The sequence below is a fragment of the Brachyhypopomus gauderio genome, chromosome 5, assembly GCF_052324685.1.
Source record: "Brachyhypopomus gauderio isolate BG-103 chromosome 5, BGAUD_0.2, whole genome shotgun sequence".
In the NCBI taxonomy this organism is placed as follows: domain Eukaryota; kingdom Metazoa; phylum Chordata; class Actinopteri; order Gymnotiformes; family Hypopomidae; genus Brachyhypopomus; species Brachyhypopomus gauderio.
This window is the reverse complement of record NC_135215.1, coordinates 29,001,344-29,145,522: the sequence shown is the minus strand read 5'-3', so window position 1 is coordinate 29,145,522 and position 144,179 is coordinate 29,001,344. Positions and strand designations below refer to the sequence as shown.

General features: G+C 44.7%; 5 protein-coding genes and 1 long non-coding RNA gene across 10 annotated transcripts in view; 2 read left to right on the top strand and 4 right to left on the bottom strand.

Annotated features, from left to right (window-relative positions):
- Positions 1–12,912, bottom strand: part of sin3aa (SIN3 transcription regulator family member Aa) — a 15,020-nt gene extending 2,108 nt beyond the window's left edge. The window contains exons 1-20 of one of the 5 annotated variants that reach the window (XM_077006919.1): positions 12,860–12,912; positions 8,684–8,892; positions 8,407–8,589; positions 8,098–8,204; positions 7,651–7,936; positions 7,173–7,421; positions 6,570–6,722; positions 6,222–6,377; positions 5,921–6,010; positions 5,710–5,828; positions 4,351–4,561; positions 4,053–4,169; positions 3,627–3,865; positions 2,949–3,132; positions 2,193–2,778; positions 1,766–1,935; positions 1,150–1,323; positions 940–1,032; positions 692–786; positions 216–411 (exon numbers count right to left, since the gene is read on the bottom strand). In XM_077006919.1, coding sequence (XP_076863034.1) covers positions 216–411; positions 692–786; positions 940–1,032; positions 1,150–1,323; positions 1,766–1,935; positions 2,193–2,778; positions 2,949–3,132; positions 3,627–3,865; positions 4,053–4,169; positions 4,351–4,561; positions 5,710–5,828; positions 5,921–6,010; positions 6,222–6,377; positions 6,570–6,722; positions 7,173–7,421; positions 7,651–7,936; positions 8,098–8,204; positions 8,407–8,589; positions 8,684–8,863 — 3,588 coding nt within the window. In that variant the 5' untranslated portion in view covers positions 8,864–8,892; positions 12,860–12,912. Of the gene's footprint in view, positions 1–215; positions 412–691; positions 787–939; positions 1,033–1,149; positions 1,324–1,765; positions 1,936–2,192; positions 2,779–2,948; positions 3,133–3,626; positions 3,866–4,052; positions 4,170–4,350; positions 4,562–5,709; positions 5,829–5,920; positions 6,011–6,221; positions 6,378–6,569; positions 6,723–7,172; positions 7,422–7,650; positions 7,937–8,097; positions 8,205–8,406; positions 8,590–8,683; positions 8,893–9,304; positions 10,222–10,302; positions 10,457–10,747; positions 11,001–11,334; positions 11,579–12,859 lie in introns of those variants that run through there. The other 4 variants (XM_077006922.1, XM_077006917.1, XM_077006920.1 and 1 more) reach the window with 4 other exon arrangements.
- A 235-nt stretch (positions 12,913–13,147) lies between these two features.
- ptpn9a (protein tyrosine phosphatase non-receptor type 9a) lies at positions 13,148–33,644 on the bottom strand. The gene is made up of 13 exons (XM_077006923.1): positions 32,907–33,644; positions 28,285–28,428; positions 26,090–26,179; positions 20,997–21,121; positions 20,758–20,863; positions 20,061–20,171; positions 19,605–19,921; positions 18,892–18,979; positions 18,706–18,775; positions 18,516–18,594; positions 18,187–18,337; positions 17,367–17,601; positions 13,148–16,364 (listed from the first exon to the last, which is right to left on the bottom strand). The coding sequence occupies exons 1-13, from the start codon at positions 32,937–32,939 to the stop codon at positions 16,174–16,176; spliced, it is 1,740 nt and encodes a 579-aa protein (XP_076863038.1). The 5' UTR covers positions 32,940–33,644; the 3' UTR covers positions 13,148–16,173.
- A 2,904-nt stretch (positions 33,645–36,548) lies between these two features.
- On the bottom strand, positions 36,549–41,225 carry snupn (snurportin 1). Its single transcript, XM_077006925.1, has 9 exons — positions 41,084–41,225; positions 40,586–40,750; positions 40,216–40,387; positions 39,513–39,617; positions 38,867–38,963; positions 38,678–38,775; positions 37,957–38,034; positions 37,789–37,869; positions 36,549–37,461 (listed from the first exon to the last, which is right to left on the bottom strand). Exons 2-9 carry the CDS (start codon positions 40,741–40,743, stop codon positions 37,165–37,167), a joined length of 1,086 nt encoding a protein of 361 aa, XP_076863040.1. The 5' UTR covers positions 40,744–40,750; positions 41,084–41,225; the 3' UTR covers positions 36,549–37,164.
- A 1,685-nt stretch (positions 41,226–42,910) lies between these two features.
- Positions 42,911–55,486, top strand: snx33 (sorting nexin 33). Its single transcript, XM_077006924.1, has 2 exons — positions 42,911–44,346; positions 52,544–55,486. Exons 1-2 carry the CDS (start codon positions 42,942–42,944, stop codon positions 52,795–52,797), a joined length of 1,659 nt encoding a protein of 552 aa, XP_076863039.1. The 5' UTR covers positions 42,911–42,941; the 3' UTR covers positions 52,798–55,486.
- Positions 55,487–69,905: 14,419 nt separating this feature from the next.
- Positions 69,906–113,286, bottom strand: cspg4 (chondroitin sulfate proteoglycan 4). Its single transcript, XM_077006916.1, has 10 exons — positions 113,030–113,286; positions 85,953–86,116; positions 81,569–85,120; positions 79,780–80,250; positions 77,272–77,448; positions 74,375–74,573; positions 73,814–73,945; positions 73,268–73,428; positions 72,156–72,339; positions 69,906–71,969 (listed from the first exon to the last, which is right to left on the bottom strand). Exons 1-10 carry the CDS (start codon positions 113,199–113,201, stop codon positions 70,123–70,125), a joined length of 7,059 nt encoding a protein of 2,352 aa, XP_076863031.1. The 5' UTR covers positions 113,202–113,286; the 3' UTR covers positions 69,906–70,122.
- A 328-nt stretch (positions 113,287–113,614) lies between these two features.
- Positions 113,615–120,251, top strand: LOC143515027 (uncharacterized). Its single transcript, XR_013131008.1, has 3 exons — positions 113,615–114,200; positions 119,428–119,583; positions 119,752–120,251. It is a non-coding gene; the product is annotated as an uncharacterized LOC143515027 (long non-coding RNA).
- The last annotated feature ends 23,928 nt before the right edge of the window (positions 120,252–144,179 follow it).

Here is a 144,179-nt window from a genome sequence, read left to right as displayed (position 1 = left end):
CCGCAAGACGAGCACTCACTTTCAACACGTAGCCCACGGTTTTAGAACAAGCGCAGTCCGTGCTTAGCTGCCGCGGTTACTACGATTACCATCCGACAGACGCATACGCTTCGTCAGCCGCGGAGTGAAAAGCCGTCGACGCACCAGGTTCTCCCGTCTAGTTTCCCGGGCCCCCCTAAAAGGCGCCCCCTGCTGGAGCGGAGAGGCGCGGTTACCTGGTGGGCGCGCTGCAGCGCGGTGCGTCTGTACATGTAGTCCTCGGACTTGAACACGTACACCATCTTGTAGGAGTTGAGCTTGAACATGCACTCCATCTTCATGCTGTCGGAGACGTCCTTCTTGGCGCCCTCCTTGGCCTCCTTCCCCCGCTGCTCCCGCCCACGCTGGCACTTCCTGATCCGCCGCAGGTTCCTGCAGGCGACGAGTGAGGGCAAAGGTCAGATCGGAGCAGGGGGCGGGGCTCTGGGCGAGGCGGTCTTATTTTCACGAGCGCCCAGCCAATAGCCTCACCTCTACGAGCCTCACCGGACGGAGCTAATCAAGCCATCAAATCAAAACATTTAAGACACATCGTGCTCGGGGTTGAAACGGGTCACTGGATGGTGTTTATGAGCAGTGAAAAAACATGAGTGCGAATTTAGAATTCGTTTGCGAGACTTATGTGGAGCAGCGGCGTTGATGTCGTTTTTACCTCGGCAGAAAAACAGGCTTCTGGGCCAAATGTTCCCTTAGCTCCGGAGAGGTCACATCAGCACTGAGGTATCGGCCCACGTAATCCGACCAGCGCTGGACACACACAGACAGTACCGTGAACATGCGTGTAGCTCACGACGAAACAATCACAAAACACGGGTCGAACAAAGCAGCCACGAGAGCGTTTGTAATTAGAGTAAACACGCAGGCGGCCGGCGGGAGCGGCGCTAACGGCCCCTAACGCACCTCGGCCTCCGCCGGCTCGTCAGAGTTCTCCTCCTCCGTGTCCAGAAGCTCGATGGTGAGCTGCACAGTCCCGCGACTCTTAATGAACATCAACTGTACAAGGGAAATGGACACAAATCAACGCAGATAACAGGCTGATAAAGGAGAACGCGACGGAAAACGAGTAACGTCCTGCCGGCGGGTCGGGTCAGCGGATGAGCGTGGCCGTACCTTGAAGCAGTTCTCGTCGGAGAGGAGCTGCTCCGCTTTGCGCTGGTAGGTGCTCTCTGGCGCCGCCCTGGAGGCCTGCGTGGAGAGCGTGCCCCCCGTAGCAGCGCTGCTGCTCTCAGACAGGTACAGGTCCGTCACCTGCACGCAGATCTCGTCGCTCACTATGTGCTGCAGCTGTAGGGACGAGAGGAGTCGGGCTTTACACCAGCCCCAGCGCTCAAGACGCCGAGAGGTTCTGTTTGGCCAGAGCCTTTCTGCCTTTCTAAACAATGGCCGACGAGGAAAAAGGCTCAAAAGAACCATGACTGGCCCTGGATGCTTTTAGTAAATCCATTTCTACCACAGTCAAAAGGGAAGAAAGGGCTTTTCTTCCAGAGCGTTATCAGTGCTACCTCCCACAGCAGGTGATAAAGCCCTGCCAAATTGTTAGTGGAAAGAAGCCAACAGTGTGTTACACTCTGTCAGGGAGTTTAAAAAAGACCAAGGTTGTTCTCAGACAGGGCAAACAGCTGGAGGTCAGAGCGACCCGTATAATCACGACACACCGGCAGCCTTTTAAACTCTGAACGGGCACGAAACGCGCAGTCTGTCTGGATCGTCCCGCCACGGCACCGACCTGCCTGACGATGCTCTGGACCAGCTTGTCCATGGTGAAGGCCGTGTAGGCGTGGATGGTGAACATCTCCCTCAGCTGGTCCTCGTACTGGGTCGCCTCCATGTTCCCGTCCAGCAGGTTGCGCACCATCTCCAGGAAGGCCGAGTAGTAGTCTTCAACGTCGATGTCCACTGGGAGAGGGAGAGGGAGAGGGAGAGAGAGAGAGAGAGGTGAGTAGAGTAGTTTGACTCCTTAAAAGGCAAATACATGAAGCTAAACTTCAGTCAGAGGAGGATTAATGCCCGTTCTGCTTATCTGATCCCAACTCAGGGTTTACATTTATATGGATTAAGGTCAGAACCTATCCACTGATCCACAATCAGCTTCCTCTGAATCTCCCCAGTCCCGAGGCCAAGGAGCGCCCGAAGCCCCGCCCCCTTCTACTCACTGGGCTCCTTCAGACGCAGCTGCACGGCGGGGTTGTCATTCTTGTCCCGCTTGAGGCCGAGCACCTCCCGCTCCCAGTCGCGCTCCCTCAGGTCCTCCTCGATCTGCCGCTCGGCCTGCGTGTACAGGCGCAGTAGACGCGAGCACAGCGTGTGGTGCAGCCGCAGGAAGATGTACCAGTTGTTGTTGACGTAGAACAGGTTGTAGGCCTCGTCGCACGCCCGCAGCTTCTGGGCCGCCGAGCCGCCGAACAGAAGCTTGGACCTGGCCGGGCTGGTCCCGACCCCGGCCGCCACGCCGTTGGGCTTCTTGGAGCCGCCTTCGTCCAGCTCGACGTCCTCGTCCTCCTCCTCCTCCTCCTCGGCGTCCGACAGCGCCCCCCGCTGGGCGAACAGCATGTCGGGGATGAAGTGGTAGACGATCTGCTTGATCTTGTACTTGTCCTCTTTGTGGATGCTGGTCTGGCGTTTGACGTGGTGGATGATGAGGGCGGCCGCGTCCTCCAGGATCTGCCGGTCCTCGTAGGTGACGGTGAGGTGGGGGCCGCTGGGGGGGGCGCCGCTCTCCTCCGACGCCTGCTCCTGCCGCTGCACAAACGTTACAGGAAACGTTACACGGCCAGTATTTCCACGTTCACCTCGCATCATTACGTAATTGAACCAGAACACAAGACATTAGTCTGCTGGCCACACTCGGGTGGGGGGGGGTTCACGTGCCAGACAGACCGCCAGCACACGGACGTGGCGGAGAGTCGTACCTCATCGTAGATGCTCTCGATCTCGTTCAGGAGGGTCTTGGAGCGCAGCACCTTGGTGTCATTCTGCTTGAAGTTGATGCCCTGGTGGTCCAAGGACTTCAGGTAATACTTCTCATTCTGCTCCCGCCAGATCTTATTGAAACCACGCTGGGCTTCCCGCCACTCCTCCTCCTTTAGCTTTAACCTAACACACACACACACACACACACACACACACACACTTTATAATTCCCCACTGTAACTATATACAAGTTTCATCATAATTGCACAAGCACAATATATTGACTTTGCAAAGACAAGTCCATGTATATCTTACACGGGGAGACACAAAACAAAACATGACGACCTGCTGACTTCTTGTAGCTCACAGGTAGAGCGAGGTGCTAATAACAGCACCGCGGTCATGGGGTCAGTTCCCAGGGAGCACGTGTGCCTTCTACTGATAAACGCACTAAAGTCTCTCTGAATAAGATCATCTGCCAAGTGCTGGAAACACACAGATAATGTGAATGTTCTGCTTAACAGGAGCTAGCTGGGAGTTTTGACAGAACCGCAGTGTCGTTCTGATTCTGCTTGGCTGACAACGGTGCCAGTGCACTGGACCTGCAGACCACACCACGGTGCGTGTACGCTTGCCACGTCACACAAGAACCAGCTGGACACATTCTCCACACGCACCTCTTCAGGACGATGGGGACGGAGACGGCGGGATTCTTCTTCAGCCCGTCGATGATGTCGGGGGCCTTGTCTCCGTATATCCTCTGGACGGCCTTGCAGTGGACGACCTCGGAGCTGCCGCCCAGCGTGTTGTCCAGTCGGAACTTGGCCTGCTCCTCGGCGGACATGCGCGAGAGCTTCTTCTGGACGGTCTCCAGCGCGCGGATGGTGGCCAGGTTGGTCTCCAGAACCACGTCCAGCTGTGCGCATCAGAAAGGGGGACATGCTTACAGAGGCTGCACGTGCGGGACTTGGCCCTTAAACGTTCGACGGCTTTGCTAGAGCCATTTATGGTTGAGTGCGTGTTAAGAGCAGAGTTGGTGCCCGTTGGTGTTCTGGGACGGTCACACGTTGTGGTGGGCGTGAAGAAGGTCTTGGGCAGCTCACCTCGAAGCGCTCGTCCTCACACCTGTAGATGTGCTCCTCATACTGCGTTTTCTTAGAGCTGACAAAAGTGGAGTCCTCTGACCAGGAAGGGAACGACACCCACGTGTCATTCAGCACCTGGCCAACAGGTGGGGCCAGAATTATTAGTGCAAAGATCACAGATTATGGCTTTTTCATTACATTTTAAGAGACTCAAAACCTTTTTAGGCTAAGATGTGTGTGTAATACACAAAGATGGGACACCGCTCATCTGAGACCACTTCAGTGTTCATTAGGATGAATAAACACATCTCCTCACCTCTTTGCAGAGCGGGGTTCTCCCAGTGCATTTGGGCTGCTGGTAGCTCTTGGGCAGGGCTCTGTAACTGAAGCCCAACCTCTTGCACGAGGAGTAGTCTATCTCCATAGCAATGCCCTCTGTTGCCCTCTCTTTGGGGTAGCTCTCTAGGTGGGACATCTCCTTGTAGCCCAGAAAATTCTTAAACCAGTTGAATAACTCTGGGAACTTCCTGAAGAGGCAATGACGTGTGGAAGTCAAAACAAGGCTAAAAAGATCTTTAAATGAACAATAATAATAATAAAAAAGAACTTTTTTACTGCTCAAATTTATATTTGCTAGTGCCACCTTCTTCTGAGCGACACCTTATCCACAAGAGGCCAATTGTTTTGGAGTAAGCATGCACAAGCTAGGTACGCTTTGGAAGGGAACTTGTCTTGGCAAAGCGTCTATCAGGCTCTTCAGGACAGGCAGGTGATGTGTGATGTAGTGCCACAGATTCTCCGGGACTGAACACAAGACCCACACCACTCCCATTCGCCTCTCTGAGCCACTACATACGCAGCCTGGACCGCGTCCGATGTTCACTTCTGTTTCGGACCCCTTCTGGGTGCTAACTAGGCCTCATGTGACCCCGCCCCCACAACATTTCTCTTTCAGTCACTAAGCTGCACCCTCTTCGGAGTAACTGTAAGCCTGCAACTTCTCCCCAGACTCCACTTGCTCCCACACAGGGCTCAGATGAACAGCTCTTTCCAGTGTCTGTGTGGTGTAAGGCAGCCCCCACTTCTTGATTACAAAGTGTACACTACGAAACCGTCAGGGAAAAGATATCTTTAGAAGATGTAATTTTGTACCCAGTTACTGATTTTGGTATTTTTATGACTTCTGTGGTTTATTTTCTAGCTTTTATGCACACAACAATGATGTTGAGTTTTCATCTAAACATGTGGGACATACCATCTACATTAGAAACCAATAATGTTCAAGTAAACGTGTCCTTATCGAGGAAAAGCTCGTCATTTGTGTCAGTGTGACTCTTCCAGATTATTGGGGTTCATATACTTAGAGAAGTAGCAGGTTTCAGTTTCAATGACTTTTTTCTAAATGTCTGGCAAACATTTATGGCACTGTAGCATCTATATCACTATGATTAGGGTATAGAGCCGGGGTACTCAAATGGAAATGATGAGGGGACACTTTTTTTTTTGTTCAATGACTGAAGTTATATCAATGTTATATGGCCCGTGGGCCACTATTTGAGTACGGGGTGTATAGAGGATGACAAGGTCAATATTAAATATATATATTTTTAAAGACTATGAAAGAACTGGTTAAAAACAACAACAACAACAACAACAACAACGTGTGAACACACACCCCAAGAACGGCAGCACCAGTTGCACCAGCTCAGCACGTGATATCACTTCCTGGTTAAAGATGACCAGACAGCGGAGGAAGTTGTCGTAGGCCTCAGGACTTCGCAAAGCTTTCCGCACCTACGGATCAGAACACAAGGCACGAAACTTACAGAAACCCCCAACGTGATGCACACAGTGTAGTGCGGTGACGATTTAATCCTCACGCTCACCTTCTCAAAGAACAGGGACTCTGTGCCGACTCCATGTTTGCTGGCCTCTGCCACAGAGGAGTCCTTTAGATTCAGTAATTTGGGCTTTTTCTGGAAGGCAAGCAGCGGTCAGATGAGAAAAACCAAACATTCCAGTACAGCCGTCCGTGTCTAACAATACGAGCCTCTTTTCAACTCCTCCTAAGAAGACTACACTACGTTTCAAATAAGGAATGGAGTCGGAACAAGTACGATCCAGGGCTTCTGTAAAAATGAAGGAATGTTGTAGTTTAAACTCATGCTTGACAGACTGCGCTATTACTTTCACAGGTGGGGTGGTAGCAGTAGCCGAGTGTCTGCGGATCTGGCAGCCATTTTGATTGGGCCTCTGTTTGTTGTTCAGTTGTGGCTTTTTGACCGTGCTTCCATGGTCGTTCTGGACGGACTCCGCCTTCTCTGCCGTCGTCTTGCCCAGCAGCTAGTAGGTGAGCACAGGGGAGAAGTAGTGAGCAAACAGGGACTTCTACAAACTGCCATGCACTTTACGGACTCTTAGAACTACACAGATGCGATGGCCGTCTCAGGTTCAGTATCAGAACGAGATATTTGAAAATGGATTCTGGAACTGTGTGAGCTGGATGGATTTGTGAGGTATAGGCACACATCTCACCACAGAGCTGTTAGCATCTGGCAGGAACTGGCCGAACTCCGACAGCAGGTCCTCCTGATTCTTGAAGAGCCGTGCAACCTGGGCATATACCTCCTGCTCGGTCAGGGCCGGGGTGTAGTTCCCCCCCGCCTCCTTAGCGTTACGCTGCTCCTTCTATGAAAGGAAAGAATACAACGAAGGAGGAGGAGAAACAAAAGCATTGACTCTTCTTTGTCCTTTTAGAGAGCACTCTTAGCAGCTCCACTCCTTCACATCGCTGCTCCAGTTAAGGACTTCTGGGTACAGGCCAGACTAAACCAGTGTCACCCGGAATGACCTCTCCCGTCTTGCCAGTTCAAAGATGTGTCAAGTGTGAAACCAACAAAAGAAAGCTTCTCCCAAATATTGGAGAATGGCCAAATTGAAACAAAATCTTCACGGGAGACCTGCTTCAGTTGGAAAACACCTTGCTTGAGAGCGAGCTACATCTGGAAGTCACCTTAAGAGCTCCAACGCCAGCAGAGACTCCGTTCGGATGCTGTGGCGTAAAAGCCGAGTTGATCCAGAGCAGCAGCCGGCTACGCGTTCTTATGAGGTCACGGACACTTCCCTTTGAGCACCCACCTGATACGTGTGCAGGATCTCCAGGAAGGCTTTGTAGATATCTGGCTGGCCTTGGAAGCGGTTCTTGATCTTGTTGACATAGTTGATGGCGTGATTGAACTCCACAGGCTGGTTGTTCTGCAGGGGGGGGGCGTTGGGGGTGGTGCTGACGGGGGTGTGGGGCTGTGGCGGGGGGGAACGGGGCGAGGCGGAGGCCGGGATGGACGGATTGGGCTGACTGCTAGGGGTCAGCGCTGGAGACTGCAGTGGCTAAGCAGGAAGAAGACAGAACAGTTCACAAACTCTAGTGCGATACGGTGGGGTAACCAGATCGTAAAGCAGTTAATACCAATTTAAATTGTTAACAAGCATGGGGCCAATATTAAGTGTTCTCTTGCTCAAGGCTAAATACTTCTCCAAAAACAAGCAGCCCCGAACGGAGGGAAAAATGTCGAACACACACCTGTGCACAACAAGGGGCAGCAGCAGGCGGACTCACCTTGCTCTTCTGTGAGGGCTGCGTCAGGGGGGGACCCGCTGTGCTGGACGCCGAAGCAGCCAGTTGGCTCTGGTGCTGCGGTGGGGTTGCTGGAGGGATGTTCTGCACCGATATGCCGTGAGGCGTGATATGGTGGATCTGACCCGGCGTGGTAACGTTCACCAGGTCGTTGGTCTGCACCTCGATTTTATAGCCCGGCGGCAGGAAGGTGTTGAAGCCCATGATGAGGTCCGGGTGACCCTTGAAGAGCTGAGACACGCGGCTGATCACTCCCGGCGTGTCAATACTACAGAACAAGACAAAACGATTCATTAATACAGAAACACTGGCCACCCCAAAAAGACACATTATTAAGACAATTTGATTTGCACAAAAGTAGATTTCTAAGCGTAGCTAATAATTTATTAAGGTAACAGCAATAATAAGATGATGGAAAACTCGCCTCACCTCTGAGACTTAAACTCTTTCATAATGTCCAAAAAGTCATTGTAAACTTGTGGTTGACTTCCAAACTGCAGTTTCACTTGGTCCAGATAGGACAGAGCATCCTCCACCTAAAAGTGAAAAAACAGCAAAGGATTTTCTATGATTTTTCAGAAAAACACACCTGTCGCTTCAAAATAAACACTTACAAACACTGTACATCTGGGAGAGAAGCCTAAATAAAAAATACAAATTTAAAACAAAAAAAAAAAAAAAAAACCAAATACTAATAAAAGTGAATATGAAGATGTGTTTTTATTCTTGACCTCTCACCTTGAGCCGCTGGAACTGCTGCTGTCCCTGTGCAGAGGCGGTGGGGTTTGGTGGGTGGGCGTGGCCTTGGATGAGGGCAGGGCCGTGAGGCTGCACACCAGGGCCGTGGTGATGGGAGGTGCCATGAACAGTGGTGCTTTGAGCGTGCCCATGTCCCCCAGTGCTCTGTGGCACAGTGGGAACCTACAGGAAGAAAAATCACAACACAAAATAAACCACCCGAACCGAGTTAATTTAATTTAGAGTGAGTGTGTGAGTGGTGGAGAGGTTCCTCCACCTGGTAGCCCTGGGACACGGGGTACTGGATGCCTGTGGCCGGCTGCGTGCTGTCGGCCACGGCCTCGTACACAGTGGGCGCTGGGGCCAGGACTCTGTGCTGGAAGCCCTCGGTGCTTCCTGGGAGTCGACGCTGCTGCGTCGCAAAGACTGCTTCCTGATCCTCCAGACGGCGCTTCATTCTGAACTCATAGTCAGGGGCTCTATGACCTGTGACATGGGTGGGCAGACAACAATCACACTTACTCCTCAACCGGCTGACTTGATCAGGGGCTTATTTCGATGTTTTATACTTTTAGAAATTAGACATGTTCTTCATTTAAAGACTAGAACTGTGACAATATGTGCTTCTTCAGGACTTGATAAAAACCGAGCTGAAAAACTGACAGCTGTCAGAATGTCATTTACAGTGGTGCACCATTTGCAATTAATCAATACTTGTAATAAGATATGAACACAACAACGTCCAATACATGTAACAGACATAAAAGATTAAACTCAAGCATATATTAAAATGTCACACCCGTTAAACAAAACAACTAAACACAAATGAAAAAAACAGGCCACAACAAAAACATGGTCAGCCGTTCCCCAGCATGAGACAAAAGGCACGCAATCTCACAATTGCAAACAGCTCAACCATAATCTGACACGTTCTTCGGCTGTCTCCAGCGAGGAAGCCCGGGCGTTCAGGGGAGATGTTGGTGAGGGACGCGCCAGGCATGCTGCAAAACTACGTGTGACGTCATCGCAGCGATGCTGCACAACAACGTATGACGTCATCGTAGCGATGCTGGCTTGTACACACGCCACGAGACGCCAGCAGTGAATAAAAACATGCATGTACGCCGAAGACTGTCCTTATCGCTACGAGAGACAAGTTTTTTGGGGGGGATCCGTGTTCGCATCTGTTTCAATAACTAAATCAATCATATAGCGATGTAATCATATGTGAACACAGTTGCGGCGGGTTAATCGTGCGGGGTGAAGGACGCAGTCAGCATCAGTAGCAGCAGAACTATCCGACACAGCCTGCAAGCCAACAAAGTGGCGGACCAAGCTGCATGGCCGGTTGGCTGCATAAATGGATATCGGAGAAGCATGTTTGTTCCACGTTTAAGAACCTGACCTCGTTCAGCAGCGACGTAGTAATCGATTAAAGCCCAAACCCTCAGCCACACACACAGATCACCACGGAGTGTCTCAGCCACGCACACAGATCACCACGGAGTGTCTCAGCCACGCACACAGATCACCACGGAGTGTCTCAGCCACGCACACAGATCACCACGGAGTGTCTCAGCCACGCACACAGATCACCACGGAGTGTCTCAGCCACACGGGCCACGGGATTGTGTTTGGTTTTGCATGTACGATTTACTGTTTGAAAATGTTTGACTGCGAGGGTAAAACGAAGCCGCCGCGCTAATACAATAAATCCCAACAATTCGTCTCGGCATGCGGCACACATCGAGACTGAAAACAAAACGTAGTCGTTGTTTTATTATTATTATGATTTTGAGCGGAGAGTTCCCGCGAGCCCGTCCCCTCCCCCTCCGAGCGGAGGCCGCGGCTGAAGCACCGAGCTCGCCTGCCGCCCGCCCCGACAAAACCGCTCACCGAAGTAGCAGCGCGGCAGCTACAGCTACCAAAACATTAGCCACGCAGAGAGCTCCGGCGCGAAAACGCGGAGTCACGGGGGAGGTTTAACGGTCCGGTCGGCGGCAATCACACACGAACGCGGGGGGGTTTGGCCTCAAAAGGCGGCGGGTACGCGGCGGAGTGCGCGGCGCTGGCGGGCAGGTGTCTTCTCACTCCCCCCGGCTAGCCGCGCTAAGCTAACACCAGCAGCAGCAGCGCGAGCTCTACGGCGCACGGGCGGAGGAAAAAGTAAGAAAGCGGAAAAACAAGCGAAATCAAAGCCGTGTTTACGGGGGGGGGGAGGTGAAATAAGAGCGGAGTCGGTGTTCGCTGGACTCCACCGAGCCGGGCTGCACCGTCGCCGACCCGGCTGTCAGCGGCGGGGGAGAAAGTGGCGGCGACCGTTGAGATTTGTCCAACTTACCGGAGCAGCTACACTCGCCTCCCGGCCCAGCTGGTCGAGCTGGTGGTGCTGACCGCGAATTCGTGGGGAAAAATCGTTATCAACCTAAAAAAATTTCAATGCTAAAATCCCGAACGTCAGGCGGGCACGTCACGGATAAAACGGTTAAAGTATTTTCAGTTAAATATATATTTTTTAAAATGCAAGAGAGGAAAAAAACGCTGTGCTGAAAACAACCCAGTTGGTTTCTTTGTCGAGAGGCGTGTCTCAGAGGTGTTTCCCTAAGGCCCGCCTCCCGCGGACGCTATTGGTTCCTGCTAGAGGGACGCCAAGGGGGCAGCCGTTCTGATTGGGCGTTTCGAAAATCACTCTTACGACCAAACGTCTCGGGGGTCGATCCCTCGCCCGCCACTCACTCCCTTCACACACGTACACAGTTCGAAAGGAAGGGAAGATTAGATTAGACACCACAACCGTGTACAGTAAATCGTACGTTTTTGATTTTTTAAACCGTCGCGTACACTGCCCTTTACAAGCTGCTCGCACATTTCGCTTGATTACATTTAATCCGCGATCGTAGCTAGCTCAAACACTGAAATCACACATACACAGTGCTGGATCCAAAGCTTGCTCGGTTGCTAGGTTTCCAGGGAGCACATTTTACCATCAAATCCAAAGAAACGGTTCGCAGAAGCACTCAGATCCGAGTGACCCCTAACGTTGCGCTATGTGCTCGTTTTTTTGCATGCATTGCGTATTTAAACAAACGAAAACAAACCCGAGCGCTTTAAAGAGAGTATCCGATATAATTAGTTTCAATGCAACTTCCTGAGGTTACTACACCACGTGACCCGTCCAGGCGATGTTTAGCTGCCACAGACGTCATATATATCGTTTAGCGTTACGCGCCGGCCTTTTTTTGTCTTGTCCAATCAGATTACGTTATGTTTTAATCAACGCCCCAAAAGGCGGAACGGCTAAAAACGAAGCCCCGCCCACGAGAGGCGGAGTTAAACACTTGCCCGGGATTCCTCGCCTCGAAACGACCAACAATTCACAGTCAGTTTCGAGCGAGCCCGACGACCATGTTTGCGAGCGCAGCTCCGTCTGAAACTGGCGTGTGGATTTAAATCTCAGACTCAGATCTAAACTACGGTTCAGCTTAAACTGCTTCGAGTAAAAATGATCATTTACAACCGCGCTAGACAAAACAAAAAAACAACAACAAAAAACCCCAGACTTGAGCAACGAATACTGAACACGCAGTCCCAACACTGGGACGGTTATCGTCACAAAAGTTGTCGTCCAAATGTATTTTTTTCCGGAATCTAGTTCAGTTTGGAGTGAGAATAACTCCAGGCAGAAGGGAGGGAGGATCGCTGGTGTGTGGGGTGTTTTTGTGGGGATCCAGTCTGTAATACGCCACGCATTTCTCTCGCTACACCGTCCCGCACTTCCCATTGAACAATAGATCCTGAAACGCAGGAGATCCACATCGTGTGTGTTCGGCACGGACGTCTCGATCAACACATGCACTCAACACCCAGCCACACCAAACTAGACATGGAGCTGGACGAATTAGTACCTTTTTAAACGACATGTCCTTACATCGGTCCCAAAGTCAAAATGGGCACTAAAATCTGTGATCGTAAACATGGACACAGCTTTGCGACGACATGTGGCGTCGGAGACCCAAAGACCTGAATCTGCACCAAATGTCCAACAAATCAAGTGATCGATTCTTTGTTTACTTCGATTTTCGAGGGGAAAATGTCTAAGCCGTTGGCCACAACAACTCCCTCCCCCTACTGTTAACTATCAGCCCGCACACGGAGTACAGTAGGTGTGCAGGATTTATGTGCAGCACTTGGAGGAAAAGCGAGTTAAAACAACACACGATCGGCACGTTTGGCAATAAGCAGCATTTTCCCAATATGACAGCACGTTAGTGTTGACTAAGCTTGCCCTCTCAGCCCCTTCATTTGTCATTATCGAGCAAACACCCACAAATCGTACGCCGAGACGAACACAAAAGAGGGACTCCGTCTCAAAGCTATCAACTACTATCAACTACAAACACTCTTTCAAACTGTAATGATATATTTTTGTTTTCTTTTACCAGCTGTTACATACCTAGGAAAAAGAAGAGCCTCTTACTCCGGATTCGTGTTTGTAACAAAATAGTTGGTCACGCCCCTCTCCTCTCTCATTGGCCTACGCGAGTTTTTACGTCACTACAATTTGAATATGACCCGCCAAATACCAACTATACAGCAGTATTCATCCTGGGACTAATGGGGAATACATTCGATCATGGGATTTATAGATTAAAAAACTTCAGAACGACGAATGTACTGCTGGAGAGTATAATAGGAGACGATCATGCATCAACAACACGAGTAGTCAATAAAGTGGTCCAAGTGAAGAAATGATGGCTCCGTTTAATGTTTATCATAGTTCTTTCACATTTCATACTTTACAAGGTTCTAATAGCTCAAATGAGTGGCCCTGAGTCAGGGAACAGAATTCCACTTTTCCAAAAGAACATGCAACATTTCAGCACAAGAGATGACATGTTATCTCATACATCACCAGTTTCATGTTACAGATCTCTTCAAAATAAAAGTATTTGGTCAAAAAGTAAACTGCTGAACATTTTATATGTGGACAGAATAGCATTCCTCTTTATATAGCTTGATTACTGTATCAAATCATACAAATGAATGCTACAGAATGGGAAAATATAAGTAGCTATTTGCAAATGGAATAATATGCAAGGACACAGTTTATTTAATATAATATAAAATCAGTCACATTTCGTGTCCATCGTTTAAAGAGTTAACAATTCTAGAATTATGATGCATACACACATTAGATTTTAAAGACACTTCACTACAAGCAAATTCAATATGAATTCAGTAGCAAAGGTTCACATACTCAAGGACAAAATAAAAGTGATACTATAAAACAAAACAATACAGGTCTTGGAGCTACAACTGTAAAAACATGATTAACAAGCAAAACCATCCGATAGACGACCAAGTTGCAGATTTGTCAATTTACAACTATTGCATTTCACACCACACTATATATAAATGTATATTAGTTATGGTACATGTGGTGTTAAATCCTCTGTTAATAACAATGTCAGTGAATGCACATAGTGAATGCCTGGTTGAAAGTGCTTTCTTATGGTAACTAGCCTAGCCGACGTGAAATCTAAGCACGGGTAGAGAGTCTTTCCCCTTGTTCACAGAAGACATAAGCGTTCATACAAGCACAAAACCCAAGCAGTATATACAGGTGTTTTATTTGAGCAAACATCAGCCTCCAGGCCAAAAATAAAAATGGAAAACAGAATTTGAAGTTGGATTGTACTGCAGTGACCGGTCCAATGTAATATACATTCTGAACCTGTAGAGAGGTGTTTAAAATGAACGTTCAAAAAGAAACCTGCCCACCTGCATGGTTAAAGAAAAACAGACAAGGAGTCTAAAAAGTTGCCTACAGGCTGTAGGAACACCTTTTTGAAAATCTTTATATTTCTCCTCAGAACCTCTGATCTCCACAGAATGTGTCTGTCCCACTATGTGTCTGTTACACTAGCATGTTGATCACTAGTGCACTCTCCATAGCATCTGGAATGAGAAACCCAGAGAAGCCAGTGAGCTCATCACGGACACATTTCTGCCTTTCACCACTTTGAAATGACGAGAGATGCTGCCATGCAGATGGTCATTTGCTTTCATAAAAATAAAACCTGTAATCCACAAAGTTTTGAATCTGGAGAGTCCAGAGAAGAAAAGCAAACGGCTAGAGAAAAATCAACCGTAACTATGGAAACCAAACAGACCGGAGCGGCCAAACTAGACATCATCAGTGGATAAGGGAAACATTCACTTCACCTGTGGTAGAACTACCCAAATGGATGATGCCACCTTCCATAGCTCAGGCAGAACATCACACTATTCAGAACTGCAGAAGATGCATCACAAGGTGAACATAATCATTCTCAATCATAACAGTGACTGCAATATGCTAAAAAGTATTTATGAGACCGTTTCCCTCTGGACATTGTGGCAAATGCATCCAGTATACTAAAGAAGCACAAAGAAGATGCTTATATGTTGAAATTACAGCTGGCAGACTGACAATTAAACTATAGTCGCTGTAGTATTAGTTTGACCTCAGATCCAGTTGTGGAGACAATCTGAAGTGTCACTGTCCAGTACTGCTCGGGAGCTCTTTGACACATGGCAAATGATTTTCAATAGGAAATAGCTTTGTTTTGATAAATCCTAATAACATACTTTATCACATGAATTAAGCATTACTTAATTTAAGAACCGCTACATCAATTTGACCTTAGATGACACCATTTTAAAATTGTCAAGTGGAGTTAAAAAAAATTGAGTGACCTCTGCAGGGCCACATGGCAAGTCTACAAAAGTTAGTCACAGTACAGTCAACAACACCAAGCCAACAACACCCCCTCCATTCATAAAGCCTGTTCTAAATGATTTAAAAGAGAGACTACACACCAGTCAGGATATTAACGTTTCACAACACTGCCCAACATGACACAAAACTGACTGCCATCACAGGAAACATGTATTCAGTGTTAGTAATGTTCAGAAGCAATATAGTGTTACATATTCATATTGTCACATACAGTATATGAACCGTGTGTAGACTGAACAGCACTAATGGAACAGAGTGCCCAGTCGGGTCCACCGAGGACTCTGTGTGTGTGTGTGTGTGTGTGTGTGCGCGTGTGTGTGGGGTGGGGTGTATACCAAACACTTGTGTATGAGGCCCAGTGACAGTGATCCCATTTTATGGACAGCGGGTGTCCAGTTTAACTATGTGGCATCAGCCAAAATGTCGGTCCCACTGAAGAACTCCTGATGACAGAACCACACAGTACTAGACAGAATGAGCAGAGGACGCAGCTGTTTTTGGGAAGTTAACTCGTGATTTTACAGGAATTTTGTATTATAAGCACAGGACAAAGAGAAAAAGACATTTTTGGCAGCAAAAGTAAGTTGAACTTTTAGACATTCACAAAACAGCTATTGGCCACTAATGACTTACAAACATTCAACCACAGTATGAATACCTTCATTTTGTACAGTATTACTGATTGGATACGAGATAGATTAATGTCTTCAACAGAGATTTAGATCTGTTGGTAAAACAGTGTTAGCATGATTGTGGCACTTTACACACATCACCAACCTCTGAGTTACAAGTGCTCGGCTTGGAATGTCAGTCAGATGAATGGGTCCTTGGCCATTGTTAAAAAGATTCTCCAGGGCCTCCAGGATTTATGCTCAGTCTATTAGCAAACAGCCTATTGATTGGCTAAAGAGCATGGTCTCAGTGTCACTGATTGGTCGAGGGCACACTCCGTCTCGCACTGATTGACAGAAAGTGGATTCTGTCCCTCACTGATTGGTCGAGAGCAGTCCCTGTCGCTGGGCATGCTCGAGAATGGCAGTGTGGCAGAAATAATACTGTTCTGGTGTTTGGATGCTGAAGGCACGTTGCGTTCTCATGCGCCTAACTGTCTGATACACGTTCAGAGTGCCGACGTCCTGCAGCTGTGACAGGCAGATGTCTAAGGCGCAGAACGTACCTGAGAACAGAGGGACAACCGTCAAAACAGCCCTCAGCACACACTCCCCCATGAGGGAGCAAAACAAATTATGATTGTTAATGGGGGCAATTTACTGATGATGTGGAAAGAAAAAAATAAAAAACTTTTCCTAGTTTTCATTTCAAGTACTCCCATTTATTCCTAATTTTGTCATGCTCTCAGCTTCTGTGTGGCATCTGGCGGAGTCCAGGACTGTAAACGTGTATTTCCACCGGCTTCTTACGATTTATCTCAAGAAAAGACGGATGCAGTTTGAGCCACAGTGGAATAGTTTAAGTAAATCTATGGTTGCCAGGATGCCTGGTTTGTTTACGCTACTGCGACTATGCTGCTGTCAATCACCAGGCAGTCTGAACCCCCCACACCCTCCTGATCAGGCAGAGCAGCAGGGCTTTCTGCATTTCACCTCCGGCTAAACATATAGTGCAAAATAAATATTTTAATATTAGCAATCAAGTTAGCGGTCTCTTTAGTCTGTCTGCTTCAAAACAATGTTTACTGGTCATAAACACTCTGGTGATTCACTCTTTTGAATGAGCATCGTTAACCTTATCACAGCATATGTCAGTGCGGGCTGTTTCAAATGGTCAGTGTTATTCTGAGGATGCGGAGGAGAACAATTTGGGGATACACAACTACCAGAATTCACTATTCATCAGTGATGTTGGGGATACACAACTACCAGAATTCACTATTCATCAGTGATGTTGGGGATACACAACTACCAGAATTCACTATTCATCAGTGATGTTGGGGATACACAACTACCAGAATTCACTATTCATCAGTGATGTTGGGGATACACAACTACCAGAATTCACTATTCATCAGTGATGTTGGGGATACACAACTACCAGAATTCACTATTCATCAGTGATGTTCATCAGTCTTCTATGAAAACAACAGAAACAACAACAAAAAAGTCAACAAAAACATTTCGGTCTTTTCCAGGCCGGGGATGCCACGCGAGTGCTTATTTACCCGTCCTGCCGATCCCTGCGCTGCAGTGGACGACCATGGGGGGGCCCAGGGGGTGGCCTCTCCACTGGGGGCCCAGGGGGTGGCCTCTCCACTGGGGGCCCAGGGCCTTCACCGCTCTTCTCTGCTGCTGTTTCACGGCACCCAGGAAGTCGAGCAGAGACAGTGCGGAGGAGGGCACGCCGTAGTCCGGCCAGCTCAGGAACTGAAAGTGCGTCACCTGCCTCTGCTCACAGGTCTGGTCAGAAGAGAAGCAGTGTGAAGGAGCGCCAAGGCGCTCCAGTACGGCCGCACGCAGCTCTAGGGTCTCCGTGTCGGACCGGAGCGGATGACCACTGGCACGTTCACATGTGGAGTCTGAGAAAACCTATACTGAACTCTGTGTATACAAGACGGGTCTATATGGAGGCCAGATAAATATGGAGGCACATTTCAGATAAATTCATTTTTGCGGTTGTTTTGGGGGTGTCAATCATCACGTGCCTCATGTCTTGAAGTCATGAAGATACTTTGGATCAGTCTCAGTTCCACCCAGATTTGCAAAGTGGTTCCCTATCCTAATCTAAGGGCTTTAAGGCCTGTGTCTTCTGGACTATGTATTAGACCGTACTGGACACATACAACAGCATTGGTCAAGTTGGGTTTAAACTCCAGAAACATCTGAAAATGCTTCACAGAAAAAGCTGACTAGGTTTGTCTGTAGACTGACTCCCTGAAACCAGCCACATTCTACAAAACCTACCACTATCCATCCCATAAATAACCAACACCAATCCATTTGTCCATGCAGGTGTGTGTGTGTGTATGTGTAAGCATGGGTTACCTCTGTGTTATGCAGCTCTAGTGCAGTCTGATTGTAATGGGCATGGTTGTCCACTCTCTGGTTGACCACAGCGATGTGTCCGTATACCTCCTGCCCTCCCTCCTGCAGGGGCCAGTACTGACCACACTTCCTTCTGCCCCCCTCGTCTGTCCTACACACACACACACACACACACACACACACACACACGTTCATTACTCAGTACACAGAATCAGCAACAGAGCAGGGGGGGGTGGAGCCATTGTAACACACTAATGTAGAACTGCATTACCCAGCCTCCCTCATCGCGAGTCCATCCTGTTGGTTTGTGTGCGTGACTCATGCCTCACCTTGTTGTCATGACGATGACGAGCACGTTCTGCTCCCACACCATCCTCCAGAAGTCTCCGTAGGTCTTCTCCAGCGGGCCTGCGCAGAGCGGCTAACGTTACGCTGCCGTTACGCTAACGTTACGCTGCCGTTACGCTAACGTTACGCGCCCGGCCCAGGTCTCCAGCAGCGGCGACCGCTCGCTCTTACCTTGAGTCCCGATGTAGGCGCTCGTCTGCTTGTAGCCGTCCATCAGGCTGGCGTTGATGTAATCTGATCTCTGAGAAGAGAGCGGGGTTGCTATGAACATGCCCGTCGCTAGGGTGACATTTTGCGCGCTCCGTGCAAGGGAGCGGAAATATAAAGACGGCTAAAATCTAGACGCTCTGGACAAACCTCATTCCTCCTGCTTTTCAGCCGGACACGCGTTTGGTCGAGACACAGAACGTCGCCGTAGCGATTCCTCTCCTGGTTGCAGGGAGCCCTGTGGATGTGACGGGGTCAGTGATTCTTGTTGCAATACTTTCCTCTTTGACAGACCTACTACCTCAACTACAGCCACCTGCAGGGGGCAGTCAGTCACAGCGAGGCACCAATGAGCGAGTGGACAGAGAAGCAGAGTTTGTGGACTGACACACGTCCACAGTTTCTGCAGGGTAGAAGTGATTAACTACCTAATGATTGTACAGACACCTTTCACCTGCCCATGTAAATGTACTTTACAGCAGAAGTCAGGAACTGACAGAATTTACTTTGTGTACGGCACATGAAAATGTCTCTGCAACTTTCTACATTTTCTCTCATTTTCTCAGCAACTTCAACATTATATGGCGTTATTAAATTATAAATGGACTGATGGGCAAACCATAAAATGCAACAGGGTAATTAGAGGCTTCTGCAATTCTTCTTTTGTACCAGCCATCTACTGCGCCAAAACTGCCACTACGTCAGACTAAAGGGATCAGGTCCTGTGGTATAGGTCACTGGTAATGCAGACATGGACATTCAAGGCCCTGACGCTGGTCCTGAACCCGCCTGCCAGAGCAACCGTGCCGGGCGCCACGACACGGCGCAGTAGAGTAGGGGGCGTCTTTAAAGCACGTGCTCACAGTGCGCAGTGGAAGCTTCCGGAAGGCTGCTCTTGCCGCAGCTCCTCGTACTCCTGGTAGATGCCGGCGCGCTGGGCTCGGGCCAGGTGGGCAGCCAGCTCAGACAGGCGCATGGCGTCGGGCCCGGGCACGTGCAGCGAGGCGTCCTCCGTCGGTATGCAGACCAGCTCGTCCACCGGGTCCACGCGCCCGTTCTGCTCGGCCAGCAGCCGGCGGTTCCAGCCGTGCACGTCCAGGGCCAGGCAGCCGCCCAGGTGCTCGGGCAGGCAATCCCGGGGCAGGTGCAGACGCAGGTCTGCCATCTTCACTATCTGGACCTGTGGACGCACCCGGAGCACAGAGACGTCACCGTTATCATGGTGAACTAGGAGAAGCCGGTGCCGAGCAGGTGCCGATTCGGCAAGGCCGGTGTGCCGGTCGGTGCGCGGCTGGCGGGTTGGGTGGGTGGGTACCGACCCGTTCTCGGAGTTTCTCTTTTAGCAGCAGGCTGAGCAGGTTGTAGGGCACTCGGAACCAGACTGGAGCTCCAACTATGAAGACCTTCTTCAGCCGGGCGGGGAAGGCGCCCTGCACAGAGATGGTTGGAGGAGTATTGCCTCAGACTACACCACACCCACATCACCCCCATCCTCATCACCTTGTGAGATCTGAATGTCACAAGTTGATAAAGGTAAAAAACATACAAACAAAAAACCAACTATTGTAGCTTAATGTAACATTCAATATCGCCACAACTAGAGGTCAACCGATATGTTTCTTTCTATAACCACTGCAGACGTTTAGAGGTCAGAGTCAAAACATAAAAATAAATAATGGTACAAACAACATTTCACATTTTTATTTAAAACAGTCAGTAATCAACTGTGAATAAAAACTAACTTGTAAATCTCTTTTGCTGTAAATAACACTGAGGCTAATTGTTATAAGATATTAACCCCAATGTTAATCTAGCAAGCTGCTGACAGTTTTTGACTACAATTCTTAAGTTAGCGCACCTTCATCCAGCTGTAGTATTATGTTAATGAACCTTCATCCAGCTGTACAATTACGCTTCATTAACATAATACAGCTCCATGAAGGTTCGTTGAGCCCGTTCCCAATGGTTCTATGCTATTCACTGGGAGCCACGTGTGTATAGATGTTTAAAAAGAACCTTGAGCAGGTTAAGAATCTTCTTGCTCAGGTCCAGTTCAAAGTTGGTGTAGTTGGATCCCGCCATGTCGTAGATGAAGACGAGTCCATTCCTCTGGGTCTCAAAGCTGCAAGAGGGGAAGAGGGCACAGTTCATCCACCAGCAACTCACACAAGTGGATACTTGAACACGCACACTCTCACGCCCGTGATCCAAAGGAGAAGCACATGTTCTCTCCACAGGGATGGAGACACGCCTACCTCTCCACTGCTCTGTCCAGCAGGTAGAAGAGGGCCTGCAGCACCACGTGGTTGCCGGTTTTATTAGGGTGGTGCAGCTTGGCTGTGTACAGAGCTATGGAGGCACCCGTGGGGTCTCGCACTCCCTGAAGAGGGGACGATGAAAAGCTTGTCAACACACACACACACACACACACACACACACACACACACAAATCTGCAGTTCTGCAGCAGTTTTTTTGTAGTAGAATCCATCATTTTTTCTGGAGAATCTAGAACTGTAGAAATTTTGCAAACGTGAATTAAACGGTCACAGATTTAATCTGAACTGGTGAGATCTTGAAAGCGTTTCGAAAGTCACTCTGCTGAACATTTAAGGGCATTTTCTGCAACTCGGTGAACAGCGTTGGGCAAAATTAGAATAGATGACATCATAGAAAATTACATCATAAATATCCATGGAACACAAGTGATGTTCTTGATATGTCCACTGGGAGGCAGAGTAGCAGAGACAGCCAGAGAAACAGCAGAGGACACAAAGTCCAACTGGTGATTTTCCAGATAAGGAAGTCTTAACCCTACACTACCCAAAGTATAACCAAGGAGGGAAAACACTATAGTCAAATACTTTACTTTAATGGATAAACGGAATACACCAAAATATTTGAATATAGTAGTCTTAACAAGAGCCTACACTGTTATATAATAGAGACGTTATGAGAAAATGTTCTCTTTTTTGGTAGTCAAGTACGATAGAAAACACTTCAATTTTCTAATTTTTCAGAATATTTCCATGTCAAACCCCTTTTACAAAAGCAGCACTGTTCTGGAGACCTGTCTCCACTCACGAAGATGCAACATTTACTCTCAGTTCAAAAAAACACTAATCTACAAAACAGCCACTAAACATAAAGGGACCTTCGGCTTATCCATTCAACGCAAGACTCGTTTATGGAGAGTATTTATTTTTATCATCTTTTTGTTACCTGCAAAATAATCCACTGTCCCATACAGTGGCATAAATGACACGCAAATCAGTCTGCTGTACATCTCCTGTCTCTGTTTCTGGAGCCCAGTCTAGGAAACACTGACACAGAGGGCTAAAGTAAGAAGTCTATTACCGGGGACGCGGGGCTATAAATACCACGGGCAGGATGTGGTCCAGGAACAGAGGAAAAGGACAGATCGATCAGGGTTGGGCCACCGAGGACAGACAAATTACAGTGGCCTGGGAGGTCCACAACACCTCTGTGTGAGTGAGCGCACGGCGGTCCGCACGGTGATGTCGCCCCCTGGGTCTGACATGCAGGTCTCGCTCAGACTACAGGACAGGTGAAAGTGTACCATTATTCATGCAACGATTAACCAGCATGAGGGACAGGAACATAAAATCGGTGCTTTAAAAAAACAAGTAGATAAAGCAATCTGTGCCAAAAAAAAAAAAAAAGATTACAAATAAATCATGGCTTAAAATTAGGGACAATAAGAGAACCGGTGCTTAAGCAAGACCTGAACAAGCTGGGTTTCATTAGGCATTTACAACACATCTTTCATGCAAGTGTCAACAACACAACATCTGAACTGGCTGGAAATCTCCAAAGGACACAGTGGTTTTCTTTGTCCTCGTTCCCCAGAGCCGTCTGCTGCTCTGACAGTTCATCTGCTGCACAGTGTGACAAACTGGGCCACTTTCTACTTTGTCATTGTAAATTAAAGCCACAGTCGTAAAGATCAGATATGAAGTTCTGCATTTCAGCACCGGGGAGGTTACCTTCGGAAAATAAGAGGGCTAAATATACTGTCGTTTTTTTTCCCTTTCCACACAGCACTTTTACTTACTGTCTGAGTAAATGTTGTGTTAAAATTTGAGCAATCTGTAAAGGTTTATTTAGTTACCTAGCTAATAAATATGCTCAACTAGCCAATTGTGGCTTGTGTTTACCAATATCAGTAAGCCCAGAATGCTAATTCATGTATCTATTAGCTCAGAATATTAGCACCTATGCAAGTTACTGACATAACAGTCAGGGCAAATACAGTATTTACATAATGTTAAGTTATATAGCTACTGTTATTAAAGAAATCTTACTAATACTATGATCTTATTTTGGCAGTGAAGCTTACAGAGGCTCTGCTGCTGGCTTTGACGCCAGTGTCTGGCCTACAGCGTGTACTAGGAAAGAGGCAGTAGATACAACACAAAATCAATAAAATATATTGTTCCAGATAACTACATTAAACAAAAGATATGTGAGGATATCAGAAATGAAAGAAAATGAAGATGTCATCTCTACTGGAAAACAAACTCTACTGGGATACAAAATGTCTAAACACAAACTTACTATGGACAGCAAGCTTATAAACGCCATGTGGCTTTACTGCAGTTTCTACGATGAATTTACTGCAACAGGGGATCAATATACATTGCTGTGTGAAAGTTTGCGAACTCCTCAGATGAAACACATACAAGTGCTCAAGTAATCAATTAAGCAGACGAATCAAACGAGACACCCTGGGAAAAGATTTGAGCCAGACTGATTAAAAGAGAGGAATCCAACAAAACCACCATCATGCCAAGGTGTAAAGCACAAAAATCAATGATGCAGAGAGGAAAGGAGACACCTGAGGACATCAGGAAGAAGGTGGTGATAGTCCATCAGTCTGGGGAAAGCTACAAGACCATCTCCAAAAGATTCAAACTCCATCCATCCACTGTAAGCCAAATCATTTACAAACGGAGAGCACTTAGCATCACCGCAACTTTGTCTAGAAGTAGATGGCCAATTTCAGGTAAAGAAAGCAAAGAGAAAGTTGCCTGTATAAACTTTGCCAGAGAGCACCTGCACAAACCAGAGGCTTTCTGGAAGTCCTGGACAGACCAACCCAAAGTGGAATTATTTTGCCACAATCGCACCCTATTTGGAGAAAAGTCAGTAATGCATATAAATATGACTCCATATTATCCAGGGAACCATCAATTCCAGGGCCCATCAACAAATTCTTGACCAGAATCTCCTGCCATCAGTCAGGGAGTTGAAGCTGGGACGGAAATGGATTATGCAACAAGACGACGACCCAAAGCATTCCAGCAAAACTACCAAGGAATGGCTTAAGAGAAAAGATTTGCACTCCCAGATTTGGCCCAGTCAACCCCATAGAAATGCTGTGGCAAGCGGGCAGTACATAACAGATGTCTCTTCAACCGCTCTCAACTGGTGGAGTTCTGCAAAGAATAGTGGGCAAAAATCCCAAAACGTAGATAAGAGACTTGTGTGTGGTTACAGAAACACATTTGGTTGATGTAAGGGCTGCAGAAGGAGGTGACGAGCTTCTAACAGAGCTCACACACTTGCACTTGGCAGATTTTCAGTTTTTGGAAAGAAATTACAAATTGAGAATTAGAAAACGATGTTCAGGTGGTTCACAAACTTTCAAGCAGCACTGTATTCCAGTTTCTAAACAACCCGTTTTGCGTGCTTTATATACAAACTAACAAATACAAAGTAACATCTAAAATGAAATCTGCTTTAAAAAAAAGAAAAAAAAAACCTTAAATAAAAAATTTAAATAAATTAAAAAAGCCTGGAGTACAGGTGCTTACACATCTGTGTGCTCATCTATAATTTAGCCTAACTATGAACTGTAAAAGACTAACGAGTTACTGGGAAGTTTACAGCAATGAACATACAAACTGATGCATTATAAGATGTAAATTTTGGTGTAGAAGTTCTCGTGGCTTTTATACAGAAAAGAATGTATCTGTCTGCAGTAATTCTGTCTGTAAATGCAGTGTTGCCTGAACATTGATTTAAAATAAACCGGTGGAGATACTTAGCATTGTGTCGGTTGACCTCACCACAACATGAATATCATGGTCAGAACCTTTAATTGTTCTTTAATTAAATAGATATCAGATTTTCAATGGTTTGTCGTTGCAGAGATTAGAATGATCAGGGTTTGAAGTGTTTTCCACACATACTCTCTACTTGTGGAGCCCAAAGAGGTAAAATCACTCAAAAGAATGTATTCATATATTATTAGGTATTGCACTATATTACATTATAGTGCCATACTTCAGTCTTTTCAACCTACCTCATTGCTATCCAAACATAATCCCAATGAAAGAGATTGTTACCGCAGGGAGGACAGACGTAAATGTGTAGAACCTTCTGTTGCAGTCAAACTGATAGCGTGTGGTTGTAAGTAGGGCTGCAGCAGTAGATTTTAGTAATCTAGCATTCTACAGATTACTCCACAGATTAATCGATTACTTGAGAAATCCTCATGCTGGAAACTATACGTCGTGTAGTTGGCCCACTAGGCAGTCCGGCATAAATTAGGAACAGTCAGATCAATGAGTGCATAAAAATGAGGGGAATTAACGTTGTTGTGTTTAGTTAATTAGAGAGAATAAGATAAATCTGATCATATTACAGTAATTTGAGCACGTTTCAGAGTGGACACTTGGGCCACACACACACCCACGCTGAAGTTCCTGCTGTGCTGAGGATGAAGTGTACCAATGATTCACAGGCAGATCTAAATCAATGTAAGACAGATGACTACCTTTTAACTAGTTAGGGACATCCCGGTTTACAGTGCTGGACACCTCTGGCAAGAACAAAACCAGTTCAGCTCTAACCACACCCCTACAGCCTGCAACACTGGGGCGGAAAAACCTTTCCGCAGGCTGTTAAAACCTTGCAATGGCTCTAAAACCACTTTGGCCTAGTAGTCAGAGTGTTACACATTACAGTAGTACACCAATAGTTTGCTGTGCTACTGATCTGCACAAAATATCAACAGTTTGGTTAAAATCACTAAACTCTTTTAGAAACTAGTTATGTAAAGCACCCATACGTCTCGTACACCCAATTCCAACCTTTGCCTACAGTCTTAGGCGATACGACATCCACTACAGCCAATAAAAAAGAATATTTGAACTCTACTGGATATTCTGAATGCGATGAGCAGGACAGCATGGGTTTAACCCAACACCCCCCTGGATCTTTCTCTGCTCCACTCACACAGGAACGAACAAGGCAAACGTCCGGGATGCTTCCAACCAACCTCCATGGTGAGGAAGGAGGTGACGGGCGTCACCATCTACTCACCAAGATGGTGAACTTTCCGCTGAGGAGCTCGGAGCGCAGGGGCTCCTCCTGCGGCTGCAGTTTGACGATGCCCTCCCTCAGGCGCGTCTCCTGTGGGAGAGAGAGCAGGGTCATCAACGCCTCACAACACCCCACCGCCCGGAATACCAGTCACCCGCACGCAACACCCTGGGCCATGCTAATAACAACATTTGCTTATAAGTAGATCACGAGCTGAAAACTTGTGGGCACCCCTGATTTAAATCATCAAACGAGCCCACTCATACGTCACAGCTGGAATGTAGCAAATCATGAATGCGATGATTATAAAAGAAAACGGTAACCTGGTCTTATGCTCAATACCTAGAGGAGTTAAAACAGAATACAAACAGAGTACAGAGTACTGAGCAGACTCTCAACATCTGCATTTTCGTTGAATAAAGCTTCAGCTCACACCAGCTGCTGTGACTGGCTCAGGACGTCTTCAGAGCTGCAGTTTCTACCCCGTGCTGGACAAAAATGCGTCACCGAGCACGGAAGAACTCTGCTCCAAACACACAGCAAACTCATCTTACTCTTACTGACACAGTATATCCACATTGCGTCCAAATCGTTTATTACTTTTGTAGCCCAGAACCTGCCAGCAAACCAGGGGGGAATCTGCCTTCAGCACACGGAACATCCCGACTCAGCTGTCTCGTGAAGGTCACTGGGCGGTCATGCACGTTGTAGACCTCTGGGCCTTCACCACCGATGGGGTGGAGATGCACTTCAAGCCCTGAGCCTGATCCGTGCGGGGGGGTTCAGGCTGACGCAACACCCCACCCCACCTCCGCCCGTCCTGGGATCGCCCCACCCTGCTGGACCCCCGCACCACCCAGTCACCGAGGGCCATTAACGCAGTTAAAGGGTAACGAAGCTCCGGGAACTTTCCACCCCTCCCCCGTCCTTTGTAATACTCTAGTTAAAGCGAAGTCGATAAAGGTTCCATATCGCTACCTTGTTCTTCCGCTGCACCGAAACCCTCCATCACCTCAGCAGAACGGTGCGGAACAAAGCGAACATTAGTCATAAGGACCTGGTCCAACTGACTACACAGCCTAATGAGGTTTTCACGTTTCCAGTGAAGCCTCAAATCTGTTCTAGGTTTGCTGTTAGAATCCTGCTCAGATCATTCAGACTCTGCTGCGTAATGTTGAACGCTTCCCAGCATGCACTGTGCATTCCCTGTGGTGGCTATGTTTAGAAAACAAATTTTTGGGAATCTACATCACGGACAACAAAAATCAATATGTGCAAGCTACGCTTTTTTCACGTGCAATTTCACTACCGCATTTCTCACATTTCCATGAATGCGAGTTTGTGAGAACTGAGGCCGTGTGAGGAGCCCATGTAGAAACTACGACGGGAGCCACTCGTGTGACTCATATAGGTTAACACTCTTAATATTTTCAAAGATTCATGAAGATCTTATCGAGCTGAAACCGAAACACAGCGCGGCCTCGCGCTCGGGTGACTGCCGGCCTCGGCGATTAGTGAGGCTGATCGTGGAGCCGGAAGCATGAACTCTGCCTCTTCCGTGTGAGGATGAGCGGGATATGCTGGAATCCTGCCTGTCACCTCAAAGCCCAGCAGACGGAGCAACACTGAAGGCCTCTCTGGAAGTGTGTTAAGCCGTATTCAGGCCAGCCCAAACCACAGCACCCACCTGGCTCACAAGGGGTGTCCGTCATACTGGTGCACTGTCCTTTACTTTCAGGGATTTCTCTGTGTGTGTGTGTGTGTGTGTGTGTGTCTTACTTTTAAGTGGTAGTCATACAGCCCTGTAATGTTATGTGATGTGATGAAAATGCTTGAACCAGCAAACTTCACAACCATATGAAATGGCTATTTGATTAAGGTTATTTGACATTTTAATCCCAGTCAAACATCATTCTTTGATTTGGCATCATGCTAACTTTGCATGTGGAAGAGTCTGTACAGTAACTGCAAACTGGCACAATTTTAACTGCACTAAAACGCAGCCCTGACCAAGTCAAATTTATGTAGGTGAAGCATTTTAGTTTTCAATATACACAGGAATTTTCCAGCCATGACAACTTTTAGTTTTAGTGTATTTATAGGCCACCCCAAACAGCAAAGCTTTCTGAACACAAATGCGACATGTTTACAAACGTGTGACAGGATTTACACACACACAGACCTATGACACATACCCTGTAGCTGTGAAAGAGCTCAATGGCCCGAAGGACATCAAACTTGCGCGCCATAAGGAACTTCACAGCCACGTCCCAAGACAGAGGGGAGACGCCATGCTGACTGGTCCACTTATTGACTTCCTCCAGGAACTGCTTAGTGGCCTGGAGACACACACACACACACACACACACACACACACAGTCAATCACATCTCACATCCTGCATTAAGCACAGAAAATCATTTAAGGTTAGTCGACGTCTTTCAGCAGGAACATTAGTGTTGATCTCTGTTGGTGTGGGATGCCTGTTACAACAGCGCCTGATGCTCGGCTATGAGAAATGTTCCAGTGCTGGACTAGTGCCTCACGTCTCCAGCACCAGGCACAGCTGATTCAAATGTAGCGCTAAACGGCACTACAGAGAGCACATCAGGATCACTTTACTGCCTCGCGTGTGCAGCACAGCGTTCGTGTGCAGGATATCTTCTCCGCTCGCTCGTTGAGGGATTTTCGCATTCTGAACATGTTGGAACAGAACATGATTAGACCTGTACATTCAAAGATATACAAGAAATTAAAGAAAGAAAAAGTGTTGCTCAGAGACCCGTGGGCGGAAAAAAAAAAAAAAAGTTTTCCCTCGAACACGTTTACAGCATCACAATGATTGGGAAGGAGCTGAAGTGTGTTCCTGTGTGTCGCTGCTCCCTGGGTGAGCTGCGTGCCTCGCTGGCTGGGAGTATCATCAGAAGGATAAACAGTCGATGGTGAATGAAGCCTTTTGACGGAGGACGTGATGAGCCAGTGCTCTGTGCTGTGATTATAAAGCAGGAGATGCAGCCCCAGCAGCAGTCAGGCCTCTCACTAGCCTAGAAGGCCTCTCACTAGCCTAGAAGGCCTCACACTAGCCTAGAAGGCCTCACACTCTCACACAGCCTCACTGAACAGCAACGTCTTATACTTCTACCAGGACTGCAAATAAATACTTGCTTTCACAAATTAAGCCAAACTAATCAAATTTACAGCAGCCAATTCTTGTGTGTTGACACTCTTTCAGTTAGGAGAGAGACACTTTTCTGGATCTCAATACTGCTCTTAAAGCAGCCAATTAACAGCAAAAACTGTGCAAACCCACAACAGCACGGAGATGGTGAGTGGTTATAATAATACAGTGCGATATGAAGCCTCAGGGATAATCAGACCATTTCAGCTTTCTCTCAGTTACAGTGGCCAACTGGTGGGAGGAAAAGCTTAAAACTCCAGTCGCCTTGTGCAGCACACGCACAAACACAGGACCAGTGTGTGGAAGGTAATACTAAAAATCATTATTTCATTTCGCCGCATTTGTTCCTTAGGCCATAGTCACATACTGTCTGCTAACAGCCGACATGTCTCTTGTATGGGGCGACGACTGCGTTATCCTACGTTTTGGTCTGTTGTCTCACAGGTGGAGAGCTGGGCTCTGTCTGGAGACACCGACAACTTGCATTCTTTGCTCATCACATTACTACAGGCCTAAAACGGATGCATGTGCGTTTATGTATTGTGGCAAATAAGAAGAACGGGCTGAGATTAGTTTTCCATAAGGGCTCGGAAATTGATGTTTAGTATGCCTGCCACACACACACACACACACACACACACACGAACACACACGAACACACACGAACACACACGAACACACACGAACACACACGAACACTACAGCAACAGCAGAAAATCACAACATGTAGAGCGATAAAAACCAGAAGACTCAGCAGGTTTGTTCCACTCTGAGGGAGTAAGCGGAGTAAGATGGTCAGTGTGACGCAGAAAATGAGAACGTGTGAAAGACTCCACAGAACACACTGCTCTCAAGGACAGGCACTTACTATATGCTTCAAAAATAATAATGACAAAAACATCTAAAAAATGTAAGTCTTAGTACACACTAATACTTGGGGGAAATTCTGGAGGAGGACAGACTCGTGTGTGGAAAAGGCACTCGCTTCTGAATTGAATAACTTTCCAAACACCAATTAAATTAATTTCTTCAGAAACCTTTGCTATATGCCTAAAAAAACACATACCAAGACTCTTCAGTTGGATAATGAGCTTGAGCCTACTAACCTAGTTTGTGTGAAACTATATTCACATTTACACTTCATTTTTTTTGGCCTAATAAAAGGCTCTACCATCTTTCTTCTCACTTGAAACATACCAGTTGTACTGACCACTCAATAAGAGTCTCTCCCAAAGGACAAGGACTTGGGTTCTAGAGCTTACACACGCCTTCCAGCCTTAAAAGGACATGTCCAGCACCAGCTCACATGCAGATGGTAAGAATCTTCTGAAATCTGAATTTACCTGGGGTAGGGCTTGTAGGCGTGTGGCATTACACAGTCCTACAGATGGTCTAGTGATTCTGAACTGTTTAGATGGCAACCCTGTGCTCATCAACATGACCGAATGTGGATGTATGCGCGCACACACAAACAGAGCAGAGGGTGGATGTGTGTGTGAAGTGTATGCACACACACGCGCGCGCGCGCACACACACACACACACACACACACACACACACACACACACACACACACACACACACACACCCCCATTTGAGTCGTCAGCCCTGTCTATTTTGGCATCAGTTGATACTGAACAGGAAGAGACATGCGTCACCAGCACCATCCAAGCCTTCTGTCTTTCACTTCCCTGTTGTCTTCTCTCTCTCTCCCACACTGAGCCCCCCACCCTGGTGCTTCCTGGGAGATGCCCCCATTCAAGCTCTCATTCAAGAGAAATGCTTTTAGCAGCTGCCGGATAGAGCGGCCCTGGGTCCCTCAGAGCCTCTGAGCTCTGGGCATGTCCAGCCTGAGATGTAATTACTCTAACCCTTCCCTACCCCCAGCACACACACACACACACTTTTTCACCACAGCTGTGTCATCAGAAAACCAAGAGCTCAGATAGGTGCGTCTGACCTTGCACCTCTCTTGAGATGCCAACTTGCATGCAGGTCCCTAGAGTGTCAAGACTTCCATTCACAAATTTGCACAGTACTAACTGCTGTGAAGAAACATAACTGTACTTTTTAAAATCCTTTTCAAGAGAGGTACACTGGTGTGATTGCTTGATAAGTCCTTATTCAAATCACATGTAGAAGTAGGAAAAAAATGACAGAAGGGCTTTGTTCAGAGACAGAAGCAGTGATCCTTCCTCAAGCCTTCAGAACAGGTTACTCAACAGGTTTGTTCATTAGCCGAGAGCACCATCAAAGACTTGCAGCTTCCACCTTCACTCTGATTCGTATCTTAACCTAGTACCTTCATAAGTACATTCAGCCTTCGGTAGCTCTCTTTGGCTTACTTTAGTACATAACAACAAAAACATTTTGAGTGGCTACAGAATTAAGATTACCCATTTGCTAACATTCTTGAACAAGTACACCGTAAATAACAGGCAACTCTTATATAAGGGCTGTTTCCTGTTGCAGGCCCTGTTTTTTAACATTACCCCTGTGCAGACGGGAATAACAGGACTGCGGCATGGCCCATCAACGCGTGTTTTCAGTTCAGGAGGGCACCACGCACCTTCTGCGTGAGGAAACCTGAATGTCAAATTGCCATATCTTTGATCAACAAACCCAAGTGTCCAACAACTTCAAAAATTAATCGTTCAGCTTCCAACTATTCACAACATTCCGTCCGTCCGTCGATTTCATTTCAGTACTGAGGAGGACAGACAGAAACATTTCACAAGATCCAATCTGGAGGGATCTAAAACTAAACGTGAACTAAACGTGAACTCTTCTAGCCGCCTAAATGTTTAAATGCAACGAAATAAAAGCGAAACTTGTGTCCAGATGTCCTTTTTCCTTTTGCAGAAATCTTGCGAAACTGCAGACTCTATTCCTCGTGTAGATAGTTTACACGGGGATCTGAGTGTTGGAGCCGCACTGTTAATCTGGATCAGATACACGTCCAGTGTTATTAATCTCAGTACGGGATTGTCTACATTCACAAATTAACTAAACCGTGTTCAGTGTGATGCCACGGTCATTAATGAAACATGCCAACATGAATACTTGGTATTAATACCAAATCCTCAATGTGAGGGGGTTAAATGTCACACAAAAGCACTGGACGGTTCCTCATTTTATAGTTGTATCGACCGATAACCAACTGGCTAACGATACCTGTGTGAAACCGCGATATTTACCTTACCTGTGTGTTTATATGACAGTAGTAATATTTCACCTTACCTGTGTGTTTACATGACACTATTGATATTTCACCTTACCTGTGTGTTTATATGACAGTATCGATATTTCACCATACCTGTGTGTTTATATATGACAGTATCGATATTTCACCATACCTGTGTGTTTATATATGACAGTAGTGATATTTCACCTTACCTGTGTGTTTATGACAGTAGTGATATTTCACTTTACCTGTGTGTTTATATGACAGTAGTGATATTTCACCTTACCTGTGTGTGTGTATATATATATGACAGTAGTGATATTTCACCTTACCTGTGTGTGTATATATGACAGTAGTGATATTTCACCATACCTGTGTGTGTGTGTATATGACAGTAGTGATATTTCACCATACCTGTGTGTGTGTGTATATGACAGTAGTGATATTTCAACTTACCTGCTCTTCCTCTGCTGATAAAGTGGCAGCCATACTCCGCGTCTGTCCAAGCAATTAAGACTTCTTTATCCTCTTTATCCTTCCTCCTTTTTGTCCTCTCTCCTCTATTCCTCCTCTCTCCTCTCTTGAGGAATGGCGTTAGCTGGCTGGCTAACTGACGGTAAACGTCTCCACTTCCACCGTCGACGGCGCCCGTTTAACCGCCTCACACACGCCACATTAGCTCGCCCGCTGCTTCTCCGGCCACCGGGATCACCGGTTGAACGTTACCGCGGTGCTGAGAGGAAATAACACCCAACACACACCAGCTACTACGCTAACTAGCACGATTACGTGTGGAGTAACCGAGACCAAACTTGGCATTTTTGGCCAGGCTAAATTACGCTGGAATTTGGATGCGCGACGCTACTCTGGCGCTCCGGTGCCATATCGGCGAAAACAGAATAAAAAACAAGACGTTTTTTCATCAAACCGTCAACGGCGAACGGAGCGACTAGACCGAGCGGACGGTGTTTGGCGACACCTTAAACGTTAGCCTGTAGCTACTTAACGCTGGAGCAGAAACAGCAGGCGCAGCCTCACTCTCCCCCCTCCCTCGGCGTTCAAATATAAAGAGTGAGTCCGTTGACGTTTAATACGCGGAAACCAAAAGCGTCCTGTTCTTAGATTTAAAAAAGAAAAAAAAGTTACTGCCACATCTGGAACCTCCTCGTCGGTTTCAGGCTTTTATCTTTATTTAACAAATGGAGCTCGAAAAGAAAAAAAAGAAACTGCAGCTGTAGCCCCCTGCTGGCTACAAGCGAGCACTGCAGTTTTATTTTTCCAGTTCACCCGTCCAAACGACCAGCACCTCCTACTCGCCCCACGCTTCATTCATAAAAATGTCATTGCACAAGGAGTTTACAGTAAAAACAGCGGGAGCCCCTACACCAGGCCTCTTACAGACCTTTTACATTCATGACTGGTTAAAATTATCTATGTCATATAGAATGTTTGAAGTAACATTACATACAGTTCTCATTATTATTATTAAATCAATTACCATATCAAGCGAAACAGGACAAAAATGGCTGTTTAAATCAAACGACAAGTCAGAAATTCTGCAAACGCATAGTAACAGTGTACTTCCTGTCAGCAGGCCATATATCATCCGTACCACATCTGCATTCTTTATCACTAATTGAATATCTGCACTATGTCAAATTCTTTAATGTCTCAGCATGGATTATGGCTGGATGCACAATATCTGTGTTAAACCTAATGTACTACAAATATCATCCAATAGACACTGAAAGAGAAACATATTACTTTGGGTCTTTAAAGCACTAAACTAGTATAGTAGCACTCTAAAATGATCCTTGTTATCTTCATAATCCTTAGCTGGGATCCCATTACCTCTTCACACCCTCTGCCATCCCAGAAAACAGGTGCTGTGTGTTCCTGGAAAGATAAATATGACTGTAACATTTCTCTTATACCTACTGCCGAGTTTGCTTGTGTAAGCTTTTTGGCCACAGCTATATGACACACTTATATCTGTGTCGACTTATTCTGGTGCTATCACTGCATTCCTATTTATCGTTCAAATAACACGAATATTACAAATACATAATTTGGGTTGGGTTATGAGGTTATTTTTTACCTGAATCCCTCCATTCTGGTATGGGAGTCCACATTAATATTGTAGGTTGTGGGTTTGTTTGCCAGGTTAAAGCAAAGGCTTTGACCAGAGTTGCTTAAAAATAACAGCTTTCTGTGGTCAAGTACAATGGGCTCTTTCTCCAAACTGCGAGCATCAGGTTTGAAGAGGGGTGGAAAACGCTGCGACAGCAGGCAAAATGAGTCAAAACAAGGTTAGCTACCTTTGTCATAGTAGACAAGATGGTGAGATGCGAGGCGTGTGGTTTCAGAGCCGTTCTGGTATTAGTCACACTTCACTTTCCAGGAACACAGCACATGTCGGCTTAATTAGTACCGCGTGTAATCTGCTCTGCTGTATGTGACTACGAAGACACTCTCATAATGATCAGATTTTGAAACTGGGTAAGCAAGCGTTGTGGGTAATAAGATGGTTTACATATAATTGTAGTCAAATATTAGATGTCATTAATGAATGTGAGATGCAAAATTAGATAAGATGGCATCCATATAACTATTATTGCAGTATAAATGGACCAGTATCAAATTATTTTTATATACAGTTGAAACATCACGCCCAGTTCTAGAATTAGCAGCTATCCTGTTCCACTGAACTTAATTTCCAGGCTTTATTGGTGAAGTATCTTTACACATAAGGAGTTTATTCTTAGCTACACAGTACCTCACCGTACACAGCAGAATTTCTAATCAAATTAAATCTTCCTTCCTAAATCATCCATGCACGGTCTTGCTAGCACCCTGACAGCCTTTTATAGAGATTCCACAAACGCATTAAAATAAAAAGGCTTAAAATATTAAGCAGTGTAAACTATGGATATGCAAAAAAATATTGTATAGGATAGAATATATAACTGACAGTTAAGTAACGGATAAAGGCCTGAAACTAGCAGTGCAAGGTCGTAGAAAATTGAACAGTGAACGGGACTTGAGGTTTATAGACTGGTAGTTCAGTCCCTCCTCAGCTTGAAGGTGTTGTGATAGGCCACGTCCAGGAGCAACGCCTGATTGGCTGTAGCTGTGCTGTAGGTCACGTCCAGGACTAACGCCTGATTGGCTGTAGCTGTGCTGTAGGTCACGTCCAGGACTAACGCCTGATTGGCTGTAGCTGTAGGTCACGTCCAGGAGGAACGCCTGATTGGCTTTAGTTGTGCTGTAGGTCACGTCTAGGAGGAACACCTGTTTGGCTGTAGCTGTGCTGTAGGTCACGTCCAGGAGGAACGCCCGATTGGCTGTAGGTCACGTCCAGGAGGAACACCTGATTGGCTGTAGCTGTGCTGTAGGTCACATCCAGGAGGAACACCTGATTGGATGTAGCTGTGCTGTAGGTCACGTCCAGGAGGAACGCCTGATTGGGTGTAGCTGTGCTGTAGGTCACGTCCAGGAGGAACGCCTGGTTGGATGTAGCTGTGCTGTAGGTCACGTCCAGGAGGAACGCCTGATTGGGTGTAGCTGTGCTGTAGGTCACGTCCAGGAGGAACACCTGATTGGATGTAGCTGTGCTGTAGGTCACGTCCAGGAGGAACACCTGATTGGATGTAGCTGTGCTGTAGGTCACGTCCAGGAGGAACGCCTGATTGGGTGTAGCTGTGATGTAGGTCACGTCCAGGAGGAATGCCTGATTGGGTGTGTTGTAGGTCAGGCTGGTGGCAGAGCTACACCAGACTGGAAGTAATAATGTCTGACTCGGCCTGGCAGTGTAACACCGGCCTAGCAGCTCTTCTTCTGGTCTTCATCATAGTCACTTGTTGAGCAGGTTCAACTCCATGTTTTCTTTTTCACTTGATCACCCTCATATGCAGACTCATCATAGCCTCTGGAAAACTGGAGGACGTTGACCACAGGGTCCATGGAAGTGCAGTTGTTAGTATATAGGGTTAGTTTACAGAGGGTAAGTGAAGACACAACCTTGGGGCACACCAATACCACATTTTAAATGAAATAAATAACATGTTAAGTAAATGGCAATAAAAACATTATCCAACTATTTGAACAATAAAAAAATATTTATTAACAACATGGTTTAAAAGTAGCAAACTCACAGTCTTCCTCATCATGCAATGAAGACTGATGTGGGGAGTTTACATTTAAAAATGGATTCTAAAATATAACAATGGTGTACAGAGGCATTCATTAGCTTCATCTCCAAGTACTGGAGATGAAGCGAAGCTAGATCGTCTTTGCTTGTCAAGACTCTTGATGTTCAGACAGAGTAATGAAAACACAAAAATCGTCATGCAATTTCTTCAAATCATATTGTGTAGTAAAGCAATAAAACAATGATTTGAAGATCATTGCATGAGCAACTAAGTGAAGAACTATGACCAAGATATAGTTTCCTCACACAGCTCCATATCACCTTGCGTGGAGGTATGGGGGGAAACGTGATCAAATGGTCTATTTAAAAAGAGGATAAACAACGCAGGGTTAATCCTGGATTATGACAACCCATCAGCCCAGCTCAACAAAACAAGGCATATCTTTTTGTTAGCACACACTCAAATGCTAGCCTTCACCTGGTCAGTTATGGATTCTGAGGGACACCATACATAGTGAGGGACCTCCAGGTGGGGTGTGATGTGCCTACGGAGCTCTCCAGCCCTCAACTCTCCATGTCTTCTCTGGGCTTCCTAGCTTCTGTCTGGGTGTCTGGCGTGGAGAGATGCTCCAGCTCGTACTTCCCATTCTGATCCGCCGGCCGAACCTCGGTGGACGTCTTCTTGTGCTCCAGAATCTGCTGCATCTGGTGGCCGGCGTAGTCGGGCTTGGTGGTGAGGGAGCACTGTGGCACCTCCATCCCCAGAATGTCTGCCACCATGTAAGGCCTCAGCCAGCCCACCAGTGGTGTGCTGCCTGGGGTGTAGTGAGTCTGCCGGTGGTAAAAAAGGAGCCCGTCCACCTGGGGGAGCCCAAGAGAAGTGAACCCTGAGTGTATTTTAATGAGTTAAAGAGAGCGTGGTTGATTTCATATCAAGATTATAGTCATTTCAGATTTAGATTTTCAGTTAACTGCTATAGTTGTATTTACTCATCCTTATTAAATGTTGCACCAATATTAGTTATAGTAGCTGTATTCATGTATCCTCACACATTTTAGCACAGAAAAGAATTTATCCATCACGTTGTGGTGATGCTCAGGTCACTTTATACAGTATGACTGATGGTGTGTATATGAACTGCTCTATGTTGTTAGACATGTCAATCAAGCATATTCCACAGGACTTACACTGAAGCTGTAGTCATGTGCCAAAGCTTTCTGGACACACTCTGTTGAACAGCTAATACTGTTCAGACTCACAAAACGGAACTGCAAAAAAAAATAGAAAAACATCACTAGAAACATTAAAATAACCAGATTATTAAATAAACATTTTAAAATGCAGTGAATACTTACAGGATTACGCTTGCCGATCTCTGACAGTCCTTCCACCTCTTCAACCTTCGACTGTAACCAGTAGAACCGGAACTCCGTCTGTTTTATCAGAAAGGTCAATTATCACTAAGTCACTTTTATATCTCTGAAGATTTATTTAGTCATTCAAGTCATTACACTGTCTTGCACTAGTAAGTAAGGTATGGTCTTTAAGGCATTGCCACTAATTCAAATTTTCAACTAAGTGATAGGAAATTCCCCAGCATTTAAATATATGTGGGTGAATCAAACCACTAATCTTACTCAATCCCTTAATATCATGCTGGTATCTCATGACTCACTGGGGTTGTGGTGTGAAAACAGCAGCCCATCCACCCAGCTCAGGGACGGAGCTTTCAACATGACTGAGATGTTCACCTTCATGCCTGTCTCAAACCAAATGTCTTCTCTGTCCAGCTGTGTACAACGTATTACCCAAAAGGGTACAAAGCTTGTTCGAGATGTCCGCACTTGGAGTGCTGGTGGTGTGGAGTACTTTTTTTTTAGGAAAAGTCTTTAAGATCACACTCCACTTGATTTGGAGTTAGATACTTGAGACTTGGATAACTTGATTTACTACTATGATACTTCTGCTCAGTTAGTAGTGCTCTCTGACTTATCAAATGTTCTGTACACCAGCTGCTTTTATTAAAGGCAGAGACTACCAAAAGAGGAAAATCACATTCTTAAGAATAAGACTCACAGGACAGTCATAGACAGGGTGTCCCCTCCAGCACATCACATCCAGGATGTAGTAGGTTCTATCCACTTCACTGTAAATGCAGTCTAGGATGGTGTAATCTGTGGGGATTAAGAGATCCAACCCTGGTTACCACAAGATCATTCTGACGGTGTGTTTAAACTGAGTTGTCCAGGGAGGGCTGGTACACACCTTTCCCGATGGCAGAGTTGTGCCTGTTCCCTCCCGGTAGCAAAGAGGGGAAACGATTCACACAATACCCACTTTTCGTGTACGACGCAGTGGAACCCTATTGGACATGAACAATTTACACGCAATAATGTCAAGAATGTATGGTTTTACACTGCTGCTATTATCTAATCATAATAATCAATTAGAACTAAATATATAACCCCTGCTAAAGCATGAAAAATTTGATATTAACTTTCAAAGCAAAAGATCCACAATTATCAAGCCAAACGATTACAGCCACCAGGATCTCCATCTTGGCCCTCGGTTTTATGAGAACCTTATTATACATTTTTAAGTCTGTCTGGCTGCCTCCTGTTTAGTTACTCCATTTCACTTCTTCTAGTAAATCTCACATGACTAGTTTGTAAAGCACAATTTTGACTGCAACAAGTGAAAATAAAACAGGGAATAGGTAAACAGAACCATTGGCACTATTAATATGAGTGAGCCTGCAGTATTCTTCATACCCTTGGTGGACACACTTTCTGCCATCTGTTATCTTTAAGGGGACTTTAAGGATGAAATAGAAGAGAGCCTCCTCAAACTGCTATGGCTTGATGCCTTTAAGAAGAGTATTTCGAACAACATTATGTAGAATGGTCCAAACCTTGGATGCAACAATCAGAGCCCGCTTCCCTACAGGACAGACCACAAGCAGCCAATCAGAGCTAAGATCCACAGGGACATCCACCAGCCACTCAGACAACATCAGCTGTGGACAGAGTTTAGTGTTGAATTAGTGAATAATACTGACGCATGACCAAGCGCAAATACACAGTTGGTCATATTGGTTCCTATGGAAATACTTTACATCTCTCAATTTTGTTCATTTCAAATATTTTTATGACCAATATCCAATACTCGTTAACTGACATTAACATTAAAGATGTAAATGAAATACTGGTAGAATGAACGAGTGTCTGAAAATAATATCGATACAACACAAGGTTTTTCCTCATAAGAACAGTGACCAACGTAACGAGTTCCACAAAGATAACATACTGCAGTATAGAATACAATTTTACTACTACTACTATGTGGTTTAAATATCACATATTAGTAAATCAAAGTCTAATCAAGCTTTCTCATGAAATATCGTTTGTTCCTGTTTGAGGCTCCAGCGTCCTGCTAAATGTTAGAATGTGTGTGCGTGTGTGTATGCTTTTTTATTATTAAAACATTAAAACATTATCGATCAAAACATATTGTCAGTTGACGGTTAATATGAGGATCCCCACTGAACTGTAACATGGACCTTATGGATAAAAAAATGTAAAGTCACTGGTAAACACTGGTTTGCACTTTCCGACCTGGTTGGCATAGTGCCTTGGCATCTTCCTCCGTCGCTCAATCTCCATTGCTTCATCCTCATCTTCTTCCTCGCCCTGTGACTGGCTCTTTTCCTCATCCTCATCACCGTCTAGACCCGTCCAGTCTCCATCGGCCAAACGGCGGGCGCGATTCACGTAGCTCAGTCTTTTTCTACAATCACATAACCATCTCTTAGAAACATCGGACATGAGTCACACCCACACCACACACGTGTCGAAACAGGACAGTGTTAGTCAGTGCAGGTAAAGACAACCCACTCGTATTTTGTCCCTGTGACTACAGTGGTTATACACAGGTACCATCATTAACACTGGGCTTCAAACACAACTGTGCTACTGTGCGCTTTACTCTTTCTGCTGCTCCAGGAACGTCCTGCGCCGTTCGTTCTGTCCTAGGGCGCTAGATCTACTCTTGTACTGGGCCAGGCGGGGATGGGGAGCGGACGTGCTGTTCGGGTCTCCAGACACCGAGAAGCTGGAGGAGAGTGCTTGCGTCAAGGCCTCCATTACGGATCTAGGGACAACACAACGATTATACCGGGAGAGGGGGCGTCCTTGTAGTCACACGCCCGTCCACAACAGCCAGGCACGTAACGACATCTAGTTAGAAAATCTAACTAAGTTAAACTAGGTTAGCTTTACTAGTCTTCACTAAATCCGATCGCTGTGTAGTTGTACTAAACTGGCAGTCCCCCCGCGCGATCTGACTACAGATTCAGGCCTCTCAGACGATAGACAGCAATAACGCGAACAACAACGCCATAAACACTGCGCCAAACAGCAGGAATCAACGCGAACAACAACGCCATAAACACTGCGCCAAACAGCAGGAATCACACGTGCACACCTCGCGCGCGGCAACACTTCAGACAGAACCTCGCGCCGACGTTTCCCCGGGCCTCTCGTGCTTCCCTCCACCTCACTACGTCACATTTACCTCATCCTTTTCTGGACAGGTGTTACAGTCAATTCAGTTCCCCCTGGTCCCAAAACCGCGCATGCGCGAACAGGCAACTTAATAATAGTTTAAAATAATAATAATAAAGAAATATTAGACCCGACGCATTTATTTATTCATTAGTAAACAACTAAATATCCAACTAATTTTTGTACATTTAATCCTCTGCTAAAACACCTGAGCTTTACAGCACAGTTTGTCACAAGCAATTGAGCTAGAGAAGCAAAACCAAAACCCAGATTATAACGTGTATACATCGAGTAAAGGCGATAACCCAGTAGCAGCGTGATTCGTGATGATTTCGGGCATGCGCGGTTTTGGGGGAACAGTGGGGACTGAATTGACCGTAACACCGGTTGACCAAAACACTTCTGAGTTTTATCCAACAACCACGACTGTTGTCGGTTTATGTGTCGGTTTATTTGGAACACGGATATACCTGATGTTTTAGAGGAAAAGTGTTATTTTCATGCATGGAAATACAAATAATAAACGAGCATAACAATAAGAACGTTTAAGAAGGTTTATTAGAACAGAAAAACAGGCTTTGTGGTCACGTTGTGCCATGAGCAGGTGAATCCACTAGATGGGGTGGAAGCTTTAGGCCGAATCCCTCCTGCCTAATAATGCACAGCTAAATAACCCACAAAACTTTCCTCCATTTATTGTCCGTGGTCTCGCGTCATGGAAAGACTTGGGTTACTTTGTTGTTAAATGTAAAAAAGGTTTTACATTCTGCAGAAAAGTGATTTTGAATTTACACATTTCACAATCAGAACGCTTGGGTTTGTAGATATGAAATGAAAACAGGACGGATTCGTTTTGTTCCGAAAACGGAGCAAGTTCCTGACGGGATGAGGATGAAGCTCGGAGTGCTTCACTAAAGCGTCCATCATTAGTCCCCTGGCCGAGGCGCCGTGTCTTCGTGCTGCTGCCACTGCTCACATGTTCTGATCTTACGCGCCTGTATTTCGGACGCACAAGATTTCGGGTTTTTTCCCCGTTATTCGCTCAAGATGACCAGAACTCTGGAGCCACTGGACTCTAATACAGTAGATCGTCGTGAACTGTGTTACGTGAGTTAGCCCAACAGAGGTTTTGTTTGCCTCCTGGACCAAAACAACGAAGTGGATGTGTTCAGCGTTTGGATTTTAAAGTTTTTTGGAAAATAAATTGGATTGGCACGATAAATGAAACCCCACCGACTACAGAATGTGATGATCATCTCATCGTCGCTATTTTACAGTGTTGCAACTTTTGGAATGTTAAAAACAATGTAGCACTGAACGGAGAGCGGGCGGCGTTTGAATCACTGTCAATACGCGGTATATATATTTTATTTCAACGAAATATAGTCTACAAAACCTCAGACGTTTTTGATAAACACTGTCTTAACTTTTAACACTGTAAAATGTTAATCTCCTTCCGTGCGTTTGTGATTTTCAGTTTACATATTAAATCCTTTTTGGTATAGATCATCTGATAGCCAGACGTAAACAGACTCTTGGATCCACTGCATTTAGAAATTTAGATACAGTGTTTTGTGCTCGAGTCATAAATTGTTACAGTATGGGATGGAGCGCATTTGACGTCAGAAATCAAACAAAGCTCTGGAGTTTGTTAGTTTTTATTTACAAATGTCGTGTACCTGTATCTAAGATGAGTTAAAAACGACACATAGGCTAAAGGGTTTTGATCTTCTGTCACATAATCTTCATCTTGCTTTCTGGTATCGCAAGAAGACAAAATGTCACTGAAAGCTAAAGCACTTTACACTTTCCAAAGTGAGAACACAGAGGAGATCAATATACAGGAGAACGAGGAGCTGGTGATCTTTGATGAGAAGTCTGTCGACGGCTGGTTACGAGGAGAGAACAGCCGTGGAGAGAGAGGCCTCTTCCCAGCCTCTTACGTTGAGATTATACGGCCTCGTTCCAACTCCAACCTGACTGACTGTTCCCTCAGCCCAGCTGGCTCCCCTGCGAAGGAACACCTGTATTACTCCTCTACCGCTAACACCAGCTTCTACGACGACGACGACGATGACTGGGACGATTGGGACGACAGTTCTACGGTGGTCGAGGACGAAGACCCTCGCAGGGCGGTGGGTGCAAATGGCCACGCCAACCAAAGTCCCAATGCCAACGTGCACTACCGCACCAAGCCTCACATGGAGCGCCAGGACAGTATCTCCAGCTCCAGGAAAGGCAGCATGGTGGGCAGGAATCTCAACCGTTTCTCAAGTTTTGTGCGCTCAGGGGTGGAGGCGTTTGTGCTTGGTGATGTGCCCATGATGGCAAAGATAGCTGAGGCATACACCATAGAGATGGGCCCCCGGGGGCCTCAGTGGAAGGAGAGTCCACAGCCCTTCTCTTGCTCCATTGAGGATCCCACCAAACAGACCAAGTTCAAAGGCATTAAGACTTACATTTCCTACCGCGTCACTCCCAGTCACACCGGCAGACCCGTGTACCGCCGCTACAAGCATTTCGACTGGCTGTACAATCGCCTGCTGCACAAGTTCACCGTCATCTCCGCCCCACACCTGCCCGAGAAGCAGGCCACCGGGCGCTTCGAGGAGGACTTCATCGAGAAGAGGAAGAGGCGGCTCATCTTGTGGATGGATCACATGACCAGCCACCCGGTGCTGTCCCAGTACGAGGGCTTCGAGCACTTCCTCATGTGTGGCGACGACAAGCAGTGGAAACTGGGGAAGCGGCGGGCGGAGAAGGACGAGCTGGTGGGTGCCCACTTCATGCTCACGCTGCACATCCCCAACGAGCACCAGGACCTGCAGGACGTGGAGGAGCGCGTCGACACCTTCAAGGCCTTCGCCAAGAAAATGGACGACAGCGTGATGCAGCTGACGCACGTGACCTCCGAGCTGGTCCGAAAGCACCTCGGGGGCTTCCGCAAGGAGTTCCAGCGACTGGGCCACGCTTTCCAGTCCATCAGCCAGGCGTTCACGCTCGACCCGCCGCACACCTCGGATGCCCTCAATGCCGCCATCTCACACACAGGCCGCACGTACGAGAACATCGGGGAGATGTTCGCAGAGCAGCCTAAATATGATCTGTTCCATATGCTGGACAAGCTTTCGCTCTACCAAGGTCTGCTGTCCAACTTCCCAGACATCATTCATTTACAGAAAGGTAATGTGAAACATGCATATATATGTATTAACCTATAGGTAATGACCGTAGATAATGTCTTCTATTGTAATGGTCCGTTTATATTAGAATTGGAGACCGTAAGCCAGCTGTGTCTAACTCTAGTCTTCACTGACTGAACACTGTAGGCAGAATGTAATTTCAGATGTTCAAATCTGCAGCAACACAACCCTGATCTGTAATCATCTATAGACATCTATGTGCCACAACAGTCCCGGATGGCAAGACTGTGACAGCTTTGTGATTTATTTGCTGTAACACTGTACCTTGTAAGCAGCTGACAAGTTGAATGGGATGAGTAGAACAGGGAAATAGCTAAACTGAGCTGGCCTTTAGCTCCCAGGACTGATGGTAGGCACCCCTGGTCTGTCACAGTCGGTAATGGTGATTGGTCTGACAAATCTGTCAGCAAATGTGGATTTATGAAATGAGTTTCCCAAAAGCAGCTTTGCCATAAGATGTTGTTAACAGTAAATAAAAATAAGAAGGTTGAAATGACACTCATTAATATTCCTAATGATCGTAGCAACATTTTTTTTTTAGAAATGTGGCAGTGTTTATAGTAAGGTGTCAGAACAGTCCCTGTCCTCTGTCTGACGGAATACCTGGACCAATACCTATTTGTCATTTCTCTCGAGTGAATTGGTACTTATTTTTCATTTATCAGTCTTACTTTAGCATGTCACTGGGTTACACGCACGTCAAAGCCAATACTTGTATTTTCATTGGTCTAACTGATCACCTTAAAAAAATATATTTACTGTACCTTGTACTTCACCGAACAGTCTACCAGCCTTCTTCTACCACAAAGTTTGTGCTCAAAATACTGGTCAGTTTGGATGTTTGCAACAGTGTGAAAATACCAAAAAGAAAAATTACATTCGGTTCTCAGTAGTCAGCACAGTCTTTCCTTTCGAGGAGTAGGAATGTTCAGTGTCTTCTGTGCCAGACTTAAATACTGCAAATAGTTTGGTGAGAAACATTTTAGATTACAAATTTCTGGATCAAATGGGTCAGCTCTCATAGCCAGCTGGACAAGTGAGTGTTTTAATTGTGTGTTGTAATATAACTGTCTCCTGTACATCCTCCTTGTGGGGTGTGATGTCCTCATTAAAGTGGCCACCGTAGTTCATAGATTCTCAACATTATGACCCAAGGCACCTTCAGACTCTCAACAGTATGACCCGGTGTACCTTCAGTCTCAACAATATGACCCGGTGTACATTCAGACTCTCAACAGTATGACCCTGTGTACCTTCAGACTCTCAACAGTATGACTCTGTGTGCCTTCAGACTCTCAACAGTATGACCCGGTGTACCTTCAGACTCTCAACAGTATGACCCTGTGTACTTTTAGACTGTCAACAGTATTACCCTGTGTACCTTCAGACTGTCAACAGTATTACCCTGTGTACCTTCAGACTCTCAACAGTATGGACCCGGTGTGCCTTCAGACTCTCAACAGTATTGACCCGGTGTGCCTTCAGACTCTCAACAGTATGACCCTGTGTACCTTCAGACTCTTAACCTGGTTGTGCATTCAGTGCTCTAAAGCAGTCAGACAAGTCAAGTAAATGTTCCGTTGTTGTGGTGAGGTTGAGTTACGGCTCAGCCCGGCTGTGCTGGTCTTGTATCCGGGGACTGCTCCTCCCTCTGGTCTCTGGGCTCTGCACAAGTCCTATGCTGCACATGCCAAAAGCTCTGCGAGTTTGTGCTTGCATAACAAATATTTTTTTCACTAGCAACTATCGAGTCATACAAGCAATCAGAGAAGGTGGAGGAGCTCACCTGAATGATGATGCATTTTTGCCTTACACCTTAGTTTTAAAAAAGTGTTTTTAGTTTTCAGTTTTAACTTTTTTTTATTTATATAAATATAATGCAACCCCTCTGATGGATAAATTTTATAAAGAAAGATGTATTTGCCCTAGGGAAGTGTGGAGACTTGCATGAGAAGTCTGATGAGATTTTCTTTGGCAAAGGCCTGTCTGCCCCATTTGAGTGAACACTCCTGTTTGTTTTGCTTAGACAGGCAGGACTATCCTGTCATAAGGAGTGCTGTGTAGTAGACTTGTGATTTTGTGGTTGTTGTTAAGATAGTTTATCAAAAATTCCATCTGAAGAGTGTTGTTGCTTGCCTGTGTGTGTGCGTGTGCGTGTGCTTGTACATGCATTCATGCATGCACGTGTGTGTGTGTGTGTGTGTGTGTGTGTGTGTGTGTTTGTGAGCATGTTTCAGAGGAAGTCCATGATGATGTCTCTTCACCATTTCCCCAAAAACCTGTATTCCTTCTAAGCTGAAGAGTAAAATGCTGATTAAACTGCATAGCAAAATGCAGCTGATGAGAGAACGTTCCAAAGCCAGAGAACGTTAGGATACATGGACTACGTTAAAACCATCACACCATTGCTCTATTCATGTCCGTTAGCTGTGTACAATTCTCCGCTCAGCTTGATCACCATATTCTGAGTCGTGTTTGCTGCACCTGACCCTTAGAGGTTCTTGTCTTTTCTGTTCCTGTGTAGTTCCACACAGTAGGCCTCGCTTGGTCTGCTGAACCCATAACAAAGCCCTGAGGGTGTGGTTTGACCCATATGGTACTGATAAAGAGCGGGGAAGGACGGGCAGGCCTGCAAAAAAACAAACCCGAACCATCCATGCCTCTGTACAGACTGCTTTCAAATGGCTCATATATCATAGGCTATGGGTCTGGCTGTCAGGCCTGGTTGGATGGATTGCTTTATGGTGTATTCTTGCTTTGGTGGATGTCGATTGGAGGGTTTTTGATACTTTGCATGAATGAAAGAGCATCCTCTTCACAGAGGACGTTTAATGATGTCTTGTGATGATTCGCAGGGTGCTATCGGTTACAGCCGAGCGTTCCTAACACCGTTGCCATAGAGAAAGCTTTTGGTCTGTCAGATGGGTGTGTGGTGGCGGGCTGGGAGGTGAGGGGGAGGGTCGGAAGGTCGGAAGGTCACCTGCTGCTGATCCACTTCCTCTCCAGCTGGAGTGGGCGATGACCGATTGGCCGCGCGCGCCGTCTCCGGTGTCAAGCGTCCGTGGCAGCGCGAACAGATCGAGCCAATAGGAAATCTTGAACAGCTAGTTCCCTTACCCACACACATCCATGTGGGGGGAGATCAAAGAGAGCTAATAGACAGGAGAACAATAACAAGTATGTGAAGAGAAAGGCCAAGACTGCGTGCTCCACCACTCTGTTCCACCAGCCTGCCCACGGCTGTGCTGTCTCTGAAGCTCATGACATCCTTGTCCTGAAGGTTTGGGTCATGCTGTGGTTGAAACGTTTTTCATGTCAACTGCTTTGAATGTGACTGATTTATTTGGCTAACGATCTTCTGGCATATGCTGAATTCTTAGAACAGTTTAATGACTGTTGCCTAATTATTTTCATCCCCAAAGTGTGCACACCTCAACGTTTATGCATGTTTGGAACCGTGGAGGATGGATTGCGATCAGAGTCCATAACGGAGTCGCAGGTGGATCAGAGTGAGGTCTGCGTTGGCCTCGTGCAGCGTACCTGCTGCTCAGGTCCAGTTCAGACGCAGAAGCTTCTCCCACACAGTGCGCTGATATGATTCACTATGATTTCCTGGCTTTGAGGAAGACAGAGTCCAGGCATTGATGTGGACCAGACGTGTATATACACACACATACACACACACACACAGTCTAGCCTGGAAACCCTTCCACAGATTAGGCTGGGCTCCTGCCGCTCTGGTTTGAGGGAAAGAGAGGGTTGAGGGCGGTGTGGCACGGGAGAGTCTGGGGCTGTGGGACTGCCAAACGACCTTTCCATCTGTGAATATCCAGTTGGAATGCAGGCGAGACAGTAGTGAGGAGCGAAGCAGTTCTGGGTTTGGTTTTTACACACACACACACACACACACTAAATAGCTGTGTTCTGACCACATGCTGAGAGCCCTGAGGTGTGCGTGCGTGTTCGGTCACACATGTGCGAGACATGCATGTATGGGGGAGCTGAGTGAGACCCGATTGGTCCGTAGACGTCCTGTCCTTGCGCCCTGTTCAGGTATGCCGTGCAACACTGGAGGCATGCGGGAAGCGTTCGTTGGCTTTGAACTTTGACCCTGTTATCCCCCAACTCCACTGCTGTGGAGCAGCTGGTTGGCAGTGCCGAAAGTCGAGGGGTCCTTTCATACAGAAAACCAAGTCGAGGCTTTCTAGAAGCTTCAACCTGGTCCCCTGTCCTGTGAGCATAGCCGTAATCATCAGCTTAAGCTAAACTCCTGTGTGAGCTTAGCTGACGTTTTCTAACCAGGTGCTTAAATGCAAGCACAATTTGTCCAGCTGTTAATAAGGGATGTAATCAAATCACCTGAAGTCTCACTTAAACCCCGAAGAATCCTTGTTTAGATAAAGCACTGAGAGTGGAGGCAAATGTATTCCTATAGCGCTTTGTGCAACACACGTCCCAACCAAACGTGTGTGACCATAGGATTGTAACACTGCTGTGTATGACCAAGAGACCAGGGTGATCACATCGCTGCAAGCATTTCAGTTTGCAAGATTTCCTGTTGTTCTGTTGGTGAGCTGGCACTAGTGCTCCCTGTCGCACGTCCCCACTAGTTCTAGTGATGTTCTCGCACACGAATCTGGGTGAAGGCTTCCACTGTGTTTTCAGCCCACACCAAAGAGCCTGACGTTCCTTGCAATGTTTCTACAGCTCACTGCAGGCCTGCTAAACCCATCAGAACGCTGCCGGCCATATAACAGTCTTCTCCACCAATGCACAGTATGTTGGAAGAACATCTGTGTTCTGCTGCATGTGATTTTAATTTGGTATCTGATTTTCTCTTTTGAATGATTTAGCTTAAAGGTCTGGGGCTGTATTTCAGATTGGTTTGCGTTGTCTCCCGTGGTACGGGGCCAGGCAAAAAGGAATGTACCTTTCTCTTTCTTTTCTTTCTGTCTCACTGTCTCTGTCTCACTCTCTGTCTGTCTCTCTCATCTGCCTCTTCTGTCTCTTGCTATCCAATAAAGGTTCAGTGAGCGAGTTTATTTTGAAGAGCTGGAACTGTTCGTTCTACACTCACTGACCCTCGTGTTATTTTGAAAGGACAGGTCACATAACTAGAGGCCATGTTAATCAATCAGGACTAACCACTGTAGACTTGACACATCAGTCTGCATTTAATCAGGTCTGTCTGCAATTCCTCACTGTTGATCAGCCCTACAGGGCAAGTCTCCTGTTACTCGACTAAACAAGCATGCAGAACCACACATGAAATGCAATTTATGTAATCTAATGTAATTTATTAAAACATGAATAATTCCTCATAGAAAAAGGGTTTTGTTAGTTAGCTTTAATAATGCATATGGTTTTATGGTTCTGTTTAGCGCAGTCATGGAGACTCTAAGATTTTAACAAGGCACTCCGTAATATTGGATTCAAACAGAGGTTGGACCCACTCACACCCAGATGGTTGGCCGTCCTCTGAAAGAAATGGGTAGATTCAACCGAACGCTCCATGTTAGAGGTGCAATGGCTTCTTGCACAGGACAAACGGGAAACGGATTTTTTTTTTTATCGCAAGCACAATCAAAGCATCTTGTCAAGTTACAGCTATTTCATTTCCATCATCTCTTCTAGTGAAATGATTTATAAGCCACATGGAGTTGTATTTGTTTGTTTATTTTTTGTGGGCAGTGAGGAGGTTCTTTTGTTACAGTACGGTTCCCATGTAGGCAGCCAGCGGCATTCGGCGGCGGTGAACGCGTGGACGTGTTTTTGTGTTTACACGTGTCAATGTTTTGTTTGTCCATCCATCCCTCAGGTGTTGTGTGTTGTCTATCAGTAGCCACTCCATCTCAGGATTATTAAGGCATTATGTTGTGTCTCATTTAAGCCTGTTTAGTTTCCATGACGTTTGTATGTCATTAACGTTTCTTTTGTTGTAGTTAGTGCACTTTAATGTCCATTTCGGTACATTTATTAAAGGCCAGGCTGTATCTTTTTCAGGTGTATGTCTCCATTAACCCATTTTAAAGAATCAGGTACTTATTTGTTCCTCAAAATAACGAGAACATAAGCCTACAGACATTAGGCCTTCAAGCTGGATAAGCCGGTATATATGAGTAAAGGTTCTGTTATAGCCTAGTATACACTGTAGTATACTCTAGAACCTTTACATTTGCTCATTTAGATGTTGAACAATGTATTTTTGGATGAAGATTCCATAATGTTTGGAAATCTGAGATGGTGAGAGAAGACTTTAGTTGCCAGACACACTGTTATAAAATAACAGAAGGGGCTCCTTGTGTCAGTCTCCCAGTCGAATAGCCACCCTAGCTTAGCTGGTTCCAGTGAAGCCAGCTTGGCAGGATCTTCGGTGTAGGAACAATGTACCATTGAGGAGATATGTGTAGTGACTGGAACCCATGAGACTGGCTCTCCTGTACTGATGGATGTTTGCTTGCTGTGCTACATTATTGAAACTAATGACTTGTATCAAGGCTGGACCTTGCCTAGCTAACCATACAAACGTCTGTTGTGGACTTAAGAGGTTTGGTTTGTGGGTTTGGCTGAGCGTAGCTTACACTGTGTCTTTTGCCAATTAGATTACTGAACAATAGTGTCCAACTGGGGGAGTAGCACTGTGACCTCTGCTGTAAGTGAGGGAGTGCGAGATTGTGTGTGTGTGTGTGTGTGTGTGTGTGTGTGTGAGAGAGAGAGAGAGAGAGAGAGAGAAACAAGGAGAACAGCCCTGTTGAGAGTGAGAGCGCATGAGATTGTATTATTGTGTGACTGTGAGAGAGAGAGAGAGAGAGAGAGAGAGAGAGAGAGAGAGAAGGACTGCTATAGTGCCTGGCACTAACAGGTCAGTTGTCTTTCTCTTTAGCCCTGCTGTAGCCTCAGATGAGGTCTCAAATGACAGAGGGTCATTGAGCTCACAGACGCTCTGAGCTGCTCTAGCTTTGTGTGGGTTTTTTTGGTCATTGCTGGTCTGAAATGAGCAGGAAAGGAACCTTATTTGCAGCACCTGCTGGACAACATACACAACATTTCAGCTTCCTGCTGTAGATCACTGTCACTCTCACACAAACATGCTCAATTACATGTTGGAAATTTGAAACACTCAAATTCTTAGGCATGATTGGATAAAGATTCCATACATTATGGAGATGTGAACGTTAGCTAAACTTGGCCAGAATAATTTAGTCACAGTCATAGACCTTAGTCCCCATTCACATGGTAATAAAATAATGTAAGGTGCTCCTTGAGGTAAGATGTTAGAGAGATAGTCTCCCTGTGAAATACTCATGCTAAGTTAGCTGGATCTGATGTCAGCTTGGGCAGAATTCTGAGAGATGGTCCAACAGTTGTGTAGGTCCTGTTTGTTCCGTACAGGATCTAATCTGTCCGTACAGTCCCAGGCCAGTGTATTTTTCCCACAAGGGAAAAAAGAGGGAGTCATTCTTTATTCAAATCATGCTCTATATCTCCCATTATCTGCCAGGAGCTATGTATTGTCTAGGGCTTAAAGAACTCTTGCGTGTCTGGTTAGACGAGCCTTTGGCATGTCTCACACATGGTCGTGCTATTCCGTAATGGCTAATCTCGTATTACTCCTGTGTGGACTTCTCATCTGCTTTGGTGATGCATGGTAACGTGTCAGCTGGAAAACAGAATGCATACATTTGTCAAAGACATACAAAGAACACACTGCTGTTTCCCTTCAACACCTCTGCTTATGTAGGTAGTGCAGATGTCGATAGTCCAGTTTGCTTTTGCATTCATGACATTTATATATAAAAGTGTCATTCTCGTCTTAAGCAGCATGTGAAAGTTGGTGGATAGGACTGAATTGGTGAAAGTCAGGTGATGATTCCAATTTGAATAAAACAACAACAAAAATGCACAGCAGACTGGTGGGTGTTGACGGGGTTCAGAGAGGAACCATCTGTATTTCTGCTTTATAGGTGGAGGAGTTGGTGCTGCTGCTTCTCTCTATTGTTCAGGAGTTTCTCTGTGCTCACTCTTCTGCCCCCTGCAGGTGAGGAAGGGTCCGTGCTTTGTCCCGAACCACAACTCCAGAAAACCACCTGCGTGGTCTCCTCGGTGGCCTAGCAACGTCCTGTTTTCTCGTCTTCCAGGGTGGGTTTAACGAGCGTACCTGTCTCTGTCCGCTGCAGGTGCGTTCGCCAAGGTGAAGGAGTCGCAGCGTATGAGCGACGAGGGCAAGATGGACCAAGACGAGGCCGACGGCATTCGCAAGCGCTGCAGGACGGTGGGCTTCGCCCTGCAGGCCGAGATGAACCATTTCCACTGCCGTCGCGAGGTGGACTTCAAAGAGATGATGCAGGCCTACCTCCGCCAGCAGATCGCCTTCTACCAGCGTGTGGGCCAGCAGCTAGAGAGGACCCTGCACATGTACGACAGCCTGTAGTGCACAAGCCTGACACCTCGCCAGTGTTGGGCCCCCCGGAGCCGTGGCCCTGCTCCTGCACAAGAGCCTCTCACATTGTCTCGCGAGTCGCGAAATGCCCTGCAGCTCGGAGTCGATGCATGGATTCAAAGTCATTTCTGAGTCCACGGAATCTGCAGAAATGGCTGGACTTGGTAGAGGTGGTTGTGTAGATGATCAGAATTAAACGGTAAAAGGACAATGCACAGGAGGACTAAGCACTTGCTTATGCACTTAAATACGTCACTTTCATGGCTGCTTTTCTTAGCCAAATCACAGAATTCCAGGGACTCGCATAATTTTGTGATGCCTTGATGAGAAATAACTTGTGTAATTATATTTAGCATCTTATTTTGTTTTCACGTATTCTGTTTTATTTAATCTTATTTCCTAAGTAAGTCCTTAGATCAAAATTTGTAGTCTTGACCAGTTGTGACCTCCCAGACTCAGGTTGAATAGCTTTTCTTAAGGAAAGGTCTGGATTCAGGCCCTCTTTGTGCCTGTTAGGGGTGTCTTCATGGCTCTGCAGGTGCCAGAGCCAAGCTGCCAGAATCAACCAATTTAGAATCAACTGAGCTGGAGCTCTGGAATTCTGGGGATTCTAGAATTCTATTGAGAATTCTATTGCTGAGGTGGTGTGTTTGTGAGTATAGGCGACAGTAATGACTCTTATTTGCGATTACTACAAACCTAGAAAAGATTGTTATACATTTGCTTTTATGTTGTTTCAACAGACAACACACATGTAATTTGTTGCCTCTATGACTGGCAACAATATTTCTCTATTTAAAATGGCAAAGTGCTTCTCCACATTCCTGTAAGCCCAGCCATGCAACTAGGGAATTCTGAGAATGCGCTGGGAGCGCGTTTCACATTTAATATGTTCTACCAGGAATTGACTTACAAATGTTGGTACACACTCTTGGAATTATTCTTTGGATGCACCCTGAGTTTTGGAATCAATCTGGATGTAGAGCACGGTGAATCCAAATTGTCCAAGGGGATGGTCTACCTTTGGAGTGGTCTACCTTTGGAGTGGTCTACCTTTGGAGTGGTCTACCTTTTTAATAGGTTCTGCTTATTTTTAGGAGAGTCATCTTTGCGTAGACTTTAATGGACAGTAGACAGAGGTAGCGTACTTCTGAGACATAGTTTGTGGACAAGTTCTTTAAAAATCTATAAAGGAAGGTTAGACCATGATTGAACTTTTTTGTACAGATGTTAAAATGCATCACAGATTCACTCAAATGTTACACATTACTAGGGTTAGGGATAAGGGTGAAGCTTTTGTAATATTTTATATGTTTAGTTTGTACCATTCAACACTATTTGCAATTTCAGGTTATGCATACATTTCCCTACCCAGACTGTACTGTTCTGAAGGCTCCCGGAACTGAGTCCTTACTATACACAGTGCATCTAGCAAACTAGCAAAGATAAAGGGTTTCAGTGCATTGAGGCTGCTACCATTAAAATATACAAGGCAACAAGGCATACTTACTGAAACGTAGACATATGACCATATGGTGCTGTGTTGGCAGTTCCTGATTGGAGATTTGTTCATGAACAGAACATTTTGCGTTGGGGAGGAAGCATACTGACAGCTGTCGATGACCAACCTCTTAATTCTGAATGTTAAGGTTTACCCATGAAGATGTGTTGAGGGCCAAAGTAGAAGAATGGGTCTTTATTGACGTAAATCTACATGTGGTTTAATGCTAAAAACAAAAAAGTATATATCTAAGTAATGTAGTAAAATAATGCATTTATTTGCAATGTTCAAATCTCACTGCAGTGTTACAGAGGTTTGCGTAAGATGTCTTTAGTTTTCTCTTCAGCAGAAAGCAGTGTTTTCTCTCAGTGTTTTCTTTCTTTCTTTCTTGGTTTCTTTACTGATAATCTTTACTAGTTGTCCCCCATAGAGATAAAGCCTTAGAGAAGAACCAGAGTGAACCATAGTGACACACACACACACACACACACACACACACACACACGGCTACATGTGTCCACTTGGCCACTACAGACACACTTTTAGCTGTAGCTGGTTTCAGGGTGACAGAAAAGTGCCCCTCCTTGTTTTGCAAGCTCTGTAATTGCTGACAGACCAAAGCATTCCAATTTTTTCTTGCCTCAAAAAAAGAATAATTTTTTTTTACACAGCTTTAGGCTTTTTATACTTTTGACTACAGCAAGGTTTAACATCACTCTGATGTCGCTGAAGAGACACCATGTTGTGGGACACTGAGAGCCCTGGCTGTGCACTCTTCTACCCCCACACTTTGGCCCCTGTGGGGAGGAGGACCGGGGTGGGTTAAGGCCACGGTAACTGGGAGCCCTGAGGGTCTGTGGGCTGCACACGCATGATTTGGACTGTGAAAGGACGTGTGAGGTTGTTTAACCAAAAAAAAAAAAAAAATAGGAAATAAAAAAAATGTGTGATTTCTGTGTTGGGGGAATATTGGAAAACAGAGTATTGTTTCCACTCCAGTCATGCGCTGAAAGTCTTAATAAAACGGTAATCCAAAAGAGACATGTTCATGTTTTTATTCTTCTGTTTACTTTTTATTCTGCTATAAACAGCACTGTATGTCGGTCAGAATCATAGCAACGAAAACCCTTCTGAAAGGCAGAGTTTATAAACATATGTTCAGAATGAGATCGGAGGATTAATTAGGCTGCTCTGTGGTTCAACATTTACTGCATCAACACAAACGTCTACTGGAGTGGGGCACTTCCGAGGACCCGGCCTCCAGAGAGGGACCGATTCTCCCCCATGTCCCGATGTTCAGAGTCTGCAGCTGAGTGTGGGTTGAATTGTCCACTTACACAGGAGAGTTCTGAGATAATCAACAATACAATCCAATGTGTAGAGAGACGCACAAGGAACCTGCTTGAAATGAAAATGCAGATGAAGATGAAGGATCAGCACACTGAGAGAAGAAGGTTGAAATCAGCTGGATTATGTTGTTTCCCCGCTGGCTGGGCAGACAGTATGGAACAGGCCTCGCATTCCTGTCCAGTGATTGGGCCTTTTAATTTTCTGCTTTCTTCCCAGAGTAAACTGCTGAAACATAATAGCCATTCTGTTCTCTCAGAGACATGTACAAAACTTGGCAGAGTGAATCTGTGTTTGTTTTTATGAACCAACACACTGCTAACAGTTATGCGAGAAACTTATGGATCCAGCCCTTTATTCTTATTCCTTCTCTCCATCATTCTACCTTCCAGGCAACTTGATTAGACGGATATTAGATCCTTAAAGTATAAAATAAACATACAATGGCTGGAAACGGCTAATGGCTCAGTTCTGAAACTCTGCACTAAAGGAAATCATGTTGCTGAAACACGAGCGGAAGACGCTTGGCTGAGTCATCCGAAGAGTCTGAGCATGTTCACACACGGAGCCGAGTGGCTGAGTCATCTGAAGAGTCTGAGCATGTTCACACACGGAGCCGAGTGGCTGAGTCATCTGAAGAGTCTGAGCATGTTCACACACGGAGCCGAGTGGCCGAGTCATCTGAAGAGTCTGAGCATGTTCACACACGGAGCAGAGTGGCTGAGTCATCTGAAGAGTCTGAGCATGTTCACACACGGAGCCGAGTGGCTGAGTCATCTGAAGAGTCTGAGCATGTTCACACACGGAGCCGAGTGGCTGAGTCATCTGAAGAGTCTGAGCATGTTCACACACGGAGCCGAGTGGCGAAGGGGGCGCGCCTGAGAGCAGGAGAATGCTACGGGTGTGATACCGTCCAGCCAGCAGGACCGCTAAATCACACGCGCAGTCTAAAGTGTGCATGTGTGTGCATGAGAGTTAGGAGCTCCGTCCATTTTCTGGCCAGATGGTTATGTTGTGGCTCTGCGGGACCTGCTGTTCTACTGTCTCAGGCTCTTGAAGTAGATCTGTTTCATTTCATGGGGAGATACAGTGACATCTGATACCAGCTAAATATAACTGATGTTGGTCAGTTAGAATGATCTTCAAAGTAATTAGAATTCACCTGCAAACAATTTGAATGACATTCAAAATTATGACATCTGATTGCCATTGTTCTTATTTGAAGGGACTTGCTAAATTCCCTGCCTGTCTTTCCTTTGCCAAATTGGTGAGTATATTACAGATGTGATTATTCATCCTTCTTTTGAAAACATTACTAGCTAACGGCTAATTTATGCAATTCAAATTCCCCTAAATAGCAAAATGACACAACTTATGAATATAATTAGGTTCTGTGGACAGTTGGTTTTCTGATGAAGTCCTAAATACATGGCACTAATTCTAATTCGCAAACTCCCATAGGAAAGTTCTCCTGTTGCAGTAATCAAACAGTTTAATGCTCCTGTTTGTCTACATGTGGATTAGGCATTACATACTGATGTCTTCTCATTATCTCTCTCACCTAATCTACTGCACACCTGATACCGAACACCAACACTGATGACTGAACCCGAATGGATTCGAATGGTTGAACTCTTCAGCAGAATGTTATGACAGGCTCCTCCTAGTGCTTAGACCACGCCCCTTTCTTTGCGTTGATTCCCCCCCCCCCCCCCTCATTCCAAGCTCAGTTCCTCTCCAAGACCTCCTGCCTTACTGCCTGTTGGAAGGTGACAACTCCCCCAGGGCTTCAGGAGCCTGTATCTCCAGTACGTGCTGCAGCAGTCATGTGGGTCATGGGTGTTCGTGGTTGTCAGAGCCAACCCTTCCCCACCTGACTCATCGTGTTCTTCATCAGTGAGCTCACTCTGCTGTCTTGCTAATACACTGTGAGGTGTTGTGAGAATTTCACAACTCTGTGGGAATGTGGCTGCAATGTTTCCCTGCCAGTGCAGAACCTTCCTTATAAATCACTCTTACTGTACTCAGGTCATCCAGTAATCATGAGTGTACATGGGGCATATTCACCTTCTTTTTCATACTATGGCAACTACAGCAGACTGAAGACAGAAATAGAACATAATGAAGGACAAACCTCTTATGGTATTTTCCAAGACTCATAAATGTCTTTTACAGACTTTATTTTTGGGTAATTAGACAGATTTAACAAACAACACTAACAGAAGAACCATGACAAAGATACACTGTAATGTCCAGAGAACCTTCTCTCAGGCTGAAACACTGTAATGTCCAGAGAACCTTCTCTCAGGCTGAACTTTCCCGGTATGCAAAGGGCCACTATTATGATTTATTTTATTGCTTTATTGATATGCATAGGAAATTTGCAATGGGATATAGTGTTTGTTTTTTCTTTTCTTAAAAGAGATTTTAAAACAGAGGGCAGGGAGACGGAGGTTCACAGACGGAGGGCAGGGAGAGGGAGGTTCATATCTGCTTCACTGCTCAGCACCTCATAATTCCTCATATTCTAAATTTCCCTCATTAATATTATACATTGTAATTTTTCACTAATAATGTAAATGTCAACACACATGAACCATAAATAAATTTATTGGGGATGGTTTATTCTATTTTCATTAAAGGTAATAGATCTTTAAACCCCCTCTCTTAGTTTCTTGTATAGTTTGCTCTTCCCCCACTGTTTGTACTGATTGCTTCAGATGTTAATGTTATGAATTTCCAAAATCTATCCAGCACAGAACATACGAACTAAATTTAAGTTTGTAAATGTATTTACATACAGCACCATTTATTCAAAACAGGGATATTTCATGGCTGACTCTTACTTCGAAAGTTTGAAACCAGTATTTCTGGTCAGGTGGCAGTATCGAAGAAGCAGAATAAACTCTGTAGCCACGCCCACATCCCCCTCAGCCCCTCCCTCTCCAGCTGGAAGACACAGCTATGTCCAAAGAGTCATTCACTGTGACGTGATATAATGTTGAATGGGCCTTTGATTTGCTATTCATTAAAGGGCAGGGATTATGACTCTCCTGGGAGGCCAATGACACAAGTTGCAGGGTAAACTGCCAAATTCCTCAGCATGAACATTAATGCAATTGTCACCAATCTTTTGGTGAACCAGTAACCAGCACAAGCTCTGAATTAAGATTGTATTTAACAAACATAATTGGAAAGGGTTACTCTGTTGGATGGATTGTAACCTGAAATATGTATATTTATTCACTGTTATAAAAATTTATAATAATACACAGATTGTGTGGAAGCAAATAAAAGCTTGCAAGAAAAGCTAAGACTTTCTAAAAACTGTCTAAAAACATTCTACAGTTCAGTTATGTAATCATGGAAATAAGAAGTGGATGATTTTGATGGAAAACGTTTGGTCTCTTTTGGACTCCTTAGTTTAGGACACGCCCTCCAAACACTGAAGCTTTCTGCATGAGAAAACAACAATCTTAGCTCCTCCCCTCGCCCCTCCCCTGATCCCGCTCATGGTTCAGGGGCCAGAGTGAAATCCCAGAGGAGACAACAGCCACTTCCTCAGAACACTGAGAGCACATTCCTCACATTCTGTCTGACCTCCACAAACAACATTCCAGCTTGGGAAAAGACACTTTATTTCTCCTTGATGTCTCTCATGTCTCATTTTGTTTCTCTCTCTCTGTCTCTATGTCTGTCTGTATTTCTACTCTCTTTCTGTGCTCAGATTTAGATTCACCACCCATCAAAACAGAGCTGGATATATTTACAGCACAGTCAAGACTCAGCACAGATGCTCCTAGCTGCCTGTCAACTCTGTATTGCAAACTATACATGCAGCGCATGCAAGATACATTAGCTGCTGTGGGCAGAGAAACCAGCCATGAGAGCAAGATTCAATGTTCCACTGACCAGGCAACTGAAGGAAAAAGGGAGACTACTAACCCAGTATGCCAATATGTCTATTTTAGGACAGTTGTGTGAGAGCAGCTTGTCTAAACCAGAAAGGAAAAGGAAAGACGTGGTCTGAAAATCAGGAGTCTGTTAGTGGGAACTGACTGCTCACAATCATATCAGTTCATTTGAGCTATTAGTGGGAACTGTGTCCTGACTGCTCACAATCATATCAGTTCATTTGAGCTATTTCCTACTCGTGAGACTCTAACATTTTCACAGGATGCACAAATGGGATAAGCACGCATTAACAAACGCCGGCTGCCATCAGAGCGGTTACGGCTTTCGGGTCGGGAGTTAAGGTTTGCAGGAAGGCGGACGCACAGGAGCAACAGCATGAATGTAGGTCATGATCAGGAGGAGCCAAGTCTTGACACGACTTTCAGATCCGTTCCAGAGGGCAGAACCTACCAAAAGAAGGATCGGGTTGTTTAAGGTTCACATCATTGCATGTAGAGGTTGAATCTGTTTTCTCCATGTCTGTTTATTTAATCTATGATGTTTCTATTGATGATCTTTGGCTGTTATAATGTACTGATAATATTATTTAAGGAGTGTGTCAGTAATGAGTGCCAGAGGTTGTGTTTATGGATCTAGGCTAGGGTAGGGTGTGGGTGTGGGGGGGGGGGGGGGGGGGGGGGGGGGGTGGGGGGGGGGGTGGAGAAAGAGAAAGAAAAAGGAAAAGTTGAAAGTTTGAGTGTGCATACCAACTCCTCCCCCCAGTAAGTTATACTGTGAATTCTTTCTGTCTGTGGTTCTAAGTGTTCCAGGATGAAGAGAGAGGGAGAGATAGAGCATGAATGAGAGAAAGAGAGAGTGAAAGAGTTTGAACGAGAGTGTTAAGATTACTTGTGATTAGACAGTTGACGCTGTTTACACTGCTGACATAAGGTTCACACATGCAGGGAGAAAACACATCAGATGTCTAAAGATATGTGGACACTTGACCGTCACATCTACACTCACCGGCCACTTTATTAGGTACAACTGTCCAACTGCTCATTAATGCAAATGTCGAATCAGCCAATCACATGGCAGCAACTCAATGCACTTAGGCAGGATGGGCTACAGCAGCAGAAGTCCACACCAGGTGGTGCAATGGTGTGGGGGATATTTTCCTGGCACACTTTGGGCCCATTAGTACCAACTGAGTATTGTGTCAATGCCACAGCCTACCTGAGTATTGTTGCTGACCATGTCCATCCCTTTATGACCACAGTGTACCCATCTTCTGGTGGCTACTTCCAGCAGGATAACGCACCATGTCATAAAGCACGAATCATCTCAGACTAGTTTCTTGAACACGAAAATGAGTTCACTGTACTCAAATGGCCTCCACAGACACCAGATCTCAAGCCAATAGAGCACCTTTAGGATGTGGTGGAACGAGAGATTCACATGGATGTGCAGTCAATAAATCTTCAGCAACTGTGTGATGCTATCATGTCAATATGAACCAGACGCTCTGAGGAATGTTTCCAGTACCTTGTTGAATCTATGCCACGAAGAATTAAGGCAATTCTGAAGGCAAAAGGGGGTCCAAGCCAGTACTAGCAAGGTGTAACTAATAAAGTGGCCAGTGAGTGGATATGAGCTTACTGGATATTCAAATCCCAAAGACACGGCCATGTTGGAACAGGAATGAACCTTCCTCACACTGTTCCCACAGAGTCTGGAGCTTATAAATAATTGTCTGAAATTATTCCTTCACTGGAACTAGGGTCTAGCCTGAGCAATGAAAAACAGCCTTCGATTATTAACCCTCCTTCACCAAACATTAGCGTTGGGATCACACCTTCTGCCGGGTTTTCTACTGGCTTCCTGAAAATATGAATTCATCAGGCTACAGAACACATTTCTCCTGCTCCAGAGTCCAACGGCAGTGTGCTTTACACCTCTCCGGTTGACACTTGTGTGTAGTGATCTTAGGCTTGTGTGCAGCTGTCTAGCCGTGGAAACCTACACCATTCCCTTCCAGACACACAGTTCTTGCGTTGATAGCGTTTCCAGCAGCAGTCAGGATCTCTGTAGGGATTGATGCTACTGAGGATGCATGAGGTTTTTTTTTTTTAACCACGATTCATCCATTTAACAATAAAACCATTTGCAGTTGACCATGGCTGATCTAACGGGGATGAAACATTGTAAGTTGCCAGAGAGAGCATCCTATGACAGCTTGGTTGATGTCACTGAGCTCTTCAACATGAACCATTTTGCTGCTAGTGTTTGTCTTTTGGGGTTTTGGCTATGTAGTGTAAATTATATGGGCTTGGGTTTAAATACATTAGGACAAGGAAACGTAAAACTTGCTGATTAAATCAAATTCAGTGATTGTGTAAGAGTCCAGCAGGCAGACAGCATGCAGAACCTGTTCTCCATAGAGAGGACGTGGTGGTGTTGGTGGCTGGTAGACGTTTCCTCCGGTGTGGATGGGCGCGGGCTGGCTGCCGCTAATCCCAGAGTCCATCGCCTTCTCTGTGTTGCAGCCGGGAGGAAAACAGCCACCATTGGCGGAGGTGAGGACATGGCCCAGTTCAAAGGCCCACTCTGGGTCTCTCCTCAAGGCGTCTGGTCTTACTGCTTCCTGCCAGTCTGGCGTTCCGCTCCGGGAGCTAGACGCGCGAGTCTGGGTGGTGTTTTTGTTGGAACGCTTGGCCTCAGACGCCCCACTGCCGGTCCAGCCTGTTGTAAACACACATTGCCATGACAATAGTTCCCCCACCAGCAAGGGCATTTTGGGGATGACATTGAGTTATGACAGCTTCATTTAAGGTCTTTTAGAGCCTCTCCCTGAATGTTTACAGGGGATCCATGCAGTATATGCAGTCTTAGGTAACACTATTTCATTACAGATTGAATAAATGGATTAAAAAGAGCAGTAATTGCATCACTGGTACATTTAAGGTACTGCACAGCACCTATAGTGAACAGCTTGTGGTTTTTGAGATCAGTGGTGAATGGCTGGAGTTCACACAGCCACAGCCATTCTGCTGTCCTGCAGTCCTTAAGAGGTCATCTTGCAGCAATGATGGACAGGGACAATGTTGGACAGGGACAAACATGGACAGGGACAATGATGGACAGGGACAAGTCTCAGGGACATACTGAGAATATAGTAGGATTATGATCGTCATAAAGTATTTATTTTTACAATAGTTAATTGTTCATTTCATTCATCTGTACAAATGCCATTGATTTCATGTATTGGTTGAAATTACAAATCTGTACAAAGGATCTGATGACCTATTTATTGTTTATTTACTAAGATTTACAAACCTAATGTTCTATCCATGGCTGATTTTTGCGAATCTCTTCAAATAAAAATGTTATTTAGTTTGAATAGCTACACAGCCAGTGCTGAGTCAGTACTTTATAAAGGAATGCACATCGAAGAAACAAAGCAGATCTCCTCACCCCGATTAAGAGGAGCTGAGAGTAGCAGCACTGTTTTATGTTACAAGTCCTGTTCTTCAGCAAGTTATCAACAACTACATGTAGCATATTATTGTTAAGTAGTATGTAGTTTGTAAAGTTTATGCCTTTCATGAATGTAATTGGTATATGCATGTAATTATATATAGATATAAACATGGTTTTATTTGTTTCTCATTCAAAAGCTTGCTTTTCACATGCGGAAATAATGTTGTTCATAACGGCTGGCACTGTAGTGGAACAATGTTTCAGAACTCTGTGGCAGGTAATATAATATTAACATAATCGACCTTTGATTTAGGCTGCAGATACATTTTTAATGTTATCAGGTATTTGTAACGGAATACGTTAAAAAAATGACCCTGAAGAACAGAGCCTGAAGGCAGAGATGAACTACTGTCAGACAAACACGAAAGGGACTCCTCCCTGTGCATCATGTTTAGTGCTTTCCAAGGAAAGACAGAACGAACAAATTACAGTGTAGCTGCGTCCCGGCCTAATCCCAACTGAATGATGTTTATTGTTGTTTACTGAGAGTGGCGCACCACTGCTTGTTCATTTTTGCCATCTGTAAATGAGCATAAAACATTTGGCAGTAATTGACAAGCCGGTGGTTACGTTGGTGAAGATGGTGATAGGTTTCCGGAGCAGTGGCCTGAGGCAGTGCACACCCACACATCCACACCCGCATAGGCACAGTGGTTTGTACACAACCGGCCACAGACCGGCCACAGGGCAGCCGGTGCTGTCTCTTCAAGCATAAAACAGAGGCCGACTGTGTCAGAGTGACCTCCGGGACCCTGTAAATCGCGGCGATGCCTGTGGGATATCCGCTGTTCCTCGTGCTGAGCTGGAGAATGAGCCCTTGTTCCTCTCTGAATGACTGTAGGTCCAGCGTTTGACCCCGATGCGCTCTCGGGACCTCAGTGTTTGCCTTGCGAGATGTCCTGCACAGTCGTCCTGCACAAGCGTTGGCGTCATGAGCAGGCTCCACAGTCATATGTTCTGAGCTCTCCATTTGAATCGCAGGCCAAATCTTACAGCTGTTACTGGCAGCTGTGTGCTATCCAATGAGATCGTCATGGTTGGCCATTTATAACGCACACTTAGAGGGACACCTATCAGATCTTCCATGTGTTCTTTCGGTTTCTTGAATAGCAATTAGCATTATATTAAATACATTAGATATTTGTTTGGACTTCCAGTTGACTTTGTCACCTTATAAACTAATGCCAATACTAACTAGCACAGTCACATTTTGTGTTAATAATAACCCTTTATACTAACCTCATTTTCATCACACAACTAGAAGAAAAATGTACCATATCTTACATTCTTTATATAAGTCTATTGACTGGATGCAATTTCTAGTCTAGGTGCTCTCAGCTAACTTCAAAGCTAACCTGAATGCCAAGATCTCAAATGTTAAGGTGCAGTAAATCCATAAACACACTGAGGCTTTGGGTTTTAGGAGCAGGTTATATCCTCTTGATCTTCGTCTGTTACACACATTTCTGTTTCAGCTCCTCAGGTTGGAGAAGTTCATATCCTCAGAGAACCCCATGGTAAGTTTTAAAAAATGCGAACAAACACAAATGAGTTAATACTGTTACGTTTTTTTATGACTGCTAACAAGCGGTTCTCAATACTTGAGATACTTTTTCAAAATTCAAAAGTTTTCTCTATATACACCAACTTTGTTAAAACACAGCAAACCTGGTTCAGTATCCAATCATAGTGCAGATTTTCTATTTGAGAGGAACATAAGGTTAATTACTGCACAACCACTGTCAAAAAACTAACAGTTGATGGCATTACAGAAACATTATTCCATGTAATATTTTACTCTCTCCCAGCAAACAACATACATTATATAGTAACATCTGTTGTTTTCTTATAAATCAGTTAATTTCTTTCTGTAATCTGCTTCATTGGACTTTTTTTATTCAAATGTGTGCATTTTTGGCAACATACTGTCTACACAATGAGTGATACTTACTGTAGCATACTGTATGCAATATAGATTAAGACAAAAAAGGAATCTAACAGTTTTGCAGTAAAGGTTATATTTTACTGTATTAGGAACATTACTGTAAATTGTAGCCTAACCCAAAAAAGAATGACCATAATTGTAAACATAATTAGCCATGGTCCCACATGTGTAAAAATACACAAACAAAAAAGCCAAACAAGGGGGATAAGACCGGATACAAAACTAATACTTAAACGTTACGTGTCATCTAAACGGTCTTCAGCAGTTGGCCACATGTTATCATCCACATCATGAGAATGGTGGAATGCTACTTTGTCCCATCACAAATATCCTCGTGTTTTCTCCCACCTGTTCCCTTTCTGCTTCTGGAACCAGTTGCTGGTAGAGTTCATTCAAAAACGAAAGAAGGAGGTCACTGTTATAGGGACCAATCTGGCATTTGTGAAGGACCAAACCAGCACTTGAGATTGAAGGACAAATTGTGATATTTGCTCCTCTCTGACCCAGTACATTACTGTACTGCATTTTATTTTAATGATCTGTATGTGCAAAAAAATGTGTATTACAGCAATAGCTTTTCACCTGCCTTTGTTTTTTTGCAGAACTTTGCATTTTAGACGATATTTAATTTTGTTATAGGGTAAGCTTGAGTGTATATAGAAAATGTAAACATTGTAGAAACATGTTAAATGACTGCATTTTGTGCAAAAACAACATGAAGTGTACTAATTGTATAGCCCACATTTAGATTGATGTGTTTACTGTGTTTAGAGTTTTGGCAAATGTGACTACAGATTGGCAAAAGGATGTCGTAAAAAACTAATTGAACTGCAGACCAAATTTAACAGCTGTTACTGGCCTCTTCGAGCTGAGCAATCTAATAAAAATCTTCATGGTTACCCATTTATTATGATGCAAACTTAGACGTGTTCTGTCCTTGAATTGCAAAATGTTGTTAGATATTTGTCTTTTGTTGACTTTCTGCCACATTATAAGCATGAACACAAATGAACCCTAAGTAGTTGCATGTTCCGTTAATTTCACACCTTTACACCAGATAAAGGAGTTTCTTTATTCTCCATAGAATAGTATCAATGAAAGCACAGATCGGTTACCTGGTGAGAAAGAACAGAACAAACGTAGAACACGCAGGCAGTAATGAGGGTGGACACGCTGCACACTCGGAGCGGGCGTGGTAAAGGTAATCACGTGAGGCAGGTACGGCGTGTGTGTGCGCGTGTGCGCGTGCGTGTGCTTTGGGCGGGGTGCCTGGTGCACCGTGACACCTGACATGATTTGTCACACAATAAGAAGGCAACATCGCCATATCTAGTGTCTATTGTCAGGATGCAGTTTCTAATCTCAGATGACGTCAAACCTAATCCAAACGCGCTGATCCCAGATTATGAAATACAGTAGATCCTCCCTGATACAGTAGCCCACCCCCATATTTCTATTTTTTCCCCCCGTGAAGAAACAAAGTTTCTCTGAATACATTTCCTTCCACGCACGAAAATCGCTCATATTTTTCCTCCTCTTTTTTAGGGGGGGAGGCATGAACGTTGCAGCTGACGCGAGTTCTGATTGGCTGGGCGTGACACAGGCTGTGATCAGCTGATTCTAAGCATTACAGCTTTAACTCTTCATACTATCAAAATAGGCTTCAAAGCACAGTTCATTTATGCTTTATATGGAGTGTGCTTACCTCTGCAAACCTTTACTACATTTATTAATTTAAAATATGCTCTAAACGAATATATATATATATATATATATATATATATATATATATATATATATATATATATATATATATATATATATATATATATATATATATATGTGTTTAACCTGCAAATGGAAATGCACCAACACATTTGTTCTGTTCGAAATTAACGTGGTAGCAGCAGTGTGGCCTAGCCTACAGCTGATCATTCTTAACCAAACAGAAGGAGACGTGCAGCGAGAGAAAATGCCGTGTGTAGGAAAGAATGACTGCAGATCGAGGGCTTGTTAAACGCTGACGAATGAACTCGTTTCACTGCTGAAAACGTTCACGTGCACACTTGCACCATCTGGAGTTTACTAAGAGATTAGCAGAAAACTGTTCTTCCGTTTACATCATTATTATTGTACACAATACAGCAATGTACTAAATATAAAACCTTTATTGTATTTAGCTCATTTTATTCACTACATTGATAGAACTGGTTCAAGGAATGATCATGCAGTTCAGAAGTTTACGAAAGGTAATCTGAAAATACAACATTTTTCCTTTTATTTTATTTAGTTTTTGATGGACTTTGTTGATGAATTTTTCTTTTGCAAAGAATGGGTTACATTTTTCAAAACATTATGGAAAGCAAATTTAAAAGTACATATAGCCTAAAATAAATAGATAAACCTGCTTATTTGTTAAATAGGTACCATAGGCAAGATGGAGAGAGAAGTGCACAACACAAGCCTGTCCAAATTTAGACGCTCTGGGGAAGAATGTTATTCAAAACAATAACACCAAAACAAACAAACAACAACAAACATGAAAACCAAGTCTACCCAACTTTGTTTGGGAATAGACATTGTTCCGTTCCATTCCACTTTCTAAAAGAATGAACAAAATCCAAAACCTGAATTCTGAGTTATTTTATAATCTCTAATTAAATCACATCTTACATCCCAATCAGCATATAATTATTTTGTAAAGTGAACATCAACACTTACTAGACACACTAGTAACTTTAAATTTCCTTACAGAATGTAATGAACTTGGACAGACCAAAAATCTACTAATTTGTACTCTCAAAGAAATAAATAGTCCCCATTAACTGGTCTGTTGGTCTAGACCCAAATACTGTTTGAAAAAGAAATAAATTAAAAATCGTTTGATTCTGTTTTAATAATGAAATGTTATGGGCAAATGTATGTACACTTAATATCTTAAACTTTAAAAGGAGGATAACATAACTGCTTTTCCCCATGAGCCAAATACATAACTAAAAATAATAAGATGTGGTCTCTCAGAATAAACGACTTAGTTGTGAATTTTTATCAAAGAAAACCTAAAATGGTAAATACTATTGTATATCTGGAAAGCTTCCACTGAATATCAGCTTCACGACCTAACATTCTTCATATCCTATTTTGAGTAAAATATGACACAGGAACCATGTATACCACCTAATGAAATTATTTGGGAATGTATGAATGTGTAGTCCATGGATAATTTGACTAGTAAGTCATTGAGGTGGTTCAGGATAAAGCAAGTCCACTGGGCAATGCATGATGGGAAATGTATGCAGGGAAGTGGTATATATTACAAAATAAAACATAAAGAAGGCAGAGCTCTCCAAGCACAGCTGAGAAATAAGTCACTAGAAAGAATCATCTAGGTTGGATGAGAACTCAGACACAACGTCAGGGACCAGGAACGTAGCATGACTGGTAATGTTAAAATGATAAAAACACATTTTTATACATTTTGCACCCTCTTGAAATACACTGCCACAGGAAACTTAATTCCAACGCCACGTATTTTCCTGTGTCTAAAGATACAAGTGCAGTTTCTCTGGAAGTGGGATCGGAACACTAATTTTCTAAAAGAGCTCCATTACACTTCTGGAAAATAAAACCCACGATTAACAGTAATGTCCTGAACCTCAGCGTCCTATCAGCCAATAGAGATGGAGTTAACACAGACAGTGCTGACTCACTTCCTGTCTGTGGCTTAAGTAATGTATACTTCACAAAATTCTTCAGTGCTTTCAGTCAGTCCAGTGGATGTATGTGTAAAATCTCAGTTCGGTCAGCCACACCACCAAAGCACTGAGGGAATTAGTACAATGTGCTGCAGATGAAACATTACAACAATATAACAGAACTGTCTTTCATATATATAATCTCCCCTGAACAGAGATATTTAATTGTTTAGGATGACACTATCAATTCTGTTAATATTATCAAATTACTTATAAAACTATTTAATTTAATACACAAAAATACTGTGGGCATGATGATAAAAAGCAGAGAATTTATATAAAACATCAAGATGCATTATTATTTTCTAAATGAATACAGACAACTACAAATTATTTTACGGTAAAAAATTTTTTTTTCAAACATATAAGGTTATGTTCATGTCTAAAACGTTTGATGCAGCTCAGATGAAGTCTAACTCAGATGAATTGCTTGTTTTCTATATGAAGATCACCACACAAATATTGATAAGGAACTCTGCATTGCATTGATTGAAAGACAACTTAACATTTTGGCAAATGACATAATGATTTACTGAGTGTAATCTGAGTGTAATCTCATCAAAACGTCATACAAATTATGAGTGACAGATCGAATTCTGTATGAAATAAGTAATTGCAACTCCACCATTTCTTATTGTTGCTTGGTTGTAATTTATATATATAAATCATATATAAAATCAAATCAAAATCAAATCAAATATATTTGTATAGCACTTTTCACAACACATGTTGTCACAAAGCGCTTTACAGGATTTACAAGGTTAACAATACTATGGGTCCAAATCCCTAATGAGCAAGCCAAAGGCGACAGTGGCAAGGAAAAACTCCCTAGATGGTGGTATATAACACATATAATTCTGTCAACATGCAGATGAGTTTAGTTTTTTTTTTTTTTTTTTTTGAGTTTTGGGAAACCAAGCAAAACAAAACAAAAAAATGCACCTTATTTTCCAATGATTACTATTTGTTGTTCTGCTCAGGTGTTTACAGAAAGGGAGAACAAACAAACATATTTATAGCTTATATTTGAGAGGTGATGCATTTGGGTTCTCTACTGTCACTAATGTAGAAAACCCAGAGAAAACCTACTTACAAACAGAAAACTGAGTTCATGGGAGAAATGTCTACATGCACTTGACAAGTTGCATCACAATCAAGTGAAGAAAAGTATAATTATTTGCCAGAACGGTGATATTCTCCTAGAACACCAGTATGTCAAAAAACCTTCATAACACTGTTAGGAATGATGTGAAGCCCCCATACACATTTTCAAAGTCCCGTGTATACACTCATCATCAAAAGAATATGACAAAGAGTTATCATTTCTATATCTCTCATACCCAGTACTGGTTCTTTTTTAGGGCTGGGTTTGTTGTCCGACAATGTTGCAGTAATTCAGGATCTGCCTCTTTGGACTCCATATTTGACATGGGTATGTTGTTGGCTGGATCTGTTTTCCGGAACGTTTCCTGGCTTACCTCTCCATTCTTCGGTTTGGCAGCAGCAGTCTGGACATTGTGCTTTCCTGTCTTGTTGCGACGCACCAGGTAGTATACCAACAGACCAGCCAGGAGCAGTAGACCAAGGATGACTAAGATGGGGATGAGAATGGCCCATAATGTGTTACGTCTAGAAACCGGAGACCGGTGAGAGCCAGTTGTGGCTGTGGTGGGATCCATTACATATGGCAAGTCCTCATCCCGTGTCCCCGTGGATTCAGGCTGTCCAGCATCACTCTTCTCCTTGCGGGACTCATCAGGAGGAACTTTTAGAATTGTGGCACTGTAGACGCCTGCAGGGTCGTAGGGAGCCGTCTTGAAGGAGAGAATACATTCCGCAGGAGGAACTCCGTGTGCTTTAAGGAGGAAGTGAGCCTCGTCGTGGCTCTGATCCTGACCTGGCCCTTTGCCCTTTGGAGTCTGCGTGGTGTTCAGAACCTCTAGAGCTACACGTCCCTCGTCCAGGTCTCTCTGAGTGAAGGACTGGACAGGCTGGCCTTCTGCGGACCCTCCTCTCCTCACGAACCTCGCTCCTTTCGGCTGCTGGGTCACACTGAAAGTTGGAGATGTTCTGGTTTTGTTGGCAAGCGGAGTGGCGTCCAGGAGCTTTCTGTCAACCAGTACTGTAGCGCCTTGTGGGAGCAGCGGATCCTTGGCAACATTTGCTAAGGGCTTTACGGTGATGTTGAGAGCGGAGGAAACATTAGCTGCTCTGCTTCGTGCAACGAAAGCAAAGCTATCATTTGGGGAGGTGGACTTGACAAAGCGAACGCTCACTCTGCCCTCCTTGATCTGTTTCTGGGTGAAGGCAGAGGTCGGCTGCCTGTCCACCATCACTGTTGCATACTTGGGGATATTTGTGATTTTATAAAGCACTTCCTCCTCTATGGGCCCTCCTGTAGATGCTTTCAACATGGCTTCCGTTATTGGTGTTTCATCATCTCCCTGCTTCACATGGATCTCCTGAACCTTGCTCAGCATAAGCTTCTTCGCCAGGATGCCGATGTGCAGTGTATGTGGCTCGGTGTGATGCTTCCCGTCAGAGACCGTGAACTCCATGAAGCCACCAGACAAGCTACCGTCACTTACGAATGCCACCCGTGCAGTGTTCACGTCTTCCTGTGTGAACTGCTGGATCCTGTCCCCGGTGTCTGTGTAGACCACATGACCATTGGCCGGGCTCTTCGAGATGGTAAATTTCACCTCATCCGGCGTGCTGTCTTGGTCAATGGTGTTGAGGTACTGCTTTGACAGCACGGTGGTGGAGCCCTGCAGGGCCTCAAGCAGCAGATCCAGGGATACCAGCTCCGGAGGGCTGGAGTCTCGTCGTCTGATGGAGATGAAGAAGATCTCCTCCAGCACGACGGCTCCTGGCGTGGTCTGAGGTGGGCGCCCGGTGGGATTGAGGCGCACGCGGAAAGAGAAGCTGTCCAAGGGAGCCCCCGAGTCATCGTGGAAGTACTCCAGCTCCCCTTTACTGACGTCCTCCTGCAGGAAGTACGGAGCATCCCGGGCGAGGTCGATGGACCCGAGCATGAGCCGGCCATGTACAGGGAACCGCCGCACCTCGAACACGATGTCCTGACCCGCCCGCTTCTCCTCCGGCAAACTCCCTAGCAGGTTCGATGCGTCCAGGATAGAGCTGTCCATGGCTTTGGATTGGCCCTGCACCACTGACATACCTGAAATCCAAGAGCAACACATCAGAAACGTTTCACCAGCGCCCGATTGGCTTCTCAGCCGAGATTCTAAAGAAAAGACGCCGTTCATCACGCACGATGCCACAGTTTCACGATCAAACAGAATGCCAGGAAGCGCTGGTGTTTATTTATGCGTCTGACACGTGTTTGGCAGACTCGGTGTAGTACCTTTGTTCTTCCACAGCTGTGAAGATACGTTGCGGTTGGCTGCGTAGTATGAAACGGTGACGGGGAGCGTGTGAAGGAGCTGAGCTGCTGGTGGAGCGGAGAGCTTCAGCTCAACGGTGTCCTTCACCACCCAGAAGGGCTGTGAGGGCATCTGGTGCTCATAATATACGGCACGGGCATCCAGCTGACAAACATATGCACAAAATGGAGAGACAACAATCATCTGTTTATTCAACAGATCCTGTTCACATTGCATATCAAAAGTCTCACCTTCACACACTGTCAAGCCACCCAGTGCTTTTAATAAAGTGTAAAATAGACATCGGCCTGCATCTTCTGTTTCTCAGTAAACCTCACACACTGAAGCAATGCGCCAATGCTCTAGACAATTCTGATGATAAAATGGATTTTCAATGGAGAATTCTGACAAACAGCACAGAGGCGTCTAGGATTAAACATAAAGCCAAACTCTGATTTGACTTCTGATTTTTAAAGCCAAATTATAACAATGCTGATCTGTTATTATGTACAGCTATGTACAGCTAAGTGATTTCAACATAATTCAAATACTAGGAATTTCTTTTGTTAATAAAAAAAAATGTAAAAGCACTTTTAAATAAGTCAAACGCATCATTTTTGTGTCAAATCTGTTGGGTATGTGGTTACAGTAGGACTTCTGTGAGTGGATTCCAAATAACAGAGTGAAGCCACAGTAGGAGTTTTGTTGTGTTGGCCTGCAGAACTGCTTTCTGGGGTGAGCCTCTACTCTGAGATCATTCTGTCCTGACCTGAACCCCTGCTGTTAAGCTGCTAAGGCATTTTAATCCAGAGTGGAATCCCAGACTGAATTACAAAATTGTTTGACTAGCACTGAATTGACTACAGAAAAATAGCAAATTATTTGAGCTCTGTTGGGACCTGAAGATGTCTGAAAATACTATTAAAATCCTCCACAAAAGGCTTGATTTAATGCCCTTTAGCCATCACTGCAGAACCTTAAACATGCAATAGTGCCCTCTGGTGGGTGGCGGAGGTTTAACATGAAAAAATATTTAAAGGTATATTGATTTAAAAGACACTGAAACAGTAAAACAAGTTTTAAATGAAGTCACCTCAGTTTGTGTGAAATTTGTGATTTCTTCAAATTGTCCACTTTGGTTGTGTCTAATGAGACGACCGAGGCGTGGAGGCCTGGTGAGAGTGTAGCTGATTTCATCTCCGTCCTCACTGGTCACTGCACGCAGGACATCCCCACTGATCACCTGTCTGGAGCCTGAGATCACATCAGATCACATCAGATCAGATCAGACCAAAATAACATTATATAATCTACTTTATATTCACATACAAATGAATGAATATTTCATTTGTTCTGGTACCATTAGAAGCACTGATGTTCTTGTTTAATTAAAGGCTAAATCACAGTTGTTAAGCTTTCTTTGGACCTCTGCTCCTCCCAAGTTGTATTTTCTGCCATGAGCCATGTACATTAAAAAATCACTGCAAATTTGGAGGACGGATGGGGTGCTTCTTATCTCCAGTGGGAGGACGGGCCCGCGGGCCGCAGAACGCGAGATGAGTGTGGACCCTGCGTGGCCCTGCCTGGGGTGTGTTGTGCTTTATTGGGTTTAGCTGTGGAGCTGCACGGGGCTGCCCACCTGGGAAGACCAAAAGTTCGCCTTGAGCCTCTACAGAGATGGTGAGCTGTCTGGCGGTGACGGCGAAGCGGTAGAGAGGAGAGGTGTGGTCTCCGTCCGTCACCGTGAAGCTGAAACCACCAGATTCAGATCCTGAGGGGAGAAACGGCTCACGTTACGTTGGTCAAATATACATGCTTAAAAATGCTCCAGCTTGAATAGCTTGTACAGGTTGTACCCTAGTTGTACTTAAACCACTTCATTGTCACTACAACCCCCAATGGTGCAAACGACATGGGTACTAGTGTAAGGACCGTAGCACCAGCAGTACATTTGTGATGGAATGAGCCCTTCATACAATCTCAGAACTCTATAGAAAGCAGTAATGCTCGATGATCAGAGGTAATTAAAATGGAAAATCATGCAGACATAACTAAGCCATTCTAAAAACTTAAAAGCATGCTATAGTCAAAGATAACCAACATTTGAAACAAAAGTTTAATGAATCTATATTCAAGTTTAAAAATGTATTTAAAAGGTATGTCCCTTAATTAAGGTCTAAGAACCTTTGTAATGGGCTACCTTGATGTATGAAAATAACTTCGCCGTTGTTTATTTGAGCTTGGGAGAAACTTTCAATGCTGCCACCAGGTGAATCTTTAAGAGTAACAATTCCACTGGACGGTGCCTCTATATTATATATCAGTTCTTCTGGAGGGTTATCCAGATCGTCTGTGCTCAATGCTTTGTTAGTGATTTCTGATTCTTCACCAACAAGAACCTGTGAGGGGGGGGGGGTGGTTTGTGAGGGGAAACAGAAAGACAGAAACAAATAAGATTAGAAAACAAAACAAACCTGATCTTGAGGGAACGGAATCCCTAACAGGGCTTGATTGTTTGTGGGCGGGCTGCAGTAGCCTGGCGTGTTGCCTGAAGATAAAACACGCAACACTGGGGCCCTCAGCCCTCTGTGGGCTCAAATGGACCCATAATGGCGGTGGAGCTGAATGGAACACTAATTGAATGAACCAGAGCAGATCTCCTGAAACTGTTTCTTAAATAGAGAGAGTCAGTAGGGAGAAGGCATAGGCATGCGCTGAAAGACTCCATATCGATTTTTTCAACCTTGCTCCTGTCTGCTGCCTCCATCCTGTGCTCTCCAAACAGAACCTCAGAGGGATGGCGGACGAAAACAAGCTGGCAGAGAAATCCACTTCACGATGCAGTGGACCAGATAAGCAAGGTCTACAATTCCATTAACTTTTAGAGAAGCTTTTTCCACACAATGCATGTTTCTGCTACATATTCTTAAAGCGTGCAAGTGCAATGTCTTGTATAAAATGTTCACCTAGGTTGCCTCATATTTAGTCTGTGGTAATGTGAGTTTGATGTCATTTCTCTGTCATTGTGCCATGATCACAGGTGTATGCACATCTTAAATGGATTAATTTCCGCCCTCTAGTGCCTATGGGTTGAATTGCACTGTATAACATAATGAAATGCATATTGTCTACCACTTGGTGGCAGCATTAGTACATTTATGCCATGGAACTTTGGCCGGTACAATTTTGGACCACCATTATCCTCCAAATTGTGTAGGAAATTGATATGTCTTCATAACCGATGTGTAATGCATATAACATTGATCGGATGCTATGCAGCAAATTCAATTTCAGCTTCCAGGGGGAAGAGACCTGTGCTTGAGAGTGACTTAACAAGGTGTCGTTATAGTGAGCAACACTTGCTCTCTGATTGGACCGTGTCCCTTGGTTTCTGGATTCCACAGTGCTGAGCCACCTGGTGTGTGTGTGTGTGTGTGTGTGTGTGTGTGTGTGTGTGTGTGTGTGTGTGTGTGTGTGTGTGTGAATTTGGGGATGTGTTTATCTTTCGTATTTGTGTATGTGATGGTTGATGGGAGAGAAGGGTTGAGTGTAGAATGAGTCCACACAGAAGCGAGAGTGTGTGTCAGAGTTCCTGGGTAGAGTGTGATGCAGCTGAACGTGGAACATGTGTTTGGATGGAAATGCTCTAATGAGCACCAGCTGGAGTTTGATCTGGGGCCCTGGGCCCTTGTCACCGCCATGTTATTCATCATGTCTGATCATCTGCTGCAGGTCACACGACACTGCCGCTTCTCACTTTAGACCAGCACATCAGCACAGCACCCAGAGAACAAGAGCAAGGGATAGAGGGAGGAGAAAGAGAGGGAGAGAAAAGAGAGAGGACAGAGGGAGAGAGAGAGAGACACGACCTTTTAATTGGAATCTGATCAGTAATCTTTAAACAGTTTCTTTTATGTAACTATTGACTATTTCATCCTCTTCTCCTCTCTCTCTGGCCTCTTTCCTTTTTTCTCTTTCTTCTTTCTTCTTTCAGCCAATCACAGTTCTTTCTTCTCATGTAAATTAGCATTAAACTAGACCTCTCAATTTCCTTAATATTGCAAAAGTTCATTTGTGATGTTTCAACACTACTTTGGCAATACTATAAATGAACATGGTCATGCCAGTAAAGCTGATCGAATTGAATTGAGTTGAAAGACACAGAGAGGAGGAGAGAAAGAGAGAGAGGATGTTTGATTTAGAGAATCACAGGCTACTTTATAATCCTGATGACTCTGTTTTTGTTTGGCTATCCATATGTGAGTTTGGAGAGAGAGAGAGAGAGAGAAAGAGAGGGAGAAGTGAGGGAGTACTTTGTATATATGGGAAAAGACGTATCATTATTTCCCATTTTGCGGGAGAGTAACAGTAACTTGTATTGGATGGTTTGCTCTTGCTCCCAAAAGCTGAATTCCTGCCACAGTCATGGTTTTCCAAAAATATGAGTTACCAAGGCGACATGAGACCACAGGCAACCTTAAAGAAAAAGGACACCCATTTCCAGTTGCAAGAGATGAGCAACTTGGTATTTTCCATCCCTGTATCCATTCCAGAGAGCTTGAGGTCTCTGAGGCTCTTTAATTCTAGGGAGGCCCTCTGGTCATGAGGGACCATGAGAAGACAGCGTGCTGGGGTGCAGCATTCTGGAAGCAGGGAGTAGGGAGTAGGGAGTAGAGAGCAGAGAGCAGGGAGTATGGAGCAAAGAAGTAGAGGAGTAGGGAGCAGGGAGTAGGGACCAGAAAGCAGGGAGCAGGGAGCAGGGAGTAGGGAGTAGAGAGTAGAGTGTAGGGAGTAGGGAGTATGGAGTAGAGAGTAGAGAGTAGAGTGTAGGGAGTATGGAGTATGGAACAGGGAGTAGGGAGTAGGGAGCAGGGAGTAGAAGAGTAGGGAGTATGGAGTATGGAACAGGGACTAGGGAGTAAGGAGCAGGGAGTAGAGGAGTAGGGAGTATGGAGTATGGAACAGGGAGTAGGGAGTAGGGAGTATGGAGTATGGAACAGGGAGTAGGTAGTATGGAGTATGGAACAGGGAGTAGGGAGTCTAGAGTAGGGAGCAGAGAGCAGGTAGGGTGCAGGCAGCCTCAGCACGGTGGCGTACCTCCAGGCCGGTGTTGCGCTGTAGCCGTGGAGGCTCGTCGTTAATGGGGTCCACGGTGATGCGGATGGTGACGGGGAGGCTGCGGCGGGTGATCTCAAAGGCTGAGGCTGACACGGTGAGACTGTCTTCTGTGGTCTCCGTGCTGTCGTGCAGGTAGAAGATCAGTTCTTGTTGCACCTGTGACAGATATATGGTTGGATAGTGTTATAGGGAGTAGTGTTACATTAAATAAGGTCCAGTGTTAAAGCAACTCACATACGCATACAGATGTAGCAAATGTAATAAAACCAGACAAATATGAATTAAATGTACAAATATGTCAAATATGACCAGCATGTCCAACCTAGACGTACACGTCTGCACACACAGAGCCGGTTCAATGCACTGAAACAGCAGACACACAACGTCTAAAAACCAAACACGTTTACATTAAAAGAACCATAAAGTGGTGTGGCCATTAATGCTCTCCACAACCCCGCACCAGTGACACTGCCTTTTAACCAGTCACAGACCTCCACTTAGTTCCTAATAGCGTGTGGTGCTTTAATAGTAATATACGATTACAATGCGTTCATGCAGATGCAAATGCTCGTGTACATTCATTGCAGCCGATTAGGGCTGGTCTGCTGGTGTGTTTTAGCCTCAGGCTGCTGCAGAGCAAGCACACTGCTGTGTGTGTGTGTGCGTGTGTGTGTGTGTGTGTGTGTGTGTGTGTGTGCGTGTGTGTGTGTGTGTGTGTGTGCGTGTGTGTGTGTGTGTGTGCGTGTGTGTGTGTGTGTGTGCGTGTGCGTGTGCGTGTGTGTGTGTGTGTGTGTGTGTGTGTGTGTGTGTGTGTGTGTGTGTGTGTGCGTGTGTGTGTGTGTGTGTGTGTGTGTGTGTTTTAATGGACTCCAGATGGGCGGCACCTCAATGAGGGCCACAGCTCACCCTGTTTGCTGATTGAACTGTTCTTTCAGCAAACGGGTACTTTTCTAAAGGAACCGTCTCCAGTGTGATTCGCTTGTTCTGCATACTGACTACCTTTGACTCTGTCTTGTGTGTGGCCCTTTATTCCAAGCAGTGTTGTCTTTTGAGCCTTCTGCCCAGCGTAATACTAGGTGCCTGTTCTGTTTTCCACCGAGTAACTAAGACTACTGCTGTTCCTGTATGCCTGGTCCATGGTTCACCCACAATGAACAACAGTATGAACAGAACCACTGGGTCCACATGAATGAGTGGAGTAACTCCCGGTGATGCCAGATAATGAATATGAAACATGCCTCTTTTATTTACAGGCACCATTATCCTTTGGTTTCAGAGTCAGTCTGCTGTTTTCTCTGTCAGTATGGAACTCATTTAGAGCACTCCCGATGTCTGTCCACTGCACTGCACAACAGAAAATCACTTCGTAAAGACCAAGCACAAAGGATGCTATGGAGAACTGAGGCTTTTGAACAACTGCCAAAAGAATACATTGTCCAGAAATTCAAACTCTGTCCAGAAATTACTCTCTACACGGGTTTTCTATTAACCAATTTCCAATCTTCCGGCAGATAGAATGAAAATCAAACTTTTAAAGCCTAACCTAACACAAGAATGAACCCAAGCAGTTAGTTCCACCCCAGCTTAAAATGCCACTACAAAATTATGCTTCTGTGGAACAAATATGCTCCCACAGCTCTGTTTGTTGCATGGCAACTCTCCATTTTCTAGATCCTAATCTGACAGAGGCATCCAGTTGATTCGAAAGAATAACCAATCAAAGATTTCCCTGCTCTGTGTTCAGTTCCTGCTCTCCACCACTCCTTCACAGTGGGGCCTTTGACAATGTGGCGGTGCTCAGTAAGAACCATGTGTAGACGCTTTATTATAGGAATATATGGGCCAGTTTATTTTGGCTTGGGGCAGCAGGGCAGCTCTGTCAGAATTTCCACCCGTGCTCGAACAGAGGCGGCTGAGGCTAAGACTCACTCTGCTGAGAACGGCGTCTAACCACCTCCACGAGGCCCAGCACCGCTACACTCACATGACCCACACTGCTTTTCCATCAGGGCCCAGTCATTTCACTCTCACTCTTTCCACTAGCAGACCTTTGGACCACTGCATTACGCATCACAGAGCTTCAGAGCTTTCACAGAGATTCAAAGGAAGCTAAGATAACACTGAATAGGGGAAAAGAAAGAGAAAAATAAAAGGTAGAGAGAGAGAGAGAGAGAGAGAGAGAGACAGACAGACAGACAGACAGAGAGAGCACATTGATTCCTTCTGTCACTAAAACACAGAACATCCCTGCTCTATAATACAAACAACTGGCCTGATCAAAGTCTGGCTCAATGGCTATTATTCTGTGAATGACTTGTAATTAAGATGCAGAAAATGCCATTTAATGTCTGGCTGTGCCTAAATGATACAACTAACCCTAGGGAGAGAATTTATTTGTCTCAGAGAAATGAAGGCACAGGTATCTTTTCACTTCTCCACTTTTTAATTAAACTCAGGCAAAAAGAAAAAAAAAAACAAAACACTCACATCTTCCCAGGTGAAGGTTACAAGTCCATCCTCATCCCTGTCGAGATATCTGATGACTCCATGCTGAGGCGCCTCCTCTACTATGAACTCCACGTCAATGGACCTGTAGAAAGGGTGCGTGATGTTCAGCACCTCCTCATTGAGGGCCAAGGCTCCTCCTTCCAGCAGCGTGAAGTTGACCACCTGGACAGGTATGAGGCGTGGCACCACCTCCACCTGCACCCGCAGGTCCTCCACCGTGGTGAAGCCGTTGCTCACGTCCAAGGCGAACGTGTCCCTGCCCTGCAGTGAGGCTGACACATACAGGATCACACCCCTGTTCACGTCCTCCTGTGTGAAGGAGTGGATATAGTCCAGCACGGGCACCTCGGCGTTCTCGGAGCTGTTGGTCATTCTGACTACGTGGCCGAGACGCGGCGCTTCCTTTATGCTGAAGACCATCTCGGTTGGCAAGATGTCTGACTGTTCCACCTGAGAGGGAGATGGAGCAGGATTTAGTGTGTGGCGGTGTAAGTACATTTGTTCAGGTTAATGCTTGTGAGCCTAGGGCAACGAAAAGACCTCCAGAAATATACCACCGGTATCTCTATTCTCACACATAGTTACATTCATGTAAAATAATCACTGCATAGCATCTGCACACCAAGGCTTGTATCCTTTACAGATGTATACAGTACATGCATTATATAGTATCATCGTCAAATGCAAATTTCATGAGCTACATCAACCCTTCAGTATGAATACATGTTTTTGACAGCCCAGTGTATTTCATATTGGAATTACTCATAGCTATGAGCAGCCTCTGACCATAGATTTCAGAGAAAGCTGTCACTGATGACATAAATGTGATTTCTTTTTTTGTCTTCATAAAGAAAGCAACATCCTAGAAGAATCAAATCAAAAAACAAACTTATAGAAAGTGAGCTGCGACTCGGGGTGAAGCAGCCCCTGAAAAACGAAATCTAGAGTGACTTAGCACGGAAGATGGTCTTAGCAATGGCAGCACTCTGTGATTATAGAGCATGCACAGAATAGAAGGTCAGCCATATACCAGATGTAAATCATAGCAGGGACTAAATTATGACCGAACATGTTTTCTTCCTGCAAAGCAGGGTTTTGCAACACAAAGCACAGAAGTATTTGAATAGATTTATGAGTTTACCATTTGATGAGTTTGACAACAGAGACAATGTGGTTTTGGAACATTTCATGGTTATAATGTGCAACAGTCAAGCACATTTTTTCCTTTAGTGTAGAGTACTGCTCTGATATTACTACAACATTATGTGCCAAACAAACAAATGTAGTCTTGTTGCTTTAGGGTTTTTTTTTGACTGTATAATAGAAAGTATATGAATGACTGTATATTTCTGTATATATATATTTCATGAAAATGAGCTCCCTTTTTATTTGTCAGTATTGTTATTGTATTGGTCAGTACTGGTATTGTATTGGTCAGTATTGGTATTGTATTGGTCAGTACTGGTATTGTATTGGTCAGTATTGTTATTGTATTGGTCAGTACTGGTATTGTATTGGTCAGTACTGGTATTGTATTGGTCAGTAAATTCAAATTAATATGGCTTTAAAAAGATGGCTTAACATATCCACCAAACTTTAGTGTAAAAATTTGATGTGATATTTCCATTTTCTCACAACGTACCCATCCTAAAAATCCTCAGATTTGTGAGTTGCTTTGTAATGCTTTAATACTGAAAGATATGAAATATATAACTTGCACTCCCCTGTAATAGTCAGGTCTAAATGTTTTAAAGTAACCAGCCCTTACCCTCAAGAGGTCCTGGTCGATGACAGAATGCTCTCCCTCATATGCAATTATCAGCTGATTGGAGGTAACCCTAGGTTCAGACAGGTAACCTTGCTTGAAGATCTTAATTCTGAATGTCCCTTCCTCAGACATGTCTTTCGCATGCACTGAGAAGGTAAATGAGTCTTTGGATCTTAGGCTCTGAACATTGTGCTCATAGGACACCACGCCTTTCTTCAGGTCCTCTTGAGTAAAATGAGTGGCCTCAATACCACTGACTATAATCCTGCCATCACTAGGAGGAGAGGTTACACTGTATGCAATTTCTGCAGCACTTCTAAGGTCCATGTTGGATTCTGTGCCCAGAAGACTGGTGTCAAGAGTCTTGGTACTGCCGTGGTCAATTACAACAATTGTGTTGTTGACCACACGCAGGTATGGCTCACCGGCCTGCACCTGGAGCAGGGCTGTTGTCTTGTGTAAGCCATCAGACACCTGAAGCTGGAAGCGCTCGCGATCAGCACCATGGTGGACAAACAGAACCTTTCTGTCTCTCAGGTCTGCCTGCGTGAAACGGTAGAGAGGTTGTGAAAGGTCTGTGGATGATACAATGTTGCCTGAAAGAATTCCCTCTCGGGCGTAAACCAGCTGGGTGTCATTAAAGTCCGAGTCATCGTCCCTGAACAGAATATCATCTGTGGTCAGCAAGCGCTGGCCATTTCTCACCATGTTAAATGTTTTATTAATAATCCTCTGAGGTACATGGTCATTTCTGGATTGGATTGCTATGTTAAATATTCCTCTGAGGACCTCCAGTCCTTCAGTTTGTACACGACTGCCTCTGTCCTCTTCAAGTACTTTGAAGGTGAACTGATCATGGCTACTCTCTGATCCATCATGTTTGTAGATAAGCCTATTCAAGAGGAGATCCTCATTACTGAACACTCGGACTGCACCTTCAAACCTTGGCACTCCGGGAGGGGAGTCCCTCATGAGAAAGCCATGTTTTGGGTCTTCTAAAATCTTGTATACAAAGTCTGTGGAGCTGGTCGTCTGTGTCCAGAGGTAATCTTTATTCAGGGTATTCTCATTACCCTCCAGCACTACCAGTCTCTCATTGGTCAAAGAAGGGATGTTGGCGTCAGCTCTAATTCTTATTGGAAAAGTGTACAATCTAGAGAATTGATCCTCAACAAATACTTTAAACTGAAGATTGTCCTCAGCATCAATAGCCCTTCGGATTGTGGGTCTGTAACTGACATGTCCGGTATTAATATCCTGTTGGGTGAAGCTGTCTCCATCTGACAGATCCCTACCTTGCAACATCAAGGCACCGAGTGTTGGACGCTTCCAAATAATATAACTGACCGATTCAGAGTCAATATTCTTTTCTTTCAGTACAGCCTCTAACTCCATTTGCGTAATAACCTTTGGCTGCCCTTCTGTAATTTCAAGAGGAACAATCTTAGCCATTCTGACCTGTGCAGGCATGATCTTAATTATGAATGTATTGTCTCGGAGAGTGAGCTGTCCAAGGTGAGCATTAAAATGAATGTACTCAGTCTGTGTGTCCTCCACATCATCTGGAATTGTAGTAATGTACCTCAATCTACTCTGCTCAAGATCAGATTGATGAAACAGTGAAACTCTGTGTGGCTCACCATCTTCTGCAACAACCTGCAGTTCTCCAAATCTTAGAGGCCGTGTAATATTGAATACCACGTCTCCCGTCCTAGGTGTGGAAAACACAGCCAAATTCTGAATTCCAATGGAGGAGTTTGTGTCCTGGGTGATGAGGAGACCGGTGTTGGTCACCAGGGTCATCTGTGGCTGTGTAACTGCTAGTTTAAAAGTGGTTGACTGACTGATGAGATCCCCGTCTGAAACCTGTAGGGTGAGTCCAGCCACGGAGCCTCCTCTGTGGACGTAGAAGATGAGCCCATCTTTAAGCTGTCTGCAGGTGAACTCAGTAAGGCTCCTTCCAGGCTGCTGTGCATTCTCCAGGTAACCATCAGGGTTTGGGTCTGAAGTGACGGTAACAACCAGCTCATCACACCTATTATCCGAATCGACTATTTTAATCAGGTTAGGGTTTAAGCGAGTACGCCCATGTGCTGTGACTGAAATTTCTCCACCGCTAAGCTGGGGAATGTCGTTGACGGGAAGAACGTCTACTGGAAGAACATACTGTTGAGGAGTCTTCAAGCATTCGGGAAGATAGGAGCCATGTGCAGCCACCTCTAACTGGATTTGATCTCCGTATTTTTCATTGCCATCATGAAGATACTTAATCTTCTTATTCACCACATCCAGGAGAGTGAACTTCCCAGTGCGTCTAGTGTTGATGTTCATGTCCACAAGCCCATACCAAGGGTCGTTCTTAAGGGTGAAGATGATCTGAGACTGTCGGATCCCTGCAGCATTTAGATTGAATGTTGGGTTGAGGTTGGTTATATCAATAAAAGCTTCTCCACCCTCAGGAACAAGGAGAGGATTGACATCCAAGAGCCTGGAGACATTTTTATAGATGTCTGGCGTGTCTTCAGTTGGAAAGCAGTGTCTTTCGTCAGGTTTATCCATATATGTGACACGTACTGGGGTTGCAGTTGTAGTCATCTCCACGTAATAATAGCTTGAATAATCATAGTCCTCTCCCTCACATTTTACGTGAACATCTTTAGTTATTAATGCATCCTGTAGGCTTCTGCCTTTCAGGTTCACCTTGATTTCTCCTAAACAACCAATGAATGACTCAGATGTGATCTCGTTTTCCATATAAGTCAGGTAATTGTCATGGAATACATCCTTCATTTTCCCCTGAATGCCTCCTAAATATAGATTTCCCAGAAGATCCAGTTTTTCTGAGCCATTTAGAGGGACTGAGACATTTTCACTATCCACTGTAATTTCAAAAGTGGTGGGCTTGATATGCATTGTTATTCTGTGCCACTGGTCATCATCTAACTTCACATTTAGGTTGTTCAGAACCACCACACCAAATCCCAGGTTTACTACACCTTTTAAGTAACCACCCGTCATCCCCAAGGCAAGGAAATCAGACTGATGACCTGGGTGGAACAGAAGCAGAGCATCTTCAATAGTAGTTTTCATCAACATCTCCATGTTGCGAGAGCCCGTGCTAGCTCTGGTCCAGGTTGGGAAAGACACAAACGAGTCCGTGCTCATAAAGCTGATGGCCTCCCCGTCTGCAGCCTCAAATTCACCACTGCAGCCTTCCTTAGTATCATAGCAGACAGGTGCCGTTGACGACAAAATATCAAACTGTTGGGACTCGAGCTTAACGTTGCTCATGCAGCCTCTGAAGAAAGGAACAGCAGTGCTCAGATAATCGACATCCAGGTCACTCACACCTCCGAGGAACACACCCATGTCAATGCTGAGATCTTTCTCATCTTCGTCTACTTCCACAAAGGTTGCATCAAGGTTGTCCACGGTCATACTGAGTTTGTTTTCTTTTAGTACGAGAGAAACCTGGTGATCCAGCAGATTGTTCAGCTGCACGCCCATAGCCGAATACAGCACCACCTCGCCTGATCCCCTATCCATCTTCGCCTGCAGAAACAAGCACAGATATAAAGAATATATTGTTTTGAAAGTTCTACATTTATTTAACACAACATTGCTAAAGACACTATTTCACATTTATGTCAGACTTGCAATATGCAAAGTTTATGACATTTACAGTGTATTTACAACATGGAAAGTTTATATCTGCTTCTTATTTTTCTTTCCTCCTACACTCTGCCAAGGCAATTAATTAGGAGATTAAAATGTCTAGATTCCCATTTAAGAATAACAACACGAATAGACGAGACAATGCTTCTCGAATTGATTTCTGAACTCTGTGAAAAAGAAAACATAGTGGATAATGCCTTTTTAATGAAATATTTCACAATACTGTCAATTCTGAAATGTGACCATTGCATGCTGTGAGACCAAACATTTTCTAGAGGGGAAGAAAGAAATGAACTCAGGTCAGTAACATTCTTCAGCTCCAGACAGATCTGTATATGATAATTAAATCGAAACACAGCCTGATTAAACAGAGAACAGCAAAAAAAAAAAAAAAACATACACATCTGACTTATCAAAGCGCCATTTAGATGGATGAGAAATCAAATTACTATGCATCTGAGACATGAATATTTGGTTCTCTTGAAAAACTGGAGACACACTCTTTTAATCATGAATACCAAGAGAGAAATTATAAAAGGCTGGTGAATTGACGGCTGACGTTTCTACGGTTATATAAGTTTTTTTAACATGGAATCCATGGGTGTTGGAGGTGGAATGCAAAAGCGTGTGTGATGTGTGTGGATATTCTGCATTCTATATTTTGTCTCCTTCAAGATGACATGGCATCTTAGGCACTTGTGCTCCTTACCTGCAACCTGCCGTTGGCCAGCTCCAGAGACAGGTAGTCCGTGTTTCCTGCAGCGAGGAGGAGAAGCCCACTGCGTCTGCTTGTCTTAAACTGGAGTGACAGATGAAAACTTAACAGGTCCTGTACTGCGTCTATCTGACAGTAACTGTCCCCAAAGTACGAAACTGAAGGCAGAGAAAAGGGGGGGGGGGGAAGTGAGTTGCATGTCACAGTCCTGACTTTCATGTAATTCAGTTACAGAATTTGTCAAACAACAAGCTGCTTATGCATAAGGAAACCGAGGAGAGAGATGCACTGTGGATAATGGATAAACGTGCATGCTAATTCAATCTTACACAGCTGCTGCAAACAAAAAGGAAATTGGAAAGGTTGTAGACGCTGCTTGGAGGACTGTCTTTGTAAGCTATCGGAGCCCCATGAGAACGTTTGGCTGCCAGCACTACTGCAGGATTTCGCAGGCTCTGGTTGTGTAATGTCTGGCTCTATGATAATTCAACCACCTGCCTAACACGGAACTCACCAGAAAACCCCTCTCTGCCCTCACCACAGTGTCACACACTGCCCCCACTTTTAAACTAGATTGGTCATCAAAGGTCTCACAGGAAAGGGTTTCCCAAGGCCCGAGCCAAGTAATAGAATCTAAAGACATGTCACAACCACCCACAAGTCACACAGACCGGAAGTCTCCACTCTCTGGAAAGTACCAAAGTGTACTTTCATCATACAGCAATGGGAATATGGATATGTTTTGGAATATATCCTAAGAAACACATTGTGTCTGCCTTTTTTAACAGACATGTTTTTAGCAGACATGTTTAATATGTTTTGCATTATTTTCTTTCATATGTCAAGGTCTTAATTATTTCAAATAATGTGTGAACATGATCAAAGCGAGATTATCTCTGATTCAAGGAAACATGAAAGATGAGTATTACTAGTCTTCCTGCATCTACAAAATTCTCCAGTCATAACAAAATATTTGGACCATTTCAGATACAGAGATTGCTAATGACAGATACAGAGATAGCTAATTGCAGATACAGAGATTGCAAATTTCTAATACAGAGATTGCTAGTTTCAGATACAGAGATTGTTAATGACAGATACAGAGATTATTCTTTCAGATACAGAGATTGCTAATTTCAGATACAGAGATTGCTAATGTCAGATGCTGTGTAAACTGTGTTTGAATTAATCTCCATCTCTACTAATGCAGACATCAGGGCTGAGTTTTACCTTCAGCACTGCCTTAATTCTCTAGCTGTCATCTGATGAACTCTACAATCTGTGCACAATACACACTGGAAAAAATAAAATAACTAAAGAAGACAGCACATAAAGAGAAAATAGTTTTTTCTCAAAAAGCACATTTTCCATGTTTCATAAAATTGTGAAATGTCTATTTCTAAAGTAAGACACATTAAAAATGACCTCCCGCAGGCAGTAATAGAGCTTTGAAAGAGACAACACAATTGCTCTTAAGGATCTCTAATGTATGTGTTTCCTTGACAATGCAATATTCTCTAACAGTTGTGCCATTACTTCCATTTTACGGTATGACTTGATAAACGGCAAAATGCTCTCAAGCTTATAGCTGCAACACTTCTCCTGCTCTGTGTTCATTTCGGTGTGAGAATTCTTGCTTCTCTTCAGAGCTGTGCATCTGCATACACCAGCATAAACATGCAAGAGGAGTTAAGCTTAGATTAGAACACAGCTAAGCTGGTGCGATTGCTAACAACAAGACGATCAGGAAAATAAGAATTTTGATGTTAAAAATGCTTGGGGAAAACATCAAAGATCTGTTTACATAATAACTCAAAGATGCTGGATGATTTTTGGGATTGTGTTATACCGGGCTATTTTGAACCCAGACATAAGTCAGGTGCACACTTTGTAGAACCACGTGGCCAGGCAACATGGGTTCTGCTTTGGTCTGCTTTATTTCACAAAGAGAAAACGAAACACCAACATGATTTTCAAACACTGTAAAAGCACATTGGCCTTTCTCTTTACATAATGCACACGCGTTAACACTGGCGTCTGTGTAATTTGACAGGAAGCCAACTTTCATCTCTTGCCTCCTAAACCTCTTGTGATCAATATGAACTCAAGTCCTTTCTGGTTTTCATCATCCTTTTATGTACGCACCTTAAATATTGAAACCTTCCCCAGTCAAGGCAAGATTTCAGCATTGCACCCATGTGGAATGTTTAGATTGATCCCTCAGAGCATTTATTTGAATCTCATGCTAAGGTGTCATTACATTTCCTGCAGCCCCTTTAAGCTTGGATGAGACGCCCCTTTTGGCAACCCACCCTGTAAGCCCCTATATCAGGGGTACTCAACTGGCGGACCGCGGTCCGGATCCGGACCCGAACGCAGTCCTGTCCGGACCCAATCTCATTCCTGATTAACTGGATACGGACCAAAACAAAACCGTAGCATTTATTTCAGGGCTATTGAAAAAAACACTCAGTCACGAGTGTTACGTTTGCCACCCCCGCTCAACAACTTACGTTCGCCACCCCGCTCAACAACAAGCCTGCCTGGTTGACGCTTCGCGAGCGGCGCGAGGGTCCGCGCGGCGAAAATGACGTAATCGCTGTGGCTCCGCGTGTGCGCGAGTGTCTCGCGCGCTGTCGGTTCGAGAGGTCGTGCACCTCTCGAATTTTGTAACTTCTCGCCGCGCTTCAGCGCAATGAACAAAGTCACGTTTTCAGGGTTCATACACCTTTATAAGGTGGAATTAAAGCACTTGTACGTCACTTTCAAGGTCCATTTCAATATTTCCCAGCATGTTAAACATAATTAAGTTAAATATTTATACATATACTCGAAATAATTCGCTTTTTATCACATTATTTATTGGTTGTTTATTTAAAAAACGCCCCATCTTCACGTCTTCACGTTCTCTCATGTTTCGTCCTGGAATTACAAGAGGCTCGTATTTGTTAACCTAATACAAGAGAACTATTCAGTCAGACAGCTATTTGTTGTGAAACCAAGTAGTTACAATTTCAAGCATTTTAAAGTACCTAAATTCCAGCACTTTTCAAACCTGAAACATATAGCAACATTAAAATTGGTCAGGTAAATGTTCATTCCCCTGTTTTGAGGGGTGTTACTACCACTACCCCCCCCCCTCCCCCCGCCCGCTCAACAACTTACGTTCGCCACCCCCGCCGCACCGGACCTCAGGGCACAGGTATCTGCCAAAATTGGACCGCGGACAAATTTAGTTGAGTACGCCTGCCCTATATGATGAGTTTGCCTGTTTTCACCTATGCATATCATTCTCATGGGAAGCCCTATAGAGTGTGTTGTGCTTTAGAGTATGATATGATTTATAGTGTGCTGTGATTTAGAGTATGCCAAATGAATATGTCAAAAGTGGAATTAAATTGAATGCTCATCATTCCTTTGAAAGGATTTGGGTTACTATTTAAAACCAGGGGCTTTTACAGAACTACTCCACCTCTGATCCTGACCATGCTAAAACACAGTGTAAATGTCCAGTGCACAAAAGCAGCAGAAACAGACAAGTGGAAGAACCATAACTTAAACAAATCTTCTGATACGATTCTGGACATGAAACCAAGTGAATTAGCATTTAAAGTGAAAAAGTCAAGTAAGAAGAGAGAACTGTCATCAAACAGTAAGTCCAAGGATCTAACACCTTACCCACGCCACTTCCATGATATTTTATTGATTATGATGGCCAGACAGAGTTGACATTTTGGATACACTTCCTATATAGTTGATATTTAAAGTTATATATTTTGATTCACTGTGATATGATGGGTTTGAAATGGTATTCCTGTAAGGCACACCTATCTCTGTGTGAGGTTCTGAGTGTGCTGGCACAATCAGGTCCATATCTGTGGCCATAGAGATGTCTGCCCAGCACTGGGAGCTGCCTCTTACAGAGTAAGACAGAGTGAGAGAGAGTGAAAAGAAAAGAAAGCTAAAGACAAAGGGAGCTGGGGGTAGTTAACTACAAGAATTACAGGCAGCTTTTCAATCGTCATGGCTGGGTTTTTGTTGTAGTCCAGCCAAACTGGAAAGCACAAATGTTAAACTATGGGAGTGACTGGTGCCAAATACAGTAACTCTAATAACTCAGCCTGCCTTCCCACAGCTTCTCACAGGCAGCAGTCTAGGTGAACTGAGTCTGCCCCGAGTGTGAGAACTACGACTGTACAGCAAGCATGTATGGACCTGGAACACATTAAGAGACTGGCGAAGATTTTAAATCAGACACACGTGTCCAAGGACCCCAGTCCTTTATTGGAGTTCACAATGCATTGTGCACGTTTTTCTATGCTTCATCATTCGTCTTCACAGCCGGGACAGCTTTTCTCGGGGGTGGGATGCCGGAGGCAGGTCTGGCAGAATTACGCAGAGGGAAATGGAGTCTTGAGTTGCCTTGTGTCGAGGACAAACCCGAACAGGCTGACAAACACAGCCTGCCTCTTGCTTTAAGTCAGTGTAGGTTTGTCTGGTAGACATTCACAAGGCTTGTACATCTCGAAGAAAAAAATAAGTTTTTATAGATTTCACTGGAAACTCACAACTTGAGTGCATCCTGTCTATTAGGAAAAGTTTGATCTAAAGTTTTTAACAGAACAATTTTGTGTTTTCTTCCAGGGGTGTTTTTTCTTGGGTGACAGAATGATCTGAAGTAGTGAAATAGTAGGGAAATTCCATTCTGAATCTATGTGCCTTTCTCAGGCTTTAGATGATAGTCCATGGAATACTATTATCCTGCTTAATACAACCATGGAAGCACTCACTAAGTGTGTGTGTGTGTGTGTGTGTGTGTGTGTGTGTGTGTGTGTGTGTGTGTGTGTGTGTGTGTGTGTGTCTGGACAGGCCAGATGGCTGTGGTCAGAAGAATGATGGAATTTGTATTTATGTTGCTCATAAGGAAGAGGGTTTGTCTGTCTTCACTTCAGATGAGTCCTGCCCAATCCAAATGTGCTTTGCTGACCCAACTCATGGCCGGAAAGGAGAAAAGAGGAACAACCACAACTACAGAGCAGCCGAGCGCTGGAGGCTGTTTCTGTCCTTGTGATTGGGCATGTGGGAGTCACAGTCTAAGAAGAGTTATGATTGGTTCAGAAGACTTAGGATTGGTTCAGACGAGTTAGGATTAGTTCAGAAGAGTTTGGATTGGTTCAGACGAGTTAGGATTAGTTCAGAAGAGTTTGGATTGGTTCAGACGAGTTAGGATTAGTTCAGAAGAGTTTGGATTGGTTCAGAAGAGTTTGGATTAGTTCCGAAGAGTTTGGATTGGTTCAGACGAGTTAGGATTGGTTCAGAGGTGTGGGCTTTTCTAACAGGCAGAAGCAATCAACCAACAGTTTGGAGTTCAGGCACTCCTTACACAGTGCCTGAGAGCTCTCAAACCGCTTCGAGAATATTTGAGTGTATTTTTTGGATGTAGATTTGTTACATTTGATTTGTGAGCACATATCTCCCCAAAATCACAACTCTCCCTTTAGTATCTTTGAATGAACCATATATCAGATGATTGCAGCTGAATTTGAACTAACCTGCCCCTCCAGTCTGTCTGGTAACTGTATCATTATTTGCTATTGAAGATGAGAAATGTCCATATACATTTATAAGATGATGCACAAGTTACTATTTTCTCTTCTGTGTATAAACCATGAGGGATTATGATATTTTTACCACAGAAAATTGAGAAGAAAAACATGTTTCTGTGAGAGTCCATGGTAACAGCCACTTACGACTAGGTTGAGTAAAGCCCTCTCTGTGTAACTGCAGTGGTAAAAGGATGGACCACTGTCTTTAAATAGTGATTATGTTGGTGATTTTTTCCACTGGTTGTTTGGCAATGCCATGACAGAGAGAGAGTGCGAGAGAGAGAGAGAGAGAGAGAGAGAGAGAGAGAGAGAGAGAGAGAGATTGGGGAGATTTTAAAACAAGGGTTTAAGAGAGAGAGGGACAAGTGAAGAGAGAAGGAAAAAGAGAATGTGTGCACTGGTTATAATTATATGAGACATTAGATGCTATCACTTAACTGGGCCAGTCCATGTTTGGACATAACAACATTTATGTAAAGAAGTATATTGTAAGTAAGTGACTATTGTTATTGCTTTGAGAAGATGTTTCTAAAGTTTACAAAAACAAATAAAACTATTGGTGTATTTTTTCCAGATGCTGGAAAGGAATTTTGAGGCTAAAACGTGTCAACGTCAGAAGCAAGGCTGGTGATCACACCTTACCAAATGTTAGACGCAAAACAGATGATTGGTCAGTGGAGAAGTTGGGGAGGGTGTCTGCTCAATCAACCTCACCCATAAACCATCTGAACGCTTCACTACCGAGCAGCTCTTCAATAGGGACCATTAGGTTTAACAGCGTACAGCAACTGAGGCATTAAGTGTACAGAGACTGAGGCAGGAGTGTCGAGGTTATGGAAGGCAGCTGGTTGCTTGAGTGTGCATTTTCTCCCGGGAGAGCACACAGTCAAGCTCAGAGCAGCTTCGCTCTGGAGTTTTATAGAGCCCGGAGTTGTCGTTGGCCTCCCGTCTTTGGGGCTCAGTTTACAGCCAGTCAGGAGAGTGCTTGGGGCTCGGGCCAGCCGGCATCAAATCAAACTGCAAACCAGCTCCACGTTCCTTAAAGCTCCTATTCAGAAAAAATCCTCTGAGGAGTTCAAGAACTGGTGGATGCAGCGTGGAGGAATGAAATATATATGTGAGCCTCAGTATGAGCCATTTTGGATGAGCACTGTCCTGCTCAGAACAAGGGCGCTAACACGCACATGTGCACGTGCACACAGACACACGAATCAGGGGCAAACATTAACAAGGGTTACTTAAGCATGGTTCCCAAACACCTTTCCCTAATAAGACAAAAGAAGGGTATTGAATACTTTATCATATATGTACGTCTCACTACTACTAGTTACACTGTAACCAGATACTGTAGTTTTCAGATACTACTTACCATACAATGTAATTCAAAGCCTGGGCTATGCTTCGATGTGAATGTATTTATGTAACACGGTAGTATGTGTGGTAGGGAGTGTCTTATCCACCATTACACCGTTACGCTATACTAAAACACTGACACAGGAAGTGGGGGAGGGGCTAAAGGGTGAAAGGTGAGGGGTGGGGGCCTCCATCTGGAGAGAAAATCAGCCAAAGCCATCCGCAGCTCTGCTCCCACCTCCCTCTCCCGTGTCTCCTCTGCTGTGGAAGCCAAGCCCCAATCTCCCGCGCTTCAGTCCAGCTCAGACGTCTCCCACTCGCCACGGCCCTTCTGGCTTCTTGGCAAACCTCCCTGCTTGCTGTGCAAGAGGACAAGGGGACCCAGGGCCTGATGTGACAGTCTGCACAGTCAGGAGCATTACGGCTGCGTTTCCCGCCTTTCGTGCCGACCCTTCCTTCTTGCCCAATCGTAGCTCATTCCAGGCGTAAACCTCAGGGCCCTGCTGGCTCACTTCACACTGCTCACACCACTCTGAGAGGCGCGGAACATTTGACACAGAGGTGCTGGCGGTGTGACTCCACTCACCTACCGGCACTGTAAGGCAAACATTGATGTGAAGGGCACTACTGTGGGAGAGGGTGGGCGGGTCGGCCTGGTACCCGGCCAGCACAAAGGTCCGCTCTGTGTTCTCTAAGTGTTCCATCCTCCCAGGTACACAGACCGTTTCCACTGACTTCACCTTAATTATTACCCAGCAGCTTTGGTGTAACGAGTACATGTTTATCTTGGATAAGACTGAGACTAACGTACAGAAATGCCACACGTCAGTACACTAAATCTCTGGTAATGTCTCTGTGAAAGTGGCCCAGAGCAGATGTTTGAGCTACCAGTATGTGTGTGTGTGTGTGTGTGTGTGTGTGTGTGTGTGACTGGGAAGAGCAGGGAGCCGATCCATATTTACTCTGCCCGATGCCCCGCTTGGACTGCGACCCTGCTGACCAATGAGCATATTTTCAACTGCCCTGCCTTCTCATTCTGGACACTGACAGGATCCAGGATGAAGATCTAGGAGAGGCGGGGCCTGCTGGCAGGAAACAGATTAAACTGGATGTGTTCAGTCAGTTGAGGAATCCTGCGATCAGCTCCGCTCAAAGTTCAAAACGTCTAGAATCATTCCGCCATTTTGCCCCTCAAGCTCATTGGCAGATTTCCTGTTACTTTTCTGTTTCTTCTACAGCTGAGATGACATGCCAGCTGTGTTAAATGCTCTAAATTCCACTTCTCTTAGGACAGCTGCTTTACATAATCATTCTATAAACATTTACTGAAGTTTAATGGTGGACAATAGAATCCTTGTGCTCGACCATTAGTTCCACTGGATTCTCTGATGATTATCAGCCATTGTGTTTCCAGCAGTGTGTGGAAGACCTCAGCCAGTAACTGAGCTCTCGGAAATCAGCGCCCGCACGTCCGAGCAGACTGAGCCGCCGTCCTGTGGCTGCTTGCTTGGTCTACCTTCCCCTGCACAGCAGGTCTGTGGGCTTTACAAATACACGTGCTTTGCTTTTCAGAAACCATGCAGAGTGGGCCGTCGTATGCTGGCCATGTGCGCCCGCGTGTGCCTGCCTGACTCCTGCAGGCACCCCGGTCACCTCTGAGCGCACGTGTGATCAGAGCGGGACAACGGTCTCTAATTCTTTGCAGCTGAAAGAACACAGATTGACCCCCCCCCCGTCTGGCTCCACTTCCTCACCCTCCGTTTGCTCTGGCCCCATTTTTCAGGGGCTCATAAAGGTTTTTCCAGAAGCACCTTCTGCTCCCTGGGATTTCCCAGAAGCCTTCAGTCAGCAGGCCCAGAGCAAACTCCACCCTCGGCAGCAAGATGTCTACACCCTGTTTCCAGCAGGCTGTAGTTCCCTGCTCCACCTAGTGCTCTCAGTGCCTCTCATTAGCGGCACATTAGGGTCCCGCCGCTCGGCTCTCGTGGGCTGTAAGAACACGCTACTGAAAATAAACACCTAGTTGAAGGAGAAGTAGAGAGCTGTTCAAAGCCTGGCCCTGATAGAGCTACTCATTTAGAGGCAGGGGAGGGGTGCGCTTTGTTCTAGTGCTTTATGGGTAAGGGGAGTGGGAGGAAGCGTCGGTTACTATGGAAAACGTATGTTGTAAGGACCAGGTCGTCACACGGCAGGGTTCATATACTCAAAATATAAATCTTCCTTTTAATTCTTCTTTTTTAATTCTTCATTTATAATATTCAGATATTACATTTAATATTTAAAATATTCAGATCTACTTGATTACAAACTGTTCCTGATTTGCAGCAGTAAGCTTATAATAAAGAAGTTGCCCTGGAAGTTAAAGGATTCCTAAAAGCTCAGCTTGACTGTGCATTGCTAATTTGCACCTTGAATCGCACACATTTGCATATGTAATCAGGCGGAGGCAGGCGGGGGGCAGGCGGGGGGCAGGAGGGGGCAGGCGGGGGGCAAAAGGGGGCAGGAGGGGGCAGGCGAGGGGTAGGCGGGGGGCAGGAGGGGGCAGGCGGGGGCAGGAGGGGGCAGGCAGGGGGGCAGGAAGGGGCAGGCGGGGGGCAGGCGGGGGGCAGGCAGGGGGGCAGGAGGGGGCAGGCGAGGGGTAGGCGGGGGGCAGGCGAGGGGTAGGCGGGGGGCAGGCAGGGGGCAGGAGGGGGCAGGCGAGGGGCATGCGGGGGGCAGGCAGGGGGGTAGGCGGGGAGCAGGCGGGGGGCAGGCGGGGAGCAGGAGGGGGAATGCGGGGGGCAGGCAGGGGGGCAGGAGGGGGGCAGGAGGGGGGCAGGAGGGGGGCAGGCCTGAGCTGGCACGTGTGCGGGACAGTCTCCGTTGCCTGGCACCCCATGGGATCCAGCACCCGCTCCCCTCCCACACGCATGTTAATGGTTTAAATATGTGCCCGGTTGCTGGTCCCCAAGAGATCCTCTGCTCACATTTAACAGCCACACGTTTGAATCTCACACCACTTCTATTTACCCTCTTGCTCTCTTTCACTCCCTCCCCACTAACCACCCCCTCTCTCTCACTGTCTCATTCGCTCTCTCCCTTATCCTCTCTCTCTCTCTCTCTCTCTCTCTCTCTCTCCTCTCCATTAGATTGCTATTACATTAGCACCATATTACAAAAAGGAGCTGCACTAACAGTAATCCCCAGGAACCATCTGCCATCTTTAGGGGATTTTAACTCAACATTATTAGCCAGCTTCTCCCATGGCTGTGCTGAAGTAAATGTAAAAGATTCCAGTTCAATTTCATCATGGAGTCGTGTGAGCCTTCTCTTGAATCTCTCAAACACTTTACTGTTATTAGCTGTCATACTGTTGCACAATATGTTCCCATCATCTTAGTTTTCTCACATACTTAAACTAAATTATTGGACATTTCTCTACAATTTTAAACACTCAAGTAAACGCTACAGATGTGACAGCACTACTCATCCACATCTGCTTCTCAGACCACTACAAACTGCAGGTAAGAAAAATACTTCTTTAAAGTTAAACTGTAGCTCATTTACATGAGTTCAAATCCAAATGTGTATTTATGATTTATGATCATGGGGGTAATCATGGGGATATATGGGTGCCCATTCATAAAATGTTTATTATATGTACATTTTTCCCATAAGGTTTTATATAGAAATGCGTGTAGACCTAGTTCCTCACTGTGGAAACTGATATATTGATAGTGACTGGACTCACCCAGTGTTTGTAGCTGCAATATTCTACTCATCTAGCTGATTTATGTGGATTTTGGAGACCAAAATGGACTTTTTTTTTTTATTTTTTTTTTTTATGGGGGGTGAGCGAGGAGCTGTTTGAGTTGGTTTTCTTAAACTCTTCTGAAAATAAAACTTTTTCACAAACTGTGCCAAAGCACCTGAGGAAAAAAAGGCATTAGTGTAATAAGCTTTTCACTCTGGATGCTCAGGTGCGCTTGCATTAAATGTCTCAGCCACCGTTGAGTCCCTTGAGTCGCTCGGCTGAAGCATTCATTGCCAGCGTCCTGGTGATCAGGTGGCAAATGATATTTGTTTGGCCTGACACAGCCGAATTAGTCATAATGTGCCTTATCAAGAATCCCCCCAATCACAGCCACGCTGCTTGTGACCGAACACCACACGTGGACGAGCCACACGCGGACGATCCACGCACGGACGAGCTGCTAACGTTGAGGGAAACACATTCACAGGGGCTCTCAAAAATGCCTCACGTGCTCTGAGAATTTCCTCAGCCAAGTATATCTCCATTCGTTAAACAGGGCAACCGTCCGAGGCACAGACGTCAGTGCTCTGGTGGAGGGAGGAGATTAGTGCGGTGACAGGAACGGAGGTGTTTCAGTGATTAGGGAGGTGACGTAGGCACAGTCTGCAGTCGCCTGCCCCACATACGCACATAAAAGGTGCATCAATAAACAAAAAAGGGTTTATTTAGATTAAAATGTTCATTCTGGAGGGAACCTTCCGGAAGGGGGAATGGTCCTTCTCGAAGGGGGAGGGGCTCTTTGCACTCTGCAGTCTCAACATATTGATGTTCCTGTCTGTCTGTGATGGATCTGTGTCTGACGGCATGTTTCACTGGGATATAGAGGGGCAGGGAGTGGAGGTCTGTAGAACCGGGGTAACTGGAGGATACGGGGGCAGGAAGGTAATGGCAGACAGAAAGTGAAAGAAAGCAAAGGTAGAGCTGATCTGCCCCGGACTGAATCTGTGGTGGTGGTTCTGAGAGCTAAAGCTGCACTTTAAAATAAACGAGTGACGGGTTCTGTTGCCCTGAGTGATAGGGGTGCTATTGCCCAGAGAGATAGGGGTTCTGTTGCCCTGAGTAATGGGGTGGTCTTGTCCTGATCCACGGCATAAAGGAGGACTTGAATGAGGGCACTAGGGAAGAGGCTGTTTTTCACAGCAATACTGCATGGCCAGTTTCACCGCCCACAGGAGTCCTCACTTCTCCTGATCTTCTCCTGATCTTCTCTGCTCTCTTTCAAGCTCCTCCAGCTCTTAGTAGTACTGCTCAATATTCTCACGCATGGCTCTTCCAGTGACAGTGTAAAATACCTCACAAGTCACAAGACATGGAGAAACTCATGGATAATCCCCCCCTCACACACACACACCAAATGTATGGCCAAGTAAATACATTTTATTGGCAACAAAAATCAGATGTAGAGGAAAATGCAATCGCATATTTGACCTTTCATTTTTCGTATTGATGGTCATGTGAGTTTAGCTGGTGGTTTTAAGCTTTCAAGTAAAAAGCTTCAAGGTATTTTTACTCGGCTGCTTTATGACCATGTTTGTTGACAAAAAAAATCCTGGAATGTTTGGTTTGCCACAACGTTGATTAGATATTTGACCTTAAAATGTCAGCTGACCTCCTGTTAAGAGTGTGTTGTGCGACATGCTGTCATTTATTGGCAGTGTTACTGGGGTGACTGCTCTCTCTCTCTCCCCTCATTACAGTGCAGGGCATAGACAGTGTCCTTCAGGAAGTGCAGGAGCAGGATGGGGTGGTTCCTCACACCTTTAGTGCAGATGTTATAAGACCAACCTGCTGACAACCGAGCAACCTTTTATTTTGTGACAATTCTGAATGGGTAAAGGGATTTTTTGAACAAAATAGAATACAATACAAAAAAACTCATTAATTCAAATTCATGACAATGAATACTAGTAAAAGATATACTACTGGTGTCCATCTCATCATAGTTAACTTGACATTCAGCCCATTTCTGGAAGAAATCAGAAAAAAAAAATTTCATAAAGAGGACAAAATATGTTATTTAATAAACATCAATTACTCGCAAACAAAACAAGGAATCAATCTGCTAAACTCTTTTTAATCCTATTACAATTTCAACTGCACTTTCCAGTGCATGCCAGTGCATTCAGGAGTCTACCAGTGGAACATCCTTCTACCTCTCATTTGTGATAGCTAATTTCACGGTTGCTTAATGGCGGGCTTTGAGGTGTGCCCCCATTAGTGTGGGACAAGACGGAAAGGACAGGCATTCAGTCAGATCCATTAGCATTCGTTTAGAGGAATCAGATTGGCAGCAATGCTGTCTGCTTATTCACCATGCTACATCACAGCATGTCTCAGCCTTGCTTGACTCTCACGAGAACAGGATGCACAGTGAGATAATGACAGCTGATTGGTTATCTTATGCATAACCATGAGTTTATGATATCAGAAAATTGGCATTAACAAAGCACACTCTTCAACGGGGTGGCCAGTGGGGCGGGTTTAGGCCGGAGAGTCCGGTTGATCAGCTCTGTGTGTGACTGGGACCCATGTGTCGTCCTTCTGGAGAACACTGCTACTCGCTTTCCATTGATCAATAGTATTTTTTGTGTCACTTTGTATTTCAGTGGTTTAACGAATAACCTCATTCCTCCCCCAGCAGCTAACAGCGGACGCTCTGCGCTCTAAAAGCTGGTCAGCGAGGATGCTTGCAGGATTGTGAAAATAGCGAAAAGAAAAATGACTTCAGTTCGCAGTAGTCAGCACATCTCTTCCATTGGAAGAGTAGGAAAGATGATTTTCATGTCTTCTGTACACGATACTGCAAGTAGGCGCCAAGATCAGTGAGTAAAACATACATTTATATTATGGATTTCTAAATCAAATTGGACAGCTAGCTAGATAAGTAAAGGTTTTTAATTTTCGGTGTGGTATGACTCGGTCTCCTGCATGTGCTATTGTTGTAGGTGTGACCCTTCTCTTTCACAGGTCATTAAAATGGTCACCCTACTTATTAAAGAAAAAAAATCTCCAGATTTCTCAGTATGATAATGAATTAGAAGTCTTAGGGATAATGAAACCACTAAAGAATAGTTCTGACTGGCACAAGAGTCATCATGAACTTATGAAATTCAAATAAAGTTACTCAAACCTAACCTAAAACCTTTTTAGTGAAAAAGAAAACCAGTTCACGAATCTATCCTTGCTGTGGGTTTGAATAGCAGACTGCCGTTCACTGGCTTTTCTGCAGGAAAACCTCGCGGCATGTGGAGTGAAAGAAGGCAGCAGAGAGAACATTGTCTAACGGCTGAGCAGGTCCTCCACCTACAGTCTGGCCCACACAGACATTCCTCCGGCTGCAGCAGAACTGATCACACCAGCCTTTGCCCTCATCAAACATGGATTAGAGCGCTTAGCAGGAGAAGCTCTAAACCTGGGCGCTGGGGGCAGACGTAAATCCGTGCTGGGGAAGTCAGTGCTCAGAAACCTGCTGGTAAGCAAAGAACCGCAGATTCTACTGGCCTAGCCAACTGTCTGGGTGCAAACACCAAAGTCCAAGAACATGCTGCTTCTTTTTAAAACAAGGTGATCAGAGTAGCCTGGTACTGTATTCTTGACAGCAATAATCTTGCACACAGTGGATGTGTGTTAAGATGGAAGTCCCAGTGAAGAAAGCACATATTCAGAATTCAAAGTAAGTGTGCAAATGCTCTCTGCAACCACAACCATTAATTGTGCTCTTATGGTTGACATTTCTCACAGCCACATTTATCCACGCCAGATGTCTTTCCCTGACATCACGACCTCACATTATGACATTAACGCCGTTCAGTTGTTTTGTAAACACTGTAAAAGGAGGATCAGGAACCTGCAGCCTGTCCAGCTGAATGTGTGTCATTCAGGCTTCATCATACTTCTGGAGGTCCATCATGACACGGTGTCAGTGCTTAGGCAGAAAACCCCACATTACAGACCACTTAGCTCTTTAAGAGGAAGCGTCTTAAGAGCATAGCGCTTGCTCCTGCCAATGAACACCAACACCTGCTTTTCTATTAAAAAATAGATAGCTACATACATCCCAAGTCACTCAGGCTGATAAGCGTATATGTGGTGAGGTAACGTGAAGCTTTGAGCAGGACTGTCTGAATTCATCTTTTCCCTGACTTCCCACGAGGTCCTGTGACGTGTGGAAACCCACTAGCACACCCTGCCTCCAGAAGCTAATGCTGTGGTCGCAGTCATCACCACAAGCTCTTCTCGCTCATGCGTCTGCTTTGTGAACACGTCGGTACAGCGGGTCGAAAATCCTGCAGCTTGTTTTATGGCCTGTTGCGCCATGTCATCCTAGTTTGTTAGGAAAGTCTTCGCCCTTCCTTCAGCAAACCTCCTAACCAACTAAACAACCGCCTGCTGCAGGAACCTCTCACACGGCCTCCCACAACGGGAGGATTCTTTGGTCTGGGTCAATGGAGCGGACATGTTTTGAGTGCCATCGATCAACATTGATGACAAGCAGGATTCTGGGAGTCAGTGTGTGTGTGAGCGCGTGTGTGTTACACCGCAGACAGACAGCACCGCCCTTGCACTGGTCGTTGGGTGAAGCCGCTCCGTTGGCCCGGCAAGCCGCACAGTCACTTACAGCAGCTCCCTCGGTAGCCTGAGCTCATGACGGAGCACGCAACACGCCAGCGTTAACGCACGCATGGTCAGAGCAAACTGTGCCTTCCACCACTCAACAGCATGCCATCGCCACACAAAGAAAGACCCTCAACCTCACTGTCTAAATGTCAGTAGTTCACTAGTGTTGAGTTCTAAATATTCTAGTGTGTGTTGTGCGAGTGCATGTAAGAAGCACCGTGGGGCAGCTGTGGATTCAGTGCAGTGTGTGAAGAGCTTTAGAAAGCTTGCGATCTCACATAGGCACGCACTAAGTAAAGCCATTAGGCATGCGCTTACTTAAAAAGGCAGTTCGCATGAGGTTGTGTGTGTGTGTGTGTGTGTGTGTGTGTGTGTGAGTGTGTGCCAGAACGCAGCCTCTCACTCACTTCCCTGTCTCCGGAGGGCTGTGTCGGTCCGTCTATTAGCACGCGCTTCTGCCGGGCTGCTTCGTGGCCGAGGCCCCCAACACTCTGCCAAGGCCGCGTAGGACCTGGAGTCATTAGGGCGCGTGCTCGTAGACAACACACTCTTGCTTAACTGCGCAAGCAGCCAATGGAGGCGTCTTAGAGCGTGCGCCTGCTTTAGACGATGACACCAGAGTCCAGAGTCAGCCAGAGGCCAGACTCTTTGAGGGTGCAGGAGTCTTGGAAAGCATGTGTGCTTAAGTCTTTCACGCCACGCCTCCTCAGATGGGAGGAGCACCTCGGCAGGACAAAAGGGAGAAGCTAACTTCACAGGACCGCTACAAAAACGAACCTTTGTCTCAGCTAAACTTCACTACAGGTCCCTGAAAACATGTGGAAAGAACACCGGGGAAAGAGTGTGAAGAACATTTAGCTGACGAACTCCCAAAAAAGGAGAGGGCTTCTGCCAAGCTGAGTAAGATGTACTTGAGTAACAGTTCTTTCCACAACTGGGTTCACTTTGAGTTGCCAGATGGTTTGGCTCTAGGTTAAGGGCGTTGACTGTCTGCAGCTTTAACGCTGACTCTCACCATCCCTGACAACAATACAACAAAGGAACACTTGTTTTTATATAATAGTTTTATCTATAATATCTTCTTTACACACCCTCTCTTGTCACATATATAAAAAAAAAGATACACCGATACTCAGGAACTCATGATATTTCAGATATGATACATGTTGCTAATAGGCAATTGCAATATTCACAATGTGTTGCTTAGCACAGATTTTTCTAAAAGGACTTGCATTTGAATATACAGCCCATTTCTGATGCACAGGCTCTGGGCTCATTTACGCTGTATACCAAGAAAGAGAGCAGGACTGGCCCCATCAGAGAGAGAGAGAGAGAGAGAGAGAGAGAGAGAGAGAGAGAGAGAGAGAGAGAGAGAGAGAGAGAGAGAGAGAGAGAGCGCAGCACTGGCCCCAGCAGCTGGAATCCAAAGACGAGTTCATGTATTTAAGACAAACACATGGGTGGTTATGCCACAACATTATCATTCACACTGACACTAGGTCAAATATTATGAACAAGAGCAAGCAATGTATATTTATTACGTACATTCCTAAGACCCAAAGCCAGGCTCAAACCCAAACCCTAGATCTCCCTACGCCATAGTAAGCATTATTATCCTTATTCGAACAATACTAGGACTTCACTAAGCGAATGTGAAGGTTTAGTCAGACCACAGCTCAGACTCACTCTCTCTGCATGACAGAGGAAGATTTTGTAGTGAAGGCAAAGTCACCACTTCAGTCAAAACTTTAAAACGTCTGACTTCCGGTAGTGTCTGACACACTGTAGGGTCACGCTGACATATGTACCAAACTAAATCAAGAATCTACGGATGTGTTAAAAATGATCAAACTTAAATTATCAACACCATTATTTCATTACATCTGTACCATTCCACCATCCTTGTGAGGAGTCACGAATATTTCATCAGAAAATATAGCTATTTTTACAGAGGAATGTTGAAACCCAACTCTCTGAATCATAGGAAGCCTATGGAATTCTAATCAGTTAACCCAGTCACACATGACAGCTAGTGCCTGATTATTCCAGTCCAACTACCCAATCACATTTGAAGCACTAGACAGGAATCCACAAAAGCACAGCCCTCATTCTTCTGCCCTAAAAGGAGTCAATTTTCAACTGTTTGTTTTGCTTTGCTAAACAAAAAATTATCCCCAAAATCTTAAGTAACTTTCAGTTACTTTAAGAGTAACTGTGTGTTTTTGTCATTCTCCTCCCTTATGCAAATATGATGTTAATTGTAATGGCACAAAGGACAAGTAAAAGTTGTGAGGGGATGCTAGTGTGTTGTGCGGAGGTTTCCCCAAGTCATGAAGCTCCATGCCACTACAGGCCCACAATGTGCTGCTGCTGGAGAAACCCCCAATTATTACTGACCCATCGTGCGTGCAATCGAATTCTGACTGACCAATCGTACTATCCGTTGAAAGAAGACTCACCAATTGTATGCTAACGTAACATCGTTCACGTAGTCATTACAGGCCTGAATTAAAGTGCACGTCCACATAATTGCATAGGAATAAAGCGATTTTTTGCTACATTATACTTTTCTGAGACTTTTGAAAAAACGTTCAATGCCTGTTTTCAGCACTACCTAAATTGAATTGCATTCTAAACAAAACACAAGCTGTCCTTCAACTCCAAAAGTAATTTTCTTGCAAAACCTACATGGTTGACACAATGCCCTTTGGCTGGGGCACAATTGTGGCCTGCAGCGTGAATGTGAGTGCCTGCTGAGGACGTGACTCGTGGTTCCGGGGAGTCTTGCCTTCTGCAGGGCTGATCTACCGTCTCCATCCTAATGCGGCACGTCTGCTAGCTGACTCACCCTTGCTCAGATGCTGCGATCTGTCAACACTCACTGAATTATTTTGCCTGCTGTTTTAAATTCAGACCTAATTTGTACTTCTACTTACATGATGCAAGACTCTACAACAAACCGAAGCTTTAGGTTGGTGTGTTTTCCCCTTTAATTGGAGTAAAAGTGGATTGTTGAAGACAGTGGGCAAAATGAAGATCAAACGTTAAAGGCCTTTGTAGGATGGGAGAAGCAAACGATTTCTTTTTTTTTAAGTTGTGGTGGAAGAAATTCACCTATGCATGACTGCTCACTCACCACAACACAAGAAATAAATATCATCTAATCAATTATCATAACTATAAGTAATCATTTGTACCTTTCGTCGAGTTAAGAGTGAGAATATGGAGTTCAGAGACACTGCCTAAACATTCAGCCTCCACACACTTAACACTATGCGTTCATGTAATCTTTGTTGGTTCTAACACAGACAACAGAGCTATATAACAGCCTGCCTTTTAACTGGTGGAGCAATGGCGGTGATTTAATTTAATATGACTAATAAATGTAGGGACACAAAACAGATCCAAATTCAGCTCTTCGGATTAACTTGCAGATAACTTCTCTACCTGCATAATGTGTGTTATTGAATCCCTGGATATTAACAGCTCATGGAGGTTTGGTTTTGCATCTGTGTGACTAGATGATGGATGAGAGACAAGGCTCTCGTTGAAAACACAGCAAGCATAATAAAGGCTATGTTCTCAGTCTTAATGAGCCTGCAGAACATATGGTTATATAGCGTTGAAAGCAAGCCAGATGTCGGGAAACATTTATTTGAAGAAATCACTGAAAAGTACTCAGGGTTTGGTCACAGCCTCAAACGCTAGAATCTTATCATCTTAAACTTGATAACTGCCACGTGGCCTTACAGGGTACTACACTATTTGAATGCACTGCTTGGTGGAAATTTATATTTGGTTTTGGATCATATATTTTATTCTGTCACCGCTGTGATGCCAAGGAGATTGTTGGACACGCCCACTATTCAAGTGTTTGAAGACGTGAGCTAATTTAGTAGGGACAGCCCAAATCAGGCCTTGTCGAAGTCCAAACGCCTGTATAAAAAGCAGCACTGGGAGGTGTCTGTCTCTCAGACAGAGAGGCTGCTTTGTCCCAGAGGCCAGACAGATTTCAGCAGCTAGCCTTCTCCAGAGCTACCCTCTCGGTTTGCCGTTTCCTCCCGTTTATTTTAAGCCCTCGTGCATTCGCGATGACGACACAGCGCTGGCCACGAACACAGGAGTGACTGTGAGCTTTGGCTGCCGCACCCCACCCGGAGTCCCGTCGCCCCGCCGTGCCTCTCCCTTTCCCCTCTCACTATGACATGGCGTTCCGTAGACGGTTCAGCTATATTTATCCTTGCCGCGCTTCCACGAAAGGACAAGCTGCCAAGAGTCTGTCCCTTTCCCTTGCTTGATTACATCTCCGTGGAGCGTCTGTGTGAATACACTCGCACACTTCCCAGTGCACTCCAGCTCCGGATGAAGATTTAACGCGGGACACGAGCTCGCGCAGGCAAGGAAACAGCTGCGCGTTACCGCCTTGCGAGAAGCAATCTGCCATTCACTCCCCTCTCGTTGCCAAACGAAATCATGGGACAACGGCGTTAGATTCTAATTTAGCGTAGTCAAAGAAGCGTCTCTAATCGGAACAAAGTGCTATAATTCTTGTGTGAGAAAGAGGAGCGAGAGGGGTCCCGTGACCCGAGATGACTTCTCGCAGCGCAGATGTGTTCAGGCATCCAGAGCGGAAACGTAGTACGGTCAATAGCTGGAGTTAAATTACGAATGATCCGTGTAGTAAGATGGATTTCATTTGAGAACCTAGCAGACACTTGGTGCTGTCTCAAATAAAACATCCGTAGCCACTGTCCACATTGTTACTAAGCGACAGGCACAACTATGTCTCACGCTTTCCCATGTGATGTTGCTGGCATGGAGAGTATCAGGGCGGCGAGAGAGAGCCACTTTCCTTATTAGCAGATGGCCTGGGACAGAGTTCCTCTTTTAGGAAAGCCTTATGTTGTTTGGCCGTCCCCATTACAGTCTGCTGGTGGTGAGTCAGCTCTAGTTCCCTCAGAGGAATTGCACCCTCAGCCGTCTTCCCATCATAGGCCAGCTGTGGAACACACCAACACGAGCTCTTTCATCCTAATTTAATCACAGCCACAGTTGGACTGAAGCGTAACATTACATGAAACCGAATTATGAACATACCCAGCCCAAACCTTTTACGGCGGTACACGCTTTAATTTGATTTTCCATCTGTGTTTACTCCTCTATTTTATTTTAGACGATAGAACCACCAATAAACCTTTAAATAACAAAGAAAAAGAAAGATGGTATATATTTGCCTTCGGTTCATTCACCTCTCAACAGATCAGCATGATTTTTATTTTAGATGAATTTTAATTTAGGTGAACTCTTATGCATAGTCATAATAGTGTTCTATAAAAGAAATGAATTTTCGAAATACTTAATTTTGGCTTTCCTAAAGAGGAGATTTTCACCTAAAAGGGAAATGCAGGAAACACAAAATTTCATGTTGGTGATCACACACACACAGCTGGCAGAGCTGCCCAATGGGACGCTGGTTATCCAACATGTGACTCCATGTACTTACACGTAACTCCACGACATTACACGTGACTCCATGTCCTTACATGTGACTCCATGATATTACACGTGACTCCATGACATTACACGTGACTCCATGTCCTTACACGTGAATCCATGACATTACACGTGAATCCATGACATTACACATGACTCCATGATATTACACGTGACTCCATGACATTACACGTGACTCCATGATATTACACGTGACTTCATGTCCTTACACATGAATCCATGACATTACACATGACTCCATGTCCTTACATGTGACTCCATGACATTACATGTGACTCCATGCCCATACACATGACTCCATGCCCTTACACGTGACTCCATGACATTACACGTGACCCCATGCCCTCACACATTACTCCATGACCTTACAAGTGTCTCAGTGCCCTTACACATGACCTTACACGTGATGCCATGTTCTTACATGTGACTACAGGACCTTACATATAACTCCATACCCTTATACGTGCCTCCGTACTCTTACACGTGACTCCCTATTCACTCCCCAGTGTGGACTATGTGATTGGCTACTTGTGTATACTGTTGTGATTCATGTGTGTCTGTGCCTTGTGGTGTCCTGAGTGGTAGTCATCACGTGGTCATAATAGACACACCGCTGTAGGCTCTATGTTAGGCCCTTATGAACTTGTACTTGAGTCTACTTAAGCACCACATTGGTAGGCTGTTCACACAACACCTTGAGGATTTTCTAGATAGTTTTGGTTGTTGTGCCGGATTAAGCACACCCTGCCGTTCCTGGATTGACTTTCCTTGACTTTCCTTTGTTTTGTCGTACATCATTTGTGATGATAGATGGTTGAATCTGCAGGGCTTCGTGTATCTCTGTGAGCTATCTTTCATGTTTACTTTTGGATCTTGGACTATTGAGCCTGAGAATCGAGACAATAAGGTTGTAACTCCTGTGGTTGTTATTATCTACAGCAACATAAACATCTGCCATGCAGACACAATGCCAGTTACAGTTAGTTACAGTGTTTCATTATTTAATCATGTTTCCCCTCCTTAGGTGAAGCCTGCAAGAAACCCCTTTAAATGTCTGGTCAGAAGCATGCAGCGGACTGTGGTACCCCATTACTGCTAAAACTTCTCTTTGCCAGACAACCCAAGTTGCAAAAGTTGATTTCAGGGAGGTTACCCCCTGAGTGTAAGTTGTTGAGCGGGGGTGGGGGGAGGGGTGGAGAGGGGTTGACTCTTTGCAGAGAACAGGCCAATCAGAACCCTCTCTGTTTTCTCTCTCTCCTTCCCACTCGCGATTAGAGAAAAAAAGTCTGTCGCCTGTGTGCGTGTTTGTGTGGGGCACTCGTTCTGAATTGCGGGAGATTGTATGTGACTCGCGGGTATCAGGGAGCCACTACCGAAATGCGGGAGACTCCCGCAGTTTCCGGGAGACTTGGGATGTCTGCTTTGCACTGGTCTGCCTGCAAGACTGCATGCACATTGACACCTTCATCTACCCAGAATTCCTGTTCTATGCCTGAAAGGAGAGAGCATGTTATCTGTGTGGGTGACTGTCTTGCATTTCTGCCTATCATGAACTCAAGTGCAGATGATCAAGCAGACAGCTACGTAACAGCTTCATAACAGCTACATAACAGCTTCATAACAGCTACGTAACAGCTACATAACATCTAGTACCTGGACAAAAATGCTTACTGTTCTTTTTTCCAACTAAATCTATTTGCATTTTTATGGCATGGATATAGTTTTAAACATTTCATATATCGATGACTTGGGTTTTATAGCTAGTGTTTAGCTAATTACTGTACCTCAGTAGTCAGCTCAAATTGGTAGTTCTCAGTAGTTAGTAGTTCAAATTTAGTAGTGAGTCAGTAGTTATTAGTGAACTTGACTTTGTAGTGCACAGTAGTTAGTCAGTACCAGGGGCGATTTTAGGATCTGGTCTTTAGGGGTGCCCAGCCCCTATTGCGCAGGTGCAGAGCAAGTTTTTTGCATAATATAATGTTTAAAAAATGTGTTGAGCCAGGGGGTGCTAAGCAACTTCACGGTGGTGCTCTAGCACCACTAAAAATACCCTAGCCTCGCCCCTGGTCAGTACATAATAGTCATTCAGTAGTAGTAGTAGTCAGCTCCAACTGGCTGTTCAAATGCATCTGACTGGCTCTGTCACAACATTACAACCACTTCATAGCACCAGTGGATTTTTAGCTGTCAGTCTCTCATTTCTAACCATACTCTCACTCTCACTGCACTCTCACTGCACTCTGACTCTCACTCTCCAGCTTGAGTGCACTCCAGTGCTCCAGAATCCGTGCACATGCTCCTTTTCGCGGTAAGTGAGGCCTCAGAGTGCCACACCCAACGCACGCTTCCCTATCTTTGGGACTGATGCCACCCACAGCTTCCCACAGCATGCAAGGTCGATCGACATACTGCCTTTTCATTCACACAGATGGAGTATTGAAGAGTACAGATGGAGTACTGAAGAGTACAGCTAGTGTACTGAAGAGTACAGATGGAGTACTGAAGAGTACAGCTAGAGTACTGAAGAGTACAGATGGAGTTCTGAAGAGTACAGCTAGTGTGCTGAAGAGTACAGATGGAGTACTGAAGAGTACAGCTAGAGTACTGAAGAGTACAGCTAGTGTACTGAAGAGTACAGCTAGGCTAGTGAACTGAAGAATATAGCTAGTGTACTGAAGAGTACAGATAAAGTACTGAAGAGTACAGCTAGTGTACTGAAGAGTACAGATGGAGTACTGAAGAGTACAGATGGAGTACTGAAGAGTACAGCTAGAGTACTGAAGAGTACAGCGAGTGTACTGAAGAGTACAACTAGAGTACTGAAGCGGCTCCAGACATCTGGCTCTGTATTATTTCCAGTTCAGTAACGAGTCTCCTCTCCGCCTCCCCTTCTCTCACCGTCTCTGTTCTCTGCGAGTGCCATTAAAAATGGATGCCTTGGGATGAGCAGTGTTTCACAGTAAAGTGAACAAACATACTGCTGAAGGCAGTGGAGCTCCTGGGATGGGTTTGCACTGCATGGGATCAGCAGGCTGGACCCTGGTGGGAGAGGGAGGTAAGACCACAGTTCCCAGCGGCCAGTTTTAGACAGGGGATCGGAGTTGTAAACTGGTTTAACATTGATTTTCCTTTATTGTTGGCAGAGAGCCTGCAGCTGGGAACATTCTATATCTGCACCTTCTACACCTTCATTATCTGCACAGCTGCACACATCTTAGTAAAAATTACTGTGACCCAAATCAGTGGTGTGTAAATCTGGCTTAAAGTGACATGACATTCGGGTGGCAGACAAGGCTGGAGATTTTGACAAACAGGTAGTGTAGGTTTATCTGTATCTCTCTTGGCATGGCAGTATTTTAACGCTTCGCGGCTGGACACACGCGCACAGACTCTCTGCTCACAGGTCCATATGTGATGTGCTTCACCACCAGCCCAGGAGCACCAGCCCAGGAGCACCAGCCCAGGAGCGCGAGCCCAGGAGCACCAGCCCAGGAGCACCAGCCCAGGAACACCAGCCCAGGAACACCAGCCCAGGAGCACCAGCCCAGGAGCACCAGCCCAGGAGCACCAGCCCAGGAGCACGAGCCCAGGAGCACGAGCCCAGGAGCACGAGCCCAGGAACACCAGCCCAGGAACACCAGCCCAGGAGCACCAGCCCAGGAGCACCAGCCCAGGAACACCAGCCCAGGAGCACCAGCCCAGGAACACCAGCCCAGGAACACCAGCCCAGGAACACCAGCCCAGGAGCACCAGCCCAGGAGCACCAGCCCAGGAACACCAGCCCAGGAGCACCAGCCCAGGAACACCAGCCCAGGAACACCAGCCCAGGAGCACCAGCCCAGGAACACCAGCCCAGGAACACGGCTGTGTGTACAGCATCTCAGTGAGCTAATATGTGGCATGTGATTAGCAAAGATGAATGTTTGGCTGCATGTTCCAACCTTCTGTTCTGTGTTTGTGTGTGTGTGTGTGTGTGTGCGCACCTTTCTCTCTATGTCCCTTGCATACCACTGAGACCAAGAGATTAATCTTGTTAATTTCCAACTGCAAATATTTTGTTTATTCATCTAATGTGCAGAGATTTATACTAACACTATTTACTTTGCATACTACTCTCTCTGTCTTTTTACATTTCTCTCTCTCTGGCTGTGACTCGCTCTCTCTCTCTCTCTCTCTCTCTCTCTCACACACACACACACACACACACACACACACACACACACACACACACACACTCCTTGTATAGCCTCAAAAGCAGACCTGCTGAGGATGTTTGAGTGGTGTTTCTTTGGTCACAGCACAGAGGACAGAGAGAAGGGGAAGCAGCTGGTCTTACAAAGTTTATTTGTAGTTATGAAAGACTCACTACAGAAGACATGAGGTGCAGACGTACGTTCAGTTCAGTTTCAGCTTTTCATCACAATTCAGTCAGATTCTTTCTGACCACATCTGACTGCCTATTCATTACACAGTGAATATGTGATTCTCTGAGACGCCTAGCAGAAGACTACAGATCCAACAAATCTGTAGTTGTGCTGGATGTATGTCTGGCCTGCAGCTACTGTCTCCCGGCAGACGGCCACACCCTCACTGTCTCTGTTTGATCTGGCATCATGGGTGAGCCCAGTTGAATCCGCTGCTATTTCAGTGTTGATGAGAAGATCTCCCTCTCCCCCTCAGATGCAGACACATGTGCACGCACGCACACACGTGCACGCATGCACACGCATGCACACACATTCTGTAAACAGTGCTCATGTGGCAGTGAGGAGATCAACAGCTAAGAGTGAGGTCATTCTAGAAACATCCCAGGTGATTTATGGAGTCTTTTGATTTAGTGACCCACAAACACACCATACCATATATATATATATATATATATATATATATATATATATATATATATATATATATATATATATATATACACACACATACATACCATACCATACCATATACATATATACATATATGTATGTGTGTGTGTGTGTGTGTGTGTGTGTGTGTGTGTGTGTGTGTTTGTGTGATTTAGGAAGACTAAATTACAAAGTAAAAGTTCAGGTATGCAGAATCTCTCTCAGCTGCAGTTCTCAGGACTGTGATCTGCTGACACCTTAATGAGCCAACGCCTGACTTCAGGACCCAATAAAGGGCACTTTAATACCCATTTAACTTTCCTTGTAATTAACACAGGTCCTGGAGTCCCTTGGGAGTCAGAGGGTGCAGCACAGACAGAAGTGTGGCGACCTCAGCGCAGTCCAGAGCCCCGGGTGGACTGATCCGCTCCTCCGGCTGTGCTCAAAGACTCTCTTCATTCAGCCTGGCCTCTCAAGCCAGAGTTCCCACCCGAGCCCCCGGATGCCAGACCCCCCTTCTCGCCCAACACACGCTCCGACTCCTGGGCGGAAACGTATTTAACGTGGAGGAGGTGGCAGTGGGGTGGGGGTGGGGAATGGGGGGGGGGGGGGGGGGAACTGCAGCTGAAAGGCACACAGCACTGTGGAATCATTGTATACTGGCAACTTCTCCTCTCACTCTCTCTCTCACTCTCCTGTTCTCTCTCACTCTCCTTCGCTCTCCCTTGCTCTTTCCTCACACTCACTCTCTTTACTTCTCTGTGTGGGACACAGTAGTGAAGCCTGAATGATTCTTTCACTGGGTTTGCACACAAACCTTTCAACACCTTTGACACCCTGAGACCACCTCTAACTGTACGCTTGCGTGTCACACACACACACACACGTGCACACACACACTCCTCGCACAAGTCACACTCTCCTCATGAACTTTCACACAAACACAACTCTCTGCCACCTTCATATTTAAGCCAGTATGCTTTCACATACACTAACTATATACCAGGTTCTATGCATCTCATTAAATTAGTATCTTGTTATTCATCTTAATAAAATATTCATAATATGCACAAACATGCTCACACCCACACAAATACCCACCCACACACACACCCACAGCTATCTGCAGCCCATTCAGAATCCACACTGACTTATTTGCGACTTATATGTGCCTGTTGATAAGCAGACCTTCGGCATGCACAGTTAATCGAGATGAAAACCCAGACATGCCGCAGAGTTCCCACACAGGAGAGGTCATGGCCCCAGGAGAAGAGCCCCGCTCAGGTTCCAGCTGAGGGTATTTCTGGAGTGCAGTCTCATTCAGCTGCTTACCTCCGTGGCTCGGCCAGGGTGTCCAGAGCAGGGCCATAGCGGCACACAGGACCCAGCGCAGCTCTCTCATGGTGTCGGTGCGTCTCGGCGTCTCCACGTCTCTGCGTCTAGTTCTCCATTCACGGCACTGCCTACGTTTAGCGAGCGGATACTCCTGACTGGGTGTTCTCATGGAGGGGGAGGACCAGCGGGGCCCGGCGGTCTCCCTCCCAGCCCCCGCAAAAGGGCTGGAGAGTCCACCTCCCGCCCCAGCTGCACACACCCCTCATGCTCCCAGCCCCGCCCTGCGCCGCCCTAAAAGAAGCACCGTTTTCCTCTCCTTCTGCTCTCTCTCTCCTCTCCTCTTCTACCACTCTTTCTCCCTCTGTGCCTCTCTCTCTCTGTCTCAGAGGAGTGGAAATATGTGCATGTTCTCTGAGGTTGAGCAGAAGGAACAGACGAGCTAACTCTATGCCAGGATTCCTTTTCTTGCAGCCCACATAATAACTGTGCTGAGAGAAATGCTGGATTATTGTCACTAATATTCCAGCCTCTCACAGCAGGGACAGGGACAACAGACTGTTGTGTGTACATAACTACATGGCTTATTCTGAGAATGTTATGGCACAATCTGAAATTAGACTATGACAAAATTCACTTGTGAAAGTGTTGAAGTGTTTCTTAGCTGGGACAGTGTATGCCATTGCTGCATCTTTATAGATAGATACATCTGTGTAGCAAGATTTGTCTGTCTCCCTTTCTCTCTTTCTGTCTCTCTCCCTCTCTCTCTGTCACTCAGATTCCCTACTCTTTCTTTTTTTTGTTTGTTTGTTTGTTTCTTTCTTTCTGAACCTGTTTTGTGACAGGTCTTGAAAATAATTTGAGCATGTAGAAAAATCCTGAGGGTTCTTTGGAAGACAGTTGAAGCAGGAAAACCCCTAAACTGCCTCCACTGCAGTTCTGAAACCTAATTCTTCGCTTTCAAGCATCCTGTGCACATACGGATTTCTACGTAAGCCAACTCCTCCATACTCTCATCAAACACCACCAACCCCGCCCTCCTCCACCCCTTTCACTGGATCCTGCTCCTTCTCTCAGATTACATACGCTGGGCACTCTTAAAGTTGAAGGACTTCTGTTCCTGTGCCTCTTCTCTCCCACTAGCACACCCTGCTGCTTCAGCTCATTTGTGGTAGGTAACTTCAGCAGAGGCACAACGCTCGCTGGCTTTCTGTTGCGACTGTTGTATTTTTCATGGCTGCTGTGGAGCCGTGTGCGACACTTTAGGGGGTGAAGCTGCTTTAGAGGTTCTTGTGAAGCTCTCTTTTATGTGTTTCAAGTTTTCCAAGAGCAGTGATTGCAAAATGCAATGCATGATGGATTAAATGTCTGGTTTTTTGAGTAGACTCACAAAACCTGGCCAGAAGTTCCTATGATAGAGCCCTGCTGGTCAAATTTCAGTACAGCTGAAATACTCCTGAAACTTTTCCCTCTTCTGCTGCTCTGCGTGGTCCTTCAACCTGGTCTCATGGGTTACACATACTTCTGACCACTTTTTTGCCGGCCCATAAATACGTCCTGTCAGGCAGTTTTGAGAAACAAATGTCCACTGGGGGGTGCTATAGAGAAGCTCAGAATTAAATATAATAATCTGATCATTTTTCCATTGACATATACGGTGTTACATATGTTCCTATGGCTATTTTATAGAGTTTGGTACACTGTAAAAAAAAAAAAGTGTAAAAAAACGGTAATTTTCTGGAAATGGGGGCGCCAGAAAATTACTGTAAAAAAACAGATAAGTACTGTAAATTTAAAAACATACATAAACTGTAAAAAAACGGCAATTTTCTGGCGCCCCCGTTTCCAGAAAATTACCGTTTTTTTACAGTTTATGTAAAAAAACAGATAAGTACTGTAAATTTAAAAACATACATAAACTGTAAAAAAACGGTGATTATAACACTTAACATGCAACACTGTCATTTTAAAGGAAATATTCCTAAAATTGAATGTGGTCTTTACTCTAGTTCACATTCAATTATAACAATATTGTAGTGTGGTGTAGGAAGGAGAGGTAGCAAACAGATCCACCGCAGCACAAGGCTTTTTAAATTCAAACTGCCTCAACAACATAATCACGCCAGACCCCACGATCACGCAGAAGAGACTTAATTTAGACACAACACATGAGAGAACGGCAATAACACGACAACACTACACAAACATGGCATAGAATAATTCACACAGTACAACTACATAAATTGATGAAGGGGGACTTAAACCAAGTAATGCACATAATCAAGTACACAATTAATCAACACATGCATAGACATCACATTAACAGATAACGATACCGGAGTCGCAGAGACTCATGGGAAGTAGCGCCGTCCCCCATTGGACCGACGCTTCAATATAAAAATATATATAACATTAATAGTTAAAATGAGCCATAAACTCCGAACCGTCAGAACACACATTTCAACGCTACGGTTATAGTTAAACTATGATCGGACAGGAATGCCAGACACATGTTCTAGCACTATATGAACCGATAAGAATATATTACGCGTTAACTAAATAAGTTACATGCACTGAAAGCTGACTTTGCAAATACTCATTTGAAGAAACACTGATTTCAAAACTCATGCATTTGGGCTGCAGCGGGGTGATAACGAAAGGTTCTTCAAACAATATGCACAACCAGAACAACTCTTCATGCACACTGTGCAGTGGTCCGATTCAAACAGGCCCCACCCCTACCAATCATAAACTTAACATATTCAGTTATCTTTACTTAACATGATCATTGCAATGCCTATTTCAGCTCAATAATGATAACAACTAGTTTTATTTAGTAATGGCAATATTTTTTATGAAACATGAAATAATAATTAATGATTACTAAAATAATTTATTAAAACCTAATCCGGGTTTACAGTGTAGATACAGTGATACAGATACAGTGCATATTTAATAGTGGATTGAAAATGAGATGGATCTGGAACGCCTTAACTCTTTATGTATGTTATAAATATAAAAATAAATCACAGTCAAGAACATTTTACTTTTTACTCACTTTTATAACATGAAAATCACATATTTAACATGTCAAAACTTAAATTAAAACATGCATCAATGTTGTCTTGTAATATTTCCTTGAAATTAATTCCAGAAGATTCTATTACTTTGTCTCATTAAGATTAATCAATATTACTTTCTTTTTACAGTTTGTTTAGTTAAAATTATTATCTAAGAATTGTTAAAAAACAGATTTATAATGTATTTAATTTATACAGATTTTTCTTGTTAAATCACATGACATTTTTAAATAAACAGTTTGTTCTGGTAATTGTAATACACTTTCCCTGTCATTTTAAAATACAGGAAAAAAACTGTAAAATTTATTGGGAAAAACCTGTAAAAAAACTGTTTTTTTTTACAGTGTAGTTAAAGCAGATTGTGTACTCAATGGCTACCAAGCAGAGTTTGTAGGTGACTACAGAGTTAGCACTTGCTATATAAAGCAGTCGGCTTGTTTATGTGGTTGTCGTGATGTGCTGGCTACAGAGCTCAAGTCGTTTAGCCTTTGTGTGGGAAATAAAATACCTAGGCATCTGAGCAGTCTGCATTTATTGTCATTACAGCCCATACCAGTGATAGCAGACCTGCAAAAAGGTAGCAGACCATGACACCTGATTTCAGTGGTAGCAATGTGGTTTATGTGATCATCCCTGCACACTACACTGTGCGTTCAACACAGACATTTATTATTAAAATATATAACTTATTATATAATATATAGTTATTCCAATTCTAATACTCCTCCATGGATCATCGCCTTATCGTGGTGGAGGGGTTTGCATGCCCACATCAAATCAAATCAAATATATTTGTATAGCGCTTTTCACAACACATGTTGTCACAAAGCGCTTTACAGGATTTACAAGGTTAACAATACTATGGGTCCAAATCCCTAATGAGCAAGCCAAAGGCGACAGTGGCAAGGAAAAACTCCCTAGATGGTGGGGAATAGGAAGAAACCTTGGGAGGACCAAGACTCAAAAGGGAACCCATCCTCAATTGGGCGGCCCGTTAACACACAAATTACACAAAAACAAATTATATAGATGAATACACAAGTCTAAGTCTAAGGTAACTAGAATGAAAGTTCTGGGTGTTGATATTGTCAATGTAAATGTCTTGTGATGAACGCCAGGTTTTCATTCCGTGTCGGAGTGATGATACTGGTATTGTAGGCGCCGACTGCAGTGTTACTCCCCAGGTGAACCTCGGAGAAGAAAGATATGTGATGTGGTAAATATGTAACAGATTATTCAAAGGCCAAATTAAACAGATAAGTCTTTAGTCGAGTTTTAAACATTCAGACTGTGTCTGAGTCCCAAATAAAGGCAGGAAGATTATTCCATATATTATATAATTAATATAATTCCATTATATAGGTTTTACAGTAAAACCTATATCTTTGACATATATTGTGGGTACTCCACCTCCACGCCCTGTGATACGGGGCTGATGAACATAACTGTATCCAGGAGGAGCTGCTTCATTAAAACTTACATATTAGTCTACTCTAGCCCATGTCTCTGTTAAACAGAGTGCATTTAGTCTGTTATCTGAGATTATATCGTTTACTATCACAGCTTTTGTTGCAACCGATCTAATGTTCAGAAGTCCTAGCCTTAGCTTAATATTGCTGCTCACTTCATGTTGATTATTAGATTTTAATTAGATTTTTAAAACATAACGCCCTGTTATTCCTATATCTGCCACGGTTAACAGACACAGTCTCAATGGTTTGGTAGGTAGGGAAGTAAGTTCTACTTAGCAAATGGCTGTGGAAACCGTTTTTTTTTTCATTTTTGGGTGATGTTGTCCTTACCCGTCTGTCTGTCTGTTGTCAGTTGTATGTATCGGCACCGTTATTTTGTTGTTTTTTTGTGTTAGCGCTTGCTAACAACTGTCCGGTCACTGCTACTTTGTTGCTGTTAGAAACGCAGAGCCGTTGCACATGATCCTAGGAACTATCCAATACCCCCGGTAGGGTCTCCCAAGGCAAATTGGTCCTAGGTGATGGGCCAGACAAAGAGTGATTCAAAAACCCTACGGAATTAAAAAATAAAAGGCCCCTATTCCCTTGCCTGGATCTGGGTTACCTGGGTCTCTACCCATGGGGCCCAGCCGGGCACAGCTTGAAGATACATGGGTCCACTCTCCCATGGGCCCACCGCCTGTGGAAGAGGTAGTACTAGGAATTTGGTACACTGTGGATCGGCCGCTGGCCGAAAGCGGGGGGGATCTGTAACTCCTACATCTGGCAGAGCTTTGGCTGCATCCTGAGAGAAGCCAGAAATATTGAGTCTGAATGGGCCTGTCGTGGCAGCAGTCCCCAAACCCGATGGTGGACACCTTGGGTAAGGGAGGCTGTCATGCTGAAGATAGAGTACTATCGGGCCTGGTTGGATTTTGGGACTGTGGCGGCAGCAGATGGGTGCAGGAGGGCCAAGCAGATTGCAGCTTTGACCATCACAGTGGCAAGAACTCGGGTGTGAGGAGAGTTCGGTGAGACCATAGAAAGTGATTTTTGATCGGCTCTGAAAAGATTCTGGAAAACTCAGGCAACTCAGGAGGGGAAAGTGGTTCCCGACTAACAATGTACACAGTGGGGCTGGGGATCTGCTGACCTCGACTGGGGATGTCATTAGGTGGTGGAAAGAATACTTAGAGGATCTTCTCAATCCCATCATAAAGCAGAACTGGAGGACTTGGACGGTTTGCCCATCACTCGGGCTGAGGTAACCAGGGTAGTTGTTCCATTCTGGTCTGGAACACTAGACAAACTTTTCACCCTTGCGAGGGTCCTAGAGGGTGCATAAGAGTTTGCTCAACTTTCATGCATTCAACCATGTCTCTCTGGGATTTCTCTGAGGGGTGCTCCGGGAGTATAGGTTATGGGGTCCGCTGCTACGGGCTACCCAGTCTCTGTACAAATTGAGCAGGAGCTTGGTTTGCATGGCCGTCAGTAAATCAGACTGGTGGGAGTTGGACTCTGCCAAGGCTGCCCTTTGTGACTGATTCTGTTCATAACTTTTATGGACAGAATTTCTCGGCCAGGGTGAGAATCAGAATCAGGTTACTTCCCAGGTTTGGAGACAGTTTTGCAAACTTCTTGGTATTACAGTTAGTCTGACTTCAGGTTACCACCCCCAATCCAATGGAAAAGTGGAACATTACAATCAAGAATTGGGAAGGTTTCTATGACAGTATTGCATCTCCCAACACAACTGGCACAAATACCTCCCGTGGGCAGAATATGCCCATAATTCCATAGTACAGTCCCCTACTAACCCTTTAAATGTGTGTATGGTTACCAATCTGCATTTTTCCCCTGGGACAAGACACCAACTGATGTTCCAGCCCTAGACGAGTGGCTCAAGCACAGTGCCCGGACCTGGGAGATGGCACATGTACATTTGCTTCGGTCCCTGCACACACGCCGGCTCAACGCGGACCACCATCGTCTTCCTGCTCTGATTTACCACCCGGGACAGAGGGTATGGCTATCAACCCAAAACCTAAACCTGAAACAACGAAGCAAAAAACTTAGCACGTGATATATTGGACCATTTAAAGTACTCAGCAGAGTCAACGCAGTCACATATAAACTCCTTTTACCTTCACACTATCGTATTAACCCTATCTTTGACGTCTCTCTCCTGAAGCTGGTTCACCACTCCCCCGTGCCTACTAGCCCTCCGGACCCTCTGGACATCGACGGTCGACCTACATATATAGTCTGGGAGCGGTCAACCCCTGGCACGTCGTAGAGCGTAGGAGCCGCTCCTTTGAGGGGGGGTACTGTAAGGAATGCCACCTGATCTTTCCTAACCAGCCTCACCTGCCACTAATCACCACGCCCCCTTTTCTGTCATACTAATACACCATCTCACCACTTCCTAGTCATGAAGTATTGCCAACACATGCCACGTACTGAGCATTTCCATTGCTTATTTGATCTCCCATGTTCTGACCCTTGCTTACTCCCTAGACCTCGTCTCCTGCCTAGCTCGTCTGTACCTCCTGGATTCTGTTCTCTCGTTATGACCCTGGACCGTCCCAACCACCCCAAGAAAACACTATTGCTACAAAGCTTAATGCTAGTGATTTACCTGTCGTTTTCTGTACACGTGATTTATGTAAATAAAAGCAGTATACTTCCGCAGTTGGATCCCTCTCGGTCTGGTCAATACGTTACAGCTGAGTCACCATGAGCCACATCCAGCCCTTTTTGGCTACACAAGATAGACTCTTTCATTCGATTATTTTAAAGATGCATGTATGTATGAAAGGTGCTATACAAATAATTACAAGACGTTATATTGTGTGTGTATATATTATATATTGTAACACGGTGGGTGTGGTGACGTAACCACCGCGTGAATAAACTGAGAGGCGGACCCAACTGCCGGCTCGAACTGGCACAATAAGCCGTGAGTAGTAGTGTAGTGGTGAGTGCGAGATTAAAGCACACACACACGCACAGTGGCAAGAACACCAACACAAAATGACGTGGAAAACTCAATGCGCAAAAAGAAACTAAACTGTGAACACTTGGTAAAAAGTAGAAACAAAAACAACGCAGAAGACTCAGCGCGTAAACTGAAACTCAACTGTAGATACTCGGGAGAAAATAGAAACAAAAACTATGCGGAAAACTCAACACACGAAAAGCAAAACTCACCCGTAGCGATAGGGGAGAAAAAACAACAAAGGCAACTCAAAAGACGCGGAAAAAACTCATCACGTAAAAACGAAAGCAAGAATACCAGGGGAAGTATCTGGCTACAGGTAAAAAAGCCGCAACAAAACCTTCCCAAAATAAATGAATAACAGATAGGAAGAGAAACAGATGGAGGAAAACTTGAGATAGGCCAGGTAGCGGCACAGGAGATAGTAACTCGAATAAGTGACAGGATTTGCAAGAGAAACAAGAGAGAGAGGAAGGTGGCGAGACACCTCACAACACAACACAGCACAGCGCAGCGCAATGGCAGAGAAAGCAGAGAAGGGCTGAAGTCGTACCGGCATGACCAAAACGAATCAGCAATGATCTGTCTCCACAAGCTTCCTTAAGAAGCCATGGCAACAGGTGAAACGGATCATTGCTGATTGCGTCGATTCAGTCTAGGGCTGACTCGGGTGCCTCTTGTGGAGGTAGAAGGTGTGGCAATTAATTAATTACAGGGAAAATAACGAACTAAAAAAATTAACGCATTTTAACGCATTTAACGCATGAGACACTTTTGCACCGTGGAATGTTTCTCAGTGCACGAGTTCCAGGCATACAGATTATATGGACGCACAATAAGATGAGCATGGTGGAGATGACTGAAGAGGCTATGCTGGTGGTTGAGAAATTTAAATATAAGAAACTTCCAGATGGAAGTACAAACAAAAATAGTGTTATTTGCACTTTATACAGGAAGGAGTTCGCTTATCACAGGAGCACTTCCACCCTTCGTTACAACCTCAACGCAAAACATGTTGGGGCTAACGCGCAGGTCAGTAATGATAACTTTTGTGAGACGCAGAACAACTGAAAAGATGCTCGATGAGTGCCTGACACCATCTGTCAAACATGGTGGAGGTAATGTGATGGTCTGGGGTTGCTTTGGTGCTGGTAAAGTGGGAGATTTGTACAAGATAAAAGGGATTTTGAATAAGGAAGGCTATCACTCCATTTTGCAACACCATGCCATACCCTGTGGACAGCGCTTGATTGGAGCCAATTTCATCCTGCAACAGGACAATGACCCAAAGCACACCTCCAAATTATGCACAAACTATTTAGAGAAGAAGCAGGCAGCTGGTGTTTTATCGGTAATGGAGTGGCCAGCGCAGTCACCAGATCTCAACCCCATTGAGCTGTTGTGTGAGCATCTTGACCGTATGGTACGAAAAAAGTGCCCATCAACCCAATCAAACTTGTGGGAGCGGCTTCTGGAAGCATGGGGTGAAATTTCTCCAGATTACTTCAGCAAATTAACAGCTAGAATGCCAAAGGTCTGCAATGCTGTAATTGCTGCTAAGGGAGCATTCTTTGACGAAAGCAAAGTTTAAAGTAGAAAATTATTTCAAATAAAAAAAAAAACATTATTTCTACCTTGTCAATGTCTGGACTATATTTCTATTCATTTTGCAACTCATTTGATAAATAAAAGTATGAGATTTCAGGGAAAACACAAAAAGAACGGTAGTGTATATATCGCATATATATCGCGCATATATATATATATATATAAATTATATATATATATATATATATATATATATATATATATATATATATATATATATATATATATATATATATATAAAGTTTCATACTTGCAATGACTAATGCCTGCCTGGAAGACAGCAGACAAGGTTTGTTACCATAGTGACCATAGTGATATTGCTATGTTCTCCTTAGCCAACCATTGGCTGAAATATACCAATGTCCAGGAAATGGAAAAGTGAACATAAATAACACAGAGCATTTTTAGTAGAGTGGGAAGGTTTTTCACTGAGTGGAAATGAAGGCCATTCTGTCACTATCACATTTTGAAGGTCTGAAAATTTACCTCAACACCTTTCCTTACTGCATGTTAACATGGAATAAAGGTTCCCCAAATGTAAGTCAGTGTAACTTCAGAAACACAAGCTTAACATTTTAAAGCCCCAGTCAGATCAGCAAACTCATCTTTTCAAAAACATACAAACTGCTTAGCAACATTTTCCACACCCCTGTGGGGGAGGGAATAGCATTTCTCATCAATGCTATTCCAAAAGAACCTTACAAATTAATGTTTGAAGGTCCCGACGCGCAGGTCAACACAGAACATCAGACACTCCGACCTCTGGAGATACCATAACTTCAGCATTATATTGTACTAAAAGGCTGGACTCTCCAGATCTGCTTGATGTTGAACTGTTAAAATGCTCAACTCTTCAAAGTTGCTTGGTATTGTACTGTTCAAAGGCTGGAATCTCCAGAGCTCTCTGACCCCCCAGGGATTTTACATTGTGCTTTTCTAGTGGACATGCTGCAGCACCCAGACAGACTCAACCTTGATCTCTTAGGTAACGTTCCTTGTTAACCCATAAGCTGCTGATTCAGATATTTTGAAACCCTTACTGGTATCATATAAAGCTACTTCTCACATGACTGGACATGACTGAACACTTAGAATAAGACAGATTCAGTTGTGCTGTGAGTGAGGGAAAATTGTGCCTGATATGGAGAGGCATTTCAGTGCAAAATGAACTGCAGTGGCACGGTTCTCAGTGTTTGCTTCAACCTGTGTTTATGAATCAGTTTTTTCTACCCACGAACATGTGAAATCAATGCATTGCTCTGTTCTTACTGATACACATGAAAGAATCGCTCCAAGTAGCGAAACAGTTTTGAAATGGATCATGAAAAACAGAATACCAGATGCCTCACTAAACTTGGCTTTGAGTTTAAAGTTGGAAAACTGTGACTTGTTATAAAAAGTTGCCCTTGTCGCAGTTCAGGTAGACGTGTGCATTTGCATATCTGTGTAAATGCAGCTTGTGGCTTTTTGTAGTCAATTTTCCCTGCCTCTGTTTTTTTTATTGTCTGGCCTAAAGCAAACCATGAACACGTAAACCACCCCCACCCTGCTATTTTACCACCAACAACCCCCACCCTGCTATTTTAATCAAAATGCAGAACTAACAAAGGAAATGGCTGTTGGTAGAACCATCATAGTCAGACAGTACCAGGCTGACATTTGATGCATCAAACACATTTTTCAAGGCAATGGCCAGGGCAGCTGGATGTTTTCAGACAGTTTCTTGTTCACTTGAAATTTTAGAGAACACATTTCAGAACTGCGTGGATTCTGTCAGAGGAGGTCATTGGGGAGTGCTGGGTAGGGAGACAGTGTCAGTCACTGTCCAGACCTTCTCCTCGGTCATTTATGGTTGCATCTACTTTTTGTGTACATAGCAAAGTTGGTAAACAAACAAACAAACAATGTAATACAAATCCTACTGCCATAATTATTGATCCACCAATATCTATTACTGAGCTCAAGGGAAGGCATTGTTCTTGTGCATTTTGTTCTAATACACCCTTCCATTTAATTTGTTGAAAATTTCAAAGTGTAAGTGTACCATTAATTAGGCTGTAATATATACACTCACCAGCCATTTTATTAGGTGCACCTGTCCAAATGTCGAATCAGCCAATCTCATTGTATCAACTCAATGCATTTAGGCATGTAGACATGGTCAAGACAATCTGCTACAGTTCAAACTGAGCATCAGAATGGGGAAGAAAGGTGATTTAAGTGACTTTGAACGTGGCATGGTTATTGGTGCAAGATGGGCTAATCTGAGTATTTCATAAACTGCTGATCTACTGGGATTTTCACGCACAACCATGGTAACTACAGGCTCACCAAAATTGGAAAATAGAAGATTGGAAAAACGTTGCCCGGTCTGATGAGTCTCAATTTCTGCTGCGATATTCAAATGGTAGGGTCAGAATTTGTTGTTAACAACTTGAAAACATGGATCCGTCCTGCCTTGTGTCAAATGTTCAGGCTGGTGGTGGTGGTGGTATATTGGTGTGGGGGATATTTTCCTTAAACACTTTGGGCCCAATAGTACCAATTGAGCATCGTGTCAAAGCCACAGCCTGAGTATTGTTGCTGACTATGTCCATCTCTTTAGGACCACATTGTACCCATCTTCTGATGGCTCCTTCCAGCAGGATAACGCGCCATGTCAAAAAGCGCAAATCATCTCAGACTGGTTTCTGGAACACGACAATGAGCTCACTGTACTCAAATTGCCTCCATAGTCACCAGATCTCAATTCAATACATCACCTTTAGGATGTGGTGGAACAGGAGATTCGCATCATGGATGTGCAGCCGACAAATCTGAAGAAAGTGCGTGATACTATCATGTCAATATGGACCAAACTCTGAGGAATGTTTTCGGTAACACTTTACAATACGGTTCCTTAATTAATGTTTAAGTACTTATTAACTAAGCAATAGGTAATGGAGAATTATCATCATAGTTTTACCTTAATTACTATTCACTATAATAAACTACTATGTTAGGTCACATGTAAGTAATTAATAAGTAGTCTACATCTATTTTCGTAACTACTTACTTTCGGTTCCTTAATTAATGTTTAAGTACTTATTAGCTAAGCAACAAGTAATAGAGAATTATCATCATAGTTTTCATTAATTACTCTTCACTTCACTGTTAGTTCACATATAAGTAATTAATAAGTGGTCTTCATCTATTTTTGTAACTATTCACTTAATCAGTCCTTCATTAATGCTTATGTACTTGTCACTCTGGCGTGTCTTTGTGTGCATGTGCGCTGTGTGTGTGTCTAGCGATGTCTAGACAATCGCCTTTGTAATTTGTCTCACCTATCTCTAGTCTCGTTGCACACGTTATGTATTATTGTTGAGATATAGTGTGTGTCCTGTCCATGTCCTTCATCAGTGGTTGTTCGACCTTTATCATGAGTGTTGTGTTGTTTTTGTCACTGCTTTAAACGCTGTTCCCGTCTCGGTATCCTGCCTGCTCGCAACGTCACAGTAAGTAACTTCAGAATAAGTAATTACGTATTTACCTAACAGTGTGGTTTACTTAACACTACGTACTAAGATGAAGACAACTTATTAATTACTTATATGTGAACTAACAGTGAAGTGAAGAGTAATTAATGAATAATAATAATAAACTACTATGTTAGGTCACATGTAAGTAATTAATAAATAGTCTTCATCTATTTTCGTAACTACTTTCGGTTCCTTAATTAATGTTTAAGTACTTATTAGCTAAGCAACAAGTAATAGATGTGACGCGCGGGCAGAGCGAAGGACGAGACATGGGAATCCTTGCTGACTGACGTCACGGTTACTTTATTTACAAATAAGCGCATAAAGCACACGAAGAACATAGAAGCATTCACAACAACGTGTAAACCTTAGACAACGACGAGCACAGGACACTGCGCGAGCGCACATTAAATAGACAAACCACATTAGCCCCACGTGATTACGAGATGATTCACAGGTGAGACACATTATTCACACGACATAGCCCTCACCACGGAGTTCCACTGACGCAGACAAAGCACGTGGACTACATATACACACGCCCAAAGGGGAGGGGCCGGGGTCCTCAACGTGACAATAGAGAATTATCATCATAGTTTTCATTAATTACTCTTCACTTCACTGTTAGTTCACATATAAGTAAACCAAAAGTAAGTAGTTACGAAAGTAGTATTTACGAAAATAGATGAAGACTACTTATTAATTACTTACATGTGACCTAACATAGTAGTTTATTATAGTGAAGAGTAATTAAGGTAAAACTATGATGATAATTCTCCATTACCTATTGCTGAGTTAATAAGTACTTAAACATTAATTAAGGAACCGTATTGTAAAGTGTTACCATGTTTTCAGTACCTTGTTGAATCTATGCCACAAAGGATTAAGGCAGTTCTGAAGGTAAAAGGGGGTCCAACCCGGTACTAGCAAGGTGTACCTAATATTGTGGCCGTTGCGTGTAGAATAACAATGTATAATGCATTGATGGTCTATGTGTACTCTATATGCATGGATATTTTCCCTCATGAAAGTACAGAGTATTAGTGTGTTGTTGCATTGTATTGTGTTGTAATTAATCATGTAGTTACAGTGTAACATGGCTATGAATTGTAGTTTTACTGTTCATTTTTATTTTGTGATTACTACCATTGCTCTGCGATATGATGTGATTGCCATTTCTTCTGACAAATCAATGACAATCAATCATTCTCTAAAAGTCAATGCCGTGAATCTCCAGCCAGGCAGCCAGTCAATATAAGCAACGTAGTTGATGCTCGAATGTCAATAGGTTTGATCAAATCAAGCCAACCAAGTAATCTCTTTAACCAAGTGCAATAGCTACATAAAATACACTAGTAAATGGTCAATGCAATCACTGTTTATTTCAACTATATAACACCAACAGCACTGCTGTCTCAGCTAAAGATGGGATGCTGAGTCTGTGTGTGTGCTCATGACCGAAAGGTTTGATGTCTCGTGTAGTCTTAAAAACTCCGAGATGTCACTAGTGGTGGATGATGTGCAAAAATTTTTTACTTGATGAAAGCAGGAAGACCTCAGTAAAGAGTTGTTTTACTAAATGTCTTCTACTCAATCTCAGTTGCAAAAATATTTGCATGCAAGTATACTATATAGATTCAAAAGTAAATGTACCATGAATATGTATGTATTACATTATTTTGGTCACCAGTTTGGAAACATAAGAAGAGCTGTGTGGCTTCTGCTCCAGTATATCCCTCATAACTGTAAGATAAGGCTGAACAGTATTGGCCTGACCTCCACAAGGCCACGCAGCAGGAGACCAGAGGTCTGTCCGACACCCAGCACCTAAAACCAGAGCTGTTCGCTGATAGCTTTCCAGCTCCCAGAAAACACGAGTAGCAGGTCAACCAGATACGCCACTTCAACCTGTGTTGACGCCAAGGCTCATCTGCTTAATTTCAAAACGCGTCATATACTTTCGGATGTTTTATTTTTCTTCCACATCAGAGTATTGACACATACTGCAGAAAGTGGAGAACTGAAACCTGGGAAATCTTACTTTGAAAAGTGAAAGTGTATAGTTTTTAGTTTAGGCAATGCTTTATGTATGTAGATGTTTTGAATTTTGGGGCTCTATATGGTAATTGTCTAATGAGTGGGCCTTAATTAAAAAGTCAAAGGCCAAAGTTTAGAGGGCCCCTAGCACTTTCCCTTCTCTTAGTCTCAGTATTGTGAAAACCCCTCTCTCCATGTCTCTGTCTCATATGGAAAATATATTATGCTGGAATGTGTGGCCCCAGCTTTGTTTAAAGAACCAGCATATATAAGTGAGACATGTTCAGATATACGAGAGAGGAGAATCGTATTGTCTCTCTCAAACAAACCCGTGGTGTTTGATCCAATGCTGATCTCTGTAATGAACTTATACAATTAAGACGGTGTCAGTGGAGACTTCTTCTTCATCTTCACAGCATTGCTACAGAATACACCTCAAATGTAGGAAGCCTTTGTAGTGGATATGAAACTTCAAACATGTAAAATACAGTAATGAATTCCAGTTACTTTATTACTGTCCACCACTGGATGTCACACTAAGACTGGTGTTCTGAAGTATCTTCTCACTGGTTTAGCAGTAGTAATTCCTGTCAGAAATGGGTTGTATAAGACAGGGTTTACAGTGTAAATGCCATGAAGAGATTTAGGCTAGTAATGTGTGGACAGATGCTTTTTTTAATTAATTAATTTTTTTAGGTAACATATTTTGAAAATCATTATGAATATATGGCATCATAATCAGATCACCAGATCATCATAATCATGGCATCATAACTAGAGCCAGGTCTAGTTCTTTAAAATCTACTTTTTCTGCAGTGTACAACACATCGATGACAAAATACAGTTTTGCTACAGATGTGATCCCTTGACTTGCTAGGGCTCTCAGAAGACCTGCTGGTCTGGTAGTGGATGTCCGGGATGACCTCGCAGGAGCCTCTGAGATGCAGTCCTGGCGTTTGTAGCGAATCGGTGTTGACAGGGGTCAGGCAGCTGGAGCTGCCATTACCGCACAGACATTACGTTATCTGGAATTCCGAACCAAAGACGCAGAGCTGCACAGATCCAACACTTCGGCCAGGCCACCCAGCCGAGAGCAGATCAGCATCTGCGTTCCACAGCTCGATACCGCAGGAACTATTCCCGCAATTCACACTAATGATCCAGTGGTTACGGAAGATCCAACCTCTTACAATTTACATTCTTAGCAATTTCAATTCTTTGGAACCAAATATTCATACTCGGTGCCCTGCTGCTGGACTCATTAGTTAAAGTTAAGAGCGTAGCTTCACTCAGATGTTCAGCTGAAGTGCTTCTTGACTGAGTATTACAGGACAAAGTCAAAGCCAAACGTTTGCGTTTGTTTTTTTTTCTTCCGGGTTTGAGGCAGTTAATCTGTGTTTCCACTCCACAGCCTTGAGAAGCCTCAAGTAAATGCTAATCCTCTTTATACTGAGCAGTAATGATCTCCCTCGCTCTCTGCCTCTGCTTTGTGGTAAATACATCTCGTTCTCTAAAGCAGGCCTGCTGTCCTTGGAGGCCACGGAGAGCGATCAGAATCCCTCTGCAGGTATTACTGTCTCCACTGGTGAGGCAAGGAAGAGTGTGGGAAGGAGAAATTGACATATTGGATTAGTCCTTTCGCTGTGAGTGTGTGTGTGTGTGTGTGTGTGTGACCATGAACTTCCCACTCAAAAGAAATGGGGCCACTGGCAGCTGAAGGATGTGCACCTCCCATGTACACCTCGGTGTGGTTGTGGTGTTATTAAAAACCGCCCCACGCCACTGCTGGTCCTCCTCACTTCTCTTGATATCCCTGCTCATCCAGCACGGAAGCCCACGCTACTGTTTGGCTGCAGGCCTAATCCCCCGTCTCAAAGGCAGATCTTAATTGGAGCGCGGGGGCTTTGAGGCAGCTGTCAGGCAGTCGGTGATCACCTGGAGGACCTGAGCGCTGCTCTGCATGAGAGATGGGGGGGGGGGGGGGGGGCGTGGGTGGGATGGTTGGGGATTGAAGCCGCCCAGGTGAACCACGATGCCGTGGGCAGCGTGTACACTCGGACACGCCCCGCCTCGCACCCGCCCCGCCTCACACCTCATGCACATGTGCTGCCAAAGAGCAAAAAGAGCGATAACAGCTTTTGTGTCCCGTCAACCAATGAAATACGTTATGATCCAACATGCATAAGACTGCACGAACAAAGAAAAACGGAGGACGAACTTGCTGTCAGTGATGTCGAGGGCGGAGCAGAGGGCGGAGCAGAGGGCGGAGCAGAGAGCTGGGAATTGCACCATGTTCCCTTTCTGGGGTCAGAGCTCAACCCTGGGAAAAGCTGAAAAGGAAACCCAGCATTGCTTATTCACAGGAAGCTTTGTTGAGGTGTTAGTAAATGAAGATGGATACATCACAGATGTTGTAATCTTGCCCCATTACTGTTTCCCTCACATGTCTCGGTTGGTCTCATGCCTCTATTTACTGGTTAGAGAGGACGTTTACATTGGGAACTTTAGGAAGATGAGAGGAATTTCTCTAAAATTGACCGGTCATACAGGGTAGTTTTGAGAATACCGCCCTCTAGTGGAGGAACCTGTAAGAGGCAGTTGGTGTCATTTTGCCTGTTTGTGTTCCATAAGGAAATTTTTTTTTTGCCAAATGTAACATAGAAACAAAAAAATCCAACTTCCTTATGCTGTTGATATGAAAACTCTGTGTGTCTTGATTTGTCATGGAGAAGTAGCAGGAACGAAAAACAAATATCATAAACCAAATGATCTGTATTGTTTAGGATTGTTTATTGTTCTGTGGAGTGTGTTTCTCTTACTCCCAGCTGGGTCCTGGGAAAGCTAGATCAGTGGGTGTGGGGAAAGAGGACTGGGAGGTCAGGGGTCATGATGACGAACTCAAGACAGAGTGAGGCACCAAATACTTATATGAACCTAAAAACGAATATCCACAACCATTTAACACACACACATGCACACACACGCACACACACACACACATGCACACGCACACTCAGAGTGCTCCATTTGCTACGTAGACCAAGCAGTTAGCAGTGCAGTGGTTGAGCTGTGCTGTAGGGAGGAACACGAGCGAGGGAGGGAGGCAGCACTTGTCTTTAGTCAAGGCTCATGGGCAGAGGGCCGAAGGGCTCCTAGTCTTCATCACTCAGAGGATGACTCAGCTTTAGGGGCCTCAGTAAACCTGCCATCAGCACAGCCCACATTACCCCTGCACCATTTCACCCGTGACGCCTCGGACGGCCAGCTCTGGTCATGCACCCGCACACATCCCCCTGTATGAGAAACGGTGTTTACACTATGCCTCGGGAGGCAGGCCTGCATGATCTATGGTCCTGACGTCTCCCCAGAGAGAGAGAGAGAGAGAGAGAGAGAGAGAGAGAGAGAGAGAGAGAGAGAGAGAGAGAGAGAGAGAAGACCTTCATGGCTGGCAGCGGCCGCTGCCTTAACATCATAGTGCGTCCTGGAATCCCTAGTGATGCTGGACAGCGTTGGTGATGATGACCCGGTTCAACCCCCTCGAGATGCTGGCTCCTGCCACGCCCTTTCCCTGCCTCTTGGCAGACCGATCCTGCAGTCACTCACATCATGTGGAAACATCTCCTCCTTCTCCATGCAGTGATCTCCCAGCAGCCTGTGAGGCGGCCATAGGCCTCGTGACCCCTGTGCTCAGACCGCTCCCCAACAGAGGCATCACCCTGCAGCCCTTACCCAGCATGCTCCCTGCTCCACGCCCTGTGCCAGGCATGCCATGGCAGGAGCGCAGATGGACTTGACTGGCAGATAGTGTGTGTGTGTGTGTGTGTGTGGTGTGTGTGTGTGTGTGTGTGTGTGTACCAGATGGTCCTCAGCAGTGGCAGTTCACTGCCCTGTCCATCAAAGGCCCAGTAAGAGCTGATGATCTCTTATTATTGGAGTCAGAAAGCATTTCCAACTTGATCAAATTAGAGAAAGAGACAGAGACAGAGAGAGAGTGCGATTAAGAGAGAGAGATAAATGGGTAGATGGAAGAATGGAGGGATTTGACCCTACCTGCAGTGTGATGTGTCTAGAAACATATTTGTTGTCCAAATGCAAAAGCCAAAAAGTTTTAGAGCCCCTTCCTGCTTCTTCAGAGGTGCTGATCTGATCTGAATTAAAGAACTGATTAAAGAAGAGTTCAGACCACTGTGAGCCAAATTTTCAGAGGATAGAAGGATTACTAGGTTTTCGTTCTCCTGAATGTAGTTAGTTCAGCTTTTAGCAAGTTATATGACCTCTAAAGACCAAAACTCAGAAGAAGGAGAAACCCCATAGCAGCGGTGCAAGCAGAGCACTGTACCGCCTCGGTGTTGAGGCAGACATTCCTGGGTATCACCTCAGAACCAGAGTGGAACAGCATAATTACTATATCACATTCTGTAACAGAATTAGTCCCCTGACCTTAGCACTTCAGTGAAAGTCTTCTGGAAATTAAGGGCCCTTTAAATAAATGAAAAAAGATAAAAGAGTAAGGCAGAGACAAAAAAGTCAATAATTACACTACTAATCCTCCTCCGCTCGGTGAGCTCTGAAGGGTCCAGCTTGAAAGACACGGAGGAGTGGGCGGAGCCAGAGTTCTTAAAGACATGGAGGAGTGGGCGGAGCCAGAGATCTTAAAGACATGGAGGAGTGGGTGTAGCCAGAGATCTTAAAGACATGGAGGAGTGGGCGGAGCCAGAGATCTTAAAGACATGGAGGAGTGGGTGGAGCCAGAAATCTCATAGACATGGAGGAGTGGGTGTAGCAGGAGATCTTAAGACATGGAGGAGTGGGTGTAGCAGGAGAGCTTAAAGACATGGAGGAGTGGGCGGAGCCAGAGATCTTAAAGACATGGAGGAGTGGGTGTAGCAGGAGGGCTTAAAGACATGGAGGAGTGGGTGTAGCAGGAGGGCTTAAAGATATGGAGGAGAGGTTGTAGCAGGAGATCTTAAAGACAGGGAGGAGTGGGTGTAGCAGGAGATCTTAGCAGAAAGTTTTCCTGCTGCACACAGGAGTTCATGCTTTCCAATCTGCCTCCATTCAGTTCTCCTTCAGTTCTCCTTTAGTTCCCCTGCCTTCATTCAGTTCTCCTTCAGTTCTCCTTTAGTTCCCCTGCCTCCATTCAGTTCTCCTTCAGTTCTCCTTTAGTTCTCCTGCCTCCATTCAGTTCTCCTTCAGTTCTCCTTTAGTTCTCCTGCCTCCATTCAGTTCTCCTTCAGTTCTCCTTTAGTTCTCCTGCCCCCATTCAGTTCTCCTTCAGTTCTCCTTTAGTTCCCCTGCCCCCATTCAGTTCTCCTTCAGTTCTCCTTTAGTTCTCCTGCCTCCATTCAGTTCTCCTTCAGTTCTCCTTTAGTTCTCCTGCCTCCATTCAGTTCTCCTTCGGTTCTCCTGCCTCCATTCAGTTCTCCTTCTGTCTATTCCACTGCTTTGGTCCTCTCTGAAGTCCTGAGATCATTGCTACTGCTGACCGCAGCCGTACAGGTCAACTGGTTCCAGGTCCCTGGATCGCTGGCTCCTGGGTCCTCTGTTTTTCACTCTATCTGCTTTAGTCAGTAAATAAATAACAAAACCCAAACCACAAAGCAGCAGACAGATCTTTAGTTGTTCAAAGGCTGTATCACACAGAGCTGCATTCTTACGCTGTGCCGTTGTCCACTATCCGTGGACGGTGAACGGTGTGGGAGACAACCAGGAGTGGACAGAGGCTGCATGTTTGATTGGTGCACAATACTCCAACCCCCCCCTCCCCCGACAAATGAAAGGTGGGCAGACAGAACAGGCACATGGCAACGTCTGCACCTCCACCAATACTCTCATCTGCACACCACAATTACACAGCGACCACACCTCCGCGCTGTCAATAAAACCACCCTGGAGAGTCTCCTCAGCTGTCAGTCTAGTGTGTCACAACAGCCAGCAGTGTGTTAGCAGGAGCTGAGGGTGAATACGTTTCATAGATACTGCAGACACACACACACACACACACACGCACACACACACAGAGCTCTGAAAGACAGTCCTGGCCTGTTTTGCAATCCTCCAGCTTGGGGATAAGTGGCTAATATTCCCACTGCCGGGGAGCAAGGCCCTTATGAATGGATATTGAAATAGGGGGTCAGAGAGAACACATTTTGCTCTTTGATTGAAGGCAAAACAGTTGAATCATGAGCATAACCTGCTCTGAATACCAAACAGCATGAGGTTCTTAACAGTGTAAATGCATTCTGTGGAGATGTAAGCACTGCATGGACATGCGCTCTGTGTAGGTGGGCCAGCGGTAGCCACGCCCAGTGGTAGCCACGCCCAGCTGTAGCCACGCCCTGCAGAATGCAAGGGTTGCTGAATGGATTTTCTTCATTTATGGTACCTGTGTTCATTTCTCTGTTGTTTTTTTTTTTTTGAAAATAATGTAATTGAATAAGCTAAGGAAACCTGAGGTTCTGTAAAAATGTAGAAAGATTGACACTTTGAAAGATTGGCAGAATTATAGCTTGAATGTCATTTAGGTAGTGCAACTGAAAGATGTTTTAAAATAGGTTCAGATGAGAGTCATCCGAACAACCATCACATATCCTTGCTCCAGCTCACATGGCAGACACTCTCCCATAAAGCACCAGACAGCCGTGTTTGTTTCTGGTTTCTCATCCACTTGCTGATTTTCCCAGTGAGGACCTGGCAACACAACCTGTTTTGGAATGGGTCAAAATAAGAATTTAGACAACAGACGACTACATGAAATGTAGTTAATAGACATACACACACACACACACACACACACACACACACACACACACACACACACACGCACACACATACACACACATACACACACACACACCTCACACACAATCATGCAATGTATTTTAAATTGAGGCCATGCTCATCAGAGCTGCCTCTCTGAATTAAGGAGGACAGAAATACTCCCCAGGCCCTGTGAGGGGAGCTGTTGCTTTAATCTCTGTTTAGTAGAGATCCAGACAGAAAGAGAATGAAAGTGAGAGCAGACAAAGAGCGATAAAGCAAGAGAGAGAGAGAGGAGACAGACAGAGAGAGTGACAGAGAGCAGGAAAGGAGACAGTGAGAAAGAGAGACAGTGAGACAGAGAGAGAGTGAGTGAGAGAGAGAGAGAGAGAGAGAGAGAGAGAGAGAGACACACACAGAGAGACAGTGAGAGAGAGAGAGGCTGCTGTGTGCTGGCAGGCCCCGCCTGTGTGATTGTCCTCTGTTTGTACTGAAGGGAGGGAGCCAGCCCATCTCATTCCCTCACAGGCGTGTTGGATTTAAAGCTTTTAGCTGATGAAGATGGCTTGATAGAACCTCGCCCCGTCTCCACCCCCCTGTGGGCTAGGGCTGCTAGCCTCTCTCCACCCTCCCTAAAAAACAACAGCGATTATGGAGTTTACCTCCGCGGTGCTGCGGAGTTGCTGTTGTCACTAGGAGGCCACGCAGCAGCTGCACCCTGAAGTTGTGTCCTCTCCTGACGTTCAGCGCCGGTGAGCATGCTCACCAAGTTCTGAATGGAAGTGCTGAGGTAGTGCTCATGAGAACAGAACCCAAGTTAATAATGCCTTCTCCAGCCTTTCCATGTTTCTAGAAATGCAAGCATTTCCAGATCCTTAATCACGAAAGAATCACTTTTTGATGTGGCTCATAATCACAGCGTGAGCTCTTGTACTAAGAAAATGACTAACTCATTCATGTAGGCAAAAATATACAGGAAGTGTTTGGTATGTAAAAAACTAAAAAACCTGACATTTGAATGTGCACATGAAAAGATTTTAAAGACTGAAAAAAAAACCCTGTGAGGAGTGGGCTGCTGTCATGAGGCTGTCAGCAGGGTCCCCATGTAAGGTGTCCCGCTGGGAGGGGATGATGTGAGGCTCGATGAAGCCCCAGGTGAGGGGGATAAGACTGAACCCGGATGAACGCTGGATGCACAAGGGACTCGCGGAATGTGCGAAACGCACGAGTGCCCTCCCTGAAGGAGAGGCCGGTGTGTGTGAGAGCGTCACTCAGCAGGAGAAGTGCACGCTGGCTCTTTGGTCTGGTGGTCAGCGTGCATGTTCGCCACTGGAGAGGACATGTTCCATGCGGCCACCTCAGGGTCTTTACAAGTCCGACATAGCCCGGCCCTGCAGCGACAGCTGCAAGTTCTGCTGTAGCTCCTGAGAAGCCCTGGTTTCAAGGCTGGGTATGGCCACTGCTGTCTGCCTCTGCCAAACAAACTCCACAATACAGTGGACATGGACACACACACACACACACACACACACACACACACACACACACACACACACACACACACACACACACACACACACACACATACACACACACACACACACACAGAACTTTGTTTAAAAACTGAATTGCAGTAGCCTTCATATTCATAGCCTTTGGATATTGCATATTACTGTGTACTTAGACTACTAATCACCATTGTTCTATTTCTGTCAACGCTTCTGTCTGACCTGTAAAATCCATTATATTATACTGCTTTGCTGGATAAACCTCAAACTAAATATTAAACCACATTATACATCACATAGACTTATCACGGTCTGGTCAGCATCCAGAGGGGCCCATCCAGACACGTAGACACACACACACACACACACACACACACACACACACACACACACACACACACACACACACACACACACACACACACACACACCCCACTCCTCCTCACAGCCACTCCCTGATCCCAATCACCAGACTATTAACAATAATGACACACACCTGTCCCACATTCACCTTAATCACTGTCTCTATTTAAGCCTACAGGATCTCCAGTGCCTCACGTTTCACCTTGCACTGAGATAGAAGCCTCGAGAGACTACAAAGACCCAAAGCTTTATTTAGCCCGTTTGTTTTGACAATTGCCACTTTGTCGTTTGCCTGTTGTGGTGTTAATAAAGCTGTCTGTCTCTTTGCTCTCTCCTCGATGACGTCATAAACCTGAATGCTTAATATTAAATATCTTCTAATATTTTACTCAGGTAAATATTCTTCTAAAACTACAAAGAAAAGCATTTAGTTGTGTTACACCATTTTTACATTCAAACAGCTGTAGCATTGCTTGTCTTGTAGCACAGGTATACGCTTCCGCCAGAGACTCGCACAAACACAGATTGTGAAGATGTAGCTCTCTCATTCTTCTCCCAATCACGCCGTAACAACCCCGCACTCTAGCAGGGGAACGTAGGAGACAAACAACATTACCCAGATTGTCTCTGTTTCTGATGCAGATAGCTCTTAAAGTTCACAGAGCTGTGTGTGAGCACAGCTTTTTTGTCTCATTTCCCAGACTAGGCCCTCTTTTACGGGCAGGAGCGGTGTGTCGCACGGCTTTGCTGGAAAGCCGTAACTAAAATCCAGCATTAGAGAGTCGCTCTCTGTCACAAAATGACTCAGGCGAAATGGAATCACAGAGATGGAAGTGCAGGACTAGACTGTCAACACTGCCGGCTTGGCCAAACATGCACATACACTTATGTGAGTACACACACACAAACAACACATGCACATACACCACACCACACACACACACACACACACACACACACACATATATACATAGACAAAGCTGTTGTTTGCTGTTGACAGCGCTGTGAGTCACTGTGCTGAGGATAATGTCCATTCTTCATTCTGAAAATGTCATTTTGGCATTAACTGAGAGAAGGTTTGGCATTGTGATTTAAAGGAATCCCCAACTTCTGATGTTTGCTGTTTTGACACAGGAGCAAGGACTGTCACATGATGGGAGATCACAAACACCTGAATATGTATTAGCTTCTAACCAGTGTAGGGTGAGAGAGAAAGTCCTGGATAAAGGATTGGACTTATCAGCCTGTCAGTTTGGAATTTTAACCAGTTTCTACTCACGTAGTACTAACACTACAACACAGGCTGAATCAAACATACAGACAGCTTAGAGCAGGTAGGACAAGACCACCTCACAACCACAACACTTTTATTACATTTGCAGAACTTGCGTGTTTTCTATGGTGGAACGGTGGGTCAGCAGACTTGTTTTTAACTAGGGGAAGCTAGCTAACTAACGCTGCTTAGATCTACTCCTGTGATGGTTAAGTTAACGTGGGTAATCCAGGACTCTTTTAGCATCAGTAATAATCCAAATGATGGCCTAATAATCATGTTTTCGTCACCCACACAGGTGGGATGAAGATGCTCTATCCACAGCCACCCTGGTGTGTCTGCCTCTCCCAGACAGCCCAGCCCTGCGTGTCTCACCCAGCTGGGCTGGCTTCCCTCTCACAGGCTGCCTGGCACTACGCGCTGTCACCTGAGCAGGAAAAGCTTCTTCCCAGCACTGGATGCAGAATATTGACTTGAACCATCGGACGGTGCCACTGGTATTGTGTGTGACAGGTCCAAGCCCAGATGCCATGGGACTCTACCCAGTGGTGTGGCCTGTGATTCTGGTAGTGGAAGCCTGCTACCAGTGTCTGTGTCTAACCGGGGTGTCTGTGTCTAACCGGGGTGTCTGTGTCTAACCGGGTGAATTATGGTAGTTTCTCCCAGATATAACTGCTGTATTCCCATCTCTCCCTGTTGGAATACTGTTGCTGGCAGATTCACTAGTGCCCTGCTGTGGTTGGGCGAAGGACAGCGAGTCGTGGCGATACGCCTACACATGGCCCGCCAGGGAGCACTCGCTCCATTAGCTGCTCAAAGGTCGTGGGGGTGCTACAGAGCTCCAACTGCATCGTTACAATCTGACATAGTGCCTAAAGATGGCTGCCGTCTTCCCTCCAGCCTCCGGGAGGAGATCCGCCTGCTAGCAGCCTCCGTGCACGTCGAGGGAGCCGAAGCAGCGTGAACCAGGGATGGAGCCCAGTGTGTCCTCGGTGTAAGGCAGGGGGAAAGAGGCTGTCCTGGTTATAGTATCGAGGCGTCAACGCCGCAGGCAGGAACACCAGCTACGATCAATCTCATCAAGTAGAACTTCCTCCCACATGTGGGTTGGCTGCTGTGATTGGTTCTTGCACATGTGCATAGCCTAATGTGAGCTTATCTTCATTGTACAGGAGTAAAGACTAATGTGAGCACATGTCCCTCATGAGCACAGACTACTGTCAGCAGATCTTTATTCCACCTGAGCATAGACTGCTGTGAGCATGTTGTCCTTACGTATGTATGTAGATCTATGGCTCACACACGCACATAAAACACAAGCATGTATTTATTCAGTCAAGAATGTTAATAAAGACACAAATCACCAATCACAAAGCAGTGTTCTTCATTCTGTTATGTATGAAGTTATGTATGCAGTTTCTCGCCTCTAAATTTAGGTTGCTCATTCATTAATCGGGGTTAATTTAATGATCTTGGCAACAACGTGTTTCTTGTTGTGAATCAGCTAGGTAAGTTCCCCTCAGTGTTGGAGAAGGTACTAAGGGGTATTGTGTTTAGTGGGAGGAAGAGCAATGGAGCTTGGACACTTTTGATTGGTTCGTCTTTCGTTACATCACTGCATAAGCTTCATGCCTGCTGAAAATAGTAGCTGATGAAACTGGAAAGGATGGTCACATAAACAACCTGCTCTATACTCAACTCTAATTTGAACTAGTCATATCCTACACATAACGGCTCCCAGAGTAACAACTCAGACCTCAAACAGACTGCGCTCCGCAGCTATATCACCAAGATAATGGCAGGTGGGAAGCAAGAGACGTCAGCAGGTCACGTAATAACCACACAGCCCGACATCCTCATCCTCACCAGCACGACTCACCCGAGGGGTGCGCTCATCCCAGAGGAGAGGAAGGACAGGTCGAACATGTGACCATGTGACGCAGGTCCTGAGCTTGGCCTGGCACTGAGTGACATATGTAAAGCAGTCAGGTTGCCTAGCGTCCTCACAGCCAATCAGGTGTTGCAGTGGAACATTTGACCAGAGACGAGCAGACACAATGGCTGTATGGAGTGGGATGTAAGAAAGAAAACACGGAATTCATCACACCAAAACCATGGAAACACAGAGAATCACAACTCTTTAATTATGACAAGAAGATAAAAACAAATAACTTGTCTTTTTTGACTTCCTCCTGATACACACACACACAAAACATTTGCATGGGTTCGGCTGCCTGAAAGGAAATGCCTGTCAAACTCCTTCTATCACAACATTTGCAGAGTTTAGCTCGACTGTGTCAACATCAATGCAATAATAAACCCAGAAATACGTCAGTATTATGAAAGTTTCCACCGTTTCATCCCAGCAAACACCGATCTGAAACTTTGATGATCAAAACACAGCAACAAGGCTCTAGAATGACAAACTGAAGTTTGAACTTGATGACTGACACCCACCCCATCTCCATCACTCTCTACGTTTAACACCTTAAAAACCATCATTTGCAATTGTTTTCATCCAACACATTGTCTCTAGACTCCAGACAGGAGACTAGCACATACATGTGTCAGACTGCTCTAGAGTGAAGAATAGATAACAAGGAGACAGTGAGCAAGGGGACAAATGATCTCCAAGAAGGAGTGTAAAGGTGCTGTACTGCATAAACAGCTTATTGGAAGGAACCGTCCTTATGTGTCCATAGTGTCTCCTTTATGGAAAAGTCCTGGTGTGTACACAGTGTCTCTTTAATGGAACAATACTAGTGTATCCACAGTGTCTTTTTATGGAAGTAACAGTACTAGTGTATCCACAGTGTCTTTTTATGCAAGTAACAGTACTAGTGTGTCCACAGTGTCTCCTTTATGGAATAGTACTAGTGTGTCTACAGTGTGTCCTTTATGGAATAGTACTCGTGTGTCCACAATGGCTCCTTTATGGAATAGTACTAGTGTGTCCATAGTGTCTCCTTTATGGAATAGTACTAGTGTGTCCACAATGTCTCCTTTATGGAATAGTACTAGTGTGTCCACAATGTCTTTTTATGGAAGTAACAGTACTAGTGTGTCCACAGTATCACCTTTATGAAACAGTACTAGTGTGTCCACAGTTTCTCCTTAATGGAATAGTACTAGTGCGTCCACAGTGTCTCCTTTATGGAATAGTACTAGTGTGTCCACAGTGTCTCCTTTATGAAACAGTACTAGTGTGTCCACAGTGTCTCCTTTATGAAACAGTACTAGTGTGTCCACAGTGTCTCCTTTATGGAATAGTGCTAGTGTGTCCACAATGTCTCCTTTATGGAATAGCACTAGTGTGTCCACAGTGTCTACTTTATGGAATAGTACTAGTGTGTCCATAGTGTCTCCTTTATGGAAAAGTATGCATGTCCACAGTGTCTCCTTTACTTGCCAACATTAACAAGCTAATTAACAGGGAAGCACACTTGCCCATAAGTTTTGAAAAGATACCTCATACTTTATTGGAGCTCAGTAACTGTAGAGACCCTTACAGTCTAGTCACAAGGTTCCAAAGCACCAGACCCCACAACATCTATCAAGGGATTGACAGATGTTAAATGTGTTAAATATGACATGCCCTTGTAAAACGGAATATTTTTCCAACTGTAAAGGCCGCCAAATGTCCTCAGAATAGAAGCAGAAACATAAGTGAATGCTTTGCTGAGGTTTCCAGCTTATACATCTGGCATTAGAAATGGGCTATTTGATGACTATGACAGAAGGACTGGCCTATTCTTTAGCTGATAAAGTCCTGCTCCAGAGTGTTAGGTTCATCACATCTGTCCCAGTGCATTACACAGTCTGGTGTAATGGCCATAGTGGAAGATGGTTTTACGGCAGACTGGTCCTGTCTTCTATTAATATGCTGCTGGGAAGAAGTTTAAGAATGTACAACACAGCACATACATGCACATACACCAAAGTCATATACAAACACCACATACATGCACATACACCAAAGTCATATACAAACACCACATACATGCACATACACCATATACAATATACACCAACACAGCATGTTCTTAGCAGCACTTCTATATTAATCAAAACATAACCAATAAAAGATTTTGAGTAAGAGTTGTGTATTCTCTGCATTACAAAAAGAGAATACATACTTATGGAGCTGATGAGAGAAATAAGAGTGGTTCTGATCCTCAGGATAGAGCCAGATCAGCCCTCATCTGTGTGCTGCAGCCCTGGTCTCTGATTTTAACACAATCGATCAGACTGTACAGCTGCTAAGATAATGAAAGGAGTATGATAGTGAAATATACACCTATAAAAAAAACTTTAATGCTTTTCTGAATGTTTGTGTAAGTGAGAGACAGAGAGAGAGAGAGAGAGAGAAACCAAACAAAGTGGCCAACCAGTTACATTAATCATTTAATCAACTACAAGGGATCATGAAATGCTGGACTGGATTTGAGGTCCAACTTTGAAGACCACTGTTCTAGGAGCTCATATCTTATGTCTCATGCATCACTACAGGTTTTACATTGATTTCCTTGGTCAGCTTTAAAGCACTGACTACACTGGAACTGTAGCTACACTGCTAAAATGACACAGAGAGCCGTCAGACACCTAAGCTTCTCATCATTTATCAGTTTAACAAAGCAGTTTTGATAGCAGTAGTTCTTCTACCAAGTTGGTGAGCAGGATTTCCAAATTATACAGTCTTTAAAAAATCACTTTTTAAGCAGGAGTCGCTTAGCAGGTGCATGCTAATATTATGTTTTGTTTTATGTGGCTATATATATTTGCTGCATGTCGGGTTCTTCTTCCCTCCTGTTCATGTCGAGATAGAGGGAGCTGGTTGAGGTAAAGATATGGAGGTGTGTAGAGACCATGCCGAAGTTCTCACTTACAAGCTGTTCTTCTAAAAAGACCGAAAATGCGAGTTTAGACCCAGAAACATTTGCGGGGTGATTAGAATTTTTGTAGATCAGCAATCAAAAGAGGAATGGCCTACTTTCCAGCATGACGGCCCACACTCAGTCCTGATAGTGCTGTATTTGGTTTTAAATTAATGAACAATAAAATCAATTAAGTAGATCAGAACACCCAATCAATAGCCTAATTAAAGGTAATTTAACGGCTCAGCTGGAATTGATTCTATTTATTATGTAGCTATGAATTAATCAAAGCTAAACCACTGTGAAGATAAAGACACACACATTCTCTCTCCTTCTCCCTCTCGCTCCCTCTCTCTCTCTAGTTAGTTGCACAGATCTGAGGACTTTTGAACATTATGCTGTAAGCGTGTGGTATAGTGCACAGTGCTCCTCAGGTCTGGAACACCCCAGTGCTGTAAATTATGCTCTGCTTCTACACATGGCTCAACTCACCTGTTGACTGCGACACCCTTCAGCCGCTGAATCAAGTGTTCGAGTACGGAAACTCTAAAGTGCTCCAGGACTGATGCTGCTCAGTGCAGCATCACGGCGATCCCCATACGAGACTTCGTGTTTATTCCCCCGGTTTCCTATATATGCGCATGAACTTCGGCTGAACCACTAGCAGTGGAGTCTGTGTACCAGGCTGCAAACATCTGCGTATGTTCGCCACAGGGTGGGGAGCCTGCAGGAGCTTCTGTAACCTGTGATTCTGTTTGAGAGACTATTGACCAGCCCAGGTAATTACAAACTGAAAGCTTACAGCCTCCGTCTGCCTCTATCCGTTATACTGCCACGACTAATACAGATCAGGTTCTCTCTTTGTTGCATAGTATAAAGCTACACGATACACGAAGAACACATCATATTGACCAGAAAATCAAGGCACAGTACAGACACTACATTACTGGCAGTTACACCATTTTTGTTGTTTTGGCTCAGTACACCAGCACATGAATCAACTACGCTGGCAATGAGCGTATGAAAGTCCTTTGAGTCAAAGAAACATACTCGAACATTTTTAGATACAGTTCTGATTCTACGTTATCATAAGCAGTTGGACAATTACATGCTATTTTTTTACCATTTCTTTTACATATAGCATTTGCATAAGAATTCTAGCAAAAGGTCTAGAGTTGTTGCTAGACGTCACCTTTTCTTCTGGAGTCTTCTCTTGTTGTCTCTTACTGCGAGGAACATGAGGATCAAAAGAAGCCCATCAGAAATGCAGGGAATTTGATCAGAAATTTGTTCATAGGCCAACAGCAAACTTGCCAGCACACCGACTAAAGAAGAATACCTTCATTCAGGAAACATAGTGAACACTGTTAGAGCTCTCTACAGGAGGCAGGGGACAGCAGTGTCAAAAATCCCAGCGAGATAGACTGACCGGGACAATCGTCAAGGTTCAATGTCTATTTGTAAACCAGCAGAAAAGAAAGAGCAGCATACAGTATATAATGTAACTAAAAGGTATGAAAGCCTGTCCACTTCTGACTTATAAACTGCTTAAATGGCGGGAAAACTTGCAGCAGAATGCTGGAATAAGGAAAGTATGGAAATCAAAGGTAGGTGCACCAGAACTGAAGCCTCCTCCCTCCCCCGCGGAGCACAGAGCTGTGGACCTGTGGAGTCAGCC

Excerpts from the sequence above, each read along its gene's own strand:
- cspg4 (XM_077006916.1), bottom strand. The coding sequence starts at position 113,201 with ATGAGAACACCCAGTCAGGAGTATCCGCTCGCTAAACGTAGGCAGTGC. Across the intron at positions 73,429-73,813 it reads CGAACTTTTGGTCTTCCCAG|GCTCCAGACAGGTGATCAGT; the intron begins GTGGGCAGCCCC and ends ATGTGATCTCAG. Across the intron at positions 71,970-72,155 it reads ACAGCTGTGGAAGAACAAAG|GTATGTCAGTGGTGCAGGGC; the intron begins GTACTACACCGA and ends CTTGGATTTCAG.
- snupn (XM_077006925.1), bottom strand. The coding sequence starts at position 40,743 with ATGGAGGCCTTGACGCAAGCACTCTCCTCCAGCTTCTCGGTGTCTGGA. Across the intron at positions 39,618-40,215 it reads CAAGGCACTATGCCAACCAG|CTGATGTTGTCTGAGTGGCT; the intron begins GTCGGAAAGTGC and ends CTCTGTCCACAG. Across the intron at positions 37,462-37,788 it reads CACATGACTACAGCTTCAGT|GTGGACGGGCTCCTTTTTTA; the intron begins GTAAGTCCTGTG and ends GGGCTCCCCCAG.
- ptpn9a (XM_077006923.1), bottom strand. The coding sequence starts at position 32,939 with ATGGCTGCCACTTTATCAGCAGAGGAAGAGCAG. Across the intron at positions 18,776-18,891 it reads TGAAAAGCAGGAGGAATGAG|AGATCAGATTACATCAACGC; the intron begins GTTTGTCCAGAG and ends CTCTCTTCTCAG. Across the intron at positions 17,602-18,186 it reads TAGAGCTGCATAACACAGAG|ACCTGTGAGCAGAGGCAGGT; the intron begins GTAACCCATGCT and ends TCTTCTGACCAG.
- snx33 (XM_077006924.1), top strand. The coding sequence starts at position 42,942 with ATGTCACTGAAAGCTAAAGCACTTTACACTTTCCAAAGTGAGAACACA. Across the intron at positions 44,347-52,543 it reads CATCATTCATTTACAGAAAG|GTGCGTTCGCCAAGGTGAAG; the intron begins GTAATGTGAAAC and ends TGTCCGCTGCAG.